This window comes from Ascaphus truei, unplaced genomic scaffold, assembly GCF_040206685.1.
Source record: "Ascaphus truei isolate aAscTru1 unplaced genomic scaffold, aAscTru1.hap1 HAP1_SCAFFOLD_1240, whole genome shotgun sequence".
NCBI lineage: Eukaryota > Metazoa > Chordata > Amphibia > Anura > Ascaphidae > Ascaphus > Ascaphus truei.
In genome coordinates this window covers 1-102,064 of record NW_027454113.1, presented here as the reverse complement: position 1 = coordinate 102,064, position 102,064 = coordinate 1, and the positions used below count along the sequence as shown (strand labels likewise).

General features: G+C 45.8%; 1 long non-coding RNA gene across 14 annotated transcripts; it reads left to right on the top strand.

Moving 5' to 3' along the window:
* The first annotated feature begins 10,333 nt into the window (after window positions 1-10,333).
* LOC142475477 (uncharacterized) lies at window positions 10,334-72,749 on the top strand. Of its 14 annotated transcripts, XR_012790944.1 has the most exons (36): window positions 10,334-10,432; window positions 11,753-11,872; window positions 14,028-14,131; window positions 15,364-15,474; window positions 18,197-18,316; window positions 19,337-19,432; window positions 20,877-20,980; window positions 22,218-22,328; window positions 24,726-24,845; window positions 25,866-25,961; window positions 27,406-27,509; window positions 28,747-28,857; window positions 31,256-31,375; window positions 32,396-32,491; window positions 33,936-34,039; window positions 35,277-35,387; window positions 37,786-37,905; window positions 38,926-39,021; window positions 40,467-40,570; window positions 41,812-41,922; window positions 44,321-44,440; window positions 45,461-45,556; window positions 47,001-47,104; window positions 48,333-48,443; window positions 50,842-50,961; window positions 51,982-52,077; window positions 53,522-53,625; window positions 54,857-54,967; window positions 57,351-57,470; window positions 58,491-58,586; window positions 60,029-60,140; window positions 64,112-64,231; window positions 65,218-65,315; window positions 66,881-66,991; window positions 70,304-70,413; window positions 71,785-72,746. It is a non-coding gene; the product is annotated as an uncharacterized LOC142475477 (long non-coding RNA). The 14 variants fall into 14 exon arrangements; XR_012790956.1 differs by lacking the exon at window positions 48,333-48,443 and having other exon boundaries at window positions 71,785-72,749; XR_012790953.1 differs by lacking the exon at window positions 50,842-50,961 and having other exon boundaries at window positions 71,785-72,748.
* The last annotated feature ends 29,315 nt before the right edge of the window (window positions 72,750-102,064 follow it).

The following is a 102,064-nucleotide window of genomic DNA, read 5'->3' as shown; positions in this document are numbered from 1 at the left end:
AAAGCTGATAGTATACTCAGGACTGCGTGCAGTAAAAATTGATCACATAATAGCAACTATTGGGAGTCCCCTGGTTGTTGATGACATCATGAGCGCTATCCTGAGTGTCATAGAATGCTGAAATATATCCAAAGCTATGTATCCAATAAATTGAGCAGAAAGAGATAGGGGAAACTGTCCAAGCATTGCTGGAGTCAGAGGTAATATGGACCGCAGCCAGTTTGTTCAACTATCTGGGCTGTGGAAATACCAGATGGGTAGTGTAGGGTGGCTGTGCACTGTAGAACCCTAAACACAGTAGTGCCACTGTTGGTCGCTGTCATCGCTGACGTAGTTACTTTGGTGGAACATATGCTGTGAAGTATGTATATACAATTATACCAAGGTACAAAAATAGGAGAATGAGAAAAGGAACATAGAGTAGTACGTCTTTGGCTAAGAGAAGAAGAAACCACTTGATTGTCTCTCTCTCTCTCTCTCTCTTTTTATATATATATAAAAATATAAAAAAGTGTAAAATGGGGGGGTTTGCGAGGTGTGAAATAGGCCTTGCAACACTACCATTTGAGTAAAAGTTGTGCCCTAAAAAAAATGTCATGGTAGGTGTGCTATGGGGTAGGGAGGGGGGCCTGATCCTTGCATTTGTCCTGGGCCCCAAGATTTCTGCTGGCGGCCCTACTGACAAGGGATTCCTCAAATTGGGCCCAGCAGAAGCTACTTCCCAAGCAAGCAATTGCCTTTTTATATTATTTGTTCTGCTTTTTACTATTATCAGTATATATATGTAACATCGCCAAAAGAAGGGTCGTGCGGTCACTGCTGTATTTCATCTCCTGTCTGCACCGCTGATAAGAGGCATAGAGGAATTTGTGAGGGCGGACCCTCGCTCTCGCAGAGGGGAGGGGTTTGATGTCTGTCTGTCTGTGTGTGTGTGTGTGTGAGAGGGAGAGAGAGAGTGTGTGTGTAAGAGGGAGAGAGTGTGTGTGTGTGTGTGTGTGTGTGTGTGTGTGTGTGTGTGTGTGTGTGTGTGTGTGTGTGTGTGTGTGTGTGTGTGTGTGTGTGTGTGTGTGTGTGTGTGTGTGTCACCCACCCTGTTTCCCTCTGTCTCACTTTCTGTCGCCCTCTGTCTCACTTTCTGTCACCCTCTGTCTCACTTTCTGTCACCCTCTGTTTCCCCCTGTCACCCTCTGTCTCACCCTGTCACCCTCTGTCTCACCCTGTCACCCTGTGTCACACCATGTCACCCATTTTCTCCCTGTCAACCTCTGTATCTCTCGGTATCACCCTGTCATTCTCTGTCTCACCCTGTCACCCTCTGCCTCACCCTGTCACCCTCTGCCTCACCCTATCTCACACACTCTCTGTGTCTCACACACTCTCTGTGTCTCACACACTCTCTGTGTCTCACACACTCTCTGTGTCACACACACACGCACACTCTCTCTGTGTCACACACACACTCTTAACAAGGACTAATTGTAGTATAATGTAATACAATAAATAAACATGTCAAAAACGAATGTTGTTCTTACTAGTGTAACGGGTATTCCCCCACCCAATCGCAGATTCTACTGTGTGAGTGCAGGAAACATATATTGTTACTCAGGTGTGGTGCATTACCTGTTGGCTCACAGGAGGGCTGAGCTTCCGCCACGGGGAACCTGGGGTAATTATACTAGGGGTGATCACTTACAACATCTTCTCGGTACAGCGCCTCCACCTGCGATGGCTCCCACCAGAGGGGGAGTGGTTCCTCGCAGGACAATCAATAATACCATACACAGTGCTTTATATAACGAAGGACTTTACTAACGAATAATAATGATAACCTGTGTCTCTCTCACGGTGAGACACTAACAGTGACGTCTCGCAGGACGATTCCCAAACACTAGGTGATCCCACCCAGTGTCCCAAGAACCCCACCCAATGTCCCGTACTCCTACAGAGATAGTCGATGGGTGACTGCGCAGTCACTAAGAACCTATAGGCCTGTTGGTGCACATGTGATGGTATAATACCTGCCGAGCACTCCGGTGCTCGGGTCAGCAACAATCTTCTCAAAGGGTCAGACGTGTGATGAATCCGTCTGATCCTCCAACCGAACTCCTTGCACGTGCGAACCGCTAAGGCGGTCCCACTCTGGAATCGTCTCTGAGGACCCCAACGTGGGTCCAACCGCTTCCACAGGAACAGCAGCAGCCGCTGTGTCCCTATCTATATAAATGGTACTAACGTGACAGGAACCCTAACCTAGGGCCTGTCCCTGTAGTACAGCAACCTATAGTGGCTTGGGGAACTCCTAGGGCCTGCAGGGGTAATGACCTGTCTCACTCCCCCAACTACCCAAGTCCCTTCGGTAAGTGATCTGGAATGGACTAGAGTACTCTTCCATGCAGTACTTGGGCGTCTACCTACTGTTGGCTAGCCTAATGCAGATCCTCTCCAGAATTCCTGCTCTCAGTTACCAGTTTATCCCTTCAGGCATCCTACCCCTAGCGCTACCTCAAGGTGACTAGAACAGCTATAGCCCTTCTCCAGACCCACTACTCTCTGACTAGTCCCAGCGCCTACAGCAGCAAGCTGTAGCTCACTGGAGGTTGGCAGTCAACGTGCTGCGCAACAAGGTGCCTGCCTGTCAGACCTCACGGCACTGACAGCCGTGACTCTGACAATGCAGCACTACACTAAGGGCAGCGTCCCTATCTTGGGCCTCCCTCAGCAATTACCCACTAACCTAGTGGGGAGTTGGGGCCTACCTGGGGTGTAGGTACCTATATGGGGCAGAAGCTGCACTCGCTCCCCGCACCCTACTTCCCTACAGCTCCCTGACTCCAACTCTCTGTAACCTTCCTTTCCCCAGCTCCCACTAATGTAAGTGGCAGGGTCCCTATCCTGAGGGCTGCCCCTGGCAACACTCACCTTACTGGGGAGCTGAGCTATCTCGGACCAAGGGGGTGCTGGCCTAGTACAGGGGAGTCCCTGGACTCCTGTACCCTACCTCCTTCCCTGGGCTGCTCCGGTCTCTGACTAATCTAACGTGCTGCAAGCCCGCCAAATGTATCTCTTTTCTCAGGGGTCTCCTAAGCCCTATTGGCTCCCTGGGGTCACATGGGGCTCGCAAAGGCTCTGGGGATATGTAGTCCCAGCTCAGAGCCTTCCCTGGTAGGCTAGGGGTTCGCGGGCTTTTCCCTACCTTCACTGCGCTTGCGCAAGCTTTCCCGGGCTGCCTCGACCTTCCCTCAGCTTTCCCTGCTCTCGCGCGAGCTATCCCTGTCTCGGGGGCTGTCCCTGCGCCTACGCGTCCCTGCGCATGCGCAACAGTGTCCTCAATGGCGGCGCCCTGCTTGTCCGGCCGCCGGGACCTTAGAGACGCGATCGCGGCCTTAGCAACCGCCCGATCGCGTCCCCGGCAACCGGCCGCAGGCAGGAGAAACCGCGCTGCTCCCTGCTCCAGCCCCCACCCTTGGAAGCAGCCGTCGGGTCTGTCGGCACCCGCGACCGAACTGCTCAAGGGGAGGGGGGTCTCCAGGAGCCACGGGAGCTCCAGGCTACACTCTCCCCCTGGTGAAACTCCAACGACCTCGCTTGGATGGCAGACATAACCTGGTACACAGTTATACAATGAAAATGCAGGGCATATGTACAACCTATCACTGGTGACTTTAGACATCAGGTTACAATACAGTTCACATACCATACCCGAGGCCAGCTGAGCGTCAGCTGTTTGCTGAGACCATTCGTGGGGTGCCCCTAACTGATCAAGTGGGGGTACCTCACTTTTGCGTCCGTGAGCCTCCCCCAGAAAAATTTCTTGAAGAGCACACCGGAGGGCAACAGTCACTGGTTCCTCGCTACTTCCTCCCCCTGGTGGAAGGAGTAGCACCATGTCTCTGAAGCAGACCTTTACCCGGTCACCCGCGGCATGGATGCGGTAGACCAGGCGGCCAGGACCTTTTCCGCGGTCCACTACTTGGCGAATGGCACGCTCCCTTTTGGGCTTAAGGGAGGCAATTTTTACTAAATCCCTCGCCACACAGTCCTTGTCCCTACGTACTTGCGAGGCTTCCGCTGGGAAGCGAGCAATGGACAATGTCTCTTTCCTCAAAGTCTCTGTTTCACCTGGCAGGGGGTAAAGGGTAGATACCTTACCACTGTGGTGATTCACGGTAGCCAACAGGTCCTCGGGGACGCTGTCAGTTCCCACCTCGGCTGTATCGGGACCTGTCCCCGGCACTTCTGGGACAGTCCACTTACTGGCTTGAAACTCGGGAGCGTTGGATCCCGGTCCTGGGACCATTTGAGTCGGAGCGCACGGGCTCACACTCGGTTCAGGAGCCGTAACTCTGACCTTTTTCACGGCCACCTCCATCGGAGCCTGTGGGGGGCAAGGGGGTTCCTTACCACTCTGCTGGCTTGCAATGGTTTTCTCTTCTTGTGGAACACTGTCAGGTATCTGCGGTGCTTCACCTGACACCACGACAGAGCTGACTGTTCTCTTCAACTGAACGGTAGGTGGTAGATACTGGTCCACTCGCATGGCGGAACAGCTTTCTTCTAGGGGGAACACCTCCCCCTGTGATTCCTCTGTCTCACTGCTGGGGTGGTTCGCCGGTAGGCGCATCGCCACCGATGGTTCGTCCTTTTCCGTAGCTGGCTGGGCCTCAGTTCTTCCCGCTTGGTTGCAACAGGGAACCAGGGCAGCCTTGTCTGTCTGCTCCTCCACCGCCGTGGTTGAGGTAGAGCAGTTAACAATATCTTCATCTCTGGGTTCTGCCATCTGAGATTCCTGCTTGGGATCTGGGACTGTAGACTGCAGCAGCACAGGCTTTAGAAACTGTGCTCCGCAACAAGCACACTTGGGACCCCAGGTCGGTTTGCCACCTGGGAAGTCACACTGATTACAAACACATCGTATACACCCCTCGTCCTCCACCACGGCCACCCGATATTCTATTGGTAGCCTAAAATGGTTAAAGTCCATACCACCAGATAGACTCAAGTCCTTTTGTAGGCACGGGCACACCAGAAAGGATATTTTCCCTCCTTTAGACCGCCATGCCCCATACAACTGCGGGTGTGTTTCTCTACAATCTGTACTGTCTTTAGTGGGAACAGCGGTTGCTGATCGCTGTTCACTGAGCTTGCTCCCCCTGGTGGAATCTGAAGGAGGGGCTCGCTCTATCACTGAGTCACTCACATTGCGGGGGCGGAGCTTAGGGTTTCCCGCCAAACCCGGCCAGTTTGCAACATTTTCCCGCGCGGGCGGGAAATCAGCACGTGACTTCTTCATGGCGAACAAAAATAGCACAATTTAGAAAAAAATATACCGGGCACCCCAGGTCATTATCTCAGCAGCGCCTCCAAATGTAACGGGTATTCCCCCACCCAATCGCAGATTCTACTGTGTGAGTGCAGGAAACATATATTGTTACTCAGGTGTGGTGCATTACCTGTTGGCTCACAGGAGGGCTGAGCTTCCGCCACGGGGAACCTGGGGTAATTATACTAGGGGTGATCACTTACAACATCTTCTCGGTACAGCGCCTCCACCTGCGATGGCTCCCACCAGAGGGGGAGTGGTTCCTCGCAGGACAATCAATAATACCATACACAGTGCTTTATATAACGAAGGACTTTACTAACGAATAATAATGATAACCTGTGTCTCTCTCACGGTGAGACACTAACAGTGACGTCTCGCAGGACGATTCCCAAACACTAGGTGATCCCACCCAGTGTCCCAAGAACCCCACCCAATGTCCCGTACTCCTACAGAGATAGTCGATGGGTGACTGCGCAGTCACTAAGAACCTATAGGCCTGTTGGTGCACATGTGATGGTATAATACCTGCCGAGCACTCCGGTGCTCGGGTCAGCAACAATCTTCTCAAAGGGTCAGACGTGTGATGAATCCGTCTGATCCTCCAACCGAACTCCTTGCACGTGCGAACCGCTAAGGCGGTCCCACTCTGGAATCGTCTCTGAGGACCCCAACGTGGGTCCAACCGCTTCCACAGGAACAGCAGCAGCCGCTGTGTCCCTATCTATATAAATGGTACTAACGTGACAGGAACCCTAACCTAGGGCCTGTCCCTGTAGTACAGCAACCTATAGTGGCTTGGGGAACTCCTAGGGCCTGCAGGGGTAATGACCTGTCTCACTCCCCCAACTACCCAAGTCCCTTCGGTAAGTGATCTGGAATGGACTAGAGTACTCTTCCATGCAGTACTTGGGCGTCTACCTACTGTTGGCTAGCCTAGTGCAGATCCTCTCCAGAATTCCTGCTCTCAGTTACCAGTTTATCCCTTCAGGCATCCTACCCCTAGCGCTACCTCAAGGTGACTAGAACAGCTATAGCCCTTCTCCAGACCCACTACTCTCTGACTAGTCCCAGCGCCTACAGCAGCAAGCTGTAGCTCACTGGAGGTTGGCAGTCAACGTGCTGCGCAACAAGGTGCCTGCCTGTCAGACCTCACGGCACTGACAGCCGTGACTCTGACAATGCAGCACTACACTAAGGGCAGCGTCCCTATCTTGGGCCTCCCTCAGCAATTACCCACTAACCTAGTGGGGAGTTGGGGCCTACCTGGGGTGTAGGTACCTATATGGGGCAGAAGCTGCACTCGCTCCCCGCACCCTACTTCCCTACAGCTCCCTGACTCCAACTCTCTGTAACCTTCCTTTCCCCAGCTCCCACTAATGTAAGTGGCAGGGTCCCTATCCTGAGGGCTGCCCCTGGCAACACTCACCTTACTGGGGAGCTGAGCTATCTCGGACCAAGGGGGTGCTGGCCTAGTACAGGGGAGTCCCTGGACTCCTGTACCCTACCTCCTTCCCTGGGCTGCTCCGGTCTCTGACTAATCTAACGTGCTGCAAGCCCGCCAAATGTATCTCTTTTCTCAGGGGTCTCCTAAGCCCTATTGGCTCCCTGGGGTCACATGGGGCTCGCAAAGGCTCTGGGGATATGTAGTCCCAGCTCAGAGCCTTCCCTGGTAGGCTAGGGGTTCGCGGGCTTTTCCCTACCTTCACTGCGCTTGCGCAAGCTTTCCCGGGCTGCCTCGACCTTCCCTCAGCTTTCCCTGCTCTCGCGCGAGCTATCCCTGTCTCGGGGGCTGTCCCTGCGCCTACGCGTCCCTGCGCATGCGCAACAGTGTCCTCAATGGCGGCGCCCTGCTTGTCCGGCCGCCGGGACCTTAGAGACGCGATCGCGGCCTTAGCAACCGCCCGATCGCGTCCCCGGCAACCGGCCGCAGGCAGGAGAAACCGCGCTGCTCCCTGCTCCAGCCCCCACCCTTGGAAGCAGCCGTCGGGTCTGTCGGCACCCGCGACCGAACTGCTCAAGGGGAGGGGGGTCTCCAGGAGCCACGGGAGCTCCAGGCTACACTAGGAATTTATTCAATTTTTTTTAAAGCGGGCCTGGGGCGGGGCTAGGTGATGAGTAGATTTTTTTGTTCAGCGAGTAGATTTTTGGGTGATTTGTCAACCACAATATATATATATATATATATGTAAGGGGGCCACTCCCGGCTTCCCTGATGTTCCTTTGCCCCTTGCCTTACCCCTGTGGCAGTGGGGGAAGGGGATGGCGACTTTTCCCAGTTGGCGCTGCTATCTGTGCCGGCGCCGTCGGGGGCCCTGATGCTCGAGCATGCGCAGATAGCCACAGCGGCCATGTTGTGTTTGGTGCGAGGTTCGCGCAATACGCAGAGGTTGGCAAGGGTAGTGGTGGCCATTACAAGTGTACAGGAGATCTGGTAGGTTGCGCAGGTGCAGTTATGTGTAGCGGTGGCCACTACAGCTTTGCACAGGTGCAGTAGAGACCGCGCACACAGTCCCCATAGGAAAGAGGTTCTGAGTGGACTACATCCCCCAGCAGCCTCTGGTGAATGCCCTATGTTCCCTGTCACCTGCAACCAACCAGCCACTGAGACTTGCAGATTCTCTGCAGCAGGGAATTTGATACATTGTTTTGTGCAGTCAGGAAGCAGACTGGGAAGCACGTGAGTGAGTGAGACTTAGGGGACAAAGGGGGAAAGAAGGTGGGCAGAGAGCTGCGAGATTCTGCCCTAGGCCAGAAATCCCCAGGCTAGAGTTGAGGCCCTGACTTCCCACTAGTGAGGGTGGGTGGTCACAGGGACAGGCCCTAGTACAGGAACCTGTCACTTTAGAGAGAGAGAGAAGTGAAGGAAGCAGAGACTGTCGCAGCACCATTACAGAGGTTTAGGATCAGACCTCTTCAAGCACAGCAGCAACCAACCGGGTGGGATCGCCCTGGAAGGTAACCCTGACGTATCTTCACCGTCGGATCCTTTGCGAAGTCTGTTTGCAGGTCCTAGCGCTGGAGCGCTCGGCAGGTAACATCCATAAGTGCACCAACTATAAATCAGTACATAGTGGCTGTGCAGTCACACACACACATACCTTATTTTGGGGGTGGGGTTGTGGTGTGGGGAGTTGGACATGGTGTGGGTACACGGTGAGGGGTTGCATCCTGCGAGACACGTGAGTTACTGTGTCTCCTAGAAGAGAGACACTTAATGTATGACATGCATAGTTATGTTACTGTTAGAAAAGTCACTGTTCTTTTATATGCTGTGTGCGTGATATTATATTATTGTCCTGTGAGGAACAACTCCCGCTCTGCTTGGAGCCATCACAGGTGGAGGCGCTGCACCATATAGTATTGTTCAGGAGGATACACCCCAGGCTCTCATTGGCGGAGGCTCAGGCCTCCTGTGAGCCTCACAGGTAAAGCACCACACTGGTAATACATATAGCTCCCCTCACATGCACCCTATCTGCGATTGGGTGGGGGAATATGGGTTACATATATATATATATATATATATATATATATATAGTACCGACACACTTTATTCGAGTGTGGCCGGTACCGCAAGCCGGGAGATTTCCCGGCTTGCTAGTGGCCGCCCCTCGGCGTGCCGCGCGTCATAGACGCGCGGTCACGTGTCTTCGGGAGCGTGCGCCCCCTGCACGCGCGTCCAGGGGCTCCCCGAGGGAGCCCTGGTGTCCCGCGATCGCGGGACAGCGGCAGGGGGTTCCGGGGGACCCGGCGGACCCGGCAGCGGTAGGGAGAGCGCCCCGATCGGAGGGCGCTCTTCCGCTGCTTCGGCGCGCGCCCGTCACTCTCGGGCGCGCGCCAGGCTACTGCTGCGGCCAAGAACGGGCAAATGCTCGAATAAACTTGGCCGCAGCAGTATATATATATATATATATATATATATATATATACAGTGGTTGACAAATCACCAAAAAATCTACTCGCCACACAAAAAAATCTACTCGCCACCTAGTACCAAACGTGTGCTGCTTGGGCCAATATTTACTCGCCCGGGGGTTAAATCCACTCGCCCGGGGCGAGCAAATGTATAGGTTTGTCGAACACTGTATATATATATATATATATATATATATATATATATATATATATACTTATTATTAGGCTATAACTGCAGCACTGATTATTGTGCTACCTAGTTCTTGTTGGTTCTTAATAGATTGCTATGAGGGATATTGTTATATGCACTTATGATATAATACACCTCATTTAGCAATCAGGACGCCACACTCCATATATTTTAGCACCCTCCCCATCAGTTACATATGTTGCTGGTACCATGGTTTTTTACCTCACTACTTCTTATTGGGACTCACACTGGTACTGTCATTTAGCGCATGAATATTTATTTTGTTCTAACAAAATTAACACAGTATAGGAAAATATGCATTTGTCAGAGGGAAAGGCCAATAATCTGGAGTCAGGTCACCCTAATGTATATTAAAAATAAACACAGGCCTGTCTGATACTCCCTGATATTATAAAGTAAAGAGGCCACTCTATAATAAATATTTACACAGGCCTTTTTAAGTCTGTCCCTAATAATCTGTAATCAGGAGGTCATTATAAGTGTTAAAACAGTAGTGGTACTGTGATATTAAAGTGACAATCCCATACAAGTTTAATTCAGCCCAAATCCACACAATAATGTTAATAAATGCATTATAAATATCACATGACCATATGTATACTGACTTAGTTCATGGCTGTGTTATTACATCATTACATGTGTAATTAAATCCGTGACATTCTCAGGCTCCCCCCTTCTGTGACAATCATACAGCCGGGCCGTTACATTGCAACACACTAATCCCGCCCCTAGTGACATCACCTGATCAGTAACCAGTCAGAGAAGCTAGCAGGCAAAGAACTACATTTCCCACAATGCACCTCGTGGAGTGTGGCTAGCAGCTACACCTTCTCTCACTAGTTTGTCTCCTGCGAGCTTCCGTACACAGCGTCTTGTTAGAGTGGGGCGTGGACATGTGTAAACTTCAATGGTGGGAAAATGAGACAGTTTTAGCTGCTAGCTGAGCAGTGGTACAGCGCTCTGTAGAAGGCGCTCTCAGTCGGGTGAGTGATTTTTCAATGTGTGTGTTTATTTCATTTCTCATTTTACTTTCACTTTAAGTACTGCATGCTTATTTTTTTCTTTGGGCATTTATGGATTTAAGTGCTCTGTGAGCCGATTCCTCCATTGAAGGAGGAGCTATGAGGCCAACCTATCACAGCTACTGTACCATCTTCAGTTGCTTTCAGTATACTGATTAATCCACGGCACAGAATATGCAACTTCAAATACATCTATCAACTGTCTATATGTTAAGCCCCCGGACAAGCATTTGCTTGTTAGTTATACACTAGTTTCATACAAGCACTTCACACAGGGGGCTTCAACTTAGGTAGTACTTGACCGGCCGGTCTGAGTGTTCTCATTTCCATATATTTCTTGCCTCTACACTTTATTTACATACTTTGTACTTATTACTGCAGTGTAGCATTTTTCCCCACACCTTAAGGTTCAGTTTATAACAGCTTTGTAGGTCACCACTGCTCCTCATTTTAACCATTTATGTGTATGTGATTAATAAACCTTTATTGATACAATTTGTGTATGTTAGAGTGCTATTCAGGGGATTCTTTTTTTCTGTGTTAGTTTTCATATATATGTGTGTGTGTGTGTGTATATATGTATATATTTATGTATATATATTTGTGTGTGTGTGACCTTGGGCAAGTCACTTCATATCCTCTGTGCCTCAGGCACCAATGTCATAGATTGTAAGCTCTATGGGGCAGGGACTTGTGTCTGCAAAATGTCTCTGTATAGCGCTACGTAAAACTAGCAGCGCTTTAAAAGAACATGCTGTTATTATTATTATATATAAATGTGTATGTATTTATTTATATAGCACTATTAATGTATATAGCGTTTCACAGAAGTAATACATGTGAAAATCCTATAAATAACAAATACAAATATCAGGTCATGGGAATAAGTGATTTGGACATAAAAGTAACATTTCGGAAGTGTGGACAACTAATACATCTTGTAGATTGCCTTTACAGTGTGATGTCATTGATTCAGTAGATTGTGTGCAGACCAGGACTGCAGTACAGTGTCACTCACATGGATGACTTGCGTGGTAGAAGCTCAAGAACAAGGATGTCAAACTCCAGTCCTCGAGGGCAGCAAACAGGCCAGGTTTCCAGGATATCCCTACTGAAAACCTGGCCTGTTTGGGACCCTCGAGGACTGGAGTTTGACATGCATGCTCTAGACGGAGCACAGCTGTGGGTGGGAGGTGGATTTGCTTTGCATCAAATGGTTTGGAGCAAGGTTTATTGTATGTATTATCATAATAACAATGCAATGCTTAACTTTTATTTCAGGAGGGATGACTGCAGAACAGAAGTGAATATTGAAGCCATGTGTTCCTTTTCTTGCAAAAGAGAAAATTTGAAGGACAGTTGAACAGAATGAAAATTACTACACAGAGACAGATAAGCAATGTGTATATTTCTCATTTACCATTTAGTATTTGTCGTTTTATTGACTCCACACAATCCGGCTGCTACGGGTTTCACATTGAACATTTTCATCTCTACTCTACCCCTTCCTGTGATCTGAACCATGCAAGTTTTCATTGATTCAATACATCATGAGTAGAGTGTGGCTACAGTATGAAGTAAAGACCCAAGGACCACATCTACTACCATTCATAACAAGAACATGTGCAGTAGCGCACAGCTGCAGTTCTATGTGATTGTTATGAAAGGTTGAGGTGGTTCAATTCTATGAATCTGGTGTGGGATGGACCATGTTTGCATCACATGGTTTCATCTAGGCCAGTAGATTATATAACTCTCAGTACAGGTTACACATGGCATCAGTATTAGTGATTTAAAGAGGAGGAAAGCTTCAATGTGGAGAACAAAGCCAAGTAATGTTGAAGTTACTCCTTTTACCATTTACTTGGTCAGTCTGTACTGTCTACTCCCCACACAGCTGCTAAGGGTCTTCCATTTTAAATACTTTCACCTCCTATTCTGCACTGCTTTGCTGCCCATTATTTAGACATGCGTTCCAGTCATGTTTACCACTCTGAATCTCTCTGCAGTCATTGATTCAGCACATCATGGGTAGAGCATGGCTACAGATACAGAAAGCTTTTATTATTTTACCGGCTGATCATCCATAATATTGCATTAAAACATAGAATATCACTTAATTTCCAAAAGATTCAGTGATGCTGATAATGCAGAATCTCACAACATTTCCCATCATAATGCCATAATGCACCAGAGGAAGAAATAATCCTTGCTATATCTGTACATTGTGTGACGTATTACCTCCATGACCATTGATAGCAAGTACATCTTCTGTATAGAGCGGCTGTGTTATGATGCAGTTATTGATCATCATTGACATAATCACAAGAATCTTATGCAAAGGGAAATTGTCCGCAGCGAAGTGAGATGTGTGCCTGTTTTAAGTCCTCCAGCTTAACGCCCCTACACCTCCCACTACACAGACATACTTACTTATGCATACACTGACATCTGGCATACCTACACACACCCCAGGGCCACTTCCTTCCCCTGATGTCAGGGAGAGGATGGGCATGCAGAGTGCAGTAAGTCTCCACGTTACTCTGGCCAACAGTCTTGGCCTACCCCCAGCATCTGTCACCCACAACATCTGTTCCCTCCTTGTAAAGTGCTGAACTATCTCACCTGGGTCAGTGCTATAGCTGATCACAGTGCCCGATCATGATGTCACTGTGACAGGCAGCAGTGCAGATTGACCGGTCAATCAATGCAGTGCCGCACCATATGCACTAAATGAGATTTCCGTGCCCCCTGTCAGGTTACTCCCTGGGCAGTGACCCTGCTCACCCCCTCCCCTAGTTCCACCTCTGACCACAATTATCTCTCTTGGAGAGTGTAGCAAATTGGTGTTGGTGGAATCTCACCTCTGCCATGCATGGTCACAATCTGGGCACAGGACCCAAATAGTGGGCAATGTGGCACTTCTTACAGTAGAGAATAAGTAACTATATTCTTTACTTGTGTATTAAGGACCTTATTTGCATTAAAATTCAGTCCCCATGGGACCAAGACTTTCTGGCTTACTGAACAAAGTGGAATTGTTTCGTAGAGGGTGGAGAATTGTATTTTATCTGAAATTACCCCCTCTGCACAAAATACAAACAATTATACACATACATGTACCTTGTGGAAGTTGTTGCCCTCTATCTTCCTGTGGTCTCTCCCTGTTTCTCACCGTGCCTCCTCCCATTTCCTTGCACCTCTGCGTCTCCGCATACAGTATATCCCTATACACAGAGCCGGCTCCGGTCAGTGACATGGGATGCCCAAATATGAGCATACCCATATATGGGCATCCATGCCACTGACCGGAGCCCGCTCTGTTGCGGATATGGAGAGAGACTGGGAGATTTACATCCCCTTATAATTCATATGGTGCATAGTACCGGCACGTATTGTTTTACCGTTACTGTGTACCTTCCTACTTTCACACTGGTACAGTATGTGCTGCAGTGGGACTGAGAGGGATATATTGGTAACACATAGTTATTGTTGGGGGAATTCAATCCATTTTGAAAATAGTAATGCAATGTTTTATACTTTTTTTTTTTTGCAGTAATGAAGAATGAAAAAGTTCTGTTAAAATTGAATTGGAGGTGAACTGGAATCATCATCAACTCTGCACCAGTGTGAATTGATGTTCTTTAATGTTCTGATAAGGTACATGCAACATCTCTTCCTCAACCCCTACACCACTCTCTGCCTCTTGCCTCTCTCTCTCCACCTCCCTGCTAAGCGTATTAACCCATCTAATGTAATCCACATTCCATGTCTCACTTTACTCTTCACTTCTCACGTGCCCTCTGGAATGTCTGCTCTCTGACTAACAAGGTCTATTTGTACATGACCTCTTCTGCTCTCATCATCCACCACTTCTCATTCCCCTCACCCCTGTCCTACTCGATACCTCAGCTTAATTGAACTCTCTCCTCTGACATCTACCCTTATCTCTAACCTCTCCTCACTTTCTGCTTAAACTAACTATCTTGTTAACTTTTACAATGCTATCATCTCCTCCTCCTCCCTCCTCCCTCCTCCATTATATATTTATATGCCCCTTCTAGGCTCTGACACACTCATCCCTCTAAGGCCATGATTATCATGGGCACATGCTTGGTCATCCACAGTGCGTGCGAGCGATGCAGAGCCGCCTCGGACCTCAGTGCAGGGATTGCTGCATACCCCAGCATCTGTCACCCACAAACAATACACACACTAATACTCCCCACAATACACACTATAATACCTCCTCAATACTAATCTCTCCAATAATATTATAGCTCCAAACACAATATACACAACACCCTTACACAAGATACACAATCTAGTACTCTCCTCTGCACCTCTACACACAATATAATACTCCCACACACACAATATACACACTACCCTCCTACCCCCATAAAATACAACCAATAATACACACACACTTTGTGGATGTTGGGACCAGCTCCCGGCATGCACCAGTGAAAGAGAGAGGCCAGCAGAAGCTCGGAAGAACTCCCTCTCTCCATCCGTGCCTCCCTCCGTTTCCCATCTTCTCCCTGTCTCTCTCCCTCCCTTTCCTTGCATCTCCCTGCGTCTTTACGTATACCCAGTCAGTGACGGCTCTGGTCACGTGATGCCTTAATATGGGCTTATCCATATATGTTCATCCACGTCACTAATGTGATGCCCGCACTGTTGCGGAGCTGGTACTTACGACGCGCACTTATTGTTTTTTCAGTACTGCGTACCTGACTCTACCGGCCTACTTTCAACACTAGTACAATAAGTGCTTCACTACGAGTGAGTGGGGAATATTGGCATCACACAGTCACTGTTGAATATGCCATTCAATCCATTTTGAAAATAGTAATGCAATGTGGTTTTGTTTTGTTTGCTTTTTGCAGTAATGAAGAATGGATAAGTTATATTAAAATTAAATTGGAGGGGAACTGGATTCAGCATTTCATCATGAACTCTGCACTTGTGAGAATTTACCTTCTTGAATGCCCTGAGAGGTACACGCAACTTTAAGACTATAATCTGCTGTGCAAGCTTTCGTGCTATACCTCCCCCTCAGGTTTTGATTTATACATTTGCTCCCTCAAGTCATGTCCTCTAATATTTGAAAGCTCTCTCCTAGCATTTTCTCTCTACCACAGAACGTCATCCCAATGTAACCTCTCTCTTGTTCTCTCTGCTTGCTGTTTCCTCACTTTTCTGTTAAACTTTTCTAATTTCTCTAACTTCCACACTCCTGCTTTTATCCACATGTTCTCCTCTTTCCTTCCCCTACCTTTGCATGTGTCTACACACTGCACCATTTGTACAGACCTCTATTGCAGCTATTTCTGCACTGCTCAATGAAAAGCACTCTTTAATATCCTATTCTCTGTGCCCCCTCTCTCTCTGCGCCCCCTCTCTCTCTGCGCCCCCTCTCTCTCTGCGCCCCCTCTCTCTCTGCGCCCCCTCTCTCTCTGCGCCCCCTCTCTCTCTGCGCCCCCTCTCTCTCTGCGCCCCCTCTCTCTCTGCGCCCCCTCTCTCTCTGCGCCCCCTCTCTCTCTGCGCCCCCTCTCTCTCTGCGCCCCCTCTCTCTCTGCGTCCCCTCTCTCTCTGCACCCCCTCTCTCTCTGCGCCCCCTCTCTCTGCGCCCCCTCTCTCTCTGCGCCCCCTCTCTCTCTGCGCCCCCTCTCTCTCTGCGCCCCCTCTCTCTCTGCACCCCCTCTCTCTCTGCGCCCCCTCTCTCTCTGCGCCCCCTCTCTCTCTGCGCCCCCTCTCTCTGCGCCTATCTGTCTCATTCTCTCTACGTCCCTCTCTCTCTACATAGAGCTATCTCTGTCTCTCTCTACACCTATCTCTGTGTCTCCTTCTATGTTTGCTGATGTGTGGGATATCTCTTATAATCTTGAACCTGCTCATATACACATCGGGTCTCCCTGCCTCTGCCTCCCTGCTAAGAGTGTTAACCTATCTAATGTAATCCACATTCCTTTCCTTACTTTTCTCTTCCCTTCTCCTATGCCCTCTGGAATGTCCGTTCTCTGACTAACAAGGCTCTAGTTGTACATGACCTCTTCTGCTCTCATCATTCACAATCAGTCATTCCCCTCACCCCATCTTACCTGTCCCACTGATTTTCCTCTGCTTAATTAAACTCTCCTCTGACATCTACTCTAACCTCTCTGCTCTCTCTCTCTCTTTCTGCTTAAACTGACAATCTTATTAACTCTTACAATGCTATCCTCTATATGCCCCTTCAAGCTCTGACACACACGTCCCTCTAACCCACACCCTTGGCTAAATTCCCAAACATGTTCATCACACTTCCACTCACTGTTCTTAATGCCTATGAAGGAAATCTCACACTTGATGTTTGATTTTTCTACAGTAAAAATGTCTCCAGTCCTGTATAAAGCTGCTCTCTGGGGCCAAACCACACTACTTTTTTTTCCACATTCATCAACACACAAATTTAATTTACGCTGTCTTTTTTCCCCTGTATTTGACTCCCTCCACTAACCTTCTTCTCACACTTGCCATCCTTCCTTCACTTCTCCTCAAGCATTTGACTACTTCAGAGGCAAGGTGGATGCCACCCACAAGGAGATTCCTTCTGTCCCTTCCCCCTTCTCTCCTTCTACCTAATTCTCCTTCTGCATTTGACTCCTTTTCTTCTCTTACAGAGCTGGAAGCTAATCATCTTCTCTTCTCCCTCTACCACATGCCCTCTAGATCGTATCCCCTCACACCTTACTGCATCTCTTAGTCCCCACTCTCACCCACATCTTCAAGTCCTCCCTATTCTCTGGCTCTTTACCCTCTTACTTTAAGCCTGTAGTGGTCACCCTTTTCTCAGAAACAACCTACACCCTATGTGCCTTACTAACTACCGCCCTATATCCCTCCTGCTGTTTGTCTCCTAATTGCTAGAATGTCAACATTCTTAAATCACATGCCCTCCTGGATCCTTTACAACCTGCCTTTCGTACAGCTCGTTCTACAGACTGTGCTTAAAGCAAATTCCCAAGGTCACTTTTCCCTACTAATCCTACTTGATCTATCTGCTGCGTTTGATGCTCTCAATCACTCTCCTCCTTCATATTCTAAACTCTCTCTTGGTATCCGTAACACAGTTCTATCCTGGTTTTCATCATAACTTTCCTGTCACACATTCTCCATCTCTGTTGCTAACATGTCTTCGTCTTCTATTGATCTGTCTGTGGGTATACATCAGGGCTCTGTTCTGAGATCTCTCTTTCTCTCTACATACTATCATTTGGTGACCTCATCAACTCTTTGTGACAATCCTATAAATAACAAATACAAATATCAGGTCATGGGAATAAGTGATTTGGACATAAAAGTAACATTTCGGAAGTGTGGACAACTAATACATCTTGTAGATTGCCTTTACAGTGTGATGTCATTGATTCAGTAGATTGTGTGCAGACCAGGACTGCAGTACAGTGTCACTCACAGGGATGACTTGCGTGGTAGAAGCTCAAGAACAAGGATGTCAAACTCCAGTCCTCGAGGGCAGCAAACAGGCCAGGTTTTCAGGATATCCCTACTGAAAACCTGGCCTGTTTGGGACCCTCGAGGACTGGAGTTTGACATGCATGCTCTAGAAGGAGCACAGCTGTGGGTGGGAGGTGGATTTGCTTTGCATCAAATGGTTTGGAGCAAGGTTTATTGTATGTATTATCATAATAACAATGCAATGCTTAACTTTTATTTCAGGAGGGATGACTGCAGAACAGAAGTGAATATTGAAGCCATGTGTTCCTTTTCTTGCAAAAGAGAAAATTTGAAGGACAGTTGAAGAGAAGGAAAATTACTACACAGAGACAGATAAGCAATGTGTATATTTCTCATTTACCATTTAGTATTTGTCGTTTTATTGACTCCACACAATCCGGCTGCTACGGGTTTCACATTGAATATTTTCATCTCTACTCTACCCCTTCCTGTGATCTGAACCATGCAAGTTTTCGTTGATTCAATACATCATGAGTAGAGGGTGGCTACAGTATGAAGTAAAGACCCAAGGACCACATCTACTACCATTCATAACAAGAACATGTGCAGTAGCGCACAGCTGCAGTTCTATGTGATTGTTATGAAAGATTGAGGTGGTTCAATTCTATGAATCTGGAGTGGGATGGATCCTGTTTGCATCATATGGTTTCATCTAGGCCAGTAGATTATATAACTCTCAGTACAGGTTACACATGGCATCAGTATTAGTGATTTAAAGAGGAGGAAAGCTTCAATGTGGAGAACAAAGCCAAGTAATGTTGAAGTTACTCCTTTTACCATTTACTTGGTCAGTCTGTACTGTCTACTCCCCACACAGCTGCTAAGGATCTTCCATTTTAAATACTTTCACCTCCTATTCTGCACTGCTTTGCTGCCCATTATTCAGAGATGCGTTCCAGTCATGTTTACCACTCTGAATCTCTCTGCAGTCATTGGTTCAGCACATCATGGGTAGAGCATGGCTACAGATACAGCAAGCTATTATTATTTTACCGGCTGATCATCCATAATATTGCATTAAAACATAGAATATCACTTAATTTCCAAAAGATTCAGTGATGCTGATAATGCAGAATCTCACAACATTTCCCATCATAATGCCATAATGCACCAGTGGGAGAAATAATCCTTGCTATATCTGTACATTGTGTGACGTATTACCTCCATGACCATTGAGAGCAAGTACATCTTCTGTATAGAGCGGCTGTGTTATGATGCAGTTATTGATCATCATTGACATAATCACAAGAATCTTATGCAAAGGGAAATTGTCCGCAGCGAAGTGAGATTTCAGCCCCCAAACGTCTGTAATATTAATGCAATGTCTTACTTTTGTTGCAGTGAACACTGAAGAGACGGATCTACTACAACACTGTACAGGATGAGCATACGCTACAAGCAGCAAAATGATCTTGCAGTTGACAGTATGTTGTTCTGGTAATGTGCACAATTATTATTTATGGGCTACACACCACAGTGCTGGACATATTCTGTTAACTTCAACTCTACTCCTAACATGGAGATGTCTTCCTGGTGTTACTGATTCAGTACATCATATGCACAGTGTGGTTATGATATGATGGATTGATTTAATGAACCCACCAACCAATGATGACATCTGCATCATCTTCTGTAAAGTGCAGCTACAGCATGATATTATCAGCATTTGGTGCGGTATAATCAGAGGTATCTATGTGCTTTTGTGCCTGTTTTAAGTCCTCCAGCTTAACGCCCCTACACCTCCCACTACACAGGCATACTTACTTATGCATACACTGACATCTGGCATACCTACACACACCCCAGGGCCACTTCCTTCCCCTGATGTCAGGGAGAGGATGGGCATGCAGAGTGCAGTAAGTCTCCACGTTACTCTGGCCAACAGTCTTGGCCTACCTCCAGCATCTGTCACCCACAACATCTGTTCCCTCCTTGTAAAGTGCTGAACTATCTCACCTGGGTCAGTGCTATAGCTGATCACAGTGCCCGATCAGGATGTCACTGTGACAGGCAGCAGTGCAGATTGACCGGTCAATCAATGCAGTGCCGCAACATATGCACTAAATGAGATTTCCGTGCCCCCAGTCAGGTTACTCCCTGGGCAGTGACCCTGCTCACACCCTCCCCTAGTTCCACCTCTGATCACAATTATCTCTCTTGGAGAGTGTAGCAAATTGGAGTTGGGGGAATCTCACCTCTGCCATGCATGGTCACAATCTGGGCACAGGACCCAAATAGTGGGCAATGTGGCACTTCTTACAGTAGAGAATAAGTAACTTTATTCTTTACTTGTGTATTAAGGACCTTATTTGCATTAAATTCAGTCCACATGGGACCAAGACTTTCTGGCTTACTGAACAAAGTGGAATTGTTTCGTAGAGGGTGGAGAATTGTATTTTATCTGAAATTACCCCCTCTGCACAAAATACAAACAATTATACCCATACAAGTACCTTGTGGAAGTTGTTGCCCTCTATCTTCCTGTGGTCTCTCCCTGTTTCTCACCGTGCCTCCTCCCATTTCCTTGCACCTCTGCGTCTCCGCATATATCCCTATACTCAGAGCCGGCTCCGGTCAGTGACATGGGATGCCCAAATATGAGCATACCCATATATGGGCATCCATGCCACTGACCGGAGCCCGCTCTGTTGCGGATATGGAGAGAGACTGGGAGATTTACATCCCCTTATAATTCATATGGTGCATAGTACCGGCACGTATTGTTTTACCGGTACTGTGTACCTTCCTACTTTCACACTGGTACAGTATATGCTGCAGTGGGACTGAGAGGGATATATTGGTAACACATAGTCATTGTTGGGGGAATTCAATCCATTTTGAAAATAGTAATGAAATGTTTTTTACTTTTCTTTTTTTTCAGTAATGAAGAATGAAACATTTCTGTTAAAATTGAATTGGAGGTGAACTGGATTCATCATCAACTCTGCACCAGTGTGAATTGATGTTCTTTAATGTTCTGATAAGGTACATGCAACATCTCTTCCTCAACCCCTGCACCACTCTCTGCCTCTTGCCTCTCTCTCTCCACCTCCCTGCTAAGCGTATTAACCCATCTAATGTAATCCACATTCCATGTCTCACTTTACTCTTCACTTCTCACGTGCCCTCTGGAATGACTGCTCTCTGACTAACAAGGTCTATTTGTACATGACCTCTTCTGCTCTCATCATCCACCACCTCTCATTCCCCTCACCCCTGTCCTACTCGATACCTCAGCTTAATTGAACTCTCTCCTCTGACATCTACCCTTATCTCTAACCTCTCCTCACTTTCTGCTTAAACTAACTATCTTGTTAACTTTTACAATGCTATCATCTCCTCCTCCCTCCTCCTCCTTCCTCCTCCCTCCTCCATTATATATATATACCCCTTCTAGGCTCTGACACACTCATCCCTCTAAGGCCATGATTATCATGGGCACATGCTTGGTCGTCCACAGTGCGTGCGAGCGATGCAGAGCCGCCTCGGACCTCAGTGCAGGGATTGCTGCATACCCCCAGCATCTGTCACCCACAAACAATACACACACTAATACTCCCCACAATACACACTATAATACCTCCTCAATACTAATCTCCCCAATAATATTATAGCTCCAAACACAATATACACAACACCCTTACACAAGATACACAATCTAGTACTCTCCTCTGCACCTCTACACACAATATAATACTCCCACACACACAATATACACACTACCCTCCTACCCCCATAAAATACAACCAATAATACACACACACTTTGTGGATGTTGGGACCAGCTCCCGGCATGCACCAGTGAAAGAGAGAGGCCCGCAGAAGCTCGGAAGAACTCCCTCCATCCGTGCCTTCCTCCGTTTCACATCTTCTCCCTGTCTCTCTCCCTCCCTTTCCTTGCATCTCCATGCGTCTTTACGTATACCCAGTCAGTGACAGCTCTGGTCACGTGATGCCTTAATATGGGCTTATCCATATATGTTCATCCACGTCACTAATGTGATGCCCGCACTGTTGCGGAGCTGGTACTTACGACGGGCACTTATTGTTTTATCAGTACTGCGTACCTGACTCTACCGGCCTACTTTCAACACTAGTACAATATGTGCTTCACTACGAGTGAGTGGGGAATATTGGCATCACACAGTCACTGTTGAATATGCCATTCAATCCATTTTGAAAATAGTAATGCAATGTGGTTTTGTTTTGTTTGCTTTTTGCAGTAATGAAGAATGGAAAAGTTATATTAAAATTAAATTGGAGGGGGACTAGATTCAGCATTTCATCATGAACTCTGCACTTGTGAGAATTTAACTTCTTGAATACCCTGGCAGGTACACGCAACATTAAGACTATAATCTGCTGTGCAAGCTTTCGTGCTATACCTCCCCCTCAGGTTTTGATTTATACATTTTCTCCCTCAATTCATGTCCTCTAATATTTGAAAGCTCTCTCCTAGCATTTTCTCTTTACCACAGAACGTCATCCCAATGTAACCTCTCTCTTGTTCTTTCTGCTTGCTGTTTCCTCACTCCTCTGTTAAACTTTTCTAATTTCTCTAACTTCCACACTCCTGCTTTTATCCACATGTTCTCCTCTTTCCTTCCCCTACCTTTGCATGTGTCTACACACTGCACCATTTGTACAGACCTCTATTGCAGCTATTTCTGCACTGCTCAATGAAAAGCACTCTTTAATATCCTATTCTCTGTGCCCCCTCTCTCTGCGCCCCCTCTTTTGGCGCCTCCTCTCTCTGCGCCCCCTCTCTCTGCGCCTATCTGTCTCATTCTCTCTACGTCCCTCTCTCTCTACATAGAGCTATCTCTGTCTCTCTCTACACCTATCTCTGTGTCTCCTTCTATGTTTGCTGATGTGTGGGATATCTCTTATAATCTTGAACCTGCTCATATACACATCGGGTCTCCCTGCCTCTGCCTCCCTGCTAAGAGTGTTAACCTATCTAATGTAATCCACATTCCTTTCCTTACTTTTCTCTTCCCTTCTCCTATGCCATCTGGAATGTCCGTTCTCTGACTAACAAGGCTCTAGTTGTACATGACCTCTTCTGCTCTCATCATTCACAATCAGTCATTCCCCTCACCCCATCTTACCTGTCCCACTGATTTGCCTCTGCTTAATTAAACTCTCCTCTGACATCTACTCTAACCTCTCTGCTCTCTCTCTCTTTCCGCTTAAACTAACAATCTTATTAACTCTTACAATGCTATCCTCCTATCTATATGCCCCCTCTAGGCTCTGACACACTTGTCCCTCTAGCCCACACCCTTGGCTAATTCCCAAACATGTTCATCACACTTCCACTCGCTGTTCTTAATGCCTATGAAGGAAATCACACAATTGATATTTGATTTTTCTACAGTAAAAATGTCTCCAGTCCTGTATAAAGCTGCTCTCTGGGGCCAAACCACACTACTTTTTTTTCACATTCATCAACACTCAAATTTAATTTACGCTGTCTTTTTTTCCCTGTATTTGACTCCCTCCACTAACCTTCTCCTCACACTTGCCATCCTTCCTTCACTTCTCCTCAAGCATTTGACTACTTCAGAGGCAAGGTGGATGCCACCCACAAGGAGATTCCTTCTGTCCCTTCCCCCTTCTCTCCTTCTACCTAATTCTCCTTCTGCATTTGACTCCTTTTCTTCTCTTACAGAGCTGGAAGCTAATCATCTTCTCTTCTCCCTCTACCACATGCCCTCTAGATCGTATCCCCTCACACCTTACTGCATCTCTTAGTCCCCACTCTCACCCACATCTTCAATTCCTCCCTATTCTCTGGCTCTTTACCCTCTTACTTTAAGCCTGTAGTGGTCACCCTTTTCTCAGAAACAACCTACACCCTATGTGCCTTACTAACTACCGCCCTGTATCCCTCCTGCTGTTTGTCTCCTAATTGCTAGAATGTCAACATTCTTAAATCACATTCCCTCCTGGATCCTTTACAACCTGCCTTTCGTACAGCTCGTTCTACAGACTGTGCTTAAAGCAAATTCCCAAGGTCACTTTTCCCTACTAATCCTACTTGATCTATCTGCTGCGTTTGATGCTCTCAATCACTCTCCTCCTTCATATTCTAAACTCTCTCTTGGTATCCGTAACACAGTTCTATCCTGGTTTTCATCATAACTTTCCTGTCACACATTCTCCATCTCTGTTGCTAACATGTCTTCGTCTTCTATTGATCTGTCTGTGGGTATACATCAGGGCTCTGTTCTGAGATCTCTCTTTCTCTCTACATACTATCATTTGGTGACCTCATCAACTCTTTGTGACAATCCTATAAATAACAAATACAAATATCAGGTCATGGGAATAAGTGATTTGGACATAAAAGTAACATTTCGGAAGTGTGGACAACTAATACATCTTGTAGATTGCCTTTACAGTGTGATGTCATTGATTCAGTAGATTGTGTGCAGACCAGGACTGCAGTACAGTGTCACTCACATGGATGACTTGCGTGGTAGAAGCTCAAGAACAAGGATGTCAAACTCCAGTCCTCGAGGGCAGCAAACAGGCCAGGTTTTCAGGATATCCCTACTGAAAACCTGGCCTGTTTGGGACCCTCGAGGACTGGAGTTTGACATGCATGCTCTAGAAGGAGCACAGCTGTGGGTGGGAGGTGGATTTGCTTTGCATCAAATGGTTTGGAGCAAGGTTTATTGTATGTAGTAACATAATAACAATGCAATGCTTAACTTTTATTTCAGGAGGGATGACTGCAGAACAGAAGTGAATATTGAAGCCATGTGTTCCTTTTCTTGCAAAAGAGAAAATTTGAAGGACAGTTGAAGAGAAGGAAAATTACTACACAGAGACAGATAAGCAATGTGTATATTTCTCATTTACCATTTAGTATTTGTCGTTTTATTGACTCCACACAATCCGGCTGCTACGGGTTTCACATTGAATATTTTCATCTCTACTCTACCCCTTCCTGTGATCTGAACCATGCAAGTTTTCGTTGATTCAATACATCATGAGTAGAGGGTGGCTACAGTATGAAGTAAAGACCCAAGGACCACATCTACTACCATTCATAACAAGAACATGTGCAGTAGCGCACAGCTGCAGTTCTATGTGATTGTTATGAAAGGTTGAGGTGGTTCAATTCTATGAATCTGGAGTGGGATGGATCCTGTTTGCATCATATGGTTTCATCTAGGCCAGTAGATTATATAACTTTCAGTACAGGTTACACATGGCATCAGTATTAGTGATTTAAAGAGGAGGAAAGCTTCAATGTGGAGAACAAAGCCAAGTAATGTTGAAGTTACTCCTTTTACCATTTACTTGGTCAGTCTGTACTGTCTACTCCCCACACAGCTGCTAAGGATCTTCCATTTTAAATACTTTCACCTCCTATTCTGCACTGCTTTGCTGCCCATTATTCAGAGATGCGTTCCAGTCATGTTTACCACTCTGAATCTCTCTGCAGTCATTGGTTCAGCACATCATGGGTAGAGCATGGCTACAGATACAGCAAGCTATTATTATTTTACCGGCTGATCATCCATAATATTGCATTAAAACATAGAATATCACTTAATTTCCAAAAGATTCAGTGATGCTGATAATGCAGAATCTCACAACATTTCCCATCATAATGCCATAATGCACCAGTGGGAGAAATAATCCTTGCTATATCTGTACATTGTGTGACGTATTACCTCCATGACCATTGAGAGCAAGTACATCTTCTGTATAGAGCGGCTGTGTTATGATGCAGTTATTGATCATCATTGACATAATCACAAGAATCTTATGCAAAGGGAAATTGTCCGCAGCGAAGTGAGATTTCAGCCCCCAAACGTCTGTAATATTAATGCAATGTCTTACTTTTGTTGCAGTGAACACTGAAGAGACGGATCTACTACAACACTGTACAGGATGAGCATACGCTACAAGCAGCAAAATGATCTTGCAGTTGACAGTATGTTGTTCTGGTAATGTGCACAATTATTATTTATGGGCTACACACCACAGTGCTGGACATATTCTGTTAACTTCAACTCTACTCCTAACATGGAGATGTCTTCCTGGTGTTACTGATTCAGTACATCATATGCACAGTGTGGTTATGATATGATGGATTGATTTAATGAACCCACCAACCAATGATGACATCTGCATCATCTTCTGTAAAGTGCAGCTACAGCATGATATTATCAGCATTTGGTGCGGTATAATCAGAGGTATCTATGTGCTTTTGTGCCTGTTTTAAGTCCTCCAGCTTAACGCCCCTACACCTCCCACTACACAGGCATACTTACTTATGCATACACTGACATCTGGCATACCTACACACACCCCAGGGCCACTTCCTTCCCCTGATGTCAGGGAGAGGATGGGCATGCAGAGTGCAGTAAGTCTCCACGTTACTCTGGCCAACAGTCTTGGCCTACCTCCAGCATCTGTCACCCACAACATCTGTTCCCTCCTTGTAAAGTGCTGAACTATCTCACCTGGGTCAGTGCTATAGCTGATCACAGTGCCCGATCAGGATGTCACTGTGACAGGCAGCAGTGCAGATTGACCGGTCAATCAATGCAGTGCCGCAACATATGCACTAAATGAGATTTCCGTGCCCCCAGTCAGGTTACTCCCTGGGCAGTGACCCTGCTCACACCCTCCCCTAGTTCCACCTCTGATCACAATTATCTCTCTTGGAGAGTGTAGCAAATTGGAGTTGGGGGAATCTCACCTCTGCCATGCATGGTCACAATCTGGGCACAGGACCCAAATAGTGGGCAATGTGGCACTTCTTACAGTAGAGAATAAGTAACTTTATTCTTTACTTGTGTATTAAGGACCTTATTTGCATTAAATTCAGTCCACATGGGACCAAGACTTTCTGGCTTACTGAACAAAGTGGAATTGTTTCGTAGAGGGTGGAGAATTGTATTTTATCTGAAATTACCCCCTCTGCACAAAATACAAACAATTATACCCATACAAGTACCTTGTGGAAGTTGTTGCCCTCTATCTTCCTGTGGTCTCTCCCTGTTTCTCACCGTGCCTCCTCCCATTTCCTTGCACCTCTGCGTCTCCGCATATATCCCTATACTCAGAGCCGGCTCCGGTCAGTGACATGGGATGCCCAAATATGAGCATACCCATATATGGGCATCCATGCCACTGACCGGAGCCCGCTCTGTTGCGGATATGGAGAGAGACTGGGAGATTTACATCCCCTTATAATTCATATGGTGCATAGTACCGGCACGTATTGTTTTACCGGTACTGTGTACCTTCCTACTTTCACACTGGTACAGTATATGCTGCAGTGGGACTGAGAGGGATATATTGGTAACACATAGTCATTGTTGGGGGAATTCAATCCATTTTGAAAATAGTAATGAAATGTTTTTTACTTTTCTTTTTTTTCAGTAATGAAGAATGAAACATTTCTGTTAAAATTGAATTGGAGGTGAACTGGATTCATCATCAACTCTGCACCAGTGTGAATTGATGTTCTTTAATGTTCTGATAAGGTACATGCAACATCTCTTCCTCAACCCCTGCACCACTCTCTGCCTCTTGCCTCTCTCTCTCCACCTCCCTGCTAAGCGTATTAACCCATCTAATGTAATCCACATTCCATGTCTCACTTTACTCTTCACTTCTCACGTGCCCTCTGGAATGACTGCTCTCTGACTAACAAGGTCTATTTGTACATGACCTCTTCTGCTCTCATCATCCACCACCTCTCATTCCCCTCACCCCTGTCCTACTCGATACCTCAGCTTAATTGAACTCTCTCCTCTGACATCTACCCTTATCTCTAACCTCTCCTCACTTTCTGCTTAAACTAACTATCTTGTTAACTTTTACAATGCTATCATCTCCTCCTCCCTCCTCCTCCTTCCTCCTCCCTCCTCCATTATATATATATACCCCTTCTAGGCTCTGACACACTCATCCCTCTAAGGCCATGATTATCATGGGCACATGCTTGGTCGTCCACAGTGCGTGCGAGCGATGCAGAGCCGCCTCGGACCTCAGTGCAGGGATTGCTGCATACCCCCAGCATCTGTCACCCACAAACAATACACACACTAATACTCCCCACAATACACACTATAATACCTCCTCAATACTAATCTCCCCAATAATATTATAGCTCCAAACACAATATACACAACACCCTTACACAAGATACACAATCTAGTACTCTCCTCTGCACCTCTACACACAATATAATACTCCCACACACACAATATACACACTACCCTCCTACCCCCATAAAATACAACCAATAATACACACACACTTTGTGGATGTTGGGACCAGCTCCCGGCATGCACCAGTGAAAGAGAGAGGCCCGCAGAAGCTCGGAAGAACTCCCTCCATCCGTGCCTTCCTCCGTTTCACATCTTCTCCCTGTCTCTCTCCCTCCCTTTCCTTGCATCTCCCTGCGTCTTTACGTATACCCAGTCAGTGACGGCTCTGGTCACGTGATGCCTTAATATGGGCTTATCCATATATGTTCATCCACGTCACTAATGTGATGCCCGCACTGTTGCGGAGCTGGTACTTACGACGGGCACTTATTGTTTTATCAGTACTGCGTACCTGACTCTACCGGCCTACTTTCAACACTAGTACAATATGTGCTTCACTACGAGTGAGTGGGGAATATTGGCATCACACAGTCACTGTTGAATATGCCATTCAATCCATTTTGAAAATAGTAATGCAATGTGGTTTTGTTTTGTTTGCTTTTTGCAGTAATGAAGAATGGAAAAGTTATATTAAAATTAAATTGGAGGGGGACTAGATTCAGCATTTCATCATGAACTCTGCACTTGTGAGAATTTAACTTCTTGAATACCCTGACAGGTACACGCAACATTAAGACTATAATCTGCTGTGCAAGCTTTCGTGCTATACCTCCCCCTCAGGTTTTGATTTATACATTTGCTCCCTCAATTCATGTCCTCTAATATTTGAAAGCTCTCTCCTAGCATTTTCTCTTTACCACAGAACGTCATCCCAATGTAACTTCTCTCTTGTTCTTTCTGCTTGCTGTTTCCTCACTCCTCTGTTAAACTTTTCTAATTTCTCTAACTTCCACACTCCTGCTTTTATCCACATGTTCTCCTCTTTCCTTCCCCTACCTTTGCATGTGTCTACACACTGCACCATTTGTACAGACCTCTATTGCAGCTATTTCTGCACTGCTCAATGAAAAGCACTCTTTAATATCCTATTCTCTGTGCCCCCTCTCTCTGCGCCCCCTCTTTTGGCGCCTCCTCTCTCTGCGCCCCCTCTCTCTGCGCCTATCTGTCTCATTCTCTCTACGTCCCTCTCTCTCTACATAGAGCTATCTCTGTCTCTCTCTACACCTATCTCTGTGTCTCCTTCTATGTTTGCTGATGTGTGGGATATCTCTTATAATCTTGAACCTGCTCATATACACATCGGGCCTCCCTGCCTCTGCCTCCCTGCTAAGAGTGTTAACCTATCTAATGTAATCCACATTCCTTTCCTTACTTTTCTCTTCCCTTCTCCTATGCCATCTGGAATGTCCGTTCTCTGACTAACAAGGCTCTAGTTGTACATGACCTCTTCTGCTCTCATCATTCACAATCAGTCATTCCCCTCACCCCATCTTACCTGTCCCACTGATTTGCCTCTGCTTAATTAAACTCTCCTCTGACATCTACTCTAACCTCTCTGCTCTCTCTCTCTTTCCGCTTAAACTAACAATCTTATTAACTCTTACAATGCTATCCTCCTATCTATATGCCCCCTCTAGGCTCTGACACACTTGTCCCTCTAGCCCACACCCTTGGCTAAATTCCCAAACATGTTCATCACACTTCCACTCGCTGTTCTTAATGCCTATGAAGGAAATCACACAATTGATATTTGATTTTTCTACAGTAAAAATGTCTCCAGTCCTGTATAAAGCTGCTCTCTGTGGCCAAACCACACTACTTTTTTTTCACATTCATCAACACTCAAATTTAATTTACGCTGTCTTTTTTTCCCTGTATTTGACTCCCTCCACTAACCTTCTCCTCACACTTGCCATCCTTCCTTCACTTCTCCTCAAGCATTTGACTACTTCAGAGGCAAGGTGGATGCCACCCACAAGGAGATTCCTTCTGTCCCTTCCCCCTTCTCTCCTTCTACCTAATTCTCCTTCTGCATTTGACTCCTTTTCTTCTCTTACAGAGCTGGAAGCTAATCATCTTCTCTTCTCCCTCTACCACATGCCCTCTAGATCGTATCCCCTCACACCTTACTGCATCTCTTAGTCCCCACTCTCACCCACATCTTCAATTCCTCCCTATTCTCTGGCTCTTTACCCTCTTACTTTAAGCCTGTAGTGGTCACCCTTTTCTCAGAAACAACCTACACCCTATGTGCCTTACTAACTACCGCCCTGTATCCCTCCTGCTGTTTGTCTCCTAATTGCTAGAATGTCAACATTCTTAAATCACATTCCCTCCTGGATCCTTTACAACCTGCCTTTCGTACAGCTCGTTCTACAGACTGTGCTTAAAGCAAATTCCCAAGGTCACTTTTCCCTACTAATCCTACTTGATCTATCTGCTGCGTTTGATGCTCTCAATCACTCTCCTCCTTCATATTCTAAACTCTCTCTTGGTATCCGTAACACAGTTCTATCCTGGTTTTCATCATAACTTTCCTGTCACACATTCTCCATCTCTGTTGCTAACATGTCTTCGTCTTCTATTGATCTGTCTGTGGGTATACATCAGGGCTCTGTTCTGAGATCTCTCTTTCTCTCTACATACTATCATTTGGTGACCTCATCAACTCTTTGTGACAATCCTATAAATAACAAATACAAATATCAGGTCATGGGAATAAGTGATTTGGACATAAAAGTAACATTTCGGAAGTGTGGACAACTAATACATCTTGTAGATTGCCTTTACAGTGTGATGTCATTGATTCAGTAGATTGTGTGCAGACCAGGACTGCAGTACAGTGTCACTCACATGGATGACTTGCGTGGTAGAAGCTCAAGAACAAGGATGTCAAACTCCAGTCCTCGAGGGCAGCAAACAGGCCAGGTTTTCAGGATATCCCTACTGAAAACCTGGCCTGTTTGGGACCCTCGAGGACTGGAGTTTGACATGCATGCTCTAGAAGGAGCACAGCTGTGGGTGGGAGGTGGATTTGCTTTGCATCAAATGGTTTGGAGCAAGGTTTATTGTATGTAGTAACATAATAACAATGCAATGCTTAACTTTTATTTCAGGAGGGATGACTGCAGAACAGAAGTGAATATTGAAGCCATGTGTTCCTTTTCTTGCAAAAGAGAAAATTTGAAGGACAGTTGAAGAGAAGGAAAATTACTACACAGAGACAGATAAGCAATGTGTATATTTCTCATTTACCATTTAGTATTTGTCGTTTTATTGACTCCACACAATCCGGCTGCTACGGGTTTCACATTGAATATTTTCATCTCTACTCTACCCCTTCCTGTGATCTGAACCATGCAAGTTTTCGTTGATTCAATACATCATGAGTAGAGGGTGGCTACAGTATGAAGTAAAGACCCAAGGACCACATCTACTACCATTCATAACAAGAACATGTGCAGTAGCGCACAGCTGCAGTTCTATGTGATTGTTATGAAAGGTTGAGGTGGTTCAATTCTATGAATCTGGAGTGGGATGGATCCTGTTTGCATCATATGGTTTCATCTAGGCCAGTAGATTATATAACTTTCAGTACAGGTTACACATGGCATCAGTATTAGTGATTTAAAGAGGAGGAAAGCTTCAATGTGGAGAACAAAGCCAAGTAATGTTGAAGTTACTCCTTTTACCATTTACTTGGTCAGTCTGTACTGTCTACTCCCCACACAGCTGCTAAGGATCTTCCATTTTAAATACTTTCACCTCCTATTCTGCACTGCTTTGCTGCCCATTATTCAGAGATGCGTTCCAGTCATGTTTACCACTCTGAATCTCTCTGCAGTCATTGGTTCAGCACATCATGGGTAGAGCATGGCTACAGATACAGCAAGCTATTATTATTTTACCGGCTGATCATCCATAATATTGCATTAAAACATAGAATATCACTTAATTTCCAAAAGATTCAGTGATGCTGATAATGCAGAATCTCACAACATTTCCCATCATAATGCCATAATGCACCAGTGGGAGAAATAATCCTTGCTATATCTGTACATTGTGTGACGTATTACCTCCATGACCATTGAGAGCAAGTACATCTTCTGTATAGAGCGGCTGTGTTATGATGCAGTTATTGATCATCATTGACATAATCACAAGAATCTTATGCAAAGGGAAATTGTCCGCAGCGAAGTGAGATTTCAGCCCCCAAACGTCTGTAATATTAATGCAATGTCTTACTTTTGTTGCAGTGAACACTGAAGAGACGGATCTACTACAACACTGTACAGGATGAGCATACGCTACAAGCAGCAAAATGATCTTGCAGTTGACAGTATGTTGTTCTGGTAATGTGCACAATTATTATTTATGGGCTACACACCACAGTGCTGGACATATTCTGTTAACTTCAACTCTACTCCTAACATGGAGATGTCTTCCTGGTGTTACTGATTCAGTACATCATATGCACAGTGTGGTTATGATATGATGGATTGATTTAATGAACCCACCAACCAATGATGACATCTGCATCATCTTCTGTAAAGTGCAGCTACAGCATGATATTATCAGCATTTGGTGCGGTATAATCAGAGGTATCTATGTGCTTTTGTGCCTGTTTTAAGTCCTCCAGCTTAACGCCCCTACACCTCCCACTACACAGGCATACTTACTTATGCATACACTGACATCTGGCATACCTACACACACCCCAGGGCCACTTCCTTCCCCTGATGTCAGGGAGAGGATGGGCATGCAGAGTGCAGTAAGTCTCCACGTTACTCTGGCCAACAGTCTTGGCCTACCTCCAGCATCTGTCACCCACAACATCTGTTCCCTCCTTGTAAAGTGCTGAACTATCTCACCTGGGTCAGTGCTATAGCTGATCACAGTGCCCGATCAGGATGTCACTGTGACAGGCAGCAGTGCAGATTGACCGGTCAATCAATGCAGTGCCGCAACATATGCACTAAATGAGATTTCCGTGCCCCCAGTCAGGTTACTCCCTGGGCAGTGACCCTGCTCACACCCTCCCCTAGTTCCACCTCTGATCACAATTATCTCTCTTGGAGAGTGTAGCAAATTGGAGTTGGGGGAATCTCACCTCTGCCATGCATGGTCACAATCTGGGCACAGGACCCAAATAGTGGGCAATGTGGCACTTCTTACAGTAGAGAATAAGTAACTGTATTCTTTACTTGTGTATTAAGGACCTTATTTGCATTAAATTCAGTCCACATGGGACCAAGACTTTCTGGCTTACTGAACAAAGTGGAATTGTTTCGTAGAGGGTGGAGAATTGTATTTTATCTGAAATTACCCCCTCTGCACAAAATACAAACAATTATACCCATACAAGTACCTTGTGGAAGTTGTTGCCCTCTATCTTCCTGTGGTCTCTCCCTGTTTCTCACCGTGCCTCCTCCCATTTCCTTGCACCTCTGCGTCTCCGCATATATCCCTATACTCAGAGCCGGCTCCGGTCAGTGACATGGGATGCCCAAATATGAGCATACCCATATATGGGCATCCATGCCACTGACCGGAGCCCGCTCTGTTGCGGATATGGAGAGAGACTGGGAGATTTACATCCCCTTATAATTCATATGGTGCATAGTACCGGCACGTATTGTTTTACCGGTACTGTGTACCTTCCTACTTTCACACTGGTACAGTATATGCTGCAGTGGGACTGAGAGGGATATATTGGTAACACATAGTCATTGTTGGGGGAATTCAATCCATTTTGAAAATAGTAATGAAATGTTTTTTACTTTTCTTTTTTTTCAGTAATGAAGAATGAAACATTTCTGTTAAAATTGAATTGGAGGTGAACTGGATTCATCATCAACTCTGCACCAGTGTGAATTGATGTTCTTTAATGTTCTGATAAGGTACATGCAACATCTCTTCCTCAACCCCTGCACCACTCTCTGCCTCTTGCCTCTCTCTCTCCACCTCCCTGCTAAGCGTATTAACCCATCTAATGTAATCCACATTCCATGTCTCACTTTACTCTTCACTTCTCACGTGCCCTCTGGAATGACTGCTCTCTGACTAACAAGGTCTATTTGTACATGACCTCTTCTGCTCTCATCATCCACCACCTCTCATTCCCCTCACCCCTGTCCTACTCGATACCTCAGCTTAATTGAACTCTCTCCTCTGACATCTACCCTTATCTCTAACCTCTCCTCACTTTCTGCTTAAACTAACTATCTTGTTAACTTTTACAATGCTATCATCTCCTCCTCCCTCCTCCTCCTTCCTCCTCCCTCCTCCATTATATATATATACCCCTTCTAGGCTCTGACACACTCATCCCTCTAAGGCCATGATTATCATGGGCACATGCTTGGTCGTCCACAGTGCGTGCGAGCGATGCAGAGCCGCCTCGGACCTCAGTGCAGGGATTGCTGCATACCCCCAGCATCTGTCACCCACAAACAATACACACACTAATACTCCCCACAATACACACTATAATACCTCCTCAATACTAATCTCCCCAATAATATTATAGCTCCAAACACAATATACACAACACCCTTACACAAGATACACAATCTAGTACTCTCCTCTGCACCTCTACACACAATATAATACTCCCACACACACAATATACACACTACCCTCCTACCCCCATAAAATACAACCAATAATACACACACACTTTGTGGATGTTGGGACCAGCTCCCGGCATGCACCAGTGAAAGAGAGAGGCCCGCAGAAGCTCGGAAGAACTCCCTCCATCCGTGCCTTCCTCCGTTTCACATCTTCTCCCTGTCTCTCTCCCTCCCTTTCCTTGCATCTCCCTGCGTCTTTACGTATACCCAGTCAGTGACGGCTCTGGTCACGTGATGCCTTAATATGGGCTTATCCATATATGTTCATCCACGTCACTAATGTGATGCCCGCACTGTTGCGGAGCTGGTACTTACGACGGGCACTTATTGTTTTATCAGTACTGCGTACCTGACTCTACCGGCCTACTTTCAACACTAGTACAATATGTGCTTCACTACGAGTGAGTGGGGAATATTGGCATCACACAGTCACTGTTGAATATGCCATTCAATCCATTTTGAAAATAGTAATGCAATGTGGTTTTGTTTTGTTTGCTTTTTGCAGTAATGAAGAATGGAAAAGTTATATTAAAATTAAATTGGAGGGGGACTAGATTCAGCATTTCATCATGAACTCTGCACTTGTGAGAATTTAACTTCTTGAATACCCTGACAGGTACACGCAACATTAAGACTATAATCTGCTGTGCAAGCTTTCGTGCTATACCTCCCCCTCAGGTTTTGATTTATACATTTGCTCCCTCAATTCATGTCCTCTAATATTTGAAAGCTCTCTCCTAGCATTTTCTCTTTACCACAGAACGTCATCCCAATGTAACTTCTCTCTTGTTCTTTCTGCTTGCTGTTTCCTCACTCCTCTGTTAAACTTTTCTAATTTCTCTAACTTCCACACTCCTGCTTTTATCCACATGTTCTCCTCTTTCCTTCCCCTACCTTTGCATGTGTCTACACACTGCACCATTTGTACAGACCTCTATTGCAGCTATTTCTGCACTGCTCAATGAAAAGCACTCTTTAATATCCTATTCTCTGTGCCCCCTCTCTCTGCGCCCCCTCTTTTGGCGCCTCCTCTCTCTGCGCCCCCTCTCTCTGCGCCTATCTGTCTCATTCTCTCTACGTCCCTCTCTCTCTACATAGAGCTATCTCTGTCTCTCTCTACACCTATCTCTGTGTCTCCTTCTATGTTTGCTGATGTGTGGGATATCTCTTATAATCTTGAACCTGCTCATATACACATCGGGCCTCCCTGCCTCTGCCTCCCTGCTAAGAGTGTTAACCTATCTAATGTAATCCACATTCCTTTCCTTACTTTTCTCTTCCCTTCTCCTATGCCATCTGGAATGTCCGTTCTCTGACTAACAAGGCTCTAGTTGTACATGACCTCTTCTGCTCTCATCATTCACAATCAGTCATTCCCCTCACCCCATCTTACCTGTCCCACTGATTTGCCTCTGCTTAATTAAACTCTCCTCTGACATCTACTCTAACCTCTCTGCTCTCTCTCTCTTTCCGCTTAAACTAACAATCTTATTAACTCTTACAATGCTATCCTCCTATCTATATGCCCCCTCTAGGCTCTGACACACTTGTCCCTCTAGCCCACACCCTTGGCTAAATTCCCAAACATGTTCATCACACTTCCACTCGCTGTTCTTAATGCCTATGAAGGAAATCACACAATTGATATTTGATTTTTCTACAGTAAAAATGTCTCCAGTCCTGTATAAAGCTGCTCTCTGTGGCCAAACCACACTACTTTTTTTTCACATTCATCAACACTCAAATTTAATTTACGCTGTCTTTTTTTCCCTGTATTTGACTCCCTCCACTAACCTTCTCCTCACACTTGCCATCCTTCCTTCACTTCTCCTCAAGCATTTGACTACTTCAGAGGCAAGGTGGATGCCACCCACAAGGAGATTCCTTCTGTCCCTTCCCCCTTCTCTCCTTCTACCTAATTCTCCTTCTGCATTTGACTCCTTTTCTTCTCTTACAGAGCTGGAAGCTAATCATCTTCTCTTCTCCCTCTACCACATGCCCTCTAGATCGTATCCCCTCACACCTTACTGCATCTCTTAGTCCCCACTCTCACCCACATCTTCAATTCCTCCCTATTCTCTGGCTCTTTACCCTCTTACTTTAAGCCTGTAGTGGTCACCCTTTTCTCAGAAACAACCTACACCCTATGTGCCTTACTAACTACCGCCCTGTATCCCTCCTGCTGTTTGTCTCCTAATTGCTAGAATGTCAACATTCTTAAATCACATTCCCTCCTGGATCCTTTACAACCTGCCTTTCGTACAGCTCGTTCTACAGACTGTGCTTAAAGCAAATTCCCAAGGTCACTTTTCCCTACTAATCCTACTTGATCTATCTGCTGCGTTTGATGCTCTCAATCACTCTCCTCCTTCATATTCTAAACTCTCTCTTGGTATCCGTAACACAGTTCTATCCTGGTTTTCATCATAACTTTCCTGTCACACATTCTCCATCTCTGTTGCTAACATGTCTTCGTCTTCTATTGATCTGTCTGTGGGTATACATCAGGGCTCTGTTCTGAGATCTCTCTTTCTCTCTACATACTATCATTTGGTGACCTCATCAACTCTTTGTGACAATCCTATAAATAACAAATACAAATATCAGGTCATGGGAATAAGTGATTTGGACATAAAAGTAACATTTCGGAAGTGTGGACAACTAATACATCTTGTAGATTGCCTTTACAGTGTGATGTCATTGATTCAGTAGATTGTGTGCAGACCAGGACTGCAGTACAGTGTCACTCACATGGATGACTTGCGTGGTAGAAGCTCAAGAACAAGGATGTCAAACTCCAGTCCTCGAGGGCAGCAAACAGGCCAGGTTTTCAGGATATCCCTACTGAAAACCTGGCCTGTTTGGGACCCTCGAGGACTGGAGTTTGACATGCATGCTCTAGAAGGAGCACAGCTGTGGGTGGGAGGTGGATTTGCTTTGCATCAAATGGTTTGGAGCAAGGTTTATTGTATGTATTATCATAATAACAATGCAATGCTTAACTTTTATTTCAGGAGGGATGACTGCAGAACAGAAGTGAATATTGAAGCCATGTGTTCCTTTTCTTGCAAAAGAGAAAATTTGAAGGACAGTTGAAGAGAAGGAAAATTACTACACAGAGACAGATAAGCAATGTGTATATTTCTCATTTACCATTTAGTATTTGTCGTTTTATTGACTCCACACAATCCGGCTGCTACGGGTTTCACATTGAATATTTTCATCTCTACTCTACCCCTTCCTGTGATCTGAACCATGCAAGTTTTCGTTGATTCAATACATCATGAGTAGAGTGTGGCTACAGTATGAAGTAAAGACCCAAGGACCACATCTACTACCATTCATAACAAGAACATGTGCAGTAGCGCACAGCTGCAGTTCTATGTGATTGTTATGAAAGGTTGAGGTGGTTCAATTCTATGAATCTGGAGTGGGATGGATCCTGTTTGCATCATATGGTTTCATCTAGGCCAGTAGATTATATAACTCTCAGTACAGGTTACACATGGCATCAGTATTAGTGATTTAAAGAGGAGGAAAGCTTCAATGTGGAGAACAAAGCCAAGTAATGTTGAAGTTACTCCTTTTACCATTTACTTGGTCAGTCTGTACTGTCTACTCTCCACACAGCTGCTAAGGATCTTCCATTTTAAATACTTTCACCTCCTATTCTGCACTGCTTTGCTGCCCATTATTCAGAGATGCGTTCCAGTCATGTTTAGCACTCTGAATCTCTCTGCAGTCATTGGTTCAGCACATCATGGGTAGAGCATGGCTACAGATACAGCAAGCTATTATTATTTTACCGGCTGATCACCCATAATATTGCATTAAAACATAGAATATCACTTAATTTCCAAAAGATTCAGTGATGCTGATAATGCAGAATCTCACAACATTTCCCATCATAATGCCATAATGCACAAGTGGGAGAAATAATCCTTGCTATATCTGTACATTGTGTGACGTATTACCTCAATGACCAATGAGAGCAAGTACATCTTCTGTATAGAGCGGCTGTGTTATGATGCAGTTATTGATCATCATTGACATAATCACAAGAATCTTATGCAAAGGGAAATTGTCCGCAGCGAAGTGAGATTTCAGCCCCCAAACGTCTGTAATATTAATGCAATGTCTTACTTTTGTTGCAGTGAACACTGAAGAGACGGATCTACTACAACACTGTACAGGATGAGCATACGCTACAAGCAGCAAAATGATCTTGCAGTTGACAGTATGTTGTTCTGGTAATGTGCACAATTATTATTTATGGGCTACACACCACAGTGCTGGACATATTCTGTTAACTTCAACTCTACTCCTAACATGGAGATGTCTTCCTGGTGTTACTGATTCAGTACATCATATGCACAGTGTGGTTATGATATGATGGATTGATTTAATGAACCCACCAACCAATGATGACATCTGCATCATCTTCTGTAAAGTGCAGCTACAGCATGATATTATCAGCATTTGGTGCGGTATAATCAGAGGTATCTATGTGCTTTTGTGCCTGTTTTAAGTCCTCCAGCTTAACGCCCCTACACCTCCCACTACACAGGCATACTTACTTATGCATACACTGACATCTGGCATACCTACACACACCCCAGGGCCACTTCCTTCCCCTGATGTCAGGGAGAGGATGGGCATGCAGAGTGCAGTAAGTCTCCACGTTACTCTGGCCAACAGTCTTGGCCTACCTCCAGCATCTGTCACCCACAACATCTGTTCCCTCCTTGTAAAGTGCTGAACTATCTCACCTGGGTCAGTGCTATAGCTGATCACAGTGCCCGATCAGGATGTCACTGTGACAGGCAGCAGTGCAGATTGACCGGTCAATCAATGCAGTGCCGCAACATATGCACTAAATGAGATTTCCGTGCCCCCAGTCAGGTTACTCCCTGGGCAGTGACCCTGCTCACACCCTCCCCTAGTTCCACCTCTGATCACAATTATCTCTCTTGGAGAGTGTAGCAAATTGGAGTTGGGGGAATCTCACCTCTGCCATGCATGGTCACAATCTGGGCACAGGACCCAAATAGTGGGCAATGTGGCACTTCTTACAGTAGAGAATAAGTAACTTTATTCTTTACTTGTGTATTAAGGACCTTATTTGCATTAAATTCAGTCCACATGGGACCAAGACTTTCTGGCTTACTGAACAAAGTGGAATTGTTTCGTAGAGGGTGGAGAATTGTATTTTATCTGAAATTACCCCCTCTGCACAAAATACAAACAATTATACCCATACAAGTACCTTGTGGAAGTTGTTGCCCTCTATCTTCCTGTGGTCTCTCCCTGTTTCTCACCGTGCCTCCTCCCATTTCCTTGCACCTCTGCGTCTCCGCATATATCCCTATACTCAGAGCCGGCTCCGGTCAGTGACATGGGATGCCCAAATATGAGCATACCCATATATGGGCATCCATGCCACTGACCGGAGCCCGCTCTGTTGCGGATATGGAGAGAGACTGGGAGATTTACATCCCCTTATAATTCATATGGTGCATAGTACCGGCACGTATTGTTTTACCGGTACTGTGTACCTTCCTACTTTCACACTGGTACAGTATATGCTGCAGTGGGACTGAGAGGGATATATTGGTAACACATAGTCATTGTTGGGGGAATTCAATCCATTTTGAAAATAGTAATGAAATGTTTTTTACTTTTTCTTTTTTTTCAGTAATGAAGAATGAAACATTTCTGTTAAAATTGAATTGGAGGTGAACTGGATTCATCATCAACTCTGCACCAGTGTGAATTGATGTTCTTTAATGTTCTGATAAGGTACATGCAACATCTCTTCCTCAACCCCTGCACCACTCTCTGCCTCTTGCCTCTCTCTCTCCACCTCCCTGCTAAGCGTATTAACCCATCTAATGTAATCCACATTCCATGTCTCACTTTACTCTTCACTTCTCACGTGCCCTCTGGAATGACTGCTCTCTGACTAACAAGGTCTATTTGTACATGACCTCTTCTGCTCTCATCATCCACCACCTCTCATTCCCCTCACCCCTGTCCTACTCGATACCTCAGCTTAATTGAACTCTCTCCTCTGACATCTACCCTTATCTCTAACCTCTCCTCACTTTCTGCTTAAACTAACTATCTTGTTAACTTTTACAATGCTATCATCTCCTCCTCCTCCCTCCTCCTCCCTCCTCCTCCTCCCTCCTCCATCATATATATGCCCCTTCTAGGCTCTGACACACTCATCCCTGTAAGGCCATGATTATCATGGGCACATGCTTGGTCATCCACAGTGCGTGCGAGCGATGCAGAGCCGCCTCGGACCTCAGTGCAGGGATTGCTGCATACCCCCAGCATCTGTCACCCACAAACAATACACACACTAATACTCCCCACAATACACACTATAATACCTCCTCAATACTAATCTCCCCAATAATATTATAGCTCCAAACACAATATACACAACACCCTTACACAAGATACACAATCTAGTACTCTCCTCTGCACCTCTACACACAATATAATACTCCCACACACACAATATACACACTACCCTCCTACCCCCATAAAATACAACCAATAATACACACACACTTTGTGGATGTTGGGACCAGCTCCCGGCATGCACCAGTGAAAGAGAGAGGCCCGCAGAAGCTCGGAAGAACTCCCTCCATCCGTGCCTTCCTCCGTTTCACATCTTCTCCCTGTCTCTCTCCCTCCCTTTCCTTGCATCTCCCTGCGTCTTTACGTATACCCAGTCAGTGACGGCTCTGGTCACGTGATGCCTTAATATGGGCTTATCCATATATGTTCATCCACGTCACTAATGTGATGCCCGCACTGTTGCGGAGCTGGTACTTACGACGGGCACTTATTGTTTTATCAGTACTGCGTACCTGACTCTACCGGCCTACTTTCAACACTAGTACAATATGTGCTTCACTACGAGTGAGTGGGGAATATTGGCATCACACAGTCACTGTTGAATATGCCATTCAATCCATTTTGAAAATAGTAATGCAATGTGGTTTTGTTTTGTTTGCTTTTTGCAGTAATGAAGAATGGAAAAGTTATATTAAAATTAAATTGGAGGGGGACTAGATTCAGCATTTCATCATGAACTCTGCACTTGTGAGAATTTAACTTCTTGAATACCCTGACAGGTACACGCAACATTAAGACTATAATCTGCTGTGCAAGCTTTCGTGCTATACCTCCCCCTCAGGTTTTGATTTATACATTTGCTCCCTCAATTCATGTCCTCTAATATTTGAAAGCTCTCTCCTAGCATTTTCTCTTTACCACAGAACGTCATCCCAATGTAACCTCTCTCTTGTTCTTTCTGCTTGCTGTTTCCTCACTCCTCTGTTAAACTTTTCTAATTTCTCTAACTTCCACACTCCTGCTTTTATCCACATGTTCTCCTCTTTCCTTCCCCTACCTTTGCATGTGTCTACACACTGCACCATTTTTACAGACCTCTATTGCAGCTATTTCTGCACTGCTCAATGAAAAGCACTCTTTAATATCCTATTCTCTGTGCCCCCTCTCTCTGCGCCCCCTCTTTTGGCGCCTCCTCTCTCTGCGCCCCCTCTCTCTGCGCCTATCTGTCTCATTCTCTCTACGTCCCTCTCTCTCTACATAGAGCTATCTCTGTCTCTCTCTACACCTATCTCTGTGTCTCCTTCTATGTTTGCTGAAGTGTGGGATATCTCTTATAATCTTGAACCTGCTCATATACACATCGGGCCTCCCTGCCTCTGCCTCCCTGCTAAGAGTGTTAACCTATCTAATGTAATCCACATTCCTTTCCTTACTTTTCTCTTCCCTTCTCCTATGCCATCTGGAATGTCCGTTCTCTGACTAACAAGGCTCTAGTTGTACATGACCTCTTCTGCTCTCATCATTCACAATCAGTCATTCCCCTCACCCCATCTTACCTGTCCCACTGATTTGCCTCTGCTTAATTAAACTCTCCTCTGACATCTACTCTAACCTCTCTGCTCTCTCTCTCTTTCCGCTTAAACTAACAATCTTATTAACTCTTACAATGCTATCCTCCTATCTATATGCCCCCTCTAGGCTCTGACACACTTGTCCCTCTAGCCCACACCCTTGGCTAAATTCCCAAACATGTTCATCACACTTCCACTCGCTGTTCTTAATGCCTATGAAGGAAATCACACAATTGATATTTGATTTTTCTACAGTAAAAATGTCTCCAGTCCTGTATAAAGCTGCTCTCTGGGGCCAAACCACACTACTTTTTTTTCACATTCATCAACACTCAAATTTAATTTACGCTGTCTTTTTTTCCCTGTATTTGACTCCCTCCACTAACCTTCTCCTCACACTTGCCATCCTTCCTTCACTTCTCCTCAAGCATTTGACTACTTCAGAGGCAAGGTGGATGCCACCCACAAGGAGATTCCTTCTGTCCCTTCCCCCTTCTCTCCTTCTACCTAATTCTCCTTCTGCATTTGACTCCTTTTCTTCTCTTACAGAGCTGGAAGCTAATCATCTTCTCTTCTCCCTCTACCACATGCCCTCTAGATCGTATCCCCTCACACCTTACTGCATCTCTTAGTCCCCACTCTCACCCACATCTTCAATTCCTCCCTATTCTCTGGCTCTTTACCCTCTTACTTTAAGCCTGTAGTGGTCACCCTTTTCTCAGAAACAACCTACACCCTATGTGCCTTACTAACTACCGCCCTATATCCCTCCTGCTGTTTGTCTCCTAATTGCTAGAATGTCAACATTCTTAAATCACATGCCCTCCTGGATCCTTTACAACCTGCCTTTCGTACAGCTCGTTCTACAGACTGTGCTTAAAGCAAATTCCCAAGGTCACTTTTCCCTACTAATCCTACTTGATCTATCTGCTGCGTTTGATGCTCTCAATCACTCTCCTCCTTCATATTCTAAACTCTCTCTTGGTATCCGTAACACAGTTCTATCCTGGTTTTCATCATAACTTTCCTGTCACACATTCTCCATCTCTGTTGCTAACATGTCTTCGTCTTCTATTGATCTGTCTGTGGGTATACATCAGGGCTCTGTTCTGAGATCTCTCTTTCTCTCTACATACTATCATTTGGTGACCTCATCAACTCTTTGTGACAATCCTATAAATAACAAATACAAATATCAGGTCATGGGAATAAGTGATTTGGACATAAAAGTAACATTTCGGAAGTGTGGACAACTAATACATCTTGTAGATTGCCTTTACAGTGTGATGTCATTGATTCAGTAGATTGTGTGCAGACCAGGACTGCAGTACAGTGTCACTCACATGGATGACTTGCGTGGTAGAAGCTCAAGAACAAGGATGTCAAACTCCAGTCCTCGAGGGCAGCAAACAGGCCAGGTTTTCAGGATATCCCTACTGAAAACCTGGCCTGTTTGGGACCCTCGAGGACTGGAGTTTGACATGCATGCTCTAGAAGGAGCACAGCTGTGGGTGGGAGGTGGATTTGCTTTGCATCAAATGGTTTGGAGCAAGGTTTATTGTATGTATTATCATAATAACAATGCAATGCTTAACTTTTATTTCAGGAGGGATGACTGCAGAACAGAAGTGAATATTGAAGCCATGTGTTCCTTTTCTTGCAAAAGAGAAAATTTGAAGGACAGTTGAAGAGAAGGAAAATTACTACACAGAGACAGATAAGCAATGTGTATATTTCTCATTTACCATTTAGTATTTGTCGTTTTATTGACTCCACACAATCCGGCTGCTACGGGTTTCACATTGAATATTTTCATCTCTACTCTACCCCTTCCTGTGATCTGAACCATGCAAGTTTTCGTTGATTCAATACATCATGAGTAGAGGGTGGCTACAGTATGAAGTAAAGACCCAAGGACCACATCTACTACCATTCATAACAAGAACATGTGCAGTAGCGCACAGCTGCAGTTCTATGTGATTGTTATGAAAGATTGAGGTGGTTCAATTCTATGAATCTGGAGTGGGATGGATCCTGTTTGCATCATATGGTTTCATCTAGGCCAGTAGATTATATAACTCTCAGTACAGGTTACACATGGCATCAGTATTAGTGATTTAAAGAGGAGGAAAGCTTCAATGTGGAGAACAAAGCCAAGTAATGTTGAAGTTACTCCTTTTACCATTTACTTGGTCAGTCTGTACTGTCTACTCCCCACACAGCTGCTAAGGATCTTCCATTTTAAATACTTTCACCTCCTATTCTGCACTGCTTTGCTGCCCATTATTCAGAGATGCGTTCCAGTCATGTTTACCACTCTGAATCTCTCTGCAGTCATTGGTTCAGCACATCATGGGTAGAGCATGGCTACAGATACAGCAAGCTATTATTATTTTACCGGCTGATCATCCATAATATTGCATTAAAACATAGAATATCACTTAATTTCCAAAAGATTCAGTGATGCTGATAATGCAGAATCTCACAACATTTCCCATCATAATGCCATAATGCACCAGTGGGAGAAATAATCCTTGCTATATCTGTACATTGTGTGACGTATTACCTCCATGACCATTGAGAGCAAGTACATCTTCTGTATAGAGCGGCTGTGTTATGATGCAGTTATTGATCATCATTGACATAATCACAAGAATCTTATGCAAAGGGAAATTGTCCGCAGCGAAGTGAGATTTCAGCCCCCAAACGTCTGTAATATTAATGCAATGTCTTACTTTTGTTGCAGTGAACACTGAAGAGACGGATCTACTACAACACTGTACAGGATGAGCATACGCTACAAGCAGCAAAATTATCTTGCAGTTGACAGTATGTTGTTCTGGTAATGTGCACAATTATTATTTATGGGCTACACACCACAGTGCTGGACATATTCTGTTAACTTCAACTCTACTCCTAACATGGAGATGTCTTCCTGGTGTTACTGATTCAGTACATCATATGCACAGTGTGGTTATGATATGATGGATTGATTTAATGAACCCACCAACCAATGATGACATCTGCATCATCTTCTGTAAAGTGCAGCTACAGCATGATATTATCAGCATTTGGTGCGGTATAATCAGAGGTATCTATGTGCTTTTGTGCCTGTTTTAAGTCCTCCAGCTTAACGCCCCTACACCTCCCACTACACAGGCATACTTACTTATGCATACACTGACATCTGGCATACCTACACACACCCCAGGGCCACTTCCTTCCCCTGATGTCAGGGAGAGGATGGGCATGCAGAGTGCAGTAAGTCTCCACGTTACTCTGGCCAACAGTCTTGGCCTACCTCCAGCATCTGTCACCCACAACATCTGTTCCCTCCTTGTAAAGTGCTGAACTATCTCACCTGGGTCAGTGCTATAGCTGATCACAGTGCCCGATCAGGATGTCACTGTGACAGGCAGCAGTGCAGATTGACCGGTCAATCAATGCAGTGCCGCAACATATGCACTAAATGAGATTTCCGTGCCCCCAGTCAGGTTACTCCCTGGGCAGTGACCCTGCTCACACCCTCCCCTAGTTCCACCTCTGATCACAATTATCTCTCTTGGAGAGTGTAGCAAATTGGAGTTGGGGGAATCTCACCTCTGCCATGCATGGTCACAATCTGGGCACAGGACCCAAATAGTGGGCAATGTGGCACTTCTTACAGTAGAGAATAAGTAACTTTATTCTTTACTTGTGTATTAAGGACCTTATTTGCATTAAATTCAGTCCACATGGGACCAAGACTTTCTGGCTTACTGAACAAAGTGGAATTGTTTCGTAGAGGGTGGAGAATTGTATTTTATCTGAAATTACCCCCTCTGCACAAAATACAAACAATTATACCCATACAAGTACCTTGTGGAAGTTGTTGCCCTCTATCTTCCTGTGGTCTCTCCCTGTTTCTCACCGTGCCTCCTCCCATTTCCTTGCACCTCTGCGTCTCCGCATATATCCCTATACTCAGAGCCGGCTCCGGTCAGTGACATGGGATGCCCAAATATGAGCATACCCATATATGGGCATCCATGCCACTGACCGGAGCCCGCTCTGTTGCGGATATGGAGAGAGACTGGGAGATTTACATCCCCTTATAATTCATATGGTGCATAGTACCGGCACGTATTGTTTTACCGGTACTGTGTACCTTCCTACTTTCACACTGGTACAGTATATGCTGCAGTGGGACTGAGAGGGATATATTGGTAACACATAGTCATTGTTGGGGGAATTCAATCCATTTTGAAAATAGTAATGAAATGTTTTTTACTTTTCTTTTTTTTCAGTAATGAAGAATGAAACATTTCTGTTAAAATTGAATTGGATGTGAACTGGATTCATCATCAACTCTGCACCAGTGTGAATTGATGTTCTTTAATGTTCTGATAAGGTACATGCAACATCTCTTCCTCAACCCCTGCACCACTCTCTGCCTCTTGCCTCTCTCTCTCCACCTCCCTGCTAAGCGTATTAACCCATCTAATGTAATCCACATTCCATGTCTCACTTTACTCTTCACTTCTCACGTGCCCTCTGGAATGACTGCTCTCTGACTAACAAGGTCTATTTGTACATGACCTCTTCTGCTCTCATCCACCACCTCTCATTCCCCTCACCCCTTTCCTACTCGATACCTCAGCTTAATTGAACTTTCTCCTCTGACATCTACCCTTATCTCTAACCTCTCCTCACTTTCTGCTTAAACTAACTATCTTGTTAACTTTTACAATGCTATCATCTCCTCCTCCTCCCTCCTCCTCCTCCCTCCTCCATCATATATATGCCCCTTCTAGGCTCTGACACACTCATCCCTCTAAGGCCATGATTATCATGGGCACATGCTTGGTCATCCACAGTGTGTGCGAGCGATGCAGAGCCGCCTCGGACCTCAGTGCAGGGATTGCTGCATACCCCCAGCATCTGTCACCCACAAACAATACACACACTAATACTCCCCACAATACACACTATAATACCTCCTCAATACTAATCTCCCCAATAATATTATAGCTCCAAACACAATATACACAACACCCTTACACAAGATACACAATCTAGTACTCTCCTCTGCACCTCTACACACAATATAATACTCCCACACACACAATATACACACTACCCTCCTACCCCCATAAAATACAACCAATAATACACACACACTTTGTGGATGTTGGGACCAGCTCCCGGCATGCACCAGTGAAAGAGAGAGGCCCGCAGAAGCTCGGAAGAACTCCCTCCATCCGTGCCTTCCTCCGTTTCACATCTTCTCCCTGTCTCTCTCCCTCCCTTTCCTTGCATCTCCCTGCGTCTTTACGTATACCCAGTCAGTGACGGCTCTGGTCACGTGATGCCTTAATATGGGCTTATCCATATATGTTCATCCACGTCACTAATGTGATGCCCGCACTGTTGCGGAGCTGGTACTTACGACGGGCACTTATTGTTTTATCAGTACTGCGTACCTGACTCTACCGGCCTACTTTCAACACTAGTACAATATGTGCTTCACTACGAGTGAGTGGGGAATATTGGCATCACACAGTCACTGTTGAATATGCCATTCAATCCATTTTGAAAATAGTAATGCAATGTGGTTTTGTTTTGTTTGCTTTTTGCAGTAATGAAGAATGGAAAAGTTATATTAAAATTAAATTGGATGGGGACTAGATTCAGCATTTCATCATGAACTCTGCACTTGTGAGAATTTAACTTCTTGAATACCCTGACAGGTACACGCAACATTAAGACTATAATCTGCTGTGCAAGCTTTCGTGCTATACCTCCCCCTCAGGTTTTGATTTATACATTTGCTCCCTCAATTCATGTCCTCTAATATTTGAAAGCTCTCTCCTAGCATTTTCTCTTTACCACAGAACGTCATCCCAATGTAACCTCTCTCTTGTTCTTTCTGCTTCCTGTTTCCTCACTCCTCTGTTAAACTTTTCTAATTTCTCTAACTTCCACACTCCTGCTTTTATCCACATGTTCTCCTCTTTCCTTCCCCTACCTTTGCATGTGTCTACACACTGCACCATTTGTACAGACCTCTATTGCAGCTATTTCTGCACTGCTCAATGAAAAGCACTCTTTAATATCCTATTCTCTGTGCCCCTTCTCTCTGCTCCCCCTCTTTTGGCGCCTCCTCTCTCTGCGCCCCCTCTCTCTGCGCCTATCTGTCTCATTCTCTCTACGTCCCTCTCTCTCTACATAGAGCTATCTCTGTCTCTCTCTACACCTATCTCTGTATCTCCTTCTATGTTTGCTGATGTGTGGGATATCTCTTATAATCTTGAACCTGCTCATATACACATCGGGCCTCCCTGCCTCTGCCTCCCTGCTAAGAGTGTTAACCTATCTAATGTAATCCACATTCCTTTCCTTACTTTTCTCTTCCCTTCTCCTATGCCATCTGGAATGTCCGTTCTCTGACTAACAAGGCTCTAGTTGTACATGACCTCTTCTGCTCTCATCATTCACAATCAGTCATTCCCCTCACCCCATCTTACCTGTCCCACTGATTTGCCTCTGCTTAATTAAACTCTCCTCTGACATCTACTCTAACCTCTCTGCTCTCTCTCTCTTTCCGCTTAAACTAACAATCTTATTAACTCTTACAATGCTATCCTCCTATCTATATGCCCCCTCTAGGCTCTGACACACTTGTCCCTCTAGCCCACACCCTTGGCTAAATTCCCAAACATGTTCATCACACTTCCACTCGCTGTTCTTAATGCCTATGAAGGAAATCACACAATTGATATTTGATTTTTCTACAGTAAAAATGTCTCCAGTCCTGTATAAAGCTGCTCTCTGGGGCCAAACCACACTACTTTTTTTTCACATTCATCAACACTCAAATTTAATTTACGCTGTCTTTTTTTCCCTGTATTTGACTCCCTCCACTAACCTTCTCCTCACACTTGCCATCCTTCCTTCACTTCTCCTCAAGCATTTGACTACTTCAGAGGCAAGGTGGATGCCACCCACAAGGAGATTCCTTCTGTCCCTTCCCCCTTCTCTCCTTCTACCTAATTCTCCTTCTGCATTTGACTCCTTTTCTTCTCTTACAGAGCTGGAAGCTAATCATCTTCTCTTCTCCCTCTACCACATGCCCTCTAGATCGTATCCCCTCACACCTTACTGCATCTCTTAGTCCCCACTCTCACCCACATCTTCAATTCCTCCCTATTCTCTGGCTCTTTACCCTCTTACTTTAAGCCTGTAGTGGTCACCCTTTTCTCAGAAACAACCTACACCCTATGTGCCTTACTAACTACCGCCCTGTATCCCTCCTGCTGTTTGTCTCCTAATTGCTAGAATGTCAACATTCTTAAATCACATTCCCTCCTGGATCCTTTACAACCTGCCTTTCGTACAGCTCGTTCTACAGACTGTGCTTAAAGCAAATTCCCAAGGTCACTTTTCCCTACTAATCCTACTTGATCTATCTGCTGCGTTTGATGCTCTCAATCACTCTCCTCCTTCATATTCTAAACTCTCTCTTGGTATCCGTAACACAGTTCTATCCTGGTTTTCATCATAACTTTCCTGTCACACATTCTCCATCTCTGTTGCTAACATGTCTTCGTCTTCTATTGATCTGTCTGTGGGTATACATCAGGGCTCTGTTCTGAGATCTCTCTTTCTCTCTACATACTATCATTTGGTGACCTCATCAACTCTTTGTGACAATCCTATAAATAACAAATACAAATATCAGGTCATGGGAATAAGTGATTTGGACATAAAAGTAACATTTCGGAAGTGTGGACAACTAATACATCTTGTAGATTGCCTTTACAGTGTGATGTCATTGATTCAGTAGATTGTGTACAGACCAGGACTGCAGTACAGTGTCACTCACATGGATGACTTGCGTGGTAGAAGCTCAAGAACAAGGATGTCAAACTCCAGTCCTCGAGGGCAGCAAACAGGCCAGGTTTTCAGGATATCCCTACTGAAAACCTGGCCTGTTTGGGACCCTCGAGGACTGGAGTTTGACATGCATGCTCTAGAAGGAGCACAGCTGTGGGTGGGAGGTGGATTTGCTTTGCATCAAATGGTTTGGAGCAAGGTTTATTGTATGTATTATCATAATAACAATGCAATGCTTAACTTTTATTTCAGGAGGGATGACTGCAGAACAGAAGTGAATATTGAAGCCATGTGTTCCTTTTCTTGCAAAAGAGAAAATTTGAAGGACAGTTGAAGAGAAGGAAAATTACTACACAGAGACAGATAAGCAATGTGTATATTTCTCATTTACCATTTAGTATTTGTCGTTTTATTGACTCCACACAATCCGGCTGCTACGGGTTTCACATTGAATATTTTCATCTCTACTCTACCCCTTCCTGTGATCTGAACCATGCAAGTTTTCGTTGATTCAATACATCATGAGTAGAGGGTGGCTACAGTATGAAGTAAAGACCCAAGGACCACATCTACTACCATTCATAACAAGAACATGTGCAGTAGCGCACAGCTGCAGTTCTATGTGATTGTTATGAAAGGTTGAGGTGGTTCAATTCTATGAATCTGGAGTGGGATGGATCCTGTTTGCATCATATGGTTTCATCTAGGCCAGTAGATTATATAACTCTCAGTACAGGTTACACATGGCATCAGTATTAGTGATTTAAAGAGGAGGAAAGCTTCAATGTGGAGAACAAAGCCAAGTAATGTTGAAGTTACTCCTTTTACCATTTACTTGGTCAGTCTGTACTGTCTACTCTCCACACAGCTGCTAAGGATCTTCCATTTTAAATACTTTCACCTCCTATTCTGCACTGCTTTGCTGCCCATTATTCAGAGATGCGTTCCAGTCATGTTTAGCACTCTGAATCTCTCTGCAGTCATTGGTTCAGCACATCATGGGTAGAGCATGGCTACAGATACAGCAAGCTATTATTATTTTACCGGCTGATCACCCATAATATTGCATTAAAACATAGAATATCACTTAATTTCCAAAAGATTCAGTGATGCTGATAATGCAGAATCTCACAACATTTCCCATCATAATGCCATAATGCACAAGTGGGAGAAATAATCCTTGCTATATCTGTACATTGTGTGACGTATTACCTCAATGACCAATGAGAGCAAGTACATCTTCTGTATAGAGCGGCTGTGTTATGATGCAGTTATTGATCATCATTGACATAATCACAAGAATCTTATGCAAAGGGAAATTGTCCGCAGCGAAGTGAGATTTCAGCCCCCAAACGTCTGTAATATTAATGCAATGTCTTACTTTTGTTGCAGTGAACACTGAAGAGACGGATCTACTACAACACTGTACAGGATGAGCATACGCTACAAGCAGCAAAATGATCTTGCAGTTGACAGTATGTTGTTCTGGTAATGTGCACAATTATTATTTATGGGCTGCACACCACAGTGCTGGACATATTCTGTTAACTTCAACTCTACTCCTAACATGGAGATGTCTTCCTGGTGTTACTGATTCAGTACATCATATGCACAGTGTGGTTATGATATGATGGATTGATTTAATGAACCCACCAACCAATGATGACATCTGCATCATCTTCTGTAAAGTGCAGCTACAGCATGATATTATCAGCATTTGGTGCGGTATAATCAGAGGTATCTATGTGCTTTTGTGCCTGTTTTAAGTCCTCCAGCTTAACGCCCCTACACCTCCCACTACACAGGCATACTTACTTATGCATACACTGACATCTGGCATACCTACACACACCCCAGGGCCACTTCCTTCCCCTGATGTCAGGGAGAGGATGGGCATGCAGAGTGCAGTAAGTCTCCACGTTACTCTGGCCAACAGTCTTGGCCTACCTCCAGCATCTGTCACCCACAACATCTGTTCCCTCCTTGTAAAGTGCTGAACTATCTCACCTGGGTCAGTGCTATAGCTGATCACAGTGCCCGATCAGGATGTCACTGTGACAGGCAGCAGTGCAGATTGACCGGTCAATCAATGCAGTGCCGCAACATATGCACTAAATGAGATTTCCGTGCCCCCAGTCAGGTTACTCCCTGGGCAGTGACCCTGCTCACACCCTCCCCTAGTTCCACCTCTGATCACAATTATCTCTCTTGGAGAGTGTAGCAAATTGGAGTTGGGGGAATCTCACCTCTGCCATGCATGGTCACAATCTGGGCACAGGACCCAAATAGTGGGCAATGTGGCACTTCTTACAGTAGAGAATAAGTAACTTTATTCTTTACTTGTGTATTAAGGACCTTATTTGCATTAAATTCAGTCCACATGGGACCAAGACTTTCTGGCTTACTGAACAAAGTGGAATTGTTTCGTAGAGGGTGGAGAATTGTATTTTATCTGAAATTACCCCCTCTGCACAAAATACAAACAATTATACCCATACAAGTACCTTGTGGAAGTTGTTGCCCTCTATCTTCCTGTGGTCTCTCCCTGTTTCTCACCGTGCCTCCTCCCATTTCCTTGCACCTCTGCGTCTCCGCATATATCCCTATACTCAGAGCCGGCTCCGGTCAGTGACATGGGATGCCCAAATATGAGCATACCCATATATGGGCATCCATGCCACTGACCGGAGCCCGCTCTGTTGCGGATATGGAGAGAGACTGGGAGATTTACATCCCCTTATAATTCATATGGTGCATAGTACCGGCACGTATTGTTTTACCGGTACTGTGTACCTTCCTACTTTCACACTGGTACAGTATATGCTGCAGTGGGACTGAGAGGGATATATTGGTAACACATAGTCATTGTTGGGGGAATTCAATCCATTTTGAAAATAGTAATGAAATGTTTTTTACTTTTCTTTTTTTTCAGTAATGAAGAATGAAACATTTCTGTTAAAATTGAATTGGAGGTGAACTGGATTCATCATCAACTCTGCACCAGTGTGAATTGATGTTCTTTAATGTTCTGATAAGGTACATGCAACATCTCTTCCTCAACCCCTGCACCACTCTCTGCCTCTTGCCTCTCTCTCTCCACCTCCCTGCTAAGCGTATTAACCCATCTAATGTAATCCACATTCCATGTCTCACTTTACTCTTCACTTCTCACGTGCCCTCTGGAATGACTGCTCTCTGACTAACAAGGTCTATTTGTACATGACCTCTTCTGCTCTCATCATCCACCACCTCTCATTCCCCTCACCCCTGTCCTACTCGATACCTCAGCTTAATTGAACTCTCTCCTCTGACATCTACCCTTATCTCTAACCTCTCCTCACTTTCTGCTTAAACTAACTATCTTGTTAACTTTTACAATGCTATCATCTCCTCCTCCTCCCTCCTCCTCCTCCCTCCTCCATCATATATATGCCCCTTCTAGGCTCTGACACACTCATCCCTCTAAGGCCATGATTATCATGGGCACATGCTTGGTCATCCACAGTGTGTGCGAGCGATGCAGAGCCGCCTCGGACCTCAGTGCAGGGATTGCTGCATAACCCCAGCATCTGTCACCCACAAACAATACACACACTAATACTCCCCACAATACACACTATAATACCTCCTCAATACTAATCTCCCCAATAATATTATAGCTCCAAACACAATATACACAACACCCTTACACAAGATACACAATCTAGTACTCTCCTCTGCACCTCTACACACAATATAATACTCCCACACACACAATATACACACTACCCTCCTACCCCCATAAAATACAACCAATAATACACACACACTTTGTGGATGTTGGGACCAGCTCCCGGCATGCACCAGTGAAAGAGAGAGGCCCGCAGAAGCTCGGAAGAACTCCCTCCATCCGTGCCTTCCTCCGTTTCACATCTTCTCCCTGTCTCTCTCCCTCCCTTTCCTTGCATCTCCCTGCGTCTTTACGTATACCCAGTCAGTGACGGCTCTGGTCACGTGATGCCTTAATATGGGCTTATCCATATATGTTCATCCACGTCACTAATGTGATGCCCGCACTGTTGCGGAGCTGGTACTTACGACGGGCACTTATTGTTTTATCAGTACTGCGTACCTGACTCTACCGGCCTACTTTCAACACTAGTACAATATGTGCTTCACTACGAGTGAGTGGGGAATATTGGCATCACACAGTCACTGTTGAATATGCCATTCAATCCATTTTGAAAATAGTAATGCAATGTGGTTTTGTTTTGTTTGCTTTTTGCAGTAATGAAGAATGGAAAAGTTATATTAAAATTAAATTGGAGGGGGACTAGATTCAGCATTTCATCATGAACTCTGCACTTGTGAGAATTTAACTTCTTGAATACCCTGACAGGTACACGCAACATTAAGACTATAATCTGCTGTGCAAGCTTTCGTGCTATACCTCCCCCTCAGGTTTTGATTTATACATTTGCTCCCTCAATTCATGTCCTCTAATATTTGAAAGCTCTCTCCTAGCATTTTCTCTTTACCACAGAACGTCATCCCAATGTAACCTCTCTCTTGTTCTTTCTGCTTGCTGTTTCCTCACTCCTCTGTTAAACTTTTCTAATTTCTCTAACTTCCACACTCCTGCTTTTATCCACATGTTCTCCTCTTTCCTTCCCCTACCTTTGCATGTGTCTACACACTGCACCATTTGTACAGACCTCTATTGCAGCTATTTCTGCACTGCTCAATGAAAAGCACTCTTTAATATCCTATTCTCTGTGCCCCCTCTCTCTGCGCCCCCTCTTTTGGCGCCTCCTCTCTCTGCGCCCCCTCTCTCTGCGCCTATCTGTCTCATTCTCTCTACGTCCCTCTCTCTCTACATAGAGCTATCTCTGTCTCTCTCTACACCTATCTCTGTGTCTCCTTCTATGTTTGCTGATGTGTGGGATATCTCTTATAATCTTGAACCTGCTCATATACACATCGGGCCTCCCTGCTAAGAGTGTTAACCTATCTAATGTAATCCACATTCCTTTCCTTACTTTTCTCTTCCCTTCTCCTATGCCATCTGGAATGTCCGTTCTCTGACTAACAAGGCTCTAGTTGTACATGACCTCTTCTGCTCTCATCATTCACAATCAGTCATTCCCCTCACCCCATCTTACCTGTCCCACTGATTTGCCTCTGCTTAATTAAACTCTCCTCTGACATCTACTCTAACCTCTCTGCTCTCTCTCTCTTTCCGCTTAAACTAACAATCTTATTAACTCTTACAATGCTATCCTCCTATCTATATGCCCCCTCTAGGCTCTGACACACTTGTCCCTCTAGCCCACACCCTTGGCTAATTCCCAAACATGTTCATCACACTTCCACTCGCTGTTCTTAATGCCTATGAAGGAAATCACACAATTGATATTTGATTTTTCTACAGTAAAAATGTCTCCAGTCCTGTATAAAGCTGCTCTCTGGGGCCAAACCACACTACTTTTTTTTCACATTCATCAACACTCAAATTTAATTTACGCTGTCTTTTTTTCCCTGTATTTGACTCCCTCCACTAACCTTCTCCTCACACTTGCCATCCTTCCTTCACTTCTCCTCAAGCATTTGACTACTTCAGAGGCAAGGTGGATGCCACCCACAAGGAGATTCCTTCTGTCCCTTCCCCCTTCTCTCCTTCTACCTAATTCTCCTTCTGCATTTGACTCCTTTTCTTCTCTTACAGAGCTGGAAGCTAATCATCTTCTCTTCTCCCTCTACCACATGCCCTCTAGATCGTATCCCCTCACACCTTACTGCATCTCTTAGTCCCCACTCTCACCCACATCTTCAATTCCTCCCTATTCTCTGGCTCTTTACCCTCTTACTTTAAGCCTGTAGTGGTCACCCTTTTCTCAGAAACAACCTACACCCTATGTGCCTTACTAACTACCGCCCTGTATCCCTCCTGCTGTTTGTCTCCTAATTGCTAGAATGTCAACATTCTTAAATCACATTCCCTCCTGGATCCTTTACAACCTGCCTTTCGTACAGCTCGTTCTACAGACTGTGCTTAAAGCAAATTCCCAAGGTCACTTTTCCCTACTAATCCTACTTGATCTATCTGCTGCGTTTGATGCTCTCAATCACTCTCCTCCTTCATATTCTAAACTCTCTCTTGGTATCCGTAACACAGTTCTATCCTGGTTTTCATCATAACTTTCCTGTCACACATTCTCCATCTCTGTTGCTAACATGTCTTCGTCTTCTATTGATCTGTCTGTGGGTATACATCAGGGCTCTGTTCTGAGATCTCTCTTTCTCTCTACATACTATCATTTGGTGACCTCATCAACTCTTTGTGACAATCCTATAAATAACAAATACAAATATCAGGTCATGGGAATAAGTGATTTGGACATAAAAGTAACATTTCGGAAGTGTGGACAACTAATACATCTTGTAGATTGCCTTTACAGTGTGATGTCATTGATTCAGTAGATTGTGTGCAGACCAGGACTGCAGTACAGTGTCACTCACATGGATGACTTGCGTGGTAGAAGCTCAAGAACAAGGATGTCAAACTCCAGTCCTCGAGGGCAGCAAACAGGCCAGGTTTTCAGGATATCCCTACTGAAAACCTGGCCTGTTTGGGACCCTCGAGGACTGGAGTTTGACATGCATGCTCTAGAAGGAGCACAGCTGTGGGTGGGAGGTGGATTTGCTTTGCATCAAATGGTTTGGAGCAAGGTTTATTGTATGTATTATCATAATAACAATGCAATGCTTAACTTTTATTTCAGGAGGGATGACTGCAGAACAGAAGTGAATATTGAAGCCATGTGTTCCTTTTCTTGCAAAAGAGAAAATTTGAAGGACAGTTGAAGAGAAGGAAAATTACTACACAGAGACAGATAAGCAATGTGTATATTTCTCATTTACCATTTAGTATTTGTCGTTTTATTGACTCCACACAATCCGGCTGCAACGGGTTTCACATTGAATATTTTCATCTCTACTCTACCCCTTCCTGTGATCTGAACCATGCAAGTTTTCGTTGATTCAATACATCATGAGTAGAGTGTGGCTACAGTATGAAGTAAAGACCCAAGGACCACATCTACTACCATTCATAACAAGAACATGTGCAGTAGCGCACAGCTGCAGTTCTATGTGATTGTTATGAAAGGTTGAGGTGGTTCAATTCTATGAATCTGGAGTGGGATGGATCCTGTTTGCATCATATGGTTTCATCTAGGCCAGTAGATTATATAACTCTCAGTACAGGTTACACATGGCATCAGTATTAGTGATTTAAAGAGGAGGAAAGCTTCAATGTGGAGAACAAAGCCAAGTAATGTTGAAGTTACTCCTTTTACCATTTACTTGGTCAGTCTGTACTGTCTACTCTCCACACAGCTGCTAAGGATCTTCCATTTTAAATACTTTCACCTCCTATTCTGCACTGCTTTGCTGCCCATTATTCAGAGATGCGTTCCAGTCATGTTTAGCACTCTGAATCTCTCTGCAGTCATTGGTTCAGCACATCATGGGTAGAGCATGGCTACAGATACAGCAAGCTATTATTATTTTACCGGCTGATCACCCATAATATTGCATTAAAACATAGAATATCACTTAATTTCCAAAAGATTCAGTGATGCTGATAATGCAGAATCTCACAACATTTCCCATCATAATGCCATAATGCACAAGTGGGAGAAATAATCCTTGCTATATCTGTACATTGTGTGACGTATTACCTCAATGACCGATGAGAGCAAGTACATCTTCTGTATAGAGCGGCTGTGTTATGATGCAGTTATTGATCATCATTGACATAATCACAAGAATCTTATGCAAAGGGAAATTGTCCGCAGCGAAGTGAGATTTCAGACCCCAAACGTCTGTAATATTAATGCAATGTCTTACTTTTGTTGCAGTGAACACTGAAGAGACGGATCTACTACAACACTGTACAGGATGAGCATACGCTACAAGCAGCAAAATGATCTTGCAGTTGACAGTATGTTGTTCTGGTAATGTGCACAATTATTATTTATGGGCTGCACACCACAGTGCTGGACATATTCTGTTAACTTCAACTCTACTCCTAACATGGAGATGTCTTCCTGGTGTTACTGATTCAGTACATCATATGCACAGTGTGGTTATGATATGATGGATTGATTTAATGAACCCACCAACCAATGATGACATCTGCATCATCTTCTGTAAAGTGCAGCTACAGCATGATATTATCAGCATTTGGTGCGGTATAATCAGAGGTATCTATGTGCTTTTGTGCCTGTTTTAAGTCCTCCAGCTTAACGCCCCTACACCTCCCACTACACAGGCATACTTACTTATGCATACACTGACATCTGGCATACCTACACACACCCCAGGGCCACTTCCTTCCCCTGATGTCAGGGAGAGGATGGGCATGCAGAGTGCAGTAAGTCTCCACGTTACTCTGGCCAACAGTCTTGGCCTACCTCCAGCATCTGTCACCCACAACATCTGTTCCCTCCTTGTAAAGTGCTGAACTATCTCACCTGGGTCAGTGCTATAGCTGATCACAGTGCCCGATCAGGATGTCACTGTGACAGGCAGCAGTGCAGATTGACCGGTCAATCAATGCAGTGCCGCAACATATGCACTAAATGAGATTTCCGTGCCCCCAGTCAGGTTACTCCCTGGGCAGTGACCCTGCTCACACCCTCCCCTAGTTCCACCTCTGATCACAATTATCTCTCTTGGAGAGTGTAGCAAATTGGAGTTGGGGGAATCTCACCTCTGCCATGCATGGTCACAATCTGGGCACAGGACCCAAATAGTGGGCAATGTGGCACTTCTTACAGTAGAGAATAAGTAACTTTATTCTTTACTTGTGTATTAAGGACCTTATTTGCATTAAATTCAGTCCACATGGGACCAAGACTTTCTGGCTTACTGAACAAAGTGGAATTGTTTCGTAGAGGGTGGAGAATTGTATTTTATCTGAAATTACCCCCTCTGCACAAAATACAAACAATTATACCCATACAAGTACCTTGTGGAAGTTGTTGCCCTCTATCTTCCTGTGGTCTCTCCCTGTTTCTCACCGTGCCTCCTCCCATTTCCTTGCACCTCTGCGTCTCCGCATATATCCCTATACTCAGAGCCGGCTCCGGTCAGTGACATGGGATGCCCAAATATGAGCATACCCATATATGGGCATCCATGCCACTGACCGGAGCCCGCTCTGTTGCGGATATGGAGAGAGACTGGGAGATTTACATCCCCTTATAATTCATATGGTGCATAGTACCGGCACGTATTGTTTTACCGGTACTGTGTACCTTCCTACTTTCACACTGGTACAGTATGTGCTGCAGTGGGACTGAGAGGGATATATTGGTAACACATAGTCATTGTTGGGGGAATTCAATCCATTTTGAAAATAGTAATGCATTGTTTTTTACTTTTTTTTTTGCAGTAATGAAGAATGAAAAAGTTCTGTTAAAATTGAATTGGACGTGAACTGGATTCAGCATTTCATCATCAACTCTGCACCAGTGTGAATTGACGTTCTTTAATGTTCTGACAAGGTACATGCAACATCTCTTCCTCTACCCCTACACCACCCTCTGCCTCTTGCCTCTCTCTCCACCTCCCTGCTAAGCGTATTAACCCATCTAATGTAATCCACATTCCTTGTCTCACTTTACTCTTCCCTTCTCACGTGCCCTCTGGAATGTCCACCACTTCTCATTCCCCTCACCCCTGTCCTACTCGATACCTCAGCTTAATTGAACTCTCTCCTCTGACATCTACCCTTATCTCTAACCTCTCCTCACTTTCTGCTTAAACTACTGCACCGACACACTTTATTCGAGCAAATACCCGGTATGTACCTGGCAGATACCTGGAATGCGCCACTCCTCACCTCTGACAAGCCCCGTTGCATTTGCCTTCCCAGCCTGGGTTCATGCCTGGCTGACGGGCGGCTGATCTGTTAAATGATAATGATTAGGATTTAATAGGCTGCAATGCTTCGCGTGTCTACCAGATGGCATAAATTCCTGAATTGTAATGCATTATATATTTATATACTGTGCAGTATTGCAGCCAGAGGGAATAAAATGCTTCAATCCCTGCTTGGAAAATACCTCAATGCACTCGGGCAGAAAACAGTCACAAACCTCAATACACCCGGGTATACCCGAATTCGTGGGACTAGCCGAGCTCGAATAAAGTGTGTCGCCAGTGTAACTATCTTGTTAACTCTTACAATGCTATCATCTCCTCCTCCCTCCTCCTCCATCATCTATATGCCCCTTCTAGGCTCTGACACACTCATCCCTCTAAGGCCGTGATTATCATGGGCACACGCTTGGTCGTCCACAGTGCGTGCGAGCGATGCAGGGCCTCCCCGTCGCCTCGGACCTCAGTGCAGGGATTGCTGGAGCGACAGGCATGCGCTAACTTTGCCTTCTGTTGCGTGCTTACTATAGACGCAGCCTAACCCATGCATTGGTTTAATTCACAAGCACGCTCTCATCACACTTCATCACATCACACTGCTGCTCTTAACACCTATGGAGGAAATCTCACAGTCTGATTTTCTACACTAAACCTTTGTCCTGTTCTGTAAAACTCTGCTCCTTTTTTTAAGGTCAAACACTACTTTTTCCTCACTCATCAACACTCCAATTTCATTCACACTGTCTTCTATGTATTTGAGTCCCACCACTGACTTTCTCCTCCCACTTAACATCCATCCTTTATTTCTCCTCAAGCCTTTGCTCACTTGAGGCAAGGTGGATGCCATCCACAAGTAGATTCGTTCTCTCCCTTCCCCCTCTCTCTTTTTCTATCTAGATCTCATTGCACTCTTGACTCCTTTTCTCCTGTCACAAAGCTGGAACCTGATCTTCTCTTCTCCCTCTACCACATGCCCTCTCAATCCTATATTCTCACTCTCACCCACATCTTCAATTCCTCCATATCCTTTGGCTCTTTCAACTCTTCCTTTTAAGCATGCAGTGGTCACCCCTATTCTCAAAAATAACCTTGACCTTGTGTGAATTTCTAACTATCGCCCTGTATCCGTCCTACCATTTGCCTCCTAATTGCTAGAACGTCTTGTGATCTCCCGTTTGATCAACATTCTTAAATCACATGCTCCTCTGGGCCCTTCACAATCTGCCTTTCCCAATGTAACCAATTATGTACATAAAGAAAATTCCCAAGGTCCATTTTACTTACTAATCCTGCTTGATCTCTCTTCTGCTTTTGATACTGTCAATCACTCTTCTCATTCATATTCTAAACTCTTTCTTCGTATCCGCAGCAAACTTATATCCTGGTTTTCATCATACTTCTCCATCACACATTCTCCATCTCTGTTGCTAACGTGTCTTTGTCTCCTGTTGTTTTGTCTGTTGGTATACCTCAGGACTCTGTTCTGGGACCTCTCTCACTACATACTATCACTAGTTGACCTTATCAACTATTTTGGCCCTTGATATCATCTCTATGCAGATGATACACACACCTATCCACCCTACCGTCACTCCTGCAATTTAGTTCCTAGTTTCGGGTCGCCTCCTGGCTATATCCTCCATGGATGACACTCTTCTGCCTTAAACCTAATGTCTAAAACTGAGCTCCTCATATTTTCCCCTAAATCTGGCCTAATATCACCTTTCTCCATCGCAGTAAACAGTACTACCATCATCCTGTCATGAAAGCACATTGCCTAGGAGTAACATTTGACTCTTCCCTTTCCATCTTCATTCACGACACTGGCTAAAGTTTGTCGATTCTTTCTCTGTAATATTTCCAAGATTTGCCCTTTTCTCTGTCAATCTACTGCTAAAACGCCAATGCATGCCCTTATCGTATGGGTTAACATACTGCTAACAGGGCTCCCTGCTTCACAACTTTCTCATTTGCAATCTATCCAAAACTCTGCTGCTTGAATAATTTCCCTTTCTCCCACAACAGTATCTGCTCATCTCCTCCTCCTCCTTAAATCCCTCTCCTTGCTTCCCATCAAGTTTCAGATCACCTACAAAGTTCTCCTCCTTACCTTTTTGTTAAGGTTCTCTATTAGTGGTGTACCGAGTACCCGGCGTTACCCAACACATTTCCAGCTACCCGGACATTACTCGAAACCGGCCACTGAGAAGTGGACTTGGCCGGGTAATACCCGGCGTCGGGTAATGTCAGGGCAGCTGGAAATAATCTTTTATACTTACCTTTCCTAAGACATCTAGGATCAGCAGCAGCAGTCCTCTGATGTTGGCAGCATCAGAGGTGTCTTCACCTGGCGGGGGGAGCTGCAGGAATCACTTCCACAGCACCGAAGCAGGTAAGCTGTGTCTGTGAGCCTGCAGCTCCCCCGCCGGCTGAAGACACCACAGATGCTGCCACCGTCACAGGACTGCTGCTGATCCTAGATGTCACCGCCACCCGGAAGGTAAGTGCCAAACCGTGTACCCGACCGGGTAGAACCTTTCATTTTGGCCGGGTACCCGTTACCCATTTTTTTATAGTTGAGGACCCAGTCCAACACTATTCTCTATTCATCTGCTCCTTCCTACATATCATCTTTGGTCTCGTTATGCCCTTCCTCGTCTCCTAAGCTCTACTAATAACTGTCTCCATTATACTTCTTACACCTCTACTGCGCACTCGCTCTCTTGCCTGAAACCCTTTCCCATCAATTTACCTGTGAAACTCACACACACTCAGTATATGCCAACATACCCTCTTCCACCCACATTTAAGATCAACCTTAAAATTCACAACTTAAATGAAGCATTTCAATAGCTTTTACTCGTTGCTACTGTCACTCATTCAGTCACTAACTATTGTTCCCAAGAAGTGCTTTATACTACAAGTACCCACCATTAAGGACAAGCATTGTCATCTACTGCACTTGTTCCCCCACCTGTTGTCTCTCTGTAAGTCTCCTTACATTTCTCTTAGATTGTAAACTACCCAGGACAGGGATTTACTTTCCTATTGTCTGTTTTTGTTTGTTGAACTTATTGTATAATAATTTCCTGTACTTTTTGGTCTCTCTTGTAAAGCGCTGAGTACACAATGGGTGGTATATAAATAGAGATATTTGCAGAGTCTAGAGACAAGGCACACGTGTATAGGTAGCTACAGTTTATCCGGGACCGTATGCATCCTTGAAGTGCCTGTCCCAGTTATTTTCTATTGATTGCAATGTAGGAGTGTCTGTCCTGTCTTATTTTTTTTATTATTATTATTATTATTATTATTATATATACAAAGATATATACAAAGATTGTTTCCTGTCGTTAGCATGACATTGTGTGACACAGTGTGATGTCATTGATTCAGTAGATTGTGTGCAGACCGGGACTGCAGTACAGTTTCACTGACATGAATAACTTGTGTGGTAGAAGCTCTAGAAGGAGCACAGCTGTGGGAGGGAGGTGGATTTGCTTTGTATCACATGGTTTGGAGCAAGATTCATTGTATGTATCGTCAATAATAATTATAATAATAATAATGCAATGCTTAACTTTTTTATTTCAAGAGGAAAGACTGCAGAACAGAAGTGAATATTGAAGCCATGTGTTCATTTTCTTGCAAAATAGAAAATTGAAGGACAGTTGAAGAGGAGGAAAATGACTACACAGAGACAGATAAGCAATGTGTATATTTCTCATTTAGTATTTGTCGTTTTATTGACTCCAAAAAATCCGGCTGCTAAGGGTTTCGCATTGGACATATTCACCTCTACTCCACCCCTTCCTGTGATCTGTACCATGCAGATTTTTGTTGATTCAATACATCATGAATAGAGTGTGGCTACAGTATGAAGTACTGACCCAAGGACCACATCTACTACCATTCATAACAAGAACATGTGCAGTAGCGCACTGCTGCAGTTCTATGTTATTGCTATGAAAGGTTGAGGTGGTGCAATCATATGAATCTTGAGTGGGAGGGATCCTGTTTGCATCATTTAATTTGATCTAGGCCAGTAGAGTATATAACTCTCAGTACAGGTTACATATGGCATCAGTATTAGTGATTTAAAGAACAGAAAAACAGGAGTGGAGAACAAAACCAAGTAATGTTGAAGTTACTACTTTTTACTATTTACTTGGTCAGTCTGTACTGTCTACTCCCCACACAGCTGCTAAGGGTTTCCATTTGAGATACATTCACCTTCTACTCTGCACTACTGTGCTACCCTCTATTCAGAGATGAGTTCAAGTCATGTTTACCACTCTAAATCGCTCTGCAGTCATTGATTCAGCACATCATGGGTAGAGCATGGCTATAGATACAGCAAGCTTTATTTTACCCTAATATTGCATTAAAAAATAGAATATCACTCAGTTTCCTACAGATTTACTGATGCTGATAATGCAGAATCTCACCCTCCCATCATAATACACCAGAGGAAGAAATAATCCTTGCTATATATGTACATTGTGTGACATATTGCCTCCATGACCATTGATGGCAAATACATATTCTGTATAGAGCAGCTGTGTTATGATGTAGTTGTTATTGATCATCATTGAGATATAATCACAAGAATCTTATGCAAAGGGAAACTGTCATTAGCATAGTGGGATTTCAGCCCCCAAACTTCTGTAATATTAATGCAATGTCTTACTTTTATTGCAGTGAACACCGAAGAGACGGATCTACTACAACACTGCACAGGACAAGAGTATACACTACAAGCAGCAAAATGATCATGCAGTTGACAATATGTTGTTCTGGTAATGTGCACAATTATTATGTATGGGCTCCACACCACAGTGCTGGACATATTTTGTTAACTTCAACACTACCCCTACCATGGAGATGTCTTCCTGTGATTGGTGTTACTGATTCAGTACATCATATGCACAGTGTGGCTATTATATGATGGATTGATTTAATGAACCCACCAAACACTGATGACATCTGTATCATCTTCTGTAAAGTGCATCTACAGCAGGATATTATCAGCATTTGGGGTGATATAATCAGAGGCATCTATGTGCTTTTGTGCTGGGTAAAGTCCTCCAGCTGAACCGCCCCCCGCCCCCCACGCCCCTACACCTCCTGCACACAGGCAAACTTACTTACACACACAGCACACTTACTTATGCACACTGACACTTGGCATACCTACACACACACACCCCACAGCCACTGGCATGCATGCAGAGTCCTGGGCATGCAGGATGGGCATGCAGAGTACAGAATATCTCCACCTTGCTCTGGCCCGTACTCTTGGCCTACCCCCAGCATCTGTCACCCACAACCTCTGTTCCCTCCCTGTAAATTGCTGCACTAACACACCTTGGTCAGCGCTGCAACCGATCACAGCACCGGATCATGTCACTGTGATAGGAAGCAGTGCTAATTGACCGGTCAATCAATGCCACGTGGCAACATACGCACCAAAAGAGATTTCCATGCCCCCTGACAGGCTACTCCCTGGGCAGTGACCCTGCTCATCTTCCACCTCTGATCACAATATTCTCTCTTGGAGAGTGTAGCAAATTGGAGTTGGGGGAATTTCACCTCTGCAGTACATGTAGAGTCCTGTATGCAGAGTACAGAAAGTCTCCACCTTAGTCTGGCCCGTACTCTTGGCCTACCCACAGCATCTGTCACCCACAAATAATACATACACTAATACTCCCCACAATACACACTTTAATACCTCCTCAATAATAATCTCCCCAATAATATTATAGTCTTAAACACAATATACACAATACCCCCTAACACAAGATACCCAATCTAACACTCTCCTCTGCACCTCAACATAATATACACACTATAATACCCTACACACAATATAATACTCCCACACACACACAATATACACACTATCCTCCTACCGCCATAAAACACAACCAATAATACACACACACTTTGTGGATGTTGGGACCAGCTCCTTGCATGCACCAGTGAAAGAGAGAGGCCTGCCATCCGTGCCTCCCTCCGTTTCCCATCTTCTCCCTGTCTCTCTCCCTCCCTTTCTTTGCATCTCCCTGCATCTTTGCGTATACCCAGTCAGTGACGGCTCCGGTCACGTGATGCCTTAATATGGGCTTATCCATATATCTGTTGCAGAGATGGAGAGAGACCTGGAGATTTTACATTTCCTTATAATTCATATTGGTACTTAGTACGGGCACTTATTGTTTTATCAGTACTGGGTACCTGACCGTACTGGCCTACGAGTGAGAAGGCAATATTGGCATCACACAGTTACTGTTGAATATGTCATTCAATCCATTTTGAAAATAGTAATGCAATGTGGTTTTGTTTTGTTTGCTTTTTGCAGTAATGAAGAATGAAAAAGTTATATTAAAATTAAATTGGAGGGGAACTGGATTCAGCATTTCTTCATGAACTCTGCACTTGTGAGCATTGACCTTCTTGAGTGCCCTGACAGGTACACGCAACTTTAAGACTATAATCTTCATCAACTGCTGTGCAAGCTTTCGTGCTATACCTCCCCCTCCGGTTTTGATTTATACATTTGCTCTCTCAATTCATGTCCTCTAATATCTGGAGGCTCTCTCCTAGCATTTCTCTCTACCACAGCACGTCATCCCAATGTAACCTCTCTCTTGTTCTTTCTGTTTACTGTTTCCTCACTCCTCTGTAAAACTTTTCTAATTTCTCTAACTTCCACACTCCTGCTTTTATCCACATGTTCTATACACTTTCCTTCCCCTACCTTTGCATGTGTCTACACAAAGCACCATTTGTACAGACCTCTATTGCAGCTATTTCTGCACTGCTCAATGAAATGCACTCCTGCACATCCTATTCTCTTCCACCTTCCCTCATTCTCTACGCCCCCCTCTCAAAGCCCCCTCTCTCTATGTCTCCTCTCTCTACGCCTATCTGTCTCATTCTCTTGACGCCCTTCTCTCTCTACATATCCCTATCTCTGTCTCTCTCTACACCTATCTCTGTGTCTCCTTCTATGCTCGCTGATGTTGGGGGATATCTCTTATAATCTTGGACCGGCTCATATACACATCAGGCCTCCCTACTAAGAGTGTTAACCTATCTAATGTAATCCACATTCCTTTCCTTACTTTTCTCTTCCCTTCTCCTGTGCCCTCTGGAATGTCCACTCTTACTAACAAGGCTCTAGTTGTACATAACCTCTTCTGCTCTCATCAGTCACAATCAGTCATTCCCCTCACCGCATCTTACCTGTCCCACTGATTTGCCTCTGCTTAATTAAACTCTCCTCTGACATCTACTCTAACCTCTCTTCTCTCTTCTCTCTCTTTCTTTCTGCTTAAACTAACAATCTTATTAACTCTTACAATGCTATCCTCCTATCTATATGCCCCCTATAGGCTCTGACACACTCATCCCTCTAACCCACACCTTTGGCTAAATTCCCAAACACACTCATCACACTTCCACTCGCTGTTCTTAATACCTACGGAGGAAATCTCACACTTTGTTTGATTTTTCTACAGTAAAAATGTCTCCTGTCCTGTATAAAGCTGCTCTCTAGGGCTAAATACACTACTTTTTTCCACACTCATCAACACTCAAATTTAATTTACGCTGTTTTTTTTCTCTGTATTTGACTCCCTCCACTGACCTTCTCCTCCCACTTGCCATCCTTCCTTCACTTCTCCTCAAGCATTTGACTACTTCAGAGGCAAGGTGGATGCCACCCAAAAGGAGATTCCTTCTGTCCCTTCCCCCTTCTCTCCTTCTACCCAAATCTCCTTCTGCACTTGACTCCTTTTCTTCTCTTACAGAGCTGGAAGCTAATCATCTTCTATTCTCCCTCTACCACATGCCCTCTAGATCGTATCCCCTCACACCTTACTGCATCTCTTAGTCCCCACTCTCACCCACATCTTCAATTTCTCCCTATTCTCTGGATTTTTGCCCTCTTACTTTAAGCCTGTAGCGGTCACCCTTTTGTCAGAAACAAACTACACCCTATGTGCCTTACTAACTACCGCTCTGTATCCCTCATGCTGTTTGCCTTCTAATTGCTAGTGTCAACATTCTTAAATCACATGCCCTCCTGGATCCTTTACAACCTGCCTTTCGTACAGCACGTTCTACAGACTGTGCTTAAAGCTAATTCCCAAGGTTTTTCCCTACTAATCCTACTTGATCTATCGGCTGCGTTTGATGCTCTCAATCACTCTCCTCCTTCATATTCTAAACTCTCTCTTGGTATCAGTAACAAAGTTCTATCCTGGTTTTCATCATAACTTTCCTGTCACACATTCTCCATCTCTGTTGCTAACATGTCTTCGTCTTCTATTGATCTGTCTGTGGGTATACATCAGGGCTCTGTTCTGAGATCTCTCTTTCTCTCTACATACTATCATTTGGTGACTTCATCAATGCTTTTGGCCTTAGATATAATCTCTATGCGGATGATACACACACAAATCTATCCACCCCTGTTCTCACTCCTGCAATCCAGTCCCTACTCTTGGGTTGTCTCCTGGCTATATGCTCATGGATGGCACTCCACTGCCTTAAACTTAATGTCTAACACTGGGCTCATATTATCCCCTTTCTCCATCACAGTAAACAGTACTACCATCTATCTTGTCATCAAACATGTTGCATAGGAGTAACATTTGGCTCTTCAATTCCATCTCCATTCACATGCACGGCTATGGGTAAAATGTGTTGCCTCTTTCTCTGTAATATTGCCAAGATCTTCCCTTTCCCCTCTCAACCTACTGCTAAAACTCCAATGTATACTGTTATCCTATAGGTTATTTTAACATACTACTAACAGGCCTCCATGCTTCACAACTTTCTCCTATGCAAAACTCTGCTGCTTGAATTATCTCACTTTCTCCCACAACAGTCTCTGCTCATCTCCTTAAATCCCTGTCCTGGCATCCCATCAAGTTTTTGTATCACCTACAAAGTTCTCCTCCTTACCTTTTTGTTAAGGCTCTCCATTAATCTGCTCCTTCTTGCATATCATCTTTGATCTCTCGTTATGCCCTTGCTTGTCTCTTGCACTATAACCATAACTGTCTCCTGTAAACTTCTTTCACCTCTACTGTTCTCTCACTTGCCTGAAACCATTTTCCATCACTGCACCGTACATGTGAAACTTCCTCACACTCAGTATATGCCAACATAACCTCTTCCACCCACATGTAAGACCAATCTTAAAATTCACGACTTAAATCAAGCATTTAAAAAACTTTGACTCGTGGCTACTGTCCCACACCCACAGTCACTGCTAACAACTATTGTTCCCAAGATGTGCTTTCTACTAATTGTACCCACCATTAAGGACAAGCATTGTCATCTACTGCACTTCTTCCCCCAACTGCTGCCTCTCTTTAAGTCTTCTAACATTTCTATTAGATTGTAAAGTTCCCAGGGCAAGGATTTACTTTCCTATAATCTGTTTTTATTTGTCGCACTTATTTTTTAATTATTTTTCCCCTCTCCCCTAATGATATACATATAGGTTTTCCTGTCATTTGCATGACAGAGTTATTATGGTTAACTATTGCATCATGTAGACTGCCTTTTCAGTGTGATGTAATTGATTCAGTACTTTGTGTGCAGACTGTGACTGCAGTACAGTTTCACGAACATTAATGACTTGTGTGGTAGAAGCTCTAGAAGGAACACAGCTATGGGAGGGAGGTGGATTTACTTTGGATCACATGGTTTGGCGCAAGGTTCATTGTATGTATGATCATAACCATGCAATGCTTAACTTTTATTTCAGGAGGGAAGAACAGTGAATATTGAAGCCATGTGTTTCTTTTCTGTCAGAAGAGAAATTTTGAAAGACAGTTGAAGAGGAGGAAAATGACTACACAGAGACATATAAGCAATGTGTATATTTCTCATTTAGTATTTGTCGTTTTGTTGACTCCACACAATCCAGCTGCTAAGGGTTTCGCATTGGACATATTCCCCTCTACTCTACCCTTCCTGTGATCTGTACCATGCAGGTTTTTGTTGATTCAATACATCATGAGTAGAGTGTGGCTGCTGTATGAAGTATTGACCCAAGGACCACATCTACTACCATTCATAACAAGAACATGTGCAGTAGCGCACTGCTGTAGTTCTATGTGTTTTATTAAAGGTTGAAGTGGTGCAATCATATGAATCTGGAGTGGGATGAATCCTGTTTGCATCATATGGTTTCATCTAGGCCAGTAGAGTATATCTCTCAGTACAGGTTACACATGGCATCAGTAGTAGTGATTTAAAGAACAGAAAAAACAAGAGAAACTTCAATGTTGATAACAAAGCCAAGTAATGTTGAAGATACTCCTTTAACTATTTATTTGATCAGTCTGTACTGTCTACTCCCCACACAGCTACTAAGTCTTCCATTTGAGATACATTCACCTCCTACTCTGCACTGCTGTTCTGTCCTCTATTCAGAGATGAGTTCCAGTCATGTTTACCACTCTGAATCACTCTGCAGTCATTGATTCAGCACATCATGGGTAGAGCATGGCTACAGATACAGTAAGCTTTATTTTACCGGCTGATCATCCATAATATTGCATTAAAACATAGAATATTACTCAGTTTCCAAAAGATTCAGTGATGCTAATAATGCAGAATCTTACAACACATCCCATCATAATGCACCAGAGGAAGAAATAATCCTTGCTACACTACCGACACGTTTTATTGAAGCACGGCTAGCACCGCAAGCCGGGGGATGCCCCGGCGTGCTAGCCGCACTCCCTCAGCGTGCCGCGCATCACCGATGCACGGTCACGCGTCATCGGGTGCCTGCGCCCCCTGCACGCGCGTCCAGGGCTCCCCGAGGGAGCACTGGTGTCCCGCGATGTGGGGGACAGCGGCAGGGGGTTCCGGGGGACCCGACGGACCCGGCAGCGGAAGGGAGAAAGCCCCGATCGGAGGGCGCTCCTCCGCTGCTTCGGCGTGCGCCCGGCACCCTCCGGCGCGCGCCAGGTTACTGCTGCGGCGAAGAACGGGCAAATGCTCGAATAAACTCGGCCGCAGCAGTATATCTGTACATTGTGTGACGTTTGGCCTCCATGACCATTGATAGCAAATACATATTTTGTATTGAGCGGCTGTGTTATGATGTAGTTGTTATTGATCATCATTGAGATATAATCACAAGAATCTTATGCAAAGGGAAAATGTCTGCAGCATAGTGGGATTTCAGCTCCCAAACTTCTGTAATATTAATGCAATGTCTTACTTTTATTGCAGTGAACACTGAAGAGACGGATCTACGACAACACTGCACAGGACAAGAGCAAACACTACAAGCAGCAAAATGATCTTGCAGTTGCAAGTATGTTCTGTAATGTGCACAATTATTATTTATGGGCTACACACCACAGTGCTGGACATATTCTGTTAACTTCTACCCCTACCATGGAGATGTCTTCCTGTGATTGATTCAGTACATCATATGCACAGTGTGGCTATGATATGATGGATGGATTTAATGAACCCACCACCCACTGACATCTGCATCATCTTCTGTAAAGTGCAGCAGGATATTATCAGCATTTGGGGTGGTATAATCTGGGGCATCTATGTGCTTTTGTGCCTGGATAAGTTCCTCCAGCTGAACCACCCCCCTATACCTGCCACACAGGCATACTTACAGAGCACACTTACTTATGCACACTGACACTTGGAATACACACACACACACACACACACACACACACAGACATGCATGCAGTGTCCTGTATGCAGAGTACAGAAAGTCTCCACCTTACTCTGGCCCGTACTCATGGCCTATCCCCAGCATCTGTCATCCACAACCTCTGTTCCCTCCCTGTAAAGTGCTGCACTAACACACCTGGGTCAGCGCTGCAGCTGATCACAGTGCCGGATCATGATGTCAATGGGATAGGCAGCAGAGCTGATTGACAAGTCAATCAATGCAGCTCCGCAATATATGCACCAAAAGAGATTTCTGTACCCCCTGTCAGGCTACTCCCTGGGCAGCGACCCTTCTCACCCCTCTCATTCCACCTCTGATCACAATAATCTCTCTTGGAGTGTGTAGCAAATTGGAGTTGGGGGAATCTCACCTCTGTAGTGCATGGTCACAATCTGGGCACTGTACCCAAATATTGGGCAATGTGGCACGTCTTACAGTAGAGAATAGAATAAGTAACTATATTCTTTACTTGTGTATTAAGGAACTTATTTGCAATAAAAATTCAGTCCACCTGGGACCAAGACTTTCTGGTTTTCTGAACAAAGTGGAATTGTTTTCCTATAATTTTATATTCTCTGAAATGTAACATCACAATAAAGTACTCCTATTTTTTTCCTTTGTGCTTTTTTATGGACTATTCCTTTATGTATTTCACTTAATGGGACTAATTACCTTACGATTAGATTTCACTTGTATTTTCTTGGGTTACTCTTTGGAATTTCTCTCTGTGTTCATTTATACTATCTTATTTAGAGCAGTCTTTGCCATTGGACCCCATTTCTTGCCAGAGAGATCTGTAACACAGAGTATTGAAGAGAGTACAGAACAGTGGTGAAGTAGATTTTTATGCTTCTAGGCAGCCTCCCTTCTCACCATGTATTCTGCCCCCGACGGTCTCTTGCACTGCTCCCTCCTACACCCACTCTCCTCACTCTTCCCTCCCCTCCCCGCTATCACTCAATGACCCCCTCTCATTCAATCCTGCTCCCTTACTCCCCCCTCACTCATTCTTCCTTCTGCACACACAATCCTCCCGAATATCACTCCCAAACAACACACACACTAATTCTCCCCACAATACACACTATAATACCTCCTTGTGACGATAGCTTCCACAGGCTTATTAATATTACACAAAAATAATTGGGTTTGAACTGAACGAGGCTTAAGATATAATAAATTGTATTTATTCCTTAGAATATAGGTGAACACAACAGATAATACAGTAACGAACAAGAAGTACACTTACTTAAGGGTTGGGGAATGAGAAGTATGATGTAGCATTTCTTTCAGCAGTGAGGAAATCATTCAGGTGATATCAGGTAACCATATCAGCAAACGAAGACAAAGGATATATGGGTGGACAGCAGTTTATAAACCATTCTCCTTCTATTCTTAACCTTAAGCACAGGGGATTGGTTTACAATTACCTCCAGCCACTCACTAACGTGGGAAAGCATTCTGACCCATGCCCCCCTGCTAGTTGGCACATGCGCAGTAGAACTCTGGGGGTCTCATTTCTGAAGCCCCACATTTACGTCAGGAATGCCAGACAGTCTACCATTTGGAGTTCTGGCAGGAAAACCTTTGTTGAAAGGTGTTAACTGGAACACTTAAGACCTGCCCTGGTTTGGGCTTCGGATAAACAGTGAGGGTGATAAAACTCTTTGAACAGCACTTAAATCCTAGACATAGCGGCGTCCCCAGGGCCATCTGCTACCTTATGGCCCAAAAGAATCTCTTCTGGGTCTTTGTCCATACCTTAAGATACACTATTAAGCATAAAACATAAACGTATTAAAATATCCGGTTCCGTTAGGTTTAGCAGGTCCAAACTTCCCAGTTCGCATTGCCAGAACTGGGACACCATATGGTCCAAAAAGCGACTTGCTACGACCTAAGAAACCGGAGTTACACCAATGCACATTAAATCATTTTAATACAAAAATCTCCATTGAAAAAGAAATCTCAGCTTTTCACTAAATCCCCATTGAAAACAACGGGCAGCTCCGCCATAGACTTTCAATGGTAAATCGCCGCCATTGAAGTCAATGGGGGTTTTCTGCCATTGAAGTTTATGGGAAAAGTCCCGAACTTCAAGGGGGTCCATACTCCGTCGGGTTGGTCCAAGCGGGTCAAGGATGGTTCTGCAGCGATGCCGGAGCAGTGGCTACAGATACCCCAAACCCTGATCCGCTGAACCCTCCGGAACCGGAGATATGGATTCCTAAAATTCAGCATTTCTCACTTAGTCATTTTTCTGAGCCGTTTCTGCCGCCGCCGGCAAAGCCTATGGCGCGACCCGCTCTATCTGGTTCGACCCTTATCGGGGGTCCAGGATTCGGGGACCCGGTGGTGGTCGAGTGGGGGGACGCTTAGGAACTAGGGGCAAAAAGAATTTTATCCCTAGGTGCCCTAAAACAGTTTATTTCCCCGCTAATTGACGTTGAACTTGACCCAGTGATTTTAGCTCTTTTGAAGGACATTGTATCCGCTTTGCGGTTTGCGGTCTGGACGGCAGCCAACTAGGTTACCTCGAGGCATCTCCATTGAAGTCAATGAGCCCATTGACTTTCAATGGGAAACCGCCGCTCTCCCTCTCGGACGCCACCTGCTGGTCACTACAGGAAACAGGACGAAAACAGCACAAATTCCTATTGAAATGCATTGAGCCCTAATGGCGGCCAATGGGGACCTGCAAAATGGTGCCCGAAAAGGCGGGAAACTTACACAAAGAGCTATAATCATTAAAGAATTATTAACCCTTGTGCTCCCGGATGGATTCTAGTGTGTGTGTGATGCAAACACTGAGTAACCAGACATTACAATGGAACAGGGGAAAATACATTTACATGTCATAACAAGGGTTACATCACATTTCTGGACCTCAGCCCAGTTAACCCCTTGTCTCCCTGGTGCGGTCAGGGGTGGCCAAATGGGGTGCAACCCCTTTAATACCGGGCCACCCCCTCTCTCCCTCTACACCTCCCCTTCTTAATGCGTGTCCTGTGGCCCACTGGCCCTGACGGGGAGTGGGGCACTGCTGGCACCATTAATGAATTCAGTCTCAGAGGGATAGTCCTGGCGTGAAAGTCCATCAGCATTGCTGTTTTCACTACCCTTTTTGTGCTGAATGGTGAATTCAAATTCTTGCAAAGCCAAGCTCCATCTCAGCAGTTTGGCATTTTCCCCTGATACCCTCTGTAGCCAGCTCAGGGGATTGTGGTCGGTAATGACCGTGAAAGCCCTCCCATAGACATAGGGCTGGAGCTTTTTGAGTGCCCACACAATGGCCAAGCACTCCTTTTCAATGGTGGCATATGCCACCTCCCTGGGGAGCAGTTTGCGACTGAGATACACCACAGGGTGCTCTTTGCCGTCGTCCCCCACCTGGCTCAACACAGCCCCCACACCAAAGTCTGAGGCATCAGTCTGAATAAGAAAATGCTTGGTATAATCTGGGGCAGCCAGGATGGGGGCCTCAGCAAGCGCAGCTTTCAGTGCCTGGAAAGCAGTTTCACAGCAGGAGACCAGGTAATAAGCACAGGCAGTTGCTTCTTAGTCAGATCAGTCAGGGGTTTGGCCACGGCGCTGTACTGTGGGACAAATTTCCTGTAGTACCCTGCGGTGCCCAAAAAGGCCATGACCTGTTTCTTGGTTTTTGGAACAGGCCACTGAACTATGGCTTCTACCTTGGCTGGCTCTGGCTTGAAATGCCCTCCACCCACCCTGTGCCCTAAGTACAGGACTTCTGCCATACCTACCATACACTTAGTGGGTTTTAAGGTAAGCCCAGCCTCCCTGATTCTATCCAGCACCGCAGCTACATGTCCTATGTGGGATTCCCAGGAATTACTAAAGACAGCAATGTCATCTAAGTAAGCCCTGGCATAGCTCTGCATCCCTTCCAGTAACCTATTGACCAGGCGTTGGAAGGTAGCCGGGGCATTCTTCATCCCAAATGGCATCACCAAAAACTCATAGAGGCCACTTGGAGTGAAGAATGCTGACTTCTCCCTAGCCTCCAGGGTCAGGGGAATCTGCCAGTAGCCTTTGCTCAGATCCATGGTGGTCAGATACTTTGCCCCCGCGAGTTCATCTAGTAACTCATCCATGCGGGGCATGGGGTAAGCATCTGACACCGTCCCAGCGTTGAGCAACCGGTAGTCCACACAAAACCGGGTGGTTTTGTCCTTCTTAGGCACTAGGACTACTGGACTTGCCCAAGGGCTCTGGGACGGAGTAATTACCCCTAGGGTCAGCATCTCCTCAATCTCTCTCTCCATACTTGTCTTGACCTCTGCTGACACTCTATAAGCGTGCTTATGCAGAGGCTGCAGGTCCCCTGTGTGTACTGGGTGTTTGGTGAGATGTGTGGTCCCTGGCATGTCAGTGAAGAGGGCGCTATACTGAGCTAGCATGTCCCTGGCTTCTCCCTTCTGCCTAGCACTCAACTGTGCCCCGATCTCTACCTGCTCAACAGTGTTTCCTTGCTTTGCCTCCCCTAGGAGATCAGGCAGAGCATTGCTCGCCGGATCCTCCAGCAGTGGGCTACAAATGGCCATTACTGCTCCCATACTCGGTGCTCTGTATTCCTTTAACATATTAATGTGATATGTCTTGTGCCTCTCAGGCGCTACCTGTACAACATAGTTGCACTCATTCACCTTTCGGATAACCGGGTACGGTCCCGACCAGGCAGCCATCAGCTTGTTCTCCCGAGTGGGTTTGAGAACAAGCACCTGCTGTCCTGGGATGAATTCTCTGCTACGGCCTGCTGGTCATACCATTGCTTCTGCTTGGTCTGAGCAGCCCTGAGGTGGTCCTGGGCCACCCCCATAAGCATCTCTAACCGGTCTCTGAGATCTACTACATACTGGATCACTGAAGCATCAGTAGCAGTAGTCTTCCCCTCCCATCCCTCACGGAAGAGGTCCAGAGGTCCACGTACCCTGCGGCCATATAGTAGCTCGAAGGGGGAGAAGCCTGTAGATTCTTGCGGTACCTCTCAGTATGCAAACAGCAAGTGCTGCAGGTGAATCTCCCAGTCTTTCCCCTCCGCCTCTATAAAGGTCCGAAGCATCTGCTTCAGGGTACCATTAAACCTCTCACATAATCTGTTTGTTTGGGGATGGTAAGGGGTAGTGCGCTGGTGCTGTACACCGCAGGCATCCCAGAGACAATGTAACAGTTCACTCATGAACTGCGACCCCTGATCAGTTAGGATCTCACTAGGGAAACCTACCCTAGCAAAAATGTTCAGCAAAGCTGCTGCCACTGTCTTGGCACTTATGGTGCCCAGCGCTACCGCCTCAGGGTACCGGGTGGCAAAATCCACCACCGTGAGGATGTAGCACTTCCCTGACCTGCTAGGAATCATGAGGGGTCCTATCAGGTCCATCGCTACCTTCTGGAAGGGTTCCCCTATTATCGGTAGGGGTCTCAGGGGTGCCTTCACACGGTCGCCCGCCTTACCTACTCGCTGGCAGGCATCACAGGAGCGGCAGAAATCAGCCGCATCCCTGGATGCCCCCGGCCAGAAATAACGCTGCAATAACCGGGCTCGCGTTCTGGTGACCCCCTGATGTCCCGCTAACGGAATAGAGTGAGCTACCCATAACAATTGCTGTCGGTACCCCTGGGGTACTACTAGCTGTCGCTTACCGGTCAATCCCTTCTCTATTCTCGGGTTCCCTTCTTCTCTGTATAGGAGTCCCTTATGCCATAGGCAGCGCTCAGTGCCCTCCCCTGCCTGAGATTCGGACGCCCGAAGTCTCACGCCGGCCAGGGTAGGGTCTGCCTTCACTGCCTCCCTAAACTGGGCTCCTAAATCTGCCCCCCCCCAGTCATGTCATTGTCAGGGGAAGGGGACACGGTAAGGGGGAACAGTAAGTCAGCCTGTGGTTGCAACTGATCCTGGCTTACCTCCCTGGGCTCCTCTGTGCCCTCCGCTAACGTTGGTCCCAAAGGCTGGGGGACTGGGGTGGCCACCGCCGACATTGCCGCGGTCTGGCTCCGGGTAACCGCCGCCACTGCAGCGGGCTGGGGCACACGGTCGTAGGTGCAGGTCATCGGTCCCAGGTCATTGCCCAAAAGAATTTCAGCATCCAAACCTGGTAAAACCCCCACCTCCCGCACACTCTTGCCCACCCCCCAATCCAAAAAAATGCGGGCCACCTGCAGGAAACGTGGCTCTCCGTCAGCCACAGTGATCTGTATCCCAGGGCCTGGGATCAATTCCTCTGGCCGGACCATATCAGGTCGGACCAGGGTCACTGCAGCTCCTGAATCAAGTAAGCCAACTGCTTGCCGGTCACCGACTGTGACCGGGGTGAGATGCTTGCTCCTGCCGTCCGTCTGCTGCAGGTCTGCGCTGTGATGTCCTCCGCTCCTGGCTGTAGGCACTGAAGAAACCGGGGTAGGGGTGACATGGGACGTCTCGCTGGGAGTTGTTTCCATGACCGGTCCTGGTTCTTTGGTGGAAGCCACCCGCACGCGGGCTACCGGCTTTGCAGCTGGGGTGCGTTGCCCTCGATAGGGTCCGTTGGAACGCAGGGGTTCCGGGCAATCTGGTCTGATGTGACCAGTGCTGTTGCAATTGTAGCACCGGCGCTCATGCCGGAGCTCTCCCGCCTTCTGTGACCCGCTGCCCGCAGGCGGCTTTTGGGTCCACTGGGGGGTACTCACAGCTTTCTTGGCCGGCGCCGGTGGGGTTACCGCTTTGGCTGGTACCTTGGCGGTCATCTGGGACCGGCTGACCACATAGTCATCTGCCATCCTCGCCGCCTCGGTGTAGGTCTTGGGCTTTTTATCATACACAAAAGCCCTCACCGCCGGCGGGCACTGCTGCATGAGCTGCTCCTGAAAGATGAGGTCCAGCAGGCGTTGGTAAGTCTTGGCCTCAGAGCCCTCCACCCAGTGTAAACCATACAAAGCCATGCGGGTCACATAAGTGACATAGGTCTCCTGAGGGTGCCTCTCCTCCAGCCGGAACTTACCCCGGTAAGCTTCAGGGGTAAAACCATGCTGAAACAGCAAAAGTTCTTTCAGGTGGTCATAGTCATCAGCAAACTCCTCTGTAAGCGCCATCAAAGTCTGTTTAGCCAAGCTGGAGAGTAGCGGGTCCAGGCGTGCAACCCTATGCTGGGGAAGCACCCCGTACCGCCGGCACTGCGTTTCAAAGTTCCTTAGAAACATGTCAATCCGATCAGTGCCCTCCACATACTTGGTGAGACTGTGCTTGTCCAGTTGGAGTCCATCTCTGGGGGGTCGGACCGGGGGGCAATAAGCGGGTCTGTTCATTGCCATAGAGATAAACGTTAGGGTTAGGGTTAGGGTTAGGGTTATAGGGGAATACGAAAATTTAGGTATGTGACTCAGTTGGGTACTAACCAATCAGAGAAGAGTTAGGGTTGAAAGTTAGGGTTGAAAGTTAGGGTTGAAAGTTAGGGTTGACACTTAGGATTATTTTTCTATTTTTGTTTGGCCCAGGGTTATAGGGGAATACGAAAATTTAGGTATGTGACTCATTTGGGTACTAACCAATCAGAGAAGAGTTAGGGTTGAAAGTTAGGGTTGAAAGTTAGGGTTGAAAGTTAGGGTTGAAAGTTAGGGTTGACACTTAGGATTATTTTTCTATTTTTGTTTGGCCCAGGGTTATAGGGGAATACGAAAATTTAGGTATGTGACTCATTTGGGTACTAACCAATCAGAGAAGAGTTAGGGTTGAAAGTTAGGGTTGAAAGTTAGGGTTGAAAGTTAGGGTTGAAAGTTAGGGTTGAAAGTTAGGGTTGACACTTAGGATTATTTTTCTATTTTTGTTTGGCCCAGGGTTATAGGGGAATACGAAAATTTAGGTATGTGACTCATTTGGGTACTAACCAATCAGAGAAGAGTTAGGGTTGAAAGTTAGGGTTGAAAGTTAGGGTTGAAAGTTAGGGTTGAAAGTTGGGGTTGACACTTAGGATTATTTTTCTATTTTTGTTTGGCCCAGGGTTATAGGGGAATACGAAAATTTAGGTATGTGACTCATTTGGGTACTAACCAATCAGAGAAGAGTTCGGGTTGAAAGTTAGGGTTGAAAGTTAGGGTTGAAAGTTAGGGTTGAAAGTTAGGGTTGAAAGTTAGGGTTGACACTTAGGATTATTTTTCTATTTTTGTTTGGCCCAGGGTTATAGGGGAATACGAAAATTTAGGTATGTGACTCATTTGGGTACTAACCAATCAGAGAAGAGTTAGGGTTGAAAGTTAGGGTTGAAAGTTAGGGTTGAAAGTTAGGGTTGAAAGTTAGGGTTGACACTTAGGATTATTTTTCTATTTTTGTTTGGCCCAGGGTTATAGGGGAATACGAAAATTTAGGTATGTGACTCATTTGGGTACTAACCAATCAGAGAAGAGTTAGGGTTGAAAGTTAGGGTTGAAAGTTAGGGTTGACACTTAGGATTATTTTTCTATTTTTGTTTGGCCCAGGGTTATAGGGGAATACGAAAATTTAGGTATGTGACTCATTTGGGTACTAACCAATCAGAGAAGAGTTAGGGTTGAAAGTTAGGGTTGAAAGTTAGGGTTGAAAGTTAGGGTTGAAAGTTAGGGTTGAAAGTTAGGATTATTTTTCTATTTTTGTTTGGCCCAGGGTTATAGGGGAATACGAAAATTTAGGTATGTGACTCATTTGGGTACTAACCAATCAGAGAAGAGTTAGGGTTGAAAGTTAGGGTTGAAAGTTAGGGTTGAAAGTTAGGGTTGAAAGTTAGGGTTGACACTTAGGATTATTTTTCTATTTTTGTTTGGCCCAGGGTTATAGGGGAATACGAAAATTTAGGTATGTGACTCATTTGGGTACTAACCAATCAGAGAAGAGTTAGGGTTGAAAGTTAGGGTTGAAAGTTAGGGTTGAAAGTTAGGGTTGACACTTAGGATTATTTTTCTATTTTTGTTTGGCCCAGGGTTATAGGGGAATACGAAAATTTAGGTATGTGACTCATTTGGGTACTAACCAATCAGAGAAGAGTTAGGGTTGAAAGTTAGGGTTGAAAGTTAGGGTTGAAAGTTAGGGTTGAAAGTTAGGGTTGACACTTAGGATTATTTTTCTATTTTTGTTTGGCCCAGGGTTATAGGGGAATACGAAAATTTAGGTATGTGACTCATTTGGGTACTAACCAATCAGAGAAGAGTTAGGGTTGAAAGTTAGGGTTGAAAGTTAGGGTTGAAAGTTAGGGTTGAAAGTTAGGGTTGACACTTAGGATTATTTTTCTATTTTTGTTTGGCCCAGGGTTATAGGGGAATACGAAAATTTAGGTATGTGACTCATTTGGGTACTAACCAATCAGAGAAGAGTTAGGGTTGAAAGTTAGGGTTGAAAGTTAGGGTTGAAAGTTAGGGTTGAAAGTTAGGATTATTTTTCTATTTTTGTTTGGCCCAGGGTTATAGGGGAATATGAAAATTTAGGTATGTGACTCATTTGGGTACTAACCAATCAGAGAAGAGTTAGGGTTGAAAGTTAGGGTTGAAAGTTAGGGTTGAAAGTTAGGGTTGAAAGTTAGGGTTGAAAGTTAGGATTATTTTTCTATTTTTGTTTGGCCCAGGGTTATAGGGGAATACGAAAATTTAGGTATGTGACTCATTTGGGTACTAACCAATCAGAGAAGAGTTAGGGTTGAAAGTTAGGGTTGAAAGTTAGGGTTGAAAGTTAGGGTTGAAAGTTAGGGTTGACACTTAGGATTATTTTTCTATTTTTGTTTGGCCCAGGGTTATAGGGGAATACGAAAATTTAGGTATGTGACTCATTTGGGTACTAACCAATCAGAGAAGAGTTAGGGTTGAAAGTTAGGGTTGAAAGTTAGGGTTGAAAGTTAGGGTTGACACTTAGGATTATTAGGGTTAGGGTTAGGGTTAGGGTTAGGGTTAGGGTTAGGGTTAGGGTTATAGGGGAATACGAAAATTTAGGTATGTGACTCATTTGGGTACTAACCAATCAGAGAAGAGTTAGGGTTGAAAGTTAGGGTTGAAAGTTAGGGTTGAAAGTTAGGGTTGACACTTAGGATTATTTTTCTATTTTTGTTTGGCCCAGGGTTATAGGGGAATACGAAAATTTAGGTATGTGACTCATTTGGGTACTAACCAATCAGAGAAGAGTTAGGGTTAGCGTTGAAAGTTAGGGTTAGGGTTGACCCTTACGATTATTTTTGTATTTGTGTTTGGTTAAAAAAGAATAGAACATTTTTAGTTATGTGACTCATTTAGGTACTTGGCCAATGAGAGTTAAGTTCTGAACAATTTAGGGAGGGTGTGGTTTGGGGTTGAAAGTGTGGTAAGAAAAAGTGTAAGTGGGTAAGCACGTGAGGGAGGTTGTGGGTAGGTGGGTGAGGGAGGTTTAGGGATGTATGGTGGGTGTGGGTAAGGAGGTTGAAGGTTTTTGAGGGAAGGTGGATGATGAAGAGAGTGGGTAGGTTAGGGTTAGGGTTAGGGTTAGGGTTAGGGTTAGGGTTAGGGTTAGGGTTATAGGGGAATACGAAAATTTAGGTATGTGACTCATTTGGGTACTAACCAATCAGAGAAGAGTTAGGGTTGAAAGTTAGGGTTGAAAGTTAGGGTTGAAAGTTAGGGTTGACACTTAGGATTATTTTTCTATTTTTGTTTGGCCCAGGGTTATAGGGGAATACGAAAATTTAGGTATGTGACTCATTTGGGTACTAACCAATCAGAGAAGAGTTAGGGTTGAAAGTTAGGGTTGAAAGTTAGGGTTGAAAGTTAGGGTTGAAAGTTAGGGTTGACACTTAGGATTATTTTTCTATTTTTGTTTGGCCCAGGGTTATAGGGGAATACGAAAATTTAGGTATGTGACTCATTTGGGTACTAACCAATCAGAGAAGAGTTAGGGTTGAAAGTTAGGGTTGAAAGTTAGGGTTGAAAGTTAGGGTTGACACTTAGGATTATTTTTCTATTTTTGTTTGGCCCAGGGTTATAGGGGAATACGAAAATTTAGGTATGTGACTCATTTGGGTACTAACCAATCAGAGAAGAGTTAGGGTTGAAAGTTAGGGTTGAAAGTTAGGGTTGAAAGTTAGGATTATTTTTCTATTTTTGTTTGGCCCAGGGTTATAGGGGAATACGAAAATTTAGGTATGTGACTCATTTGGGTACTAACCAATCAGAGAAGAGTTAGGGTTGAAAGTTAGGGTTGAAAGTTAGGGTTGAAAGTTAGGGTTGACACTTAGGGTTGACACTTAGGGTTAGGGTTAGGGTTAGGGGTTAGGGTTAGGGGTTAGGGTTAGGGTTAGGGGTTAGGGTTAGGGGTTAGGGTTAGGGTTAGGGGTTAGGGTTAGGGTTAGGGTTAGGGTTAGGGTTAGGGTTAGGGGTTAGGGTTAGGGGTTAGGGTTAGGGTTAGGGTTAGGGTTAGGGTTAGGGTTAGGGTTAGGGTTAGGGTTAGGGTTAGGGTTAGGGTTTAGGGTTAGGGTTAGGGTTAGGGTTAGGGTTAGGGTTAGGGTTAGGGTTAGGGTTAGGGTTAGGGTTAGGGTTAGGGTTAGGGTTATAGGGGAATACGAAAATTTAGGTATGTGACTCATTTGGGTACTAACCAATCAGAGAAGAGTTAGGGTTGAAAGTTAGGGTTGAAAGTTAGGGTTGAAAGTTAGGATTATTTTTCTATTTTTGTTTGGCCCAGGGTTATAGGGGAATACGAAAATTTAGGTATGTGACTCATTTGGGTACTAACCAATCAGAGAAGAGTTAGGGTTGAAAGTTAGGGTTGAAAGTTAGGGTTGAAAGTTAGGGTTGACACTTAGGGTTAGGGTTAGGGTTAGGGTTAGGGTTAGGGTTAGGGTTAGGGTTAGGGTTAGGGTTAGGGTTAGGGTTAGGGTTAGGGTTAGGGTTAGGGTTAGGGTTATAGGGGAATACGAAAATTTAGGTATGTGACTCATTTGGGTACTAACCAATCAGAGAAGAGTTAGGGTTGAAAGTTAGGGTTGAAAGTTAGGGTTGAAAGTTAGAGTTGAAAGTTAGGGTTGAAAGTTAGGGTTGAAAGTTAGGGTTGAAAGTTAGGGTTGACACTTAGGATTATTTTTCTATTTTTGTTTGGCCCAGGGTTATAGGGGTATACGAAAATTTAGGTATGTGACTCATTTGGGTACTAACCAATCAGAGAAGAGTTAGGGTTGAAAGTTAGGGTTGAAAGTTAGGGTTGAAAGTTAGGGTTGACACTTAGGATTATTTTTCTATTTTTGTTTGGCCCAGGGTTATAGGGGAATACGAAAATTTAGGTATGTGACTCATTTGGGTACTAACCAATCAGAGAAGAGTTAGGGTTGAAAGTTAGGGTTGAAAGTTAGGGTTGAAAGTTAGGGTTGAAAGTTAGGGTTGACACTTAGGATTATTTTTCTATTTTTGTTTGGCCCAGGGTTATAGGGGTATACGAAAATTTAGGTATGTGACTCATTTGGGTACTAACCAATCAGAGAAGAGTTAGGGTTGAAAGTTAGGGTTGAAAGTTAGGGTTGAAAGTTAGGGTTGACACTTAGGATTATTTTTCTATTTTTGTTTGGCCCAGGGTTATAGGGGAATACGAAAATTTAGGTATGTGACTCATTTGGGTACTAACCAATCAGAGAAGAGTTAGGGTTGAAAGTTAGGGTTGAAAGTTAGGGTTGAAAGTTAGGGTTGAAAGTTAGGATTATTTTTCTATTTTTGTTTGGCCCAGGGTTATAGGGGAATACGAAAATTTAGGTATGTGACTCATTTGGGTACTAACCAATCAGAGAAGAGTTAGGGTTGAAAGTTAGGGTTGAAAGTTAGGGTTGAAAGTTAGGGTTGAAAGTTAGGGTTGACACTTAGGATTATTTTTCTATTTTTGTTTGGCCCAGGGTTATAGGGGAATACGAAAATTTAGGTATGTGACTCATTTGGGTACTAACCAATCAGAGAAGAGTTAGGGTTGAAAGTTAGGGTTGAAAGTTAGGGTTGAAAGTTAGAGTTGAAAGTTAGAGTTGAAAGTTAGAGTTGAAAGTTAGGGTTAGGGTTAGGGTTAGGGTTAGGGTTAGGGTTAGGGTTAGGGTTATAGGGGAATACGAAAATTTAGGTATGTGACTCATTTGGGTACTAACCAATCAGAGAAGAGTTAGGGTTGAAAGTTAGGGTTGAAAGTTAGGGTTGAAAGTTAGGGTTGAAAGTTAGGGTTGACACTTAGGATTATTAGGGTTAGGGTTAGGGTTAGGGTTAGGGTTAGGGTTATAGGGGAATACGAAAATTTAGGTATGTGACTCATTTGGGTACTAACCAATCAGAGAAGAGTTAGGGTTGAAAGTTAGGGTTGAAAGTTAGGGTTGAAAGTTAGGGTTGAAAGTTAGGGTTGAAAGTTAGGGTTAGGGTTAGGGTTAGGGTTAGGGTTAGGGTTAGGGTTAGGGTTAGGGTTAGGGTTATAGGGGAATACGAAAATTTAGGTATGTGACTCATTTGGGTACTAACCAATCAGAGAAGAGTTAGGGTTGAAAGTTAGGGTTGAAAGTTAGGGTTGAAAGTTAGGGTTGAAAGTTAGGGTTGACACTTAGGATTATTTTTCTATTTTTGTTTGGCCCAGGGTTATAGGGGAATACGAAAATTTAGGTATGTGACTCATTTGGGTACTAACCAATCAGAGAAGAGTTAGGGTTGAAAGTTAGGGTTGAAAGTTAGGGTTGACACTTAGGATTATTTTTCTATTTTTGTTTGGCCCAGGGTTAGGGTTAGGGTTAGGGTTAGGGTTAGGGTTAGGGTTAGGGTTAGGGTTAGGGTTATAGGGGAATACGAAAATTTAGGTATGTGACTCATTTGGGTACTAACCAATCAGAGAAGAGTTAGGGTTAGCGTTGAAAGTTAGGGTTAGGGTTGACCCTTACGATTATTTTTGTATTTGTGTTTGGTGAAAAAAGAATAGAACATTTTTAGTTATGTGACTCATTTAGGTACTTGGCCAATGAGAGTTAAGTTCTGAACAATTTAGGGAGGGTGTGGTTTGGGGTTGAAAGTGTGGTAAGAAAAAGTGTAAGTGGGTAAGAACGTGAGGGAGGTTGTGGGTAGGTGGGTGAGGGAGGTTTAGGGATGTATGGTGGGTGTGGGTAAGGAGGTTGAAGGTTTTTAGGGAAGGTGGATGATGAAGAGAGTGGGTAGGTGGTGTTGAAGGTGGATTAGGGAGGGTGAGTAAATGTGTCTGGGAGGGTGAGGATGAAGGTGGGTGAAAAAAGTGTGGGTCAGTTCAGGTATGGGTGAGTGGGCAAGGGTGAGGCTGGGTATTGGTGTGCAGGTAAGGGTGGTGAAGGTGAATTTTAATATGGATGATGAGGGTAGAAGGTGGGTGAGGGAGGTTGGGTGAAGGAGGGTGTGGGAAGGTGATGTTGAAGGTGGGTGAGGGATGGTTAATATGGGTATAGGAGGCTTTGTAGGTAAGGTTGAGGCCAGTAAGGTAGAGTGAACATGGGTGAGGGAGGGTGAGGATTAAGGTGGAAGAGGGAGGGTGTGTTTAAGTGGGGTTAAAGGTTGGTGAATGTAGGTGAGGTAGGGGGATGAGTGAAGGTGTGGGTGAGTGAAGGTGTTGGTGAGGGGGCAATGGTGGGTGGGTGAAGGTGGATGAGTGTGAGGGTGAAGGTGGATGAGGTGGTGGGTGATAGTGAACATGGGTCAAGAGCGGGTGAGGGAGGGCATGGAATCAGTCTGTGAGCCTGCCCTTTCTATTTTGTTGTATATATTCTATTCCCTATCCAATTGACATGTTGCATTTATATGCAGTTAGTCATTCAAAAATTTGAAAACTCTTGCATTCGTTGCATGTTAGCGAGAGGCACCCTTAGAGGTAAAGAGCTAGCTTTTACCTCACTACTAAGTACTTGGACATTGAGGACTAGATCCGTTTTGTACAGAGCGGAGCTTCTCCTCTGCCGTATGCTAGGAGTGAAGAAGCACTACTGTCTATCGTCCGTAAAGGGGTATGCTTTCTTCCCCCAATTTACAGTCGAGCTAGCGCTGCAGATGGGACAGTAGCGAAGAGTTCACTGCCTGACTCTAAAAGGGCACACTCGTGTAAAGGGAGAGAAATCAACTCAAAGCTTTATATCCTGAGAGATAAAAGCAATGCATTGTGTAGGTGTACTCACTTACCTCAACTACTTACCTCCTTGTTAGTATGTCCTTTGTGAACATCATCTTGATAGACGAACTTACCTATTTTCATACTGCAAATAAATTTTACCCAAGATAAGTGAAAAAATATAATGCAATCCCCTTTAGAGCAATGCAGTTGAGGACCCTCTTTCACTGATGGACTAAATAAACAATGCTTAGACTGAGTGAGAGAGGGGTTTGTGAGAGAGAGGGGAGAGTGGTAGTCCTTGAAAGAGAGAGAGAAAGAAAGGACATTTGTGAGAGTAAAATACAGGTGATTTAGAAGGAGCAGGGATGCTAGTCAGGGAGAGTAATAGAGAGCAGGGAGAGAAAGAGAGGGTGTGAGAAAGAAAAAGAGAGAGAGAGAAGTGGAAGAAAGAAATGTGTGTGAGAGCAAGAGACGGGTTGAAGTGAAAGAGATAGAGTGGGAGTAAGAGAGAAAAAAATTGAGAGAAGGGAGAGGGAGAGAGAAGGGAGAGGGAGAGAGAAGAGAGGGAGAGAGAAGGGAGAGAGAGAAAGCAGGGAGAGACAAGTGTGAGAGGAGGGACAGAGAAGGGAGAGGGAGAGAGAAGGGAGAGGGAGAGAAAAGGAAAAGGGAGAGAAAATGAAAAGGGAGAGAGAAGGAAATGGAGATAGAAGGAAAAGGGAGAGAGAAGGAAGAGGGAGAGAGAATGGAGAGACAAGGGAGAGGGAGAGACAAGGAAAGGGAGAGAGAAGGGATAGTGAGAGAAAAGGGAGAGGGAGAGAGATGGAAGTGACAAGGGAGAGAGGAGGGAGAGAGAAGGGAGAGGGAGAGCGAAGGAAAGGAGAGGGGAAAGGAAAAGGGAGAGAATGGAGAGACAAGGAAAAGGGAGAGAGCATGGAAAGTGAGAGAGAAGGAAGAAGGAGAGAGAAGGAAGAGGGAGAGAGATGGGATAGGGAGAGAGAAGGGAGAGAGAAGGCAGAGGGATAGAGAAGGGAGTGAGAAAAGGGAGAGAGAAGGGAGAGAGAAAGAAAAGGGAGAGAGAAGGGAGAGGGAGAGACAAGGAAAGGGAGAGATAAGGGATAGGGAGAGAGAAGGGATAGGGAGAGAGAGAAGGGATAGGGAGAGGAAGAAGGGATACGGAGAGAGAGAAGGTAGATGTAGAGAGAAGGGAGATGGAGAGAGAAGGGAGAGGGAGAGAGAAGGGTGAGGGAGAGAAAAGGAAAAGGGAAAGAAAAGGAAAAGGGAGAGAAAAGGAAAAGGGAGAGAAAAGGAAAAGGGAGAGAAAAGGAAAAGGGAGAGAAAAGGAAAAGGGAGAGAAAAGGAAAAGAAAAGGGAGAGAAAAGGGAGAGAAAAGGGAGAGAAAAGGGAGAGAAAAGGGAGAGAGAAGGCAAAATGAGAGAGAAGGTAAAGGGAGAGAGAAGGAAAAGGGAGAGAGAAGGAAAGGGAGATAGAAGGAAAAGGGAGAGAGAAGGAAGAGGGAGAGAGAAGGAAGAGGGAGAGAGAATGGAGAGACAAGGGAGAGGGAGAGACAAGGAAAGGGAGAGAGAAGGGATAGGGAGAGAGAAGGGATAGGGAGAGAGAAGGGAGAGGGAGAGAGAAGGGAGAGGGAGAGAGTGATGAGGGAGTGACAAGGAAAAGGGAGAGAGAAGGGAGAGGGAGAGAGAAGGGAGAGGGAGAGAGGAGAGAGAGAAGGGAGAGAGAGAAGGGAGAGGGATAGACAGAGAGAAGGAAGAGGGTGCGAGAGAAGGGAAAGGGAGAGAGAGAGAAGGGAGAGGGGGAGAGAGAGGTAGAGGGAATGATCAGGGAGTTATAAGGGAGAGGGATAGAGAAGGGAGGGGGAGAGAGAGAGAGAAGAGAGTGGAGAGAGAGAGAAGGGAGAGGGAGAGCAAAGGAAAGGGGAGGGGAAAGGAAAAGGGAGAGAATGGAGAGACAAGGAAAAGGGAGAGAGATTGGAAAGGGAGAGAGAAGGAAGAGGGAGAGAGAAGGAAGAGGGAGAGAGAATGGATAGGGAGAGAGAAGGGAGAGAGAAGGCAGAGGGATAGAGAAGGGAGTGAGAAAATGGAGAGAGAAAGAAAAGGGAGAGAGAAGGAAAAGGGAGAGAGAAGGAAAAGGGAGAGAGAAGGAAAGGGAGATAGAAGGAAAAGGGAGAGAGAATGAGAAGGGAGAGAGAATGGAGAGACAAGGAAGAGGGAGAGACAAGGAAAGGGAGAGAGAAGGGATAGGGAGAGCGAAGGAAGAGGGAGAGAGAAAAGGGAGAGAGAGAGAGAAGGGAGAGAAAGAGAGTGATGAGGGAGTGACAAGGAAAAGGGAGAGAGAAGGGAGAGGGAGAGAGAAGGGAGAGGGAGAGAGGAGAGAGAAAAGGGAGAGAGAGAGAAGGGAGAGGGAGAGAGAGAGGTAGAGGGAATGACGAGGGAGTTATAAGGGAGAGGGAGAGAGAAGGGAGGGGGAGAGAGAGAGAAGGGAGTGGAGAGAGAGAGAAGGGAGTGGAGAGAGAGAGAAGGGAGAGGGAGAGCGAAGGAAAGGGGAGGCAAGGAAAAGGGAGAGAATGGAGAGATAAGGAAAAGGGAGAGAGCATGGAAAGGGAGAGAGCATGGAAAGGGAGAGAGAAGTAAGAGGGAGAGAGAAGGAAGAGGGAGAGAGAAGGGATAGGGAGAGAGAATGGAGAGACAAGGGAGAGGGAGAGACAAGGAAAGGGAGAGAGAAGGGATAGGGAGAGAGAAGGGAGAGGGAGAGAGAAGGGGGGTGACAAGGGAGAGAGGAGGGAGAGAGACGGGAGAGGGAGAGAGAAGGAAAAGGGAGGGGAAAGGAAAAGGGAGAGAGAAGGAAGAGGGAGGGAGAAGGAAGATGGAGAGAGAAGGAAGATGGAGAGAGAAGGAAGATGGAGAGAGAAGGAAGATGGAGAGAGAAGGAAGAGGGAGAGAGAAGGAAGAGGGAGAGAGAAGGAAGAGGGAGAGAGAAGGAAGAGGGAGAGAGAAGGAAGAGGGAGAGAGAAGGAAGAGGGAGAGAGAAGGAAGAGGGAGAGAGAATGGAGAGACAAGGGAGAGGTAGAAACAAGGGAGAGGGAGCGACAAGGGATAGGGAGAGAGAAGGAAGAGGGAGAGAGAGAAGGAAGAGGGAGAGAGAGAAGGAAGAGGGAGAGAGAGAAGGAAGAGGGAGAGAGAGAAGGAAGAGGGAGAGAGAGAAGGGATACGGAGAGAGAGAAGGTAGATGTAGAGAGAAGGGAGATGGAGAAGAAGGAAGATGGAGAAGGGAGAGAGAGAGAGAGAGAGAGAGAGAGAGAGAGAGAGAGATGAGGGAGTGACAAGGAAAATGGAGAGAGAAGGGAGAGTGAGAGAGAAGGGAGAGGGAGAGAGGAGAGAGAAGGGAGAGAGAGAAGAGAGAGGGAGAGACAGAGAGAAGGAAGAGGGTGAGAGAGAAAGGAATGGTTGAGAGAGAGAAGGGAGAGGGAGAGGGAATGACGAGGGAGTTATAAGGGAGAGGGAGAGAGAAGGGAGGGGGAGAGAGAGAAGGGAGTGGAGAGAGAGAGAAGGGAGAGGGAGAGCGAAGGAAAGGGTAGGGGAAAGGAAAAGGGAGAGAATGGAGAGATAAGGAAAAGGGAGATAGCATGGAAAGGGAGAGAGACGGAAGAGGGAGAGAGAAGGAAGAGGGAGAGAGAAGGGATAGGGAGAGAGAAGGGAGAGAAAGGCAGAGGGATAGAGAAGGGAGTGAGAAAAGGGAGAGAGAAAGAAAAGGGAGAGAGAAGGGAAAAGGAGAGAGAAGGAAAAGGGAGAGAGAAGGAAAAGGGAGAGAGAAGGAAAGGGAGAGGGAAGGAAAAGGGAGAGAGAATGGAGAGACAAGGGAGAGGGAGAGACAAGGAAAGGGAGAGAGAAGGGATAGGGAGAGAGAAGGGAGAGGGAGAGAGGAGGGGGTGACAAGGGAGAGAGGAGGGAGAGAGAAGGGAGAGGGAGAGAGAAGGAAAAGGGAGCGGAAAGGAAAAGGGAGAGAGAATGGAAAGGGAGAGAGAAGGAAGATGGAGAGAGAAGGAAGATGGAGAGAGAAGGAAGATGGAGAGAGAAGGAAGATGGAGAGAGAAGGAAGAGGGAGAGGGAAGGAAGAGGGAGAGGGAAGGAAGAGGGAGAGAGAATGGAGAGACAAGGGAGAGGTAGAAACAAGGCAGAGGGAGCGACAAGGGATAGGGAGAGAGAAGGAAGAGGGAGAGAGAAAAGGGATAGGGAGAGAGAGAAGGGATACGGAGAGAGAGAAGGGATACGGAGAGAGAGAAGGGATACGGAGAGAGAGAAGGTAGATGTAGAGAGAAGGGAGATGGAGAAAGAAGGAAGATGGAGAAGGGAGAGAGAGAGAAGGGAGAGAGAGAGAGAGGGAGAGAGAGAGAGTGATGAGGGAGTGACAAGGAAAAGGGAGAGAGAAGGGAGAGAGAAGGGAGAGGGAGAGAGGAGAGAGAGAAGGGAGAGAGAGAGAAGGGAGAGGGAGAGACAGAGAGAAAGAAGAGGGTGAGAGAGAAGGGAAAGGGAGAGAGAGAGAAGGGAGAGAGAGAAGGGAGAGGGAGAGAGAGAGGTAGAGGGAATGACGAGGGAGTTATAAGGGAGAGGGAGAGAGAAGGGAGGGGGAGAGAGAGAGAGAAGGGAGTGGAGAGAGAGAGAAGGGAGAGGGAGAGCGAAGGAAAGGGGAGGGGAAAGGAAAAGGGAGAGAATGGAGAGATAAGGAAAAGGGAGAGAGCATGGAGAGGGAGAGAGAAGGGAGAGGGAGAGAGGAGAGAGAGAAGGGAGAGTGAGAGAAGGGAGAGGGAGAGACAGAGAGAAGGAAGAGGGTGAGTGAGAAGGGAAAGGGAGAGAGAGAGAGAAGGGAGAGGGAGAGAGAGAGGTAGAGGGAATGACGAGGGAGTTATAAGGGAGAGGGAGAGAGAAGGGAGGGGGAGAGAGAGAGAGAAGGGAGTGGAGAGAGAGAGAGAAGGGAGAGGGAGAGCGAAGGAAAGGGGAGGGGAAAGGAAAAGGGAGAGAATGGAAAGATAAGGAAAAGGGAGAGAGCATGGAAAGGGAGAGAGAAGTAAGAGGGAGAGAGAAGGAAGAGGGAGAGAGAAGGTATAGGGAGAGAGAAGGGAGAGGGAGATAGAAGGGGGTGACAAGGGAGAGAGGAGGGAGAGAGAAGGGAGAGGGAGAGAGAAGGAAAAGGGAGGGAAAAGGAAAATGGAAAGAGAGAATGGAAAGGGAGAGAGAAGGAAGATGGAGAGAGAAGGAAGATGGAGAGAGAAGGAAGATGGAGAGAGAAGGAAGATGGGGAGAGAAGGAAGAGGGAGAGGGAAGGAAGAGGGAGAGAGAATGGAGAGACAAGGGAGAGGTAGAAACAAGGGAGAGGGAGCGACAAGGGATAGGGAGAGAGAAGGAAGAGGGAGAGAGAGAAGGGATAGGGAGAGAGAGAAGGGATAGGGAGAGAGAGAAGGGATAGGGAGAGAGAGAAGGGATAGGGAGAGAGAGAAGGTAGATGTAGAGAGAAGGGAGATGGAGAAAGAAGGAAGATGGAGAAGGGAGAGAGAGAGAAGGGAGAGAGAGAGAGTGATGAGGGAGTGACAAGGAAAAGGGATTGAGAAGGGAGAGGGAGAGAGAAGGTAGAGGGAGAGAGGAGAGAGAGAAGGGAGAGAGAGAGAAGGGAGAGGGAGAGACAGAGAGAAAGAAGAGGGTGAGAGAGAAGGGAAAGGGAGAGAGAGAGAAGGGAGAGAGAGAAGGGAGAGGGAGAGAGAGAGGTAGAGGGAATGACGAGGGAGTTATAAGGGAGAGGGAGAGAGAAGGGAGGGGGAGAGAGAGAGAGAAGGAGAGGGAGAGAGAGAGAAGGGAGAGGGAGAGCGAAGGAAAGGGGAGGGGAAAGGAAAAGGGAGAGAATGGAGAGATAAGGAAAAGGGAGAGAGCATGGAGAGGGAGAGAGAAGGGAGAGGGAGAGAGGAGAGAGAGAAGGGAGAGTGAGAGAAGGGAGAGGGAGAGACAGAGAGAAGGAAGAGGGTGAGTGAGAAGGGAAAGGGAGAGAGAGAGAGAAGGGAGAGGGAGAGAGAGAGGTAGAGGGAATGACGAGGGAGTTATAAGGGAGAGGGAGAGAGAAGGGAGGGGGGAGAGAGAGAGAGAAGGGAGTGGAGAGAGAGAGAGAAGGGAGAGGGAGAGCGAAGGAAAGGGGAGGGGAAAGGAAAAAGGGAGAGAATGGAAAGATAAGGAAAAGGGAGAGAGCATGGAAAGGGAGAGAGAAGTAAGAGGGGAGAGAGAAGGAAGAGGGAGAGAGAAGGTATAGGGAGAGAGAAGGGAGAGGGAGATAGAAGGGGGGTGACAAGGGAGAGAGGAGGGAGAGAGAAGGGAGAGGGAGAGAGAAGGAAAGGGAGGGAAAAGGAAAATGGAAAGAGAGAATGGAAAGGGAGAGAGAAGGAAGATGGAGAGAGAAGGAAGATGGAGAGAGAAGGAAGATGGAGAGAGAAGGAAGATGGGGAGAGAAGGAAGAGGGAGAGAGGGAAGGAAGAGGGAGAGAGAATGGAGGACAAGGGAGAGGTAGAAACAAGGGAGAGGGAGCGACAAGGGATAGGGAGAGAGAAGGAAGAGGGAGAAAGAGAAGGGATAGGGAGAGAGAGAAGGGATAGGGAGAGAGAGAAGGGATAGGGAGAGGAGAGAAGGGATAGGGAGAGAGAGAAGGTAGATGTAGAGAGAAGGGAGATGGAGAAAGAAGGAAGATGGAGAAGGGAGAGAGAGAGAAGGGAGAGAGAGAGAGTGATGAGGGAGTGACAAGGAAAAGGGATTGAGAAGGGAGAGGGAGAGAGAAGGTAGAGGGAGAGAGGAGAGAGAGAGGGAGAGAGAGAAGGGAGAGGGAGAGGGAAGGAAGAGGGAGAGAGAAGGAAGAGGGAGAGAGAAGGAAGAGGGAGAGAGAAGGAAGAGGGAGAGAGAATGGAGAGACAAGGGAGAGGTAGAAACAAGGGAGAGGGAGCGACAAGGGATAGGGAGAGAGAAGGAAGAGGGAGAGAGAAGGAAGAGGGAGAGAGAGAAGGAAGAGGGAGAGAGAGAAGGAAGAGGGAGAGAGAGAAGGGATACGGAGAGAGAGAAGGTAGATGTAGAGAGAAGGGAGATGGAGAAGAAGGAAGATGGAGAAGGGAGAGAGAGAGAGAGAGAGAGAGAGAGAGAGAGAGAGATGAGGGAGTGACAAGGAAAATGGAGAGAGGAAGGGAGAGTGAGAGAGAAGGGAGAGGGAGAGAGGAGAGAGAAGGGAGAGAGAGAAGAGAGAGGGAGAGACAGAGAGAAGGAAGAGGGTGAGAGAGAAAGGAATGGTTGAGAGAGAGAAGGGGAGAGGGAGAGGGAATGACGAGGGAGTTATAAGGAGAGGGAGAGAGAAGGGAGGGGGAGAGAGAGAAGGGAGTGGAGAGAGAGAGAAGGGAGAGGGAGAGCGAAGGAAAGGGTAGGGGAAAGGAAAAGGGAGAGAATGGAGAGATAAGGAAAAGGGAGATAGCATGGAAAGGGAGAGAGACGGAAGAGGGAGAGAGAAGGAAGAGGGAGAGAGAAGGGATAGGGAGAGAGAAGGGAGAGAAAGGCAGAGGGATAGAGAAGGGAGTGAGAAAAGGGAAAGAGAAAGAAAAGGGAGAGAGAAGGGAAAAGGAGAGAGAAGGAAAAGGGAGAGAGAAGGAAAAGGGAGAGAGAAGGAAAGGGAGAGCGAAGGAAGAGGGAGAGAGAAAAGGGAGAGAGAGAGAGAAGGGAGAGAAAGAGAGTGATGAGGGAGTGACAAGGAAAAGGGGAGAGAGAAGGGAGAGGGAGAGAGAAGGGAGAGGGAGAGAGGAGAGAGAAAAGGGGAGAGAGAGAGAAGGGAGAGGGAGAGAGAGAGGTAGAGGGAATGACGAGGGAGTTATAAGGGAGAGGGAGAGAGAAGGGAGGGGGAGAGAGAGAGAAGGGAGTGGAGAGAGAGAGAAGGGAGTGGAGAGAGAGAGAAGGGAGAGGGAGAGCGAAGGAAAGGGGAGGCAAGGAAAAGGGAGAGAATGGAGAGATAAGGAAAAGGGAGAGAGCATGGAAAGGGAGAGAGCATGGAAAGGGAGAGAGCATGGAAAGGGAGAGAGAAGTAAGAGGGAGAGAGAAGGGATAGGGAGAGAGAATGGAGAGACAAGGGAGAGGGAGAGACAAGGAAAGGGAGAGAGAAGGGATAGGGAGAGAGAAGGGAGAGGTAGAGAGAAGGGGGTGACAAGGGAGAGAGGAGGGAGAGAGAAGGGAGAGGGAGAGAGAAGGAAAAGGGAGGGGAAAGGAAAAGGGAGAGAGAAGGAAGAGGGAGGAGAAGGAAGATGGAGAGAGAAGGAAGATGGAGAGAGAAGGAAGATGGAGAGAGAAGGAAGATGGAGAGAGAAGGAAGAGGGAGAGAGAAGGAAGAGGGAGAGAGAAGGAAGAGGGGGAGAGAAGGAAGAGGGAGAGAGAAGGAAGAGGGAGAGAGAAGGAAGAGGGAGAGAGAAGGAAGAGGGAGAGAGAATGGAGAGACAAGGGAGAGGTAGAAACAAGGGAGAGGGAGCGACAAGGGATAGGGAGAGAGAAGGAAGAGGGAGAGAGAGAAGGAAGAGGGAGAGAGAGAAGGAAGAGGGAGAGAGAGAAGGAAGAGCGAGAGAGAGAAGGAAGAGGGAGAGAGAGAAGGGATACGGAGAGAGAGAAGGTAGATGTAGAGAGAAGGGAGATGGAGAAGAAGGAAGATGGAGAAGGGAGAGAGAGAGAGAGAGAGAGAGAGAGAGAGATGAGGGAGTGACAAGGAAAATGGAGAGAGAAGGGAGAGTGAGAGAGAAGGGAGAGGAGAGAGGAGAGAGAAGGGAGAGAGAGAAGAGAGAGGGAGAGACAGAGAGAAGGAAGAGGGTGAGAGAGAAAGGAATGGTTGAGAGAGAGAAGGGAGAGGGAGAGGGAATGACGAGGGAGTTATAAGGGAGAGGGAGAGAGAAGGCAGGGGGAGAGAGAGAAGGAGTGGAGAGAGAGAGAAGGGAGAGGGAGAGCGAAGGAAAGGGTAGGGGAAAGGAAAAGGGAGAGAATGGAGAGATAAGGAAAAGGGAGATAGCATGGAAAGGGAGAGAGACGGAAGAGGGAGAGAGAAGGAAGAGGGAGAGAGAAGGGATAGGGAGAGAGAAGGGAGAGAAAGGCAGAGGGATAGAGAAGGGAGTGAGAAAAGGGAGAGAGAAAGAAAAGGGAGAGAGAAGGGAAAAGGAGAGAGAAGGAAAAGGGAGAGAGAAGGAAAAGGGAGAGAGAAGGAAAGGGAGAGGGAAGGAAAAGGGAGAGAGAATGGAGAGACAAGGGAGAGGGAGAGACAAGGAAAGGGAGAGAGAAGGGATAGGGAGAGAGAAGGGAGAGGGAGAGAGGAGGGGGTGACAAGGGAGAGAGGAGGGAGAGAGAAGGGAGAGGGAGAGAGAAGGAAAAGGGAGCGGAAAGGAAAAGGGAGAGAGAATGGAAAGGGAGAGAGAAGGAAGATGGAGAGAGAAGGAAGATGGAGAGAGAAGGAAGATGGAGAGAGAAGGAAGAGGGAGAGGGAAGGAAGAGGGAGAGGGAAGGAAGAGGGAGAGAGAATGGAGAGACAAGGGAGAGGTAGAAACAAGGCAGAGGGAGCGACAAGGGATAGGGAGAGAGAAGGAAGAGGGAGAGAGAAAAGGGATAGGGAGAGAGAGAAGGGATACGGAGAGAGAGAAGGGATACGGAGAGAGAGAAGGATACGGAGAGAGAGAAGGGATACGGAGAGAGAGAAGGTAGATGTAGAGAGAAGGGAGATGGAGAAAGAAGGAAGATGGAGAAGGGAGAGAGAGAGAAGGGAGAGAGAGAGAGAGAGGGAGAGAGAGAGAGTGATGAGGGAGTGACAAGGAAAAGGGAGAGAGAAGGGAGAGAGAAGGGAGAGGGAGAGAGGAGAGAGAGAAGGGAGAGAGAGAGAAGGGAGAGGGGAGAGACAGAGAGAAGGAAGAGGGTGAGAGAGAAGGGAAAGGGAGAGAGAGAGAAGGGAGAGAGAGAAGGGAGAGGGAGAGAGGTAGAGGGAATGACGAGGGAGTTATAAGGGAGAGAGAAGGGAGGGGGAGAGAGAGAGAGAAGGGAGTGGAGAGAGAGAGAAGGGAGAGGGAGAGCGAAGGAAAGGGGAGGGGAAAGGAAAAGGGAGAGAATGGAGAGATAAGGAAAAGGGAGAGAGCATGGAGAGGGAGAGAGAAGGGAGAGGGAGAGAGGAGAGAGAGAAGGGAGAGTGAGAGAAGGGAGAGGGAGAGACAGAGAGAAGGGAGAGGGTGAGAGAGAAGGGAAAGGGAGAGAGAGAGAGAAGGGAGAGGGAGAGAGAGAGGTAGAGGGAATGACGAGGGAGTTATAAGGGAGAGGGAGAGAGAAGGGAGGGGGAGAGAGAGAGAGAAGGGAGTGGAGAGAGAGAGAGAAGGGAGAGGGAGAGCGAAGTAAAGGGGAGGGGAAAGGAAAAGGGAGAGAATGGAAAGATAAGGAAAAGGGAGAGAGCATGGAAAGGGAGAGAGAAGTAAGAGGGAGAGAGAAGGAAGAGGGAGAGAGAAGGTATAGGGAGAGAGAAGGGAGAGGGAGATAGAAGGGGGTGACAAGGGAGAGAGGAGGGAGAGAGAAGGGAGAGGGAGAGAGAAGGAAAAGGGAGGGAAAAGGAAAAGGGAGAGAGAATGGAAAGGGAGAGAGAAGGAAGATGGAGAGAGAAGGAAGATGGAGAGAGAAGGAAGATGGAGAGAGAAGGAAGATGGGGAGAGAAGGAAGAGGGAGAGGGAAGGAAGAGGGAGAGAGAATGGAGAGACAAGGGAGAGGTAGAAACAAGGGAGAGGGAGCGACAAGGGATAGGGAGAGAGAAGGAAGAGGGAGAGAGAGAAGGGATAGGGAGAGAGAGAAGGGATAGGGAGAGAGAGAAGGGATAGGGAGAGAGAGAAGGTAGATGTAGAGAGAAGGGAGATGGAGAAAGAAGGAAGATGGAGAAGGGAGAGAGAGAGAAGGGGAGAGAGAGAGAGTGATGAGGGAGTGACAAGGAAAAGGGATTGAGAAGGGAGAGGGAGAGAGAAGGTAGAGGGAGAGAGGAGAGAGAGAAGGGAGAGAGAGAAGGAGAGGGAGAGGGAAGGAAGAGGGAGAGAGAAGGAAGAGGGAGAGAGAAGGAAGAGGAGAGAGAAGGAAGAGGGAGAGAGAATGGAGAGGACAAGGGAGAGGTAGAAACAAGGGAGAGGGAGCGACAAGGGATAGGGAGAGAGAAGGAAGAGGGAGAGAGAAGGAAGAGGGAGAGAGAGAAGGAAGAGGGAGAGAGAGAAGGAAGAGGGAGAGAGAGAAGGGATACGGAGAGAGAGAAGGTAGATGTAGAGAGAAGGGAGATGGAGAAGAAGGAAGATGGAGAAGGGAGAGAGAGAGAGAGAGAGAGAGAGAGAGAGAGAGAGATGAGGGAGTGACAAGGAAAATGGAGAGAGAAGGGAGAGTGAGAGAGAAGGGAGAGGGAGAGAGGAGAGAGAAGGGAGAGAGAGAAGAGAGAGGGAGAGACAGAGAGAAGGAAGAGGGTGAGAGAGAAAGGAATGGTTGAGAGAGAGAAGGGAGAGGGAGAGGAATGACGAGGGAGTTATAAGGGAGAGGGAGAGAGAAGGGAGGGGGAGAGAGAGAAGGGAGTGGAGAGAGAGAGAAGGGAGAGGGAGAGCGAAGGAAAGGGTAGGGGAAAGGAAAAGGGAGAGAATGGAGAGATAAGGAAAAGGGAGATAGCATGGAAAGGGAGAGAGACGGAAGAGGGAGAGAGAAGGAAGAGGGAGAGAGAAGGGATAGGAGAGAGAAGGGGAGAGAAAGGCAGAGGGATAGAGAAGGGAGTGAGAAAAGGGAGAGAGAAAGAAAAGGGAGAGAGAAGGGAAAAGGAGAGAGAAGGAAAAGGGAGAGAGAAGGAAAAGGGAGAGAGAAGGAAAGGGAGAGGGAAGGAAAAGGGAGAGAGAATGGAGAGACAAGGGAGAGGGAGAGACAAGGAAAGGGAGAGAGAAGGGATAGGGAGAGAGAAGGGAGAGGGAGAGAGGAGGGGGTGACAAGGGAGAGAGGAGGGAGAGAGAAGGGAGAGGGAGAGAGAAGGAAAAGGGAGCGGAAAGGAAAAGGGAGAGAGAATGGAAAGGGAGAGAGAAGGAAGATGGAGAGAGAAGGAAGGATGGAGAGAGAAGGAAGATGGAGAGAGAAGGAAGAGGGAGAGAGAATGGAGAGACAAGGGAGAGGTAGAAACAAGGCAGAGGGAGCGACAAGGGATAGGGAGAGAGAAGGAAGAGGGAGAGAGAAAAGGGATACGGAGAGAGAGAAGGGATACGGAGAGAGAGAAGGGATACGGAGAGAGAGAAGGGATACGGAGAGAGAGAAGGTAGATGTAGAGAGAAGGGAGATGGAGAAAGAAGGAAGATGGAGAAGGGAGAGAGAGAAGGGAGAGGGAGAGAGAGAGGTAGAGGGAATGACGAGGGAGTTATAAGGGAGAGGGAGAGAGAAGGAGGGGGAGAGAGAGAGAGAAGGGAGTGGAGAGAGAGAGAAGGGAGAGGGGAGAGCGAAGGAATGGGGAGGGGAAAGGAAAAGGGAGAGGAATGGAGAGATAAGGAAAAGGGAGAGAGCATGGAGAGGGAGAGAGAAGGGAGAGGGAGAGAGGGAGAGAGAGAAGGGAGAGTGAGAGAAGGGAGAGGGAGAGACAGAGAGAAGGAAGAGGGTGAGAGAGAAGGGAAAGGGAGAGAGAGAGAGAAGGGAGAGGGAGAGAGAGAGGTAGAGGAATGACGAGGGAGTTATAAGGGAGAGGGAGAGAGAAGGGAGGGGGAGAGAGAGAGAGAAGGGAGTGGAGAGAGAGAGAGAAGGGAGAGGGAGAGCGAAGGAAAGGGGAGGGGAAAGGAAAAGGGAGAGAATGGAGAGATAAGGAAAAGGGAGAGAGCATGGAAAGGGAGAGAGAAGTAAGAGGGAGAGAGAAGGAAGAGGGAGAGAGAAGGTATAGGGAGAGAGAAGGAGAGGGAGATAGAAGGGGGTGACAAGGGAGAGAGGAGGGGAGAGAGAAGGGAGAGGGAGAGAGAAGGAAAAGGGAGGGAAAAGGAAAAGGGAGAGAGAATGGAAAGGGAGAGAGAAGGAAGATGGAGAGAGAAGGAAGATGGAGAGAGAAGGAAGATGGGGAGAGAAGGAAGAGGGGGAGGGAAGGAAGAGGGAGAGAGAATGGAGAGACAAGGGAGAGGTAGAAACAAGGGAGAGGGAGCGACAAGGGATAGGGAGAGAGAAGGAAGAGGGGAGAGAGAGAAGGGATAGGGAGAGAGAGAAGGGATAGGGAGAGAGAGAAGGGATACGGAGAGAGAGAAGGTAGATGTAGAGAGAAGGGAGATGGAGAAAGAAGGAAGATGGAGAAGGGAGAGAGAGAGAAGGGAGAGAGAGAGAGTGATGAGGGAGTGACAAGGAAAAGGGATTGAGAAGGGAGAGGGAGAGAGAAGGTAGAGGGAGAGAGGAGAGAGAGAAGGGAGAGAGAGAAGGGAGAGGGAGAGGGAGAGAGAAGGAAGAGGATGAGAGAGAAGGGAAAGGGAGAGAGAGAAGGGAGAGGGAATGACGAGGGAGTTATAAGGGAGAGGGAGAGAGAAGGGAGGGGGAGAGAGAGAATGGAGAGGAGAGAGAGAGAGAGAAGGAGAGGGAGAGAGAGAGAAGGGAGAGGGAGAGGTTGAGAAGGGAGAGAGAGAGAAGGGAAAGGGAGAGAGAAGGAAAAGGGAGGGAAAGGAAAAGGGAGAGAGAATGGAAAGGGAGAGAGAAGGAAGATGGAGAGAGAAGGAAGATGGAGAGAGAAGGAAGATGGAGAGAGAAGGAAGATGGGGAGAGAAGGAAGAGGGAGAGGGAAGGAAGAGGGAGAGAGAATGGAGAGACAAGGGAGAGGTAGAAACAAGGGAGAGGGAGCGACAAGGGATAGGGAGAGAGAAGGAAGAGGGAGAGAGGAGAAGGATAGGGAGAGAGAGAAGGGATAGGGAGAGAGAGAAGGGATACGGAGAGAGAGAAGGTAGATGTAGAGAGAAGGGAGATGGAGAAAGAAGGAAGATGGAGAGAAGGAGAGAGAGAGAAGGGAGAGAGAGAGAGTGATGAGGGAGTGACAAGGAAAAGGGATTGAGAAGGGAGAGGGAGAGAGAAGGTAGAGGGAGAGAGGAGAGAGAGAAGGAGAGAGAGAAGGGAGAGGGAGAGGAGAGAGAAGGAAGAGGGTGAGAGAGAAGGGAAAGGGAGAGAGAGAAGGGAGAGGGAATGACGAGGGAGTTATAAGGGAGAGGGAGAGAGAAGGGAGGGGGAGAGAGAGAATGGAGAGGGAGAGAGAGAGAGAGAAGGGAGAGGGAGAGAGAGAGAAGGGAGAGGGAGAGGTTGAGAAGGGAGAGAGAGAGAAGGAAAGGGAGAGAGAGAGAAGGGAGGTCAGGTGTTCAGGATATCCAAGCTTCAACACAGATGCTTTAATCAGTCCCTGCTTCAGCACAGGTGGCTCAATCAGGGTCTCTGTCTTCAAACAAGCCTCTGTTTGAGCCACTTGTGCTGAAGCTGTAAAATTGTGCTGAAGCTGTAAAATCCTGAAATTCAGACCAGTTTGGGGGATTAAGGACTTGAGTTGAGCAGCCATGTGTTCAAATTCTATGATACCTATTATTTACATTTGCATCTAGAGTGCTCTTTAGAAGCGGTTTGTCTCACTTAAGAGTGATTAGAATAGGCCGCAAAATCTTTTGCTGTGTACAGGAAAAAAGAGGCATAACAAACCAAGGCTGCCATCTCTTTATATCACAAGGTTAA